Raw genomic sequence first — 128,172 nt, 5'->3', positions numbered from 1 at the left:
AATCATATACTCATTTACTAAGTTTCATACAATCCTAATTATTCATTCACATCACATAAACTCTTAATACATGACACTACATTGTCTTTGACTGTCCGGACTTAGAATAATTGTCGAGCTATGACAGGTTGTGCACTCGTGGTGGCTTCTACTGTTTTGCAAAGTCATTGCCAATGAGTTTCACCCTACCACACTCCGAGGTTAGTCTGTACCACACCTTTGAGCATACTGGAAGTCTCAAAGACTAAGATCTCCTGCTACTCCTCACGTCATGGATCAATCCTCTATACTTGAGAATGAAAGACCATTGGAGTTTCAGGATAACCTCCAAGATTGAGCTCCTGCATTCATTCTAAACATACTTGAATCTCAAAAAGAGAGTTCACTTTGGATCACAACATAGGGCACCACCATGTAACCTCTCCATGAGGTTCATGGAATTACGTCCATCAATCATACTTTGAAATCACCAACTTTCACTTTGGAACATAACTCGTAACAACATTAATGATGTAATGTAAGACAACTCAAAAACATACTTCATAATGCACTCAAATATTCATTTAAAACTACTTAGAACTAAAAGAAAAGAGTGATCTAAACCTGAACCATTCGCACAGCAAACACATTCGTAGAGCGAATCCAGAGGTATCTCGCATAGCGACCCAACTCGCTATGCGAATCCTCAGACAGAGACTCATCATTCGGAACCATTCGCACAACGGTTAAACTCGCTATGCGAATAACTTCTAATTGTATCAGACCCAAACCCCTTGCATGGCGTCCCAAATCGCTATACGAGAGCCCCAGGCAGTGGCTCAGACTCCCTAAACACTCGTAGAGCGCACCTATTTGTTATTCAAATAAAATTAACAGTAGTTCCAAACCCCAACCAGTCGCATAACGTCCCGATTCGCCATGCAGATCATCAAACTGAAAGCAATCCTCTCAAACCATTCGCACAACGAGCCCATTCGTTGTGCAAATGCCCTGACAGATAGCATCTCGCCAGGGTATCTCGCTATGCGAATCCATTCGCACAGCGAGTCTGCATAATCTGCAGAACGAAATTATGTAGAATTATGCAACTCAACCACCAATTACCAATTCTAACTATATTTCCCAACTTTTAACACCCATAGATTGTTTTATATACCTATTTAGACTTGATTAAGTGATTCTAAACCTTCACAACCTCAATCTAAAGTGTTTATGGATCAATTCTCACTATATAACATCAAAATCATCAACTAAATGACTCAAATCACTATCTACCACTTTGAACATGTTTTTGACTATTTTTATGACTTAAACAAATCATATTGGACTTACCAAAGCTATCCCAAAAGACCAAAACAACTTCTAACATTACATTCTCATTTTCACTACTCCACTTCCTCACAAAGACTTAAACAAAGACAAACTACTACCATTCATAATCAATCAACCTCAGTACAACTTTCATCTCACAAATTCACAACTTTTATACCATCAAAATAGATCAATTCATAATTCAAAACAGTCCAGAACATCAATTCATGCAATTACATTCAAAATCATCAATTCACATATTGTTCATATACCACAAAATATCATTTCAGTTTAGATAACTCAAGGATCATCTTTTCCATAAACACACACAAGAATATACCCAAGTTAAAGAAATTTCCTAGCTTCCCTTACCTCAAAAAGATACTGCCTAGCTTGCAAGATTACTCCGATCGTTCCTTGCACCGGAAGGAAACTCTAGAAACACCTACAGATCACCAATGGTGATGGAAAACAACCTTAGAACTTAAATTGAGCTAAAATCTGGAAGAAAGGAACTCTTGATCCATGCAAACATAACCAATTTGCAAGATCAAGAACCCTAGACGCGAAATAAAGGGATAATCACTTACCCGCTCGATTCACCCAAATGATCGGTCAGAAGCGTAGCCCTTGACGCCGTGATCGTCTGGGTATCTCCTGATCGTCAAACCGAAAACCCAAAAGTGAGATATGGTAGAGAGAAGTCAGAGGAACGAAAGGAAACAATGTTTTAGAGAAATAAATTGTATTTAGATAATGAACCGAGCTTTAAGAAGTTCTATTTATATTATAAAATTATTTTAAATTAAAATTGCTTGTCTCATTATTTTAATACACTGATCTACTCTAATACTTTATTTTCTAGGTTTTTACATATTTTATTTGAGAACGGATTAAAAAAGAAAATTTAATGATTAGTAATACTATGTTTAGAGAATAATCTATAAAAGAATAATTTAATGTAAAAAAATAAAATTTTCAAAATGTAAATTAAAACTGAAATTATTTTTATACTTAAATTATAATGCAAATTTATTATAAAATTTTAATAAATAAAAATTTATACTTTTAGGTAACATACATTAAAATAAATTATCGAAATGTAAATTAAGTAAGTTTATTTTATTTATTAGTTCAATATTTGTATTTTAATTATATTTTTTAGCATAATACATATATTAAAAAATATTAAATTTATTTTATATTATTCAGTATTTAAATTTTTATTTTAATTATTCATTTTAATATACTAATAAAATATATTTATAAATACTTAGTTATTATATATTACATATTAATTCAAAATATATAATATAATTAATTTAAGAAACAATTAATTAAATTTAAATTTTTTCTTACAAGATTATTAATTAAATATTGAAATAATTTATTTTATAAAATATTAAAATGTAAATTATTTACTAATATTATTATTGTATTGTTTATTGTAGTTATTTATTATATTATAATAGAGAAAACATAATTCTCTTATTTTTTATATATATATATATATATATATATATATATATATATATATATATATATATATATATATATATATATATATATATATATATATATATATATATATATATATATATATATATATATAGATAGATATAGATATAGATAGATAGATAGATAGATGGATAGATAATTGATCATATATATATATAGATAATTGATCATATTCAAAAGATTTATAATAATGAATCATTTGAATATAATGGATCATGTTCAATTTTTTTGTTATTTGAGATATTGAAAATCGAGCTTTTCCAAAAAAAAATTCATCCCTCTGATGTTTTGTTCGTTGAAAATAAACAAAAAGCTAAATTTAAAAGTTTGTAATATGAAAGTATGATTTAATTAAGAAATAATATAGCGTAATTTTATTCATATTGCAAACAATCAACAACTCTTTTTACCAATACTAGGGATGTATGAACAATAAATTTATGTTATCATCACATAATCTTAGTTAAATTTTTCTAAGGTATTTAACTCTTTCTAGAATATATTGCAATAATGTTTAATAGTTTTAGTTAAAATTAAACTGAAACCATGATCAATAAACAATAAAAAAAGTAAAGCATTATATATGTATTATAACATGCTAGGTATTATAATTTGTTCAAATGTGCTCATAACATACTTTAAATTCCGTTCGAAATTTTTTTTCCTAACTAAAAAAATAATTTATGTGTTGGTTTTAAGATTTACTAAGTAAAAATATTATATATTGAAATTTTAATATTAATTTCGTTTTTGATGAATCTATCACGATAAATTTTTAATTTCAAAATAATTAAATTAGTTACCAATGATATAATGTAATAATTAATAAAGAAACGTTAAATATGACTAATATTTTATGTAGTTCGACTATTATGGGTTAATAGTCAATCCAACCTGATTAATTTATGAGCAAGCTGGAAGAATTTGAACTCAGATCGATTACCATAGATTTGTGGGTTAAACGGGTTGACTTATTGACTCACTTAACTTTTTTTTTCACTATTTTCGTCAATGATTCTTATAACAGATTATTTTGATCGATCAAATTAAAACAATAACAATTGGACCAATTAATATAAAAAATCGTTTAGCATAAGAGTTTGAGTTGATATGTTCTTTGTTTTATTGAATAATTAATTAGTTTCATTTTATTAAGAAAAAATAGGTGAGTTGATGAGTCCAGTAACTCAATTCACCACTGATTCAAGTCGGGTGAGCCGAATTCTTATAATGAGTCTAGTCAAATGGCTTGCATCAAAATTTCACTTTTTTTTTTCAACCAAATCCAATCTGAATCCGTAGTGGACCGGATTAATTTACAGATTTCAACCCATTTTGACAATGGATGTAAAATATAACATGCATATGTTACAAAATTCATAAAGTGTGTAATAAAATACTTTCAAATTTTTCTATTATCTCAATTATAATACTTTAGGATTTAAGATTTAGTAAAAACTTTTAGTATTATTGTAACTATAATGTTTTTTTGTCAAATATATTTGAAACCATGGTTTGATTTGTTGAAAAAAAAATTATTTACAAAGACCCTTAAGAAAAAATTATGTTGGTTATGACTATAATTTATAGAAAAAGTGACATATTCTATATCATTTATGTCTTACTAGTGATTTTAAACTTACGTTAAATTGATATTAAATCTCATTTTTTACATTGATTATTTTATAATAATTAATATACACAATTATATAATTTAATTTATTTGTAGCACTTTAAAAATTAACATTAATTTCACTTTTATAATAGTTTTGATTCAATTTTATAACATGGAAAATATATAGTTAGTTAGAGTTAGAGTTAAACATTTGATTTTTTTTTAAATATTTAATAAATAGATTAAAATTATAGGAAATATTTTAAAAGTTCTAACTTATGTTTGTGTTATTTATCCCATGATAGTATATTACACAAAAGCAAATGAAGTTGCAGGAAAATAGTCTCAAAGATGATGAGTTAGAAAATTATTTATATTTTGTTGTTTTGTTTCCTTTTCTGATAATTTGCATACGCACATATGTTTTTATTCTTTAATCCTTATTTTAAAACATTTTAAGAAAGATGTATATTTTAAAACATTTATATTTTTTTCTATTTATATATACTACAAGATATCATAGTTTTGGGTGGATTTCGAATTGTGCATATATAAAATTAGGTATTTATCTTAGTCTTGTGGAGGAGATTCTTTGGGTGTGCCGTTGTTTTAGCATTTCTCTTTAGAGAAAACCAACAACATAAAATGGTTGGAGATTAAATCTATTATTGTGTGGCATGACAAACAAAAAGGAGAGACACTACAGAGATCTTTTCAATACGCGGAAAACATTGATTTGCAAGAAGATGATCAGATTCATACGACATTGTATTAATATTGAAATTGCTGACATTGATTAGCTCTGTGGGATGTAACCCCAAACTTTAATACATTAAAAAAAGTTAAAGAAATAGACAAAAGCGGATTAGACATGGTGTCATATTGGTATATTTACCATGTACCTTTCTTTAACTATTTTAATCATGATGTGTAAATATTATTTTAATATTCTAGTCATAGTATTTTGCATAAAAAGTAATTATAAAACTCCACTAAGATATTTCAAATATAAATGTCAAACCATCACATATAGAAACAAAGTCCATCACTACAAATATAACTTAAGTGTGTTTTTTCACAAATAAACATAGACTAAATTACATAATATAAATAGATATAATCTAATTATCCTACATAGGTGTATTAACTTGCATATGATTAAAACCGAAACATATAATGATAATGTGATATTTTTATATAATTAATAAAAACCTATGACATCAATTGTTCAAATAACTAATACTAAAAGGTTGATTAAAATTTCAAAATTGTCATTTATTTTTTGTATTTTTTTTTTCTGAGAAAGACACGTGACCTTAATTATTTTAACAATTGATGCTATAGACTTTTTGTTTCGGATTTTTGGACAACCGAGACTAAAAGGTTGATGAAAATTTTAAAGTTATTATTAAAATTTATAATTTTTTATTTTGTTAAAAAACTTTAAGCACTAGTTTTGTGAATAACCGCTACCATATGTCTACATGAGATTATATTAGCAAAAGAAACACAAGTTACTACTTCAAAATTTTGTTCTTTCTACTTCTGCAAACTAGTGTCGTCATCCAATGTTATATTCACTTTGCATCTAAACTTGAAGGTCATTGTTACTGCTAGGTCGTTATCACTGCATTGCACCTTGTTGTTATCATGTTGCTTTTATTACTTATCGTCATCGTCGTTATTTGTTTGTCTTTGTTACCATGGTAAGCATTTTTGTACTTACTTTTGTTCCTCAGATTAATATGTTGTTAATATTTGTGTCAAGGTATTGTAAAATTATGGTAGAATTGTTATTATTTTTTCAATGGTTTACATCCTTTTTTATTGTTATCCACCTTTCACACTCTCAACATTCTATTATTATTATTTGTTGCTTATCCTTCTCCATTGAAAATCATATTATGTTAAATTTTATATATAAGTTGTAAATGTAAGAGAAAAAAAATCAGAAAAATATTTAAAAACAAATGCCAATATTAGACTTGAATTATAGTCCAAATTAAAGCAGAAAGATATTCCACTTCGGTCTATATTATACCTTAAAAAAACAACTTTTGGCATAATTTTTTTTAACCGTTACCAAAAATCTAATTATTTTAAATGAGAAAGTTTATGGTCTGAGTATTTTCATTTGTTGTCAAAAACTTATTTTATTTTATTTTATTTTTATTTTCAATTTAATGTTTCAGTTTTTTAACTGAAACAAAATGTGACTTTTTAATTTCAGTTCAATGTAAAAAATATTTATTTTATCTCATCTTAATATATCTCAATTCTCTTTTATAAAATTGGTATCCTTTCTCAAAACAACTAGTATCATGTGTTACCATTTCTCATATCTACTATCACATGCGGGGGAAATAACACACCTAACGAACGAAAATTTTAAATCATCACCACATGCTGTATGCATCAGAAAAATATTAAAACTATTCAAATTCACAAGTTTAAATTTAATCAAATTTTAAGTATTTCATAATATGATTTATTATTAATGGGATGACTTAACTTTTTTGTTTGTTTGTTCATCTTTGACTTATTGATCTACTGTTTTTCTTTTTCTTTTCAACTTTCTTTAACTCTCTAACTGACTTCTTTCTGAAAACTAACTTGATGAACTAATAAGAAACAACAATCATATTGTCATTTCAGATAAAAATAAAAGTATAATATTTTAAAAAAAATATAAACATCTTGTACGTTCAATAAAATATTTTTTAATATAAATTATCAAATTTATAAAGTACTTAAAATATAATTAAACTTTAAAAAATAGAACAGATGAATTTAAAAATAAAAGACAAATAGGCCATTTATCCAACAAAGGACAACTTTTTTTTTAACTAAAGCTTTTAAACAATCGAAAACTCGCAGAACTCGGTAAAAAAAAGTACACAAACAGGAATCATAAAAGAAAATTATAAAAGAGAGAATAGACATAAAGAACTTTGGAAGAATGAAGGTATACGTACTTATCTAACAAACCCCATAAAATGGAATGATATATACATATGCATATAAATTTATACATAAATGTTATTTATAAAAGTTTATACCATGGAAAGGTACAATTTCCTAATAATAGAAGAGTGACTATTTCACCAACCCAATGGCCTAAAGTCACCAACGACATGTCTAAAAGTTAAACTAACTAATCCACTTGTCCTACACTTTTAATGTTTTCCAACAAAGTTAAGGCGTGTGTGTTTCACGTTCCTGCTTGTTTACGGATAAGTCACAAATAGACTTAATTAATTCAAGACAGTGCATTTAAAATTATCAAATAAATTTTAAATTTAATTCAATTTTATAAAATTAATTTATAAGTTAAGGTTTGAATATAATTATATATGGTTAATTAACTTTATTTTTATTTAATGTAACATTTTTAATACATTGAACATGAAATTAAATATTAATAAATAGTTTAATAACTCATAAAATAATACACTTAACAAATATTAAATTTTATTAAAATAAATTTTAATTACAATTTTTGTATCATATTAAAAAATAAATTTTAGATGTAATTTAATCTTAAAATATCGACTTACAAACGTAAATTTATAGTCACTAAAAAAATTAATTTTATTTTTAATGGATAAGGCTGTTAACATTTCTAGTGGAAATAGACATCCAACCAACATAATAAATTATAACATTTAGTTACGAAGAAGTTAAAATTATTTTACTTAATTTTATCTTTTTTTATTAAAAGACTATAACATTAATTTAATGTGATTGAGAAGTGGTTGGAGAGATATTTGAAGGCATTATAAGCAAAAGCACTTTTATAGTTTTGGTTGACTGAAAAGGAAAAGATAAAGTTAGAGTTTGGGAAGATTGTTGGAAAAGGGCATGATAAGCAGAGAAGGTTTGCAGGGGTGTGATAGGAAGAAGATGATAATTTGGGATTGGAAAAAAAAGGAAAAAGGAAAAGAGGGTGAGATTTTTGTGTGTGTGGAGAGGGTGGTGGGAGAGACAATGATCGTAACCTGTCACAAAAAGTGAGGTTGGTACATAGTCTCAAAAGGAGCTGTCAGTTCAAACTTTTTATTTATTTTCAAATTCTTCATGTGCTTCTCACAGACACCTGCCGTCGCTTCAATCGCTCTTATGTTGCTTTAACCCTAATAATGTCACGTTACTCAGACATGGAGTCTTTGACTGGATCCAAGTAGGTGTCAAATGAAAAATAAAATAAAATAAAATAGAAATTAGGTTGTTTGAATAATCGGAAAAATATATCTATTTTAGATGATTGAATTTTTTTTATTTGTTATTTGTATTGTAACACTATCATATTAATTATTTGTCGTATTTTAATAAATAAAAATGTAAATATTAATACAAAAATTAATGGTATAATCAATTATATTTTTATTTTTTTTAAATTTTTACATTTTCATTAGTTAACACACCTTAAAACAAAAGGTGAAGAGAAAAACTTCAAAACACTAATAACAAATTCTCATTCACTCTTGAAAAAAACACAAATAATTTAAACATTCACATTATATACAACTAAAACTAAAAGAAAACATTAACTTGTAAGAAAAAAACAAAAAAGATTATTAATAAATAACTTGTGTTAGTTCTTTCACATTTAATAAGGTTAACTTTTACCTATTTTTTATGTTTATAGTTATTAATAAATATTTTTTTTCCTAATTTCTATCTTATTTTATCTTCAAGTTTAATGTGCTTTATATATGTTAAAAATTGGTTGAGCACCACTATAACTTGATGATATTAATGTTAATGAAGAGTTTGAGCTTTCTATGAAGATTTTCATAGATACGAGTTTGATTTATTTTTCAGTTATTCTTTAGTAATTATGTTGCTTCATATATTAATAATATTTTGTTTCAATTAATTTTAGAATTAATTATCACACAATGAGAGAAGTTCAAGTAACATAAAAAAAAGGGTTAGGTCAGAAACTAGAGTTGGTTCTTCATCTCACAACAACTAATGTTGTGACTCTTAATCCATCTAAGATGTTTGTCTTCCTTTAATTATTATTAAAATTTATTTATTATTTTAATTTATGTTCTTTTGAGCAATTGTGGTCTTTTTTAAAGCCATTTGTTACAAACAAATACAAAAATATATTTGAATTTTATTTTAGAAGATATACATTTTTTTTTGAAGAGATGCATATTACTATCATGAATGGTTAATGTCACAAACTAAAAACATAATTATTTTAGTTGGATGCTCTAGTTCGTGGCTCTTTGATTTGCTTCATGTTAAAGGCTTAAAATTTTTCAAGTAGTTTTGGAGGGACTGTACAACTTTGAATGTTGAGTTGTGTTGTGTGTGATTACAAGTAGTTTTCATCTCAATTGTTTGATTTGTGATTATTTAAGGACAGGTGTATTTGTTGTAATACTTATTCCTTTTATCCCATTGATGGTAAGAAGATTTTGGAATTGTTTCGCGGTGCTAAGGAGGAGGAGTAATATAATATCATGGTTGTTTAGAAGAAATTAGTATCAACAGTAGCTATTCATTGGTAAATATAAGTACTTTCCATCATTGAAGAAATAGAACCTCTTCTCAAACAAGTGTTGTGCTATTGAATGGATTGTTGGATCAAACCATTTTCTTTCCTACAGAAAAAATTGATGAGTGTATGATGATGGTGAATGAAATTTCAATTTATTCCATCACCGAAACATAAAATAAGTGTGGTGAATAAACATTTTTTGTACCTTTAAAAATTCATTTATCAAATTCTCTAGGGGTTTTCTTCTTTCTTTTTTGTTGTTCAATTATTTTGTCATGCATTCTCATTCACATATTTTCACTTCGATGTAATAATGTCTCAAATAAAAGTCATGATTGAAGATGTTCATCGTTTATAAGTTGAATTATGTGATAGTGGCCTATTGAAGGAACTTGAGAATTTAACCCAAAACCTTAATCAAGCTTTTGAGGATTTAAGGTTAATTTTCTAAATTTAAAGAGAATGAAGTTATTAGTTACAAGGTCATGGCACATTTAAAATGGTTACAGTTGATGAAGATTTAAGTTGGACACATTTCTCTAAATATTTATTGTTAATTATAGAGCAAATGATGGTAGAAGAGAAGGTTGTATTTATTGAGTATTCTGAAACCATTGTGATTTCTAACACTATAATTTGTCTCTTCCTAGTTACCTTGAGCTTCATATAAACTATAAATAGAAGGTACATGTTCCTTTTTATTTGTCTAGCCTGTATTATGTTTTGGTTAGTGTTGATTTGTGATTTATGAGTTTGATTCATCTTTGATATTAGAAAAAATGCACATTGAAAGAGAAAGATGAGGTTGTGTTTAATGTCCCAAAAGGGCACAAACCTAACCATGTAGGATTGTATGAAAAGGAAGTGAAGAGGGAGTCATAAAGGCACATGTTCTTACTCAAGAACTCACTAAACTAGTTCATTGGATGATTGTTTGTGAGGACTTATGGCTATTGTTGTCTATTAAAAAATTGTTAAATTTTTTAATTTAAAATCTTGTAATGGTTGATATACTTTTGTGAATTATTAAATTTTACAAATTTAGTCCTTACATGTGTTTAAATTCAGTCATTGATTTTTTTGTCAATTAATGTAATATAAATTAATTTTGAATATTTCGCTCATGTTTAACTGTATTCAAAATTTTCCATATTCGACTAACCCGATAAATTATATAGTTGGATTGGATTTTAAAATATTGAATTTGGATTATGCTAGGTTGGTTAAGTTGGACCTGAACCTGATCTAACTCGATCAATGCTCAAGCCTAGCAGTGAGAAGGTTGATCTTTTTCGTTGAAGGAATGCTTACGATGGCTACAACAACTACTGTAATGGAAGAAATTACTATCTCATCCTGATAACAATCATTGTTGGTATAAAAGAACTACTATCACTAAAGACTTTCTTCTTATGTAAACTACATATTTCTTTAACATGGAATGCTTGTAGTAAGGAGAGTCACTCAAATCTCAAAGGAAAAACAAGATATATTTAAGATATAAGTAAAAGTAAATACAAAATAGATACTCAAACGATGTTAAAAAGTTGACTAAGAAAATTACAACACGAGTTTAAAGAAAACCAAAAGAATCCATAAAAAACAAAGCAAAGTTCTTAAAAAAGATATTAAAATGAGAAAAATGAGAGACATTCCAAAATTATAAATTAAACAAATCAATTTCACCTGTCTCAAATCATCACGAGTGTAAACTTATTAATGTTATAATCTTATAAGGAAGTTTGAAATAAGAGAAATTATTCACTTGATTAAAATTTAGACCTTAGAAACTTATATACCTATCTACATTCAAATTACTTGAAATTGAAGAATTTAAAGATAAATTTTATTAACAAAGTCAATTATCTATCACACAATAGAGAATCTTAACAATTGAACTATACAATATATACTAACATATATGAATTGATATAGCAAAAATTCTTTAAATATAATGACTTGGATAAAGTTTACAATGTTGGGGTACAAACAAAGTCCCACATCGGATAAAAGAAGAGTTGGACATGAGTTTATATACATATAAATACCTCTATTGGTAAGAGGCCTTTTGGAGTGGTACCAAAAGCAAATCCGTAAGTGTTTGACTCAAAGCGGACAATATCTTACCACTGTGGAGATATGTGTGTATATCGAACCTCCCCAACAGTGGTATCAGAGCCCAAGGTTCAGATCTGGTGACTGGGCTCAGACGAGTATGTTCTTATTTTATCCGATATGGGACTTTGTTTGTACCCCAAGATACAACATCTTTATCACAAAACTTAATATATTAACTTTTAATAGCTAGCTTTTATATTTCCGGTGTTGAAACACATGGAGTAAAGAGATCTCCTATTATAACTCACTCATATATATATATATATATATATATATATATATATATATATATATATATATATATATATATATATATATATATATAATCAAAATGATTATTTTTTCTTATTGGATTCAATAACTTATTTTTCAAAGTTTAAAAGTTCCGCCTTATTAATTTGTTTCAAGATGTTAACACTGCATAACTCATCTAAGCTTCTATTAAACTGAAAAGTAAAAAATTCCTTAAATATGAAATAAAAGGTTTTCAATAACAAAATAAAACATAAACATTAATAAAATAAGCAAAACCTAAAAAAAAGAAAAGAAAAACTTGATAGCAAAACCTAAAAAAAGAAAAGAAAAAGTTGATTTATTATTTGTCTGAGTTGAATAAAGAATTCAATAATTAATAGAATAAATTGTGTCATGATAAAAAATATTATCGTTTTTACATTTGAAAATCATCCTATCAATAGATAAATAAGATAAACACAATAACGTATATTTATAACAACAAGATAACAACATTATGTGAAATTTGTTATAACAAATAGACAAGTTTCTCCTACACTTTAACTATAAGTATATTTATACCTCACAACACTATTACAAGAGTATAAGAGAAGTTAATTACAAGCTTAAAGTGTTTTTTACTTTAAATAACTAAAACCATGAAATCAAACCACTATCTTGTTTATCTTATATATAAGACTTTTCATGATATATTAATTTCATTTATCCATCAACTAAAAGAATTCAATTAAAATAAGTTGTTATGTAGTTTGACCAAGCTAAACCTAATAAAGAAATAATGAAAATCCCAAATTTTGTTTATAGAATTAATGTATTTTAAATTTAAATTCTGAAAAAAGATATATTAAAAATAGTAAAAATGAAAAAATAAAGTACATTTATAAAAATACTTAAATATGTTTATAGTATTTCAATTTGATACAATTATTTTTTAATCATTTTAAAAATGAAAAAAAAACAGCACTAAATTATAAATATAACTGCTTTTATTCATTTAAAAGAAGTGATTTAAAAAACCCATTAACATTGCCACATTTGAGACCCAATGAAAGATATATCACCAACTCCTATGATTAATGAACTGATTGTAAAATAAGAAATATACTATGAGTAATTTATATTTTGTTTTTATTACTTGGTTTTTGAGTGAGAAAATGCGAAAATTATTCTCTCCCTTGCCTAGGTTATGGTTGTGCGAGGATCATAATTTTTATTTTCGCTTAGGGAACAAAATTTGTTTACTGAGTGATGCTTATTTATTTCCTAATAACTTGATTTATGGTGTGTCATCCATTAACAAAATAGATAAAAAGAGACTCACATTTTTTAAGAACTGACCTTTTAACATTTTTAGAAGACTTAAAAGTAATTATAGCTTTTGGAGGAAAATTTTTACTTTTTAATTTCTTAAATTAAATTAAAATTTTGATGAAATTGAGGAATTGAAAACGTGTTTAAGTATTTGACAGAAGTTTAATCCCGAAATTCATTTAGTTGAGACCCGTTGAGCCTATTGGGTCGTAAATGATAGGGCCAACGTTAGGCCCAAGAGTGATTGGGTTAAGTATTAGCAGCATTTTTTGTGAGAAGTGAGAGGTGTAGAGAGAGAAAGAGAATGTCGTCGACGGTGCTGGAAGTGACGCGGGCGGCACACGAGGAGGTTGAACGGTTGGAGCGGCTGATAGTGAAGGAGCTCCAGAATGAGCCCGGTACCAACAAGGAGCGTTTGTATCAGAGTCACCGTGTGCGGAACATGATCGATACCATTACCTCCACCACTGAAAAGCTTGTGCGTTTTCTTGTTATTAGGTTTTTCCTTCTTTTTCCATTCTCACATCGTGACCTAGCTTGCTTTTCTACGTTTCAGATTGGAATATATGAAGATAACGACAATGCGAGGAAGGACGAGATTGCTGCACTCGGAGGCCAAACCGCCTCTGGAATTAACGTTTTCAGCGCCTTTTATGATAGACTCAAGGAGGTCGGCTGCTTTTTTTTTTTTCTATTTTTTCTAAATTTTAATTTGAATTTATCAATTTTTAGATGAAATGATGTTATCTTTTCGTAAAGGAACTTTAAGTGGTGAAGCATCGAAATCGTTTCGTGTTTAAATTTGTATTTATGCAGTTTTGTTATTACAATTTTATGTGGATTGGGAATGAGAATTGGGGATTTAGTCTAGTTATATTTTGTTAAAAAATAATTAACAGGATATGGTGAGCTAGAATCTCACTGTTATTTTACTTCTGTTACTGGTTTATTTCTTCATGAATAACGGATTGCTTCTTTCGTGGTGTTACAGATACGAGAGTATCATAGGAAGCACCCAGTTGCACGTGTTGTTGACGCCAATGATGATTATGAAATGCTTCTCAAAGAAGAACCTCAAATTGAGTTTAGTGGAGAGGTCGGTCTGTCTGTCTGTCTGTCTCTCTCTCTCTCTCTCTCTCCCTCTCTCTCTCTATATACACACACACACATATATATATATATATACACACACACACATATATATATATATATATATATATATATATATATACATATACATATGGGACAAACAACAAGCAGGGATTGTTCATAATTTAAAGGATAGCCCTGGCAACTCATGTGGATACTCTGTTTTATGTAATCTATTGTGTTCGATTGGTCATTTAAATAGTTTGTCCATTGATTAGTAGAAATATTAAGAGGATATTGTCTTAAGTTATGTTATTTTGAGACATTGAATATGCAAGATGGAGTTTAACATATTCTACCGAGAGGAGAGGCATGCCAGTTTCCTGTACTGATAATTTTTTCTCCTATAGCTTTTTCTGGGCACTGATCCTGTAAAAATTTTCTTTCAGGAAGCTCTTGGTCGATACTTAGACCTGCATGAATTATATTATCAGTATGTCAATTCTAAGTTTGGAGATCCACTTGAGTATTCTGCATATCTTGATGTTTTCTCAGACACAAATAAGATTCCCCGCAAGATGAAAGTGACCAGGTGAATGTATTCTCTATCGAGTTAATTTGACAATCAATTGGTATTTATGGGGATCCTAGTTTTGTATGAAATTTGTATTTGTATTTGTATAAGCTTCTAATATTTTGCTGTTTGATATCTCCAGACAGTACCGAGAATATATGGTTAATCTTTTGGAGTATCTCATATACTTTTTCCAGCGTACCGAGCCACTGCAAGATCTTGATCGAATTTTCTCGAAGGTATGTTCTCTGGCCTCTGTTTTAAACTTGTAGCATTTTTGGCTTAATTTTGAGCATCACTGTACGTATAGCTTTTTTCTTTTTAAGCTCTTTCATCACATAATTAACAAAATGTGGGAATAGAAACTTTAGAAGTCTTTGTTTTGATTGATTTGCATTAGGTTTAATTTCTGAAAATTTTGTTTCAGATCAATCCGGTGATATTGTTGGTCTACCACCTGTCCTGTAATATGATATAGTTTTTGTGCCAATTTCTTCCAAGTACTCAGGCCTTCTGCTACTATATCTTTTCGTCTCTGAAAAAGTAGTAATTATTGGTTTTGATGGGGTATTTTTATTATAAGAACAAGGTTGTTGTGGCACATGTGTAAATATATGGTGAAAACTTGTTTTAGGTGGTAGGACATGTAGAAACCTGGTTAAGGATATTAATAGATTAGACGGAGGGTAACTTAATCTCAAGAGATAGATGAAGACCTAAAAAGTTATTGGGAAAACTTCTAAGAAGGATATAGAGGTCAATAAGTTGTCTATAGACATTATTTCACATCAAAACATTGTGTCTTTTTTCTTTCATGTCCAAATTTCTATTGCATTCTTTACTTATGTTATATATTTTTGAACTAAATCGAGTTGACTTTTGAAATGACTTTATGATTTCAGTATTATATATTTTCTATACAGAAATGCATGATTGGCTATTGGCTAAGTATGAACTTTTAAGTTTCACAGTCATCTTCAGCAATTCCTACTTCATGTTTCAATTCTGTTCCTTTATTTCTTGGCTGGAGTAATATTGAATGACATATTGCATAGTGAAAAGGTGTGCATCTAAGTTTTGAAAGTTAATCTTAGTCTGTTGGAGAATTTATAAAAAGAAAAAGCTATTTTTCTTGTGTGGTTACTGTTATGGAAGTACTTTTTATTTTAGAATTTTGTTATCACTTTCGCCCCATAAGTACTCAAAAAGACTTCTCAAAATAGTGAGAAATCTGTTTATTTTTTCTAAAGCTTCAACAAACAATTTTTCAAAGTAATTTTTATGAAAGAGAATTTCAAGCAAACTGGCCCATAATATTCATCTTATTGAAATGGGGATTCCTTGTGCATTGTTTTCATCTTCTCTTTTTATGGGAGGACGAATCTAATACAAATGTTGCAGGTTACAACTGAATTTGAAGAAAATTGGGCTGCTGGAAAGGTACGGGGATGGGAAAATGACAATCAGGAAAATGGACATGTACCTGCTGAGACCATTGATCTTGATTATTATAGTACTGTTGAAGAGCTGATAGAAGTGGGTCCTGAAAGGTTAAAGGAGGTAAAGTTCAGGACTCTGTATAATTGTTTTAGTGGGCACGTATTCTGTCAATTATCATAAAATTGATGAATTGATTACATCTTTTTCTGCTCTTGTTGATGTTATAGGCTCTGGCTGCATTAGGGCTTAAGACTGGCGGTACTATTCAACAACGGGCTGAGAGGCTCTTCCTCACCAAGGTAATTTCTAACTTGTACATGGTATAAGGTTATTCACTCCTCCATTCCTCCTTGTATTTTTTATTTTTTTTTTCTGTTGAAGGAAGTTGGAATTTGGAATTATCTTTGCTATGGTATCTCTCTAAAGGTCAAAATTAACGTCATGATGGATGTTTAGTGACTTTGTTTTCCTATTGCCTTTTAACTTATCTGCCTTAAGACCAAGCTTTTAGTATCAGAGTCAAAATTGTATGCCCAAATTGCTACGGTTCATTATGTTAGAACTTAATTGGACCCATCATTCTGGTCCCTTACCCTTATCAGCTATTACAGTTTTTGGAGTACTAGCTGATGTGTAATATAATGGGCTCTTGGCATAATATATAACTTCATGCCTGCATGATTCTATTTTATTAAAATACTGGAAAACGTTATTTGTTCAGCTTGCCATTATCTCATACATTTGAATAATATTGTGGAAGAATGAAATCATTATCTATTTCATAAGTGGCATTTCCGTTGTCCATGGTAGATAACAATTAAATTGAAATTCTTTGACTTACAAAATTCTATATGTTCTAGGAGACCTTGATTCATTGAATTTTGTTTAAAGTGGCTTTGATGCCCTGCCCATAAGCAATATATCTGGCTTGAAAGCTTGCTATAACATCTTTTCTGTTTGTTTTTTTATGCAGCACACACCTCTTGAAAAGTTGGAGAGGAAGCATTTTGCTAAGGGGACACGTAGTGTAGAGAAGAACAGGGTTGCTCCAGTTCCACAAGAAGATGGAAATTCTAAAGAAATTGCATTGATGGAAGCTAAAATGGAAAAACTGTGTGATTTGTTAGAGGAGGTTAGCTCATTTTGCTTATTTTCCTTTAGTTTACTTTCATCGAAGTCTTCTTTTCAGCATTTTGGAAATGTATAATGATTGCATTTATCGAAATTTCTTTCTGGATGTATAATTTTTCTCACCCTTCTGCAGACAATTGCTCGAACAAAAGATAATGTTGTAAAGAAACAGGCCCTAACATATGAAGAAATGGAAGCAGAACGTGAGGAGGTTAGTAGTCATTTAGTCAACGCAATGTGATGATCCTCAAAAACAGTGATTCGTACTGCATTAATTTGAAAATAGTTTCTCAAATTAGCTTTATTCATTCAGCATTGCAATAGCCTAATTGTTGGGAAGGCACCTTAATTTGCAGCCTTGACGGGTATATTTAGTCCCACATGAACTAGAGCTATGACATAAATCCAATTTATAAAGCCTGGACAATTCTTACCAAATCTAGTTTTGTAGAATTGATTTAGAATCTGTGCTCAAATTCTATGATTAACATCTTTTTTTTAGATAATATCTTTTTGTATCTAGGATACCATAAATATAATATGCATTTTTTGTTTGGCTTATAAGCATCTGGTGGCGTTTTTTTTTATTTGAGAAACTAAAATCTAAAGAGGCAATGGCTGGGTAGTTTGGCAGTCATTCAAGTAATAACTGGGTTCATCACGATCCCAAGATGGCTTTTCTCCATTCTACTTTTCAATAATAGTACTTTTGAATTATTCACCCCTAAATATAGTTTGATTTGTATCCCACCGATATCTGTGAGTAAACTTGTGTGTTTTAGAATGGAGTCTGCTGTTATAGAGCATCATCTATCGGCATTTTTATGAAAGGATTGAATAGAAAAAGAACAATCTGGCAGGAGTTAACATGAAAAATAAATTATTTACTGGGGTAATTCTTGTATGGCACTTATTAAAACCATTGTCGCCAACCTTTTGTGATTGACTGTAGAAATTTCAAAAGAATTGACTGTTAGATGCATAACATTATGTCTCTTTTTAGGTAATTTGAAAGTCTTGGACAAATAAAAACTTTTTTTTTTTATAATTTTCACAGTCCCTATTTACAAGAGAAAGAAGTTTCAGACTTCCGATTTAAATGTTGGCCGTTTACTTTTATTCCTTCTATGTTCTAAAAATGTGTTCATTTAATTGTTCGTTATATTAAATATTAAATGATCTTTACAGGAAGAGACACAAGAGGACACTGAAAGCGAAGATGACGAGCAGCAGATATATAATCCCCTAAAACTACCGATGGGGTGGGATGGAAAACCTATACCTTATTGGCTATATAAGCTACATGGTCTGGGTCAGGTATTATTAATTTGTCATTAGAATTTTGGAAACTCAAATCAATATTTTAAAAGAAAATATTGTTACATCTGCTACTATTTGGTAGAATCATGTCACATTAGATAGGGACTTGTTATAGTAGGTTTCTTTGTGGCTCACAATAATATTTTTATATACTTCATCAGCTCAACAGTATTTTGATTATTAAATGAAGTGTAATATGTATTTCAGGAATTTAAGTGTGAGATATGTGGAAACTACAGTTATTGGGGGCGTCGGGCTTTTGAACGACATTTTAAAGAATGGCGCCATCAACATGGGATGCGGTGTCTTGGTATACCGAATACCAAGAATTTCAACGAGATCACATCAATTGAGGTACGCATATATTTATTTATTTCATTCCCTTGCCGGCAGTCAGTCTGTAGTATATTTCTTAAGCTAAACATAAATTACTTTCATCTTCTGTGTATACAAACGCACCATTATTTTATATTTGTTAATGAGTCTTACTGAGTCCATGATTTCAAATGGAAATAGTCCACGTGAACATTATATTTTTTCCCATGGTCTATAACTAATTGAAAATAACTTAATTAGCCAGCGTTAAAATTTTCATCGATGTACTGTTTTGTAGAGAATGCTAATCAAAAGTTTCTTTTATGAGAAAGTGAAATATTTAATGTTGCTAATGCGCTTCTGCTGTCATTTCCAGTGAACTTTTTATTTATTCCTTAACGAATTCCCTTAGGGTACTTGTTAGTGGAACCCATTTATTAAAAGGTTTGAGAGATGTATAACTTAAAAAAACTGGTGTCCAAAATTATGAGCACATGGTTTGATTTAATCAGTACTAAATTATTTAATTTCTCGTAACACCTGAACATTTCAATAAGATTCCGCTTGTGTGAAATGCGCAAAGCAATTTTCAAAGGGCATTTGCTTTCTTGAACAATGTCCCGCAGCTGATATAATTGGCAAAATCTTATTTTGAGCGACTTGTGCAGTTTTTACTCCTTGTCCTTTTATTGTATTTCATATCTTTTATGGTAATTTTGCGATAAAAAGTGGGTCATCATAAACAATTCCATCGCTAGAATATCTCTATTCGCTCACTTCAGCTCTATGTTCGACTAAGGACGGAAAAATAAAGTGAGGGGATTAATAGTATCTTACATGCTATCATACTCTGTTGCAGGAAGCAAAGGAACTTTGGAAGAAGATACAGCAAAGACAAGGAGTGAACAAGTGGCGCCCAGATCTAGAGGAAGAGTATGAAGACAAAGAAGGCAACATCTATAATAAGAAAACATACACTGACTTACAGCGCCAGGGACTGATTTGAGAAAACAATTTTGAAGATTACTGTTTAGTTTCTCACTTGGTATGTGTGTGTGAAAAGCAATTTACTTTGCAGAGTTGGTGGGAAAAATATGATGCACTACTAGGAAGTGGGGATTGTAGGACAATTAGCCATATTTTGTGGCTTGTATTGTATTTTATTGTGAATTTATGATTATTCTAACCAAGACAGGAGAAGATTGCCATTGATGTTAAATAGTATTTGAAGATTTTGGGTATTAGTATTCTGGTATGTTTGGAATCTACTTTGCATGGAACAGTGTCCTTACGCTGGTAGCGTTGTAATATCGTGACATAGGATCTGTTTCACATTTTTTTCATGGATAATTATGTGTTTATTTGTATTTCTGAAAAGGCGTATGTATAACTTAACGTTTGCTTTGTGCTAGGATTGTCATGATATGGAATAAAATTATCATGATTTCCAGGGAGGAAGATCCCATCGATGGTAAAAGTACCTGAGCTGTTGGAACTGCTTCTGACCATGTTTTAAATTCAATGAGCTGTTTTGTGCTTCCGTAAGGCACAAGAAGTCTAGAAAATGAGCATCAATTGGAACTTTGGTTAAAGATATGCGAGATGAGATCGTCTTCGTGGCGTCATTGAAGTTTTTGTTAACAATAACTAGTTGTTTATAAGGATCACTAAAGTCCGTTATTCAGCGACGGCAAAGCTTGTGTTGCTTCTGAAAATTTCAAACAGGGATAACAGATAAATTTGTTTATGTTTTGACGAAAATTTTCTGAATTGATTAAATATGGATAATACTCAAATTTTAATTAGATACGAAGATATGGATAAATATGTACATTATTGTACCTATTTTAATACTGATATATTTAAATTATTAAAATACTTACCTCATTAAGTAGCCTTTATATATATATATATAATTATTCTTTTGTTTGACCTATTTTATATTTATGAATTTATTTATATAACTAAGTTATTTTCTTTTTTATTATAATGATTGTACGGTTATTTTAAAATAATATATTATCGATTATAAATAATATATTTTATAATTGTCTATCTCTAAATTATGGTTGTTGTGTAAGTTTGGTGTTTGTATGTATGTTAAGTTGATTTAGTTATAATTACAATAATTGTTAGTGTTAGTGCATTGAAATGAGTATGGTTGAGTATTTGATGATTGATTTCTAATGCATTGTAATTTTGATGTTATGGTTGTCTTAAATTATATGTTATGAAGTTATATTGATGTCTGGGATTGGCTGCAAGCTTTATGGAGTAATGAGTTATTAAAGTTATGGGTTTTGTAGTTAAAAAGGGAAGTTTTAATAGGCAAGTTTGTGAGATAAGAGTTGGTTTGAAAAATATGATACTTTAGGTCGGTTGTGATATTAATTGAAACTTGTTAGAGTTGTGAACTAGTTGAAATCTGATCTACAAATAGAAGGTAGTCCATCAGTGGTGTTTTGGATGATTTTAAGTGCAAATTGGAGGTTTTGAGTAGTGAGATTTTTAAGTAGGAGGTATGAAGTGAATTGGGGAGTTTGGGGTATATTGTTAGACAATTTTTTACTTGTTTAGACTCCTAGGTGGTTAATTTATGGATTAGAATGTGTAGAAGTGAAATTAGGTTGTTTATAGTAGTCAAGTCGGTTTGGGGTAGCTACTGAGTTAGAGATGTGTTCTTAGATCATTCACAGTAGGAGGTTGTAGGAACCATTTAATTATGTGTAGATGGTAGAAAATGTCATATTAGAAGTATAGTAAGTTCTAGTGTCACACTAAGCACCTTTTTTTGAGAGCACTAGCGCTGAGCACTCCTAAGCGCCCTTTTTCTGAGATCTCTGGCGTTGAACACCTCGGAGCACCTTTTTTTAGTGGGTTCTAGCGCTTGGGCACCCTATTCTAGGCATTGGGCGCCCTTTTGCAGTTTTTGGTTTATGGTGTTTTAGGTTGTTTTGTGATTCTTGATGCATTGTTTATGGTACTTTAATGGATCTTTAACGGTGTCATGTGATTCCATTTTATGCTATATAAAGTTACATATATGTGAATGAAATTTGTGGAAAAGAGTTCCAAGGAGGAAATTCTTATTGGTGATATTAAGTGTTGTTAGTATAAATATATGTAGCTTAATTCTAGAGGTTATCATGACGCTCTAATGATCATTAAGTCTCAAATAGAGAGATGAGTCATGTGGTAAGAGTAGTAGGAGGTCCTAGTATGTGGTTTTTCTTCAATTGACAAAGGACACTTTAACGGACTAACCTTGTGTGATAGCTTTGAGTAGGTTAGTTATTCCACCACACAAGTGCAGAACCTACTATAACTCTATGTTCATTCTAAATCCGAATAGTCCAATCTATGATTAAGATGTTTTGATTGTTTTGTATGAAATATGACTCATATATGAAACATAATGCATATTATGATTTGTTTTGTATTACTAACTTACCCTTATGTTTGTATCTTGTCTTTTTGTACTTGTACATTACTGTGTTGATGATGATCATCTGGTGAGTGTGAACAAAGAAAAATAATGTAGTTGTTGAACAAGTACTAGGTTGAGACAACTGAGACGCATAATAATTTTAGGAGCTAAATTCCTTTTAATTATCTTGTTTGGTTTGAATAAAGAATTATTTTTGTACATAGTTTTGTTGAAACTTGTACGTTGTATATAAAATTAGTTTTTATATTGAATTAAACAACTGTAAAATAATTTTATGTTTCTTATCTGATTAACTAGTTTAATTTATTAATCATGTGATAGTTATTTTGTAATTAAACATCATTGAATGTTACTAATGAGATAAAATTATTATATGATTAAATATAAGTATAATTTCAGAGGCGAAAAGATGCATTGTATAATAAGTAGTTGGGTAGAGGATGTAATAAGTTTGGTTGAGGAATTTGTGAGTAAAAGGTGTAAGATTGTTGCAGAGTTTGGATTAAGTGTGTGTTAAAGGATTTCTAAAGGTGACTTCCATCTCAGAAAGATGGTTCATCACAACTTACGAAGGTTTCTTTGCGTATATTTCTTATTTGAACTTTCTCAAGTTGGAGATTGCTGAGTCAGCATCCCATTCCAGATTGTATGAAAATATATCTCCTTCATAACTGTTGCCTTTCTGCATTCTCACTCCCTCTTTTTCAGGTGTGTTATAATTTTTTTAAAATAATAATGACTTTTTAACAAATGTCATAATAGTTTTAAAGTGTATATATATAGAAAATTAAAAATTAAATAAAATTTAAAGTTTAAAATCGTTAAGTAATTGATATTATTTTGAATTTAAAAAATATAATTAATACAAATAAAGTCTTTTCTAAATTTGGACCCTTAAAATGTAAAGGAAAATATTTATTAAGAAATGGTTTCGTAAAAAACCACGACTATTATTTTCCTTCACATTTCTTCTATATTCTTAGAATATATTAATCACTTAAAAAAAGTTCGGATATACATCAGATTTTGTCATCTTTCGTTCGTAACAAATGGCAATGCTGTTTCTTATGGGTCGCTGAGATATAGAAAATTAGAAAATAAAAAAGAATTAAATGCTTAAGTAAAAACCTTTTTGGAGAAATTAAGTATATTACGGTAATGTATAAATTATATTAATTCTTGAAAAAATATTATTTATTTGTTTTTCTTATAAATATTTGTTGAAAATCTATTCAAATAAAGGAGACCAGTTCTTGATTAAATCCTGTTTGGATAAATTTCGAACAAATATTTGCATAAAAATTAAAATTAAGTTTAGTTCTTCATGAATTAATATTAACTTATACTTTTTAACTTTTGTTGTACTCTTATTCAACTTCGTTCGATATTTAACGAGATTGAAGTAATAAAACATATTGTGTAACTAAGGCCTAATTTCCTTCAATGTTCCCTCCTGCATAAAATAAAAAAGAAATTGAAAAATTAAAGTAATTATAATCCGTGGTAAAAGATCATATTTATGATAGATCAAACACATAAATTATAACACCACACGATTTGAAGAGTACTTAATCAAATAATCTTTTGGGAAAAATCTAAATATAATAAGTCATCTTTCACATAAAAAAATTACAGAAATTTTACGTTTTCTACTTTTATGTCATGCTACTGAACTGCTGAATTTAGTTGAATTTCAATTTTTGTGGAAAATTTGTTAAACATCCAAGATCCAAAATTGATTTAGGTTAAACAATTACACAATAATAGCACTTATCAATTGTCCAATATCATCATATTTTGTAAATAGTTATACTGTTAAAAATCACTGATAAGTTTCTTAAGTAGGACTTCTAATATTATTATAAAATCAACCAATTCAGAACATATAACAATGTTGAATTATATGACAATATACCTTTTATATTATAGTATTTGTTCAACCTAGTTCCCAATACCATTCACTTTCAACCTAATAAATTAAACTAAAAAAACCTACCAAACAAAATTATACCAACACCAGATAAAAAACCTACAAAATGATGTCTAAGTCATTAAATAAAAAATACAACCTACCCAAATTTGTAGTTTACAAAAAATTTAAACCAATAATTTCGAAAGGTGTCAAAACCGGTTTTGCTAACAGTTTCGAGAATGATAGACAATTCTTCTGAACATTATTCATGATTGGGATAAATTCCATAATTAAAAAATGAAATGAAACGCAACAAAATGAGAATAAAAAGTATATTATTAATAAGTTAGACCAAGACTTCAGCAATTATCAATATGGACGAGAAAGTTTCAAAGAACATTACTAGCATTTCTAAATCAATGGAAAAGGATAGAAAATGAGGTTTGAAATAAGTCGATGTTGAGAGAAAAAAGGGGTTACACAGGCAAAAACATGAAAAATGCAAGGACCTCATGGAAGAAACAGAATTACCATTTCAAATTCTTTTTAAAAACTTGATAAAAATGAAGTGAAATTGCGAGCTCCATTGCACTCTTGGTGCAGAAGGGCAAGCAACTTTTGGACTACATATTACTGCAACGGCATGGAGGAGGAGAAGAAATGCGAGAAAACTCATGCATGGGGGGATTAGGAAGGCTATATTCTAGGGAATATGAATGCCTTTTCTTTTATTCTCTCGCTCAAAATGAAAGCAACAAAAAGAGGAAGGAAATTAAAACCTGATGGATAAAAAGAAATGAAAGAAATATAGAAATTGTCTCAATGTGTACTTTCAGGAGAATGATGTATCCGGCTTAAAATTAGTGACTCAGACTCATTTGAACCAGGCATCAAAGCATCACAAGCTTTGGGAGACCCATCCTCAACAATTAAGGGATTAGGATTAACCTTTGTGTCACCAAAACCCAGCTTTTCATCTGCACAATGGGCAAAACCAGTAGTTTTGGCTTTGCCATCTATGTTATCACCCTCTCCGTGCAAAATGGAGTGCAACTGAGCTTCATTTTTAGCTGCCAAGGAGTAATCCTCCTCTGCATCCCCTGAATCCACCATATCAGTAGTGATTTCGGGCTCTTTCTCTTGCAAACCTGCCACAGCTGCTGCTTGGTCCACATGATCAGAAGATGGACAGGACATGCCAGACTTATCATGATCTTGCTCCATTTGGCTGCAGGTTTGATTGATCTCTTCCAATTGCTCTTTTGCAGGAGACATGGTTTCCACTTTGCCTGATTCTAATGTAGGTATTGGCACATCTTTGATCCCATTGGAAGCTGAGACCGAAGCATGCCCATTCTCCGAACTAGTGATAGGAATCGACTGATCCGCTTGCATCATGTTGGATACCACAATATTATCTACCTCCCCCTTGTTAGGTAGCTTCACCGTGTGCTTCTTGTAGAGGTCCATGGCAATCTGAAAATTGGAGAAAATATTCATTCATTAAGAATACAGAATTCGGTATTTAAGCATTCATAGAACCTAACAAAATGGACAAGTTTGGAAAGATAAAATTATAGACGTATATTCAATACCAATAAATTGTTAGAACAATTAAGGGTTAGAGAAGAATATTATTAGAATTGTAAATATAAGCTTTACCTGGAAGATAGAATTGTCAATTTCTGGAAAAGGTGAACGCCTTGATAAGGTGGCAGCATATTTCTGGCGTGTTCTAGAACCATTCTGTCAATTCACAGGACAGAAAGAACTGATAGTCAGGGACCATTTGTAGCATTTGATTAATATACAGATCAAATTTAACAAAACAAAACAGTTCACTTAAATGAAATCACTTCATTAAAAGGGTAATAAAAAGTTGTTCTAAATCACTTCAAGCTATATAGTATGCATAAAAAAAAAGCTTAGAAGAAATTCATTTACAGTTTTACTATGATTTCTGGAACAAAATGGGAAACAAAAATGTTTTTTATAATACCTTCAATAATAATTCTGTACTGGCAATTGTATCAACTGAAGCACTTTTGTCAACATTCAGAGTACACATACACTGGTCATACAACTCTGGCGATACCAAGTCCACTGAAATGTCAAGTTTGGAAAGGTAAAAACGGCTGAAAAGGGAAGTATCATCACGTGGTGTCAATGTATCGGCCTCCTTTTCAAGAAGGGTTGAGGATAAAGAGTGCTGTTGTACTTCTGCTGGAGAACGGAGACTGAACAACTTCCTTTCAGGAGATTTCTCAGCAAGTTCATCTCGGATATGTTCATCCTGAGACATCTGACTTGTCAGATCAGTCAAACCATTATCAGCCAGGGTAGGAACTGATTCATCTTTGCGGACTGGGGAAGGCAATTCCTTCTTTGAATCACAATTCTGCTCTTTCCATGTCTCTGATCCAGATTCCCATCCATGACTATTTGCTGAATGCCTATTCCTATCCCAATCAGAATTACCATACAAGTGAGGATCATCTCTGAAGACACCATTACTACTATCCCATCCATGCAAATGAGCAGTTCCTGTACCATCCATCAAATTTGGCCACCCAAGTGGGCGCAAGTGACCCGGAAATCTGTCAGCATCAGCAATATGGTAAGGAATGCCAGCATGGTTAACTTCCATAGGAGGCCTAACACCAAAAAGAGGCTGAGATGTAAACTGTGGCACCATTGTTTGAAAACCTCCATGAGCAGGACCAGGAGGGAAGGGAACAAATCCATTTGGTAGTGGTGAATTCCAGTTTGGAACTGCCCTCCAGGAATTGCCACCATGCCCTCTACCAAAGCCAGGTTCACTACTTCTTCTGTATCGTGAATTAGAGCTATCTCTAACATCATCATCTAAAGAACCCATATAAGGTCTATCTAAGGTAGCCCTGAAACCAGGTGGAGGAGGAATCAATGATGCATTGCTCTGATTAGTCCTACCATATAAAGATGAATCTGCTTGAGAGGGCTCATCCGATAGTGGTTTCTCTAGGGTCGACTCCCGGCCAAGTCTATCATCAGAAGTAGAGAAATCTCTTACATCAGAACCGTTCCTCCTTCCATTTTCATCAATTTCAAGATTCCGCCTAACACCACTCCTGTTAACATACCTGCGATCAATGCTTGTTGACGAAGGAGATCTATCAATCAGACCCCCAGGTGACGCCTTGGTACTGGATGACCTTTCAGTTGACAAATCTCCAGCATGACTTTCATCTATTTTAATGGGTTTTTCCATTAATTTGTATTTAGGACCTCTATCTGATGTCCCAGAGTAACCCTCTCTTGAGCCTTTGGTTCTCTGCTCTACTGTTGGATCTCTGTACTTTGAATCTTCAGCTTTTGTATTTCTGAAACGGGGGTAATGGCAACCAGTTATTATTGTTCGTATGCTATAATTCCCATGCAAAAGTAATAGTTAGAGTTAACCATAATATTTAACCTGTGCAAGCTAAACTTATAATTCTCATCAACAAACTAACTTTAATTATTTCTCCTGTTGGCAAAGGGGAGGTTTCTTATTTAGCTTAAAATACCCGCATATTTATACAATAGTGTAAAACCATGTTGTTGACAACATGAGTTGCCTTGAAGGTTAATCTTTACAGACTCTGCAATCATAAATGAGAAGCTTGCGCTAATTATTAGACTTCCTGGAGTAAATTACACACGTGAATTGTTTTATCAGAAATCATACTATAGCACTACTACATCAAAAGTAACAATGCCTTGAAAAACTACTGAAATGAAAACGCAAAAATCTACTTCCCTAATCACCACCTGGAAATTACAGAAATAAACTCATAGTTTAACCAAATTTCCAGCAAAAATTAAATAGTACCTATAGTCATCTTTGCCAATATTTGTATTTGAGGCAGGAGAAGATCTGTGCTTATTGCTAGTCCCAGTTGAATCTGCATGAGCTTGTCGATGTTGAGATCTTCCTCTGTCAACATCAGAATCCGCTCTGCTGGTGCTTAAACTCTTTTTTTCTGCATCAGGATAGTAACTCTTAACTGCTCTAGATTTAGAGTCAGTATAATCATCACGGTCATCCAAAGTTCTTTTCTTTGTTCCACTGTCTTTTCCTCTAGCACTTCTATCATCCACATGTGATCCATCCCGATCACGTCGACGATCACGTCGACGGTCACGGTCTCTGTCTCGTTCACGTTCATGATCTCGGTCACGATCCCAGTCCCAATCTCGATCCCTGTCGTAATCATGATCTCTGTCAATATCATAATCACGATCACGTTCACTATGATGTTCAGGATCACGAACAGAATCCAAATCACAATCTCCATCACGATCGCGATTATGGTCTCTATCACTCTCTGGAAGCTTGGTTCTCTTTTGCCTTGATTCCAGGCTATTCTTTTCGTCCCTAGTGTGTTTATCATCAGACCTAATGGTAGTATGATCTTTGGCAGGGCGTTCATCACGTTGCTTGTCATGTCTATGTTTGTTCTCCCTGTCTATTTCTTCCTTATATTTGTCTCTGTATTTCTCTTCCTTTCGCCTATCATCCTTCTTTTTAACATCCTTAGCCTCATCCTTAGAAGATAAATGTCTATCATAACCATCACCAACATTATCTAGATGTTTATCACCATCACTGTAGTCATCCCTCTTCTTCCTCATTCGCCTCTCAAGCTGGTTATCAGGTTCAGGGCTTCTTAACTCATCCATTTTCTTGGAATCTGCAATAACACAAGCCACAGATCAAAATCAAGAATTGTCTTCTGAACCAAATCTGAGTAGACCACATGAATGTATGTAACAAAAATATAGAAGAAATAGTTGCTTCATATGGAAGTGCTACAAGAAAGAATATGAAAAAAAGGTGAACTTAAGTTATGTTATTGACCAACTACACAAACAAATATTTAATTTTCACATAATCCACAACCACTACCCTAGAGCCAGGTAGGTTTAACAATACTTTAACATCCTGCTGTCAAACATAAATAATCCTAAAATGTTGAATTAGGCTTTCAAGCGCAACCTCAAGTAGGATGAATCAGTTGAGTCCCAATTAAAAGTACATGATATGATGCATGCTATGTTTCACACTAAAAGGATCAAAAGAAATTGAAAACTTCCACACATTTCACAATAAAAAATCACATAAATGACCAGAGAAAAAAATTGCATTCCACCCCAAGTAAAAGATAAGCAGGCATGATTTACTCATGAAATCAGTTAGACTAAAGTAGAAAAAGGATACACACAGATTCAAGTATGCACATGAACAGAGACACAGAATAATTAAATTCTATCCAGTTCACTAAATTTTCAACTAAGTTGCAAGATTGCCAGGAAAAAATATATTCTATAACAGACTAAAAAACCAATTCAACACAACTGAGATTCAAATTCAACAAAGTTCTATAATAAAACTCTATAATATACTAAAGAGCCCACTCAACACAACTGAGATTCAAATTCAACAAAATATGGTATAAACCAAATTTGAAACTAATAATGCAGAACACGTGGATCACTCTAGCAATGGATAGTTATAAGAAAATTTGTAGTTCCCACAACGAGAAATGAAGGTTAAAGAACCTGATGTTGTGTAGCATCTATAAAATAACTTCAACAAAATTTCTGAATGAAATCATATCAACGTATTATATGACCACTTTTCAGGTCCAAGCCATGTAAACCTAAGCAATGAAATATTGATATTTTAGAAATAACCAAATTTGATCTGTTGTAATATACGAAAACTTCATTTCAATTACCTTATAATTCACCCAAAATCAATGAGTCTATCCCCCATTGAAACACACCACCCCAAAACTTAGCATTGAATGATTCTTAACAGCTTTAATTTGTCAGTCCATAACCATACAAGGTAAAATAATTCATACCCTTAAAGTAAGTTTTACATATATGAGTGAGGAATCTAAGCAGAAAGTTGACCATAAATATGGTAAAAGATACATATTCTTTCCTTGTATTCACCAACATGAGGCATGTTAATAAATAAGCACATATAAAATTAATAAATGTAAATCATGTGGAGAAAAACACATATAAGAGTGGGTCCTTTAACAGTAAAATTGTATCTCTATCGTAAACAGACTCTACTATTTATTGATAAAAATAAAAAAAGGAGAGAATTCAAACTCTGTAAATACCTGTAACATAAATTGTTTTGTAAGATAATTGGAACTTCACATTCAGATTCAAGGATGTGGTCAAATTTAATAATCGAACTTAAGATAACAGTTACGTTTCTAATCTAATTATAATTGTAAATGGCAGACAACAACCATTTTTTCTACTTCAAACCAATGACTTGAAACTTAACATGAATGGCTTATCATTTCATTTTAGTCTATATTTCCAAAAAACAGGAAAAATCCAACAGCTTTTACAATATGCCAAACCTAGAATAAAACTTTTCTTCTTATAAAGATCTGAAAATGTCAACTATGTGAATTACATTTAATCACACATTGTAACACGCATGAATCAGTTTGGGCCGACACATAATTAGCACTTAACACCGTACCAATAATATATATATATATATATATATATATATATATAAATATATATAAATATATATGTACTTATCAAAGCAACTCAACTAATACTCTAGCCTAAATCCATCAATTTTCTTTACCTATTTGATGTCTAAAACTCTGTTCATCATCCAACAACCTCATGATAGAAGGAAGACAATGTTAACTCATTAGAAGGGGAGGAAGAACAAAAGCAATCACAGAAACACAAGAGTCTGATAACATGCCTACATTTCCAAAAGAATGTCACAAGACAGTAAATTGTCGGAATAAATTGTTGGAATGACCTGTACATGAGTACAGGCATCGAATAAACAGTGACAACAGATAGAATGGAAGGAACAAGGAGGAGACATTAGATATTACAGCTGTTAAATACTGCGCCTGTTCCAACAAAAAAAAGGACAGAGAAATTGAGAACATGTGTACGATACAAATGGGTAGAAATTGCTTGACATTCAAATTTACAGTCATCAGCTACAAGTCAAATCGGTCACAGAATTCCAAACCTGCTTACGAACTATTTATAGATAGGCAAAAACACAACCAGTCAAAGTATCACATGGCTTGTTCCCATTGTTCCTCCTAAACTAAGAGTAAGAGAGGTGCCTTATACTCGAAACTAAGCTAATATTTAAAAAGCCTTATCCCTGGTGCTCTGATCCAAACAAAGCACCCAGCCGAAAGTCAAATATCAATCCCATTACATGCTAATCTTTATTAACACGCACATAATGCGCACAATACCTGCTTCAGTTCAAAACAAGTCACGACACTACAAATGCAACGACGTCAATCAATCAAGTCAAGTTACCTTACCATTAATTTCAAAGACCTGCTTGGAAACGCGCTGTTCTTGCTCATCAACCGATTCCTCACTCCTACCACCTTCTTTAAATATCCTCTCCTTCTCCGTCGCACCCTCTCTGCTTCGCCCCGAAGCCGAATCCCTATGCTTCCCATCCCCTTTACCGCTACTCCTTTTCACCTCCTCGCCCTCACCGTACACTCCCACGCTTCCGTCCCGCCTCCTGCTCTTCGAATCCCCCGCCGCCTTCGACTTCTTCGTCCCTTCCTCACCGCCATTCCACCTGTCTCCGCCGCCGCCGTCCTTGCGCCGCTTCGACGACGACGCGTACTCGTCAGAGTACTCCCCGTTCCCGTGCGCCTCCTTCGAATCCAGCCTTCGCTTCTCCCCGGAACCCGAATCCTTCGACGCCTTCGCACTACCGCTCTCCTCCTTGCTCCTCCGATCCTTCGCGCCGGAATCTCGCTCGGAGTCGGAGTGTTCCCTCGCGTCCCGAGAGCTGTGCTTGCTCGATTTGTGCTTCGAACTGCGCGGCATCGCGGAGGCGAACCACACAACAACAAGAAAACCCTAACCGTCGAGTTGAATCGGGAGAAATGGAGCGCGTCGTGCACAGAAACCCTAATTAGAAGAATTGAGTAAGAGAGAATGAAGCGCCTGAACCCTAATAGAGAGAGTCCTCGCACCGGATCGCGGAGATCGAATGTGAGAAAAATTACGACAAGACCCAATAGGTATACCCTGGTCGGTTAGGGTTAAATGCGGAAGAGCGCGTAAATGTTGAGTTGAGCAGTAGAAGAAAATCACAACGAGATCGAAGGACTCTCTCTCTCTCTCTCTCTCTCTCTCTCTCTCTCTCTCTCTCTCTCTCTCTCTCTCTCTCTCTCTCTCTAGTTTTCTTTCCCCTCGGGGTTTGTGTAATCTATGTATGTGTGTAGGGTGTATTTTTGATTTTTGCTTTATCGACCTTGATGAATAATGAGAAATGAAGAGGGGGAACTGGGGATAATGGAAAATAGTGTGTGTTTACAGAATTACCCTTGTTTATTTAGAATTATGTCGGTGGTATCCCTGTGCGGCGCGGGTTTCGTGTTTGGGTTCACAGTGCTGTAAATTAGGTTATGCTTTGTCTGAGCTCTCCAATAGGAAATGGACACGGCGTTTCATGGTGGTGCCTCCTCACCCTGTCTCCTCGCGTGGGGTCTATAGATAAATTCTCTTTCCGTATATTGGTTTTTAAAAACAAAAACAACCATAAACATCTTCACATTTTAAGATTTAGCCTAAAAGGAAAATATATCCTAAAAAAAATTTTAAATATCAGCTACTCTGTATCTCAGTAATCCCTTTTTAAAGATGTTAAATAGGAAATTAGAGATATGATTATGTTAAGGTTAGATTTTGTATGTATTTAGTGAGACTTTTTTTTATGTGCAATTAAAGTATAATGTTGGTTAAAGGGTAAAAGAATTTTAAAATATGAATTGGTTTTCAAAACGAGAAAGAAACACAAATATGTACAAAATTTAAAGATATCTAAAGAAAATTTTAGATACTTAGGCACTGTGTATTTAATTTTTTTTGTGTTCGTAATTTTTGTAAAGATGTTAAATAGTAGAGATATAGCTATTTTAAGATTAGATTATATATGTATTTAGTGAGGTAGTTTTCATAACGTGGAATCAGATTTTCTTTGGATTAGATGATGGAAAACAAAACAAAAAAGTAAAGGATGATAATTATAGGAAAATATGAAATTTTAATTGAGTTTTAATAAGAAATTTTACATACATAGTTAGGTTTTAATAAATACATGATTAAAAAATATAAAGTTTTAATAAAATATAAAGTTTTAATAAAATTGATTCATTTATCAAAGACAAGCTACAACGAAACTCTTAATTATCTCAGTTTTTATATTTTATGTGAGATACTAAGCACTCACAAGAAACAATTATTTCACCCAATTTATAACAAGATCAAATGTAAAAGATTCAATTGAAAAATTAATTGTTATTTTAATGCTCAATAAATCAAATAAATTTAATAGAGACTTAGAAAAAAAGTTTAATAACATATGATTTTGATTAAGAACTAAAAATAACTAAAATAAAAGATGATTATGATTCACTACTAAAAATAATCTATCAATATCAACCTCGTTAGGTGAAATAAGAACATTAAGAGAACAAGTGAAGTTACTTAGAAATAGATTCATAATGGTTACTTCCTTTAAATCTTATATAAAACAACTAGATAAAGATAAAATAAAGAGAAAAATTACATTGCGTGTCTTTGTTAAAATTTGTAGGCGAACTAAAATTTCACAAAAAAAAAACATTTCTTATGTTTAGTTAGTAAGCTAAAAGAGATCAATATATCTTATATATGCATTAGATGATTATTCTTTTTGGTGAGCAACTTTGTGACATTTGATCACTCTTAATGCAACTTTATCATCTTAGACAATTTGGTAAAAAAATACTTACTTATTAGCCAAAGAACACTCGAGAACTAAAAGAATCACATGTTGATAGTAAAATAATTTGCAAAAATAATAATTGAACCATGTCAAACAAAAGTAGTTGAAAGTTAAAAGAATAATAGTTGAGTAAGGAATATTTTATTAAAATAACACTCAATGGGTTATTTATGAGTAACTACAAGTCCAACCAATACTCAAAGGTTAATAAAAAATGACTGAGATCCCAAAAAATACTTTTACCATATTTCCTGACATTAGTTTGTTTAGTAAAACTCATTCAATTGATTGAGAATTTGATGTAACATTCATGATAAGACGCATTGGTATAAAAATGTGTATTATCTCTTTCTTTTTTGTTTTTTACATTTTATTGCATGTTATTCTTATATGTACAAATTTTAAAGAAGAATTTTCATGTAATAAGTATAACTAAAACATTTCCACAAATAAATTAATCAAATATAAGTTATGTTGCATGATGACACAATGACATAAATATCATTAACTAATTACTTTATAAAACTATCATTTTAATATGACTTGAGATTATATTTGTGAAAGGTGTCAAACACAAAATTAAAAAACTAATTTGTAACATCCTAAAAATATAGTGTAAAACCATATAATAGAATGATTACATCTAATAATATTACAGCTCAGTCATTCAAAGAGAATTCAATATAATTACGGCCAAACGACCTTACAATATAACGAAGAGTTAAAACAGCACACTAGATACAACTAGGCTGAACAGTTGACAAAAGACCTACACCGAACGGTCCTACAAAATAAATGGCCAAAAGATGACCGAACGGTCATACAAAGAAAATCAATAACTGACCGAATGGTTCTACTGTTCGGCCTTAACTTCCACTTCAACCAGATTTTCTTCTAGTGCCTCTTCCAGCAATTCTTCTCCTTCTGCTCACATCCATACGGATGGTCATTGCAACAGAAAGACAACTAACGAACGTACAAAAAGACAAGATAGGAAATAGGGTAAGCTTATGTAATTAAATTCAAAAATCAACATAGATTTCACACAATCCACATAAACAAGATCATTTCATTCACTTTTACATGCAAAGCCTAATGCTAGACTCTGATTGTCCGGACTGTATGAATTCTGTGTAGCTACGACGTTCGTGCACTCGGGTGATGTAGTAACTGGGATACCCTCAACAGCTGCCACCCGAGGTTAGTCTGTTCCGTCCAAATTAACCATAAGGACGAGGACCTCCTGCCATTCTCACACATGACTTACCCTTCTCTACGTGAGAAATGAGTAATCACGAATATCAGGATGAACCGCCAGCTTAGCATGTCCACATTCATACTTTACCAATTTCCAATTTACATTAATGAGTTATTCCTCCCCGGAATACTCGTTCACAACTCAAGTTATTTCATCCATATTATAATCTATCAGCTTTCATTAATAAGACCTCAATGAGATCAATTTGAATAAATATATCTTAGGATATCAAAATGTCGAATGCTGAACTTTAACCCTAAACAAGACCGAACGCTTGGAGTGAGACCAAAGGTCTCCAGTTCCAAAAAATATCAAACCCGATGGAGTGAATATCGAGTTATAGAAAAACTGATTACCATAATATTTCTCGAGAAAACATAGAACTAAACGTTATTTACTAGGTGAGCCAATTGAATGAACTAACTCACGAGAGTTAAACCGAACGCCAACAAGCCTAGGTCGAATACTAAAACGCTAGGCTGAAACCAATTGAGACAGACAATGGGGGACATCAAATAATGGTACTTAACTGGATTCGGTGAAGAAACCGAACGTTAATATATACTTAGCTTTTGAAAGAGTTAAACATCAAGAAAAATCAGAATGTCAGTCAAAGACTGAACACCATAGCGAGAGAACCCTATTGGGTTTGGACGAACGTTCTTATTATTAATATATATTACAGAAAGAAGAATGAGCGCCTGGTGTAAGACCGAGCACTACAAAACTTATAGAATAAAGGCTTGATAAATATAAGATTACTATTTAACTAGTATTCAAGAATGAATGAGATATACAATTATATATATATATATATATATATATATATATATATATATATATATATATATATATATATATATATATATATATATTGTAACATCCCCAAAATCTCACACTTGAAATTTCATAGTTTATATATATTAACATTACATTTACGGTAACATCCCGTAATCTCACACTTAAAAATTCATAATTTATATATGAATTTTACATGTTTTAAGCTCAGATTTCAAAATTCCTAATTATAACTTGAGTTCTTCTATCTCTCCCTTCCTTGGCACTGAGTTAGACGACATTCCTTCATCTGCTCCCGTATAACGAATTATACGATCATCGCACATACCCAAACACAAACACAAACAAGTAGGGTGAGCTAACATGCAATAAATCATTTATGAAACATGCATATTTACTTTAATGCACTCAACACACCTCATATAATAATTATGTCGGACACACTCATACCCTTATACAACAATCGCATCCTAGATACTCATCCATTACTTTGATACACTTGACAGACACTCCTTCTACAATACCCAATAGTAACTCATTCCACAATACCCAATAGGCACTTATCCCGACGATGTGTTGATGAGCGATCAACGGGAGGTTCCGCACTTGTGATGTCATTCTTAGTCCCCTCACTATTTCCTAAACCGACAAATAGACCAGGACATCCTGCCCTCACAAGGTTAGTCCTCTCACTATGTCCAAAACTGGCACATAGACCAGGACCTCCTCCCTTCTCACCACATAATTCATCATTCTCTACTTGAGACTGAATGATTATTAGAATATCAAGATAACCTCCAACTTCATGACCCTCAACATCAACATATACACATATACCATGTTATTACAGAATCTCTCCACGAAACTCATACCATGCTCACATTCCTCAACTCATATTATACCATTACGAAATCTTCACATAATTCTCATACACATACCATGACATTACAGAATCTCTCCGCGAGACTCATACCATGCTCACATTCCTCGACTCATATTATACTCTTACGAAATCTCCCCGTAATACTCATACATATTCAGATGCATAAATTCAAATCCAATATAATAAAATCTAACCATCGCAAAAATCATATCACAATAAATTAACAATACTAAAATATCACCATAAATGGTCACCGGTGAAGAATCAAATGTTTGACGAATCAAACTCACCATAAACGCGAGTACATATGACTAGTCACAACTTACTGGATTGGACCAAGGCTGCTCTATGATCAGGGATGTACCAACTCCGGTTTTTAAGATTCCTCTATCCTACCATCACAATTATAATTCATAATTTCGTATCTACCACAATAACATGAGTTCATTCCAACGAGACATATTGAACAATAGTTTAACAGTACTTAATCTGTACAACAAGATTTAAGTTAAAAACTTGTCGAGTAGACTTCCAGGAAAGAGAGGTGCGTCACAATGGACAACTTAAGTACCAAGTCTTTCCTTAGCCAAAGTGTTCCTCAACTAGTTTTTAACAAATTTCTTATTTACAGATTCAAAACAATAGCATATAATATTAACACCGAAATTCAATATAGATAGGCATACAGTAAGCATTAATAGTATTCACACATAATTTCAAGACATGCATACTAATAAACAATACTAAATCATAATATAAAAGCATAGAAAGGTTAGCTCCCCTACCTCTATTCCAGACTCCTCTTGCTCCGAATTCGTTTTCCCCGAAAACCCTCCAAAGCCTCTACTCTTCTTACAACTAAAAATTTCTTCCTAACTCTTTCTTCTCTATTTCTGAAGGTTTCTCACTTGATTCTTCCTCTCTTTGTGCAAAATAGCCTCCCCCTCATGGCTATTTATAGTCCAAAAATTTTACTATTCATCAATTTTTTTAATATTATTTATTTTTATTTTTATTATTTTATTATATTAATTTCTTAGTCACCACTTAAATAATGGATTTATAATGGATTCTCCAATATTGACTTCAATTCTTAATGCTTTCTCCATTATCAATATTTTAAATTTTATTTTACTTTTTTTTTAGAAAAAGGGTAGAAAAGAGTTTGAACCCATCACCAAAATTTTCTATCAATTAAGCTATCAAAATTTCTTGTTTAACTTTCCACATTTTATAAACTTATTATATTTTTCATTCACAAAGAAATTTATTACTACTAGTAATAAAATTGTTACTATTAAGATAAATATTTTTCATGGGTCTTACATTCTCCCCAACAACAAAAAATTTTCGACCTCGAAAATTCTGTACTTCAAGAAAATATATGATAGTACGATATATATACATATGTGTGTATATATATAATTTTTTTTTTAACAAAATAGCCCTTTCACAAATTAAAATACCATACACAAGAAATTTATCCAATACTTTCCCATACTCTTCACGTATACCAATATTATTATTATTAAATTTTTTTTAACCGATACTATTACGCAACTGGTAGCAACAACCGGAACTGTTGCTATAGTAAATATTTTTGGCTATAAATAGAGCACTCCTCCGCTTTGAGCTACACTTTGAGTTTTAGCGTGAGTTTGCTTCCCTTGAGGGTCCTTAGAGTGTCCTAATTCTGTGAGGAGCGTCTCTCTCTAAGTGTGTCTTCGTTTCTCGCATCCGTGTAAGTGTTTCATCCCCTCCGATCTTTCGTTTTATTACTTCTTTCCTTTAAGCTTTCTTTTAATCCATGTTTCTTTTTACATTTACGTTCGTTACTTGTTCTTGTTATACTTGTTTTATTATTTCACCACTCTCGCCCCTTTTTATATATATATATATATATATATATATATATATATATATATATATATATATATATATATATATATATATATATATACACACTGATAAACTAATAATGGGGTATATAAGCTGAAAAAAATCGTTGTTAACTTGCTACGAACCCTAAAAATTAATTTAACTTAAATAAATCATGAATATAAACTTTTCGGACTTAGATCTAGTAAGATCCTTTGCAAGGACCGGAGAATTCATCTAGACTGGACTTATGGACAAAATTTAAAAGAAAACTAATTGTATCAGCTCTCTTTGACACCAACATAAAATTCCTTCACTTTTGCCTCTTAGAAAAATGAACAAAAATGTAAGAAATTTGGAAGTTCAAGACAAGATTGGATATAAAAGATGGAGTCCTACTAAAGAGAAAATTGCTCTACTAGAGGCCCTTTTTGCATTTGGGATTCGAAATCCAAATAGAGAGCAAGTGCACGAAATTGCAACGAGCTTAAAGTTTACGGAGAAATTTGAGAGTATAGTGTTTATTGTTGGTTTCAAAACTATGGGTATCGTGAAAAGCAACGATGCTTGAAGCAAAGCACCACCACCACATCTTACTCTCCACTGCCCCTCTTGCCGCCGTTTATGAATGGTAAGACACGTGCATTTTTTTTTATTTATTTTTTTTTAATTTTCTTAACATTTCTAATTTTTTTTTGTTTGGAGATCTTCCATGCATAGCGCCGTCGGTTCCAGATCGGGTGACATTGGATCTTTTTCCAATCCCTCCCGTTCTTGAAAAAAGAGAGGTCTCTCTTCCCCTACAATTCCAGGTGAAGGCTCCTTCCGTTGAGCTTTCCTTACGACCGCCTTATGCCGATGAATAGTCTCCTCGAGGAGTATAATTGTCCTTATGTATTTTATTATTATAATTTTTTTTTTGGACTGTAATAATTAACGATCACTTGTGATCGACTCTTGAACATCTTTATTATTATTATTATTAGTAGTAGTAGTATTATTAGTATTATTATTATATATATATATATATATATATATATATATATATATATATATATAATTATAGACTTAAATTTATCGTAAACTAGCTAACCATCATTTTTATTTTTATTTTTTGTTTAAAATTGATTCCTTGATTCGCGGTAAGGTAACTTTGTAGATTATAAATGTATTAAGAAAGACTTTGAACATGTAATAGTTAGAAAAACTTGTACTTCCAGAACGGTTACGCATTTAATCGATTATTAGAAGCTATAATCGACTATCCTGAGCTTTTTCTGAAAAACTTTGTTGCTCTGGAATAATCGATTATTACTCCAAATAATTGATTATCACCGGTTCTGATGAGAACTGCCAAAGTCTCTGGAATAATCGATTATTCCTCAGGATAATCGATTATCTGTGGTAGTGTGTCTGAGGAAGTTCTAAAAATAGTTCAAGTGTTTTGTCTGGTCTCGTGAATAGGAGAAGCTCGCGTTTTGTGTGTCGATAGTCAGAGCGGTTTCTTTGAGTCGGCAAGGTGGTCATCTTCCGGTTCGTCTGTCGAAGGAAGATTTTAATCTGCGCGGTTCTGGTTCTTTTATCGAAGGAAAGTTTTTATCATTCTTTTTATTCACTCTATTGTAAATCTTTAAATTAATTTTTTTAGTGAAAACGTTAATCACTTTTTATGGTGATTAACAGCTGGATGTAGATTCTTTTGAATCGAACCAGGATAAAATTTCTGTGTTGAATTTTCTTGCTCTCTATACTTTTTACATTTTACGCATATCCACTGGTTGATAAATTTTCTCTAAGAAAATTGATTTTCTAAAATTGACCATCTTAAAACGAGTTTGGCTGAACACGCTTTCCGCTATCGTAATTTATTCCGCTACGCCTATAATGGTACCGATTGTTCCAACAATATATGTATCTAGCTGGTTTAACGTGTAATGCTAGTTATACGTTAATTAATTCACTTAATTAGTATCTATACTTATAATATTGAGGCCTAATTCAGTATACTATCCAGCAGTACCTTACGTTTATAACTCGTAATCCTATCATGTATCCATACCCTAAAATTATAAATTCCACAAATCAATAACAAGTAATAGTTGGGACTGCATCGAATCTGTTTATAAAATTGAAGTCCACTCAAAACAACCACGAATCGCTATACCATAAAACAATAACAAGTAGTATTTGTTCATCATATGAATTATAAAATCATGATCAGCCCTATGTATGTAAATTCCACACAAACTAATAACCAAAAATACTATTGTAACGCCCCGGCAACTCACAGGGACCATCGACTGCCCCCACAGATCACCACCAGGCTTTCCAGTGTGCTTTGTCCTCACTCGCACACTTTCTGGGAAAACTTCCCAGAAGATCACCCATCCCAGAATTACTCCAAGCTAAGCACGCTTAACTATGAAGTTCTTATGAGTTAGGCTACCGAAAAGCAAATGCATTTGGTGATATGAGTAGTCAAATCAATTCCTTTAAGCTATCCTTCAACTGTATAGTCCCATACCTACACAGTCTCCAGATCCCTCTCATTCCGGTGTATGTCCGATTCGTCCATGTACCCCTTCCACCCGAAGCTGCCAGGAGCCGCTCCTTGTCTGTGCCCCCTGCACCATGCTTCTTGCACCGGCGTCACTCCCCGCCCTCGTCTTCGTGCCCGGGTGTCACAACTATCATGTGGAAATTCTAATACCTACTTCCGGACACCAACCAAGAACTCATACACCATACAGATTTGTCTTTTCTTCACCACTTATCTTCGTTAAACTCTTTTTGACTTTACAATCTCCAGTCTGCACATTTTTAACTTGATCAACTTTTGATATATAATCGTTTGTTCTCCTTAAATTCAACACTTCTTCTTAAAACCATAACCACCCAAAAATAGAATTAAAACAATCAAACCTCCCTATAGTGTCCCAACAGACTACAAGAGTCCTAGACCCTTAACTCTCAAATTCACTATCCCACTTCCTCCAAAATAACTCAAAACACTAATAATCCTCTTAACTTTCAACATACAGCTGCTACATCAAATTTTACTCATCAAACATCCTCAGTTGCAATCTCACAACACGTTTAAAGCAGCTCACACAACATTATTTCACATGTTCACAGATGAATATTTCAGCACATATCATTTCATACACTCAGAACTTAAAAACGCAACCCAGACAGCACAATGATGCATAAACCAGTCCATACACCTAACGTATAACACTTTATGAGAAAGTATTCTAGCTCCCCTTAGTCCACTTTAGAATTTCCTATTCCTTTCTTAACTTAAACTTTAAGCCATCCACCACTTTCTTATTCAGATTCCAACCATCACTAATACATCGATCAATGTTACCAATCTCACACAATGCCACTCCATTTCTCACCAACACTTCCCTCTCTTCTGACTTCTAACGTTACTGATATACTAAACCAAACTGATTTCTCAAACCTTGCTACATTCATGCTTATCCAAGGCTTCTCTTAATCTAGCCTTTGAACTCAACCCCTTCTTGTGAAACGTACGATATATGACCTTCTGACTTTGTTCTCAAAACTTCTAGTTAAATACACACTCTACTATATAGACTTGGAGGAAATGGTAAATTATACCATTTAGACTCAATTCTTCACAGAGAAGACACGACAGACTCACAACACAGAGGTCATCCTAAGGACGAACTGCTCTCATACCATTAATGTAACATCCCCAAAATCTCACACTTGAAATTTCATAGTTTATATCTATTAACATTACATTTACGGTAACATCCCGTAATCTCACACTTAAAAATTCATAATTTATATATGAATTTTGCATGTTTTAAGCTCAGATTTCAAAATTCCTAATTATAACTTGAGTTCTTCTATCTCTCCCTTCCTTGGCACTGAGTCAGACGACATTCCTTCATCTGCTCCCGTATAACGAATTATACGATCATCGCACATATCCAAACACAAACACATAATTCATCATTCTCTACTTGAGACTGAATGATTATTAGAATATCAGGATAACCTCCAACTTCATGACCCTCAACATCAACATATACACACATACCATGTTATTACAGAATCTCTCCACGAAACTCATACCATGCTCACATTCCTCAACTCATATTATACCATTACGAAATCTCCACATAATTCTCATACACATACCATGACATTACAGAATCTCTCCGCGAGACTCATACCATGCTCACATTCCTCGACTCATATTATACCCTTACAAAATCTCCTCGTAATACTCATACATGTTCAGATGCATAAATTCAAATCCAATATAATAAAATCTAACCATCGCAAAAATCATATCACAATAAATTAACAATACTAAAATATCAGCATAAATGGTCACCGGAGAAGAATCAAATGTTTGACGAATCAAACTCACCATAAACGCAAGTACATATGACTAGTCACAACTTACTGGATTGGACTAGGGATGCTCTATGATCAGGGATGTACCAACTCCGGTTTTTAAGATTCCTCTATCCTACCATCACAATTATAATTCATAATTTCGTATCTACCACAATAACATGAATTCATTCCAACGATACATATTGCACAATAGTTTAACAGTACTTAATCTGTACAACAAGATTTAAGTTAAAAACCTGTCGAGTAGACTTCGAGGAAAGAGAGGTGCGTCACAATGGACAACTTAAGTACCAAGTCTTTCCTTAGCCAAAGTGTTCCTCAACTAGTTTTTAACAAATTTCTTATTTACAGATTCAAAACAACAGCATATAATACTAACACCGAAATTCAATATAGATAGGCATACAGTAAGCATTAACAGTATTCACACATAATTTCAAGACATGCATACTAATAAACAATACTAAATCATAATATAAAAGCATAGAAAGGTTAGCTCACCTACCTCTATTCCAAACTCCTCTTGCTCCGAATTCGTTTTCCCCGATAATCATCCAGAGCCTCTACTCTTCTTACAACTAAAAATTTCTTCCTAACTCTTTCTTCTCTATTTCTCAAGGTTTCTCACTTGATTCTTCCTCTCTTTGTGCAAAATAGCCTCCCCCTCATGGCTATTTATAGTCCAAAAATTTTACTATTCATCAATTTTTTTAATATTATTTATTTTTATTATTTTATTATATTAATTTCTTAATCACCACTTACATAATGGATTTATAATGGATTCCCCAATATTGACTTCAATTCTGAATGCTTTCTCCATTATCAATATTTTAAATTTTATTTTACTTTTTTTTTTAGAAAAAGGGTAGAAAAGAGTTTGAACCCATCACCAAAATTTTCTATCAATTAAGCTACCAAAATTTCTTGTTTAACTTTCCACATTTTATAAACTTATTATATTTTTCATTCACAAAGAAATTTATTACTACTAGTAATAAAATTGTTACTATTAAGGTAAATATTTTTCATGGGTCTTACATATATAGATATACTTAGGTTTACTATAAAACACCAAGGAATAAATACCCTTGGGTGAACGCTCACATACAGATGTTACAGAACAAAGACGCTCGACCTCAAGTAGAATTCTTCCCAAATGAAAGAATCCAGTTCCAAAACGAGTCCACTGGAAAACCGAACGGTCAAAGACCATTCAGTGACGAACATAATTTCTCATGTGGAATTACATACGTATCATTCTTTACATCAATTCATTTCCTCAACATCTATTTTCATACATTCATACATCCATATCATAGTGACTATTCATACATCATACAGTCAAAACATATCAACAATCATACTTCATATTCATTCAGCAACTCAACAAACATGCATCCATTAAAACGAACGTATAAATGAACATACAATCAAATTATATAAGCTTCCCTTACCTCTAACGTGACCGAACGTTCAACAATGCCGAAATATAGCTCCTCACTATTGAAATCTTAGAGTTCGACGATCACCCCTTATAAACTAAACCAAACGGGAAAACCATAAATACTCAGAATAAATTGACCCCTTCATGCAACCAAGAATCTGGGTTTGCATGTGTAAGAAGAACGAACGTTCTAAAGAGAAAGTAACTTACCAGTTCGGAACCAAAAACTGATCGGTTCAACTGGAAGCTCTAGACGCCGGAAGTGCTTCAGCGGTGCCTGAGTGGTGATCGGAGAAGAGAAAGAGTGAGATTTTGTAGAGAGAAGTAATAACTTTTAGAGAGATGGAGGAGAAAATGAAGTTTCAAAATTTGGAAGAAGATGGTTGCATGCAGAGAGTGGCGTGAATTTTGAAAAACTAAGTTTTACTATAACCGTCAAGAACGACCGTCCACTCAGCTGCTCACACATGTCCCCCACTTTCTGATTTTCAGATTCTTTTTGCTTGACACCCGACGTCCGCTCAGATGGGTTTTGGGTGCATTTTAAATGGGTTCTAACGCAATTCAACTCTGTTATTTTTCACATAACTCAATTCTATCTATCCAAATTTACAAGGAGTTTTAATATTTAATTAAGCATTGCATTTCATCCCATGTATTATTATGTTAAACATGCTAACTAAAAGCAATTTGAATCATACTTTAATTACTTTTATGTCTAAAATGGATGTATAATAAATGATGATTACTCATAATAATTGTGTTTCTTTGATACCTGTAGTATTTGTCTAGTGGTGGTGTGTTTAGCGTCTGGCATAATTGTTTGATATTTTTAATTATCATTTTTTATTAGTTAACTATTTTTTTAACAAAAATGGTGTAATTATATATTATTTTTTAATAATGGTGGATTATTTATATTATAATTTACCATAATTTGACAATTATAATATTTTGTATGTACTAGTTTTGGCTTAATAATATAAGTTTGTGATTTTGTAATATTGGTGTGTGTTTTTTTATGTAATTATTTCATTGTTGTTGTGTTGTTTTGTCCTTACTCGTACACTTTCTGGGAAAACTTTCTAGAAGGTCACCCATCCCTAAATTACTCCAGGCTAGGTATGCTTAACCATGGAGTTCTTATGGGTTAGGCTACCGAAAAACAAATGCATTTGGTGATATGAGTAGCCAAATCAATCCCTTTAAGCTATCATTCAACTGTATAGTCCCATACCTATACAGTCTCTAGATCCCTCTCATTCCGGTGTATGTTCGATTAGTCCATGTGCCCCTTCCACTCGAAGCTTGCCAGGAGTCACTCCTTGTCAGTGTCCCTTGCACTTCGTGCCTCTTGCACCGGCGATCACTCCCCGCCCTCGTCAGTGTCCGGCTGTCACAATGATAATGTCGTAAATATGACAAATAAATAAATTAAATATTTAGATTATTTAAATATTATTAAACAAAAATTATAATATTTTAAAATATTAAATTATCAATTTATACAATTAAAAATAATAAATAATTATAATAAAATGAATTATTAAAAATAAATGAATATTATCATTGATATATATTATATGTTATTCAATCTAACTCAAACTTAATCTAACTTAAACTTAAATAACCGAGTTAAAGAACAAAGTTAAACCCATAATGAGTGAGATTATTGTTTAAATCTATTCTGATATCTCTTTATTAAAGTGGTTTTTTCCGTTTTTTTTATTTGGTGTTCAATAATGAAGAGGACTCTAGTTGTGGACCTTCCATTCATCATCAAATAGATGAAAACAAGTTAATGCATGGAATATATATATATATATATATATATATATATATATATATATATATATATATATATATATATATATATATATATATATATATATATATATATATATATATGGTAAAAAGGATAAAATTATTCTAAAAAAACAAAATAAATACTATTATTAAATTATTAAATTTCGAAAAAAATATGGTACATACATTTTTTTTAATCATGTATCTGTTTTACACTTTAAGAAAACATCACAAATTTAATCATTTATCATAAATGTAGATATAGTTTGTCGATTTAAAACTATTTACTTACTTTTTTATTGATGATATATTCTTAAAAAAATATCATGCATCATAATTATATAGAATAAATATATCATACAATGATAAAATACTAGATAAAACAAAATGTTACAACATTAATAAAACAAATACGTGTAAGATTTTCGGATAATAAATAATATTACAATATTAAATTAATTGAAAATATGATACATGCTTTAAAAATATATATAAATATCTCATTGCCAGTACAGGAAGATATATAACTTTTAATGTTCAAAAACATCCTGAAATAAGTTATTTAAGTACAACAAAATTCACTAATTATCTATTATCAGTTTCATGTCACATTAAATACCCAAGTACATATAAGACCAAAAGAAATATATAAAAAATATATAAACATACATTGAATAAATAAACGGTGCAAAACTTTATTAACATTATCTAACCATAATTAATGTAGAATATTTTTAAAATAAATCATATTAAAATCATACAACAGTAAACTAATTATTTAATTAAATATAAGTTTATTAGTACTTTATGATGAAAGACAAATATTTAATTTATTTGATTGTTATTAAATTGACAGGATGTTTTTTTATTTTGAATTCTTTTATTAATTTTTTTTCTTTTTTATTTTTTCATCCTTTTCATTTTCTTCCACAGTATTACTCGTTTATATCATTTATCCTCCTCCTTACACTACTTTTACATCTTCTTCCTCCTCCCCACTTACCAATTCTAACTTCACAACTTTCACACCACCATAAAATCACCATATCCTTTTTCATTTGTGTAGACTTCTACCTACAAAATCATTATTTAGAAATAAAGTTTTTATAAATAAAATTAAGAGAGAAAAAATAGTAATTAGAATATTTTTATGGGGATATGAAGGTTACTGAGATTAATAATGTGCGAAACAAAAAAGAAAGAAAAGAAATAAGAGATGAGAAAAAAAATAAAAAGAAATAAAAAATTATTAAAAAAAGATAAAAAGTCAATATACTAATAATTACATAACGTCAAATTAATATAAAAATAATATTAATTAAATATTTATCTTTAATACAAGAGCTAACTTACTAAACCTTATAATCAATGTTAATATATGAATTATATCAGTAATTACATATTAAGTCGTATTAATTTTATTAAAAGTTATTTATCCCATCAACAAAAACATACATAGATACATATACATATATATATATATATATATATATATATATATATATATATATATATATATTATTAAAGTTTTATTTAATTTCCAACTCATATTACTTTAATCATTACTTACAAGCTTTTTGACATTCTTCATCAATTTAAACTTATTTTCATAAATGATCCGTCAATCACACAATGTGATTAGTCCTAAACAATTTCAAATAATTTATCATCACAAAATATGTGCAATAAAATAGTTAGAATTAAACCATTCATCAATGACTAACATTTATAAAGCAAATAATGTTAAAAAAAACATGGGAATAATGACTATTGAGTTATGAGTATATTGAGTTATGAGTAAGTTGTTTGAGCCACGAATTATATAATTTCAGGGACAAAGCTTTCACTTGAGTGATGACACATATCACTTAATTGACGCAAAAAGAAAAACGATGAATTGAATTGGTCACTTTCTTGCTCTAAACAAGAGTATGATGTTTAAGCATTTATCTATATCGTTTAAGAGAAAAACTAACACTTTAACAATTAACTTTTCCCATAAAAACTTATCAACTTGACACTCCAAAGTTTGTTTAAAGTTGTTTATTCACAAAACTAAACCTTAAGATTACAAAAATCACTTTACTTGTTAAAGTAATAAACATACCACAAGAAGACAAAACACATTCAACACTCTAAAATATAATATTTTAATTTTAAATATTTTTTTAATTTCAAATTATAATATATATTATTAAAGAAAGTATCAAATGTGTATTTTTAACACGAGTGTCAAAGTAGCTTTTTTTCCAAATATTATTACTTACATTAATTATGAGAATAAAGTTACTTATAAATAAAAAATATATTTTTAGTATAGGTTATGTAGTTTATTAAGTATTAAGCATAATCATATTTTTAAATATATAATATGTATTTGTAATTTTTAATGAGAAATCAAAATTTTAAAATTTCATATATAAATCATAAATCATGAAAATCTATACAATACAAAATTTATATGCCTAAACTACAATTACTCATTATTCAACCATCAACAATCTCACAAGTACTCATCTCTCCCACTTACATTATCATCTACTTACATATAATATAAATTATAATATGTGGACAAATCATAACACAACAAACAACAAACTAAGCTAGTGAAATTTTTACGATTTACATCTCAAATCACACACCGATTCAACCATCCAACACACCACATAAAGTCATTAAATAACAATTTACCATTAATTAATACACTAACTCAATTTAGACTCAATTATGAAATAACATGCTTTTTTAGGTCGAGTACGTGTGAAGTCTTATACATGTTTTGATTATTTTTTTCTTTGCAGTTGATTTAAGCAAAAAAAGTGTTATGGCTTCACTTGGCACACATTTGTAGATTTGAGCAAAATGACTGTTGTGACTCCACTTGGCATATATCTACCATGAAAGGGTTAATTCATTATAACATCACCATAATGGTACTCTTTCACACTAATCCTACTATTAGAACTTCCTTCAACTCTGATCATCTAAACTTCATTATCCATATAAATATTGCATTTAGGAGAGTTATGATCACTTCAAAATAGGAACTTCTACAAAAGACATACCATAACAATGGACAATGTGACAATTTCTCTTAAAATCATCCGCATCCATACAACACATTCAAACATTGGATAAAACTTATCAATTTAGATCCACCTTCACCTAAAAAGCATAAGTGATAATGCTAATTCTTACCATTATCTAAGCATCATTTTAGTAGCAAAATAAACTCTTCTTTAGCTTATTACTTGCTTAAATCCTCTCTTTTATTTAGTTTTAGTATTTATCTATATTTTGAGCTACATTACGTAAATAATACTCTAATCCCTTGTTTTTTGATCTATTTCGATGTTAGGAAGATCCTCCATTACATTGAAGAGCCTCGGTGATCCAGGAAGTCATTGATTTAAAAGTCATTTTCGCTTAAACGAGAATAATTTAGCTTAAGCGAGAATGACTATATTCTCCAAGAAGTTTATTCTCGCTTAAGCGAGAATAATTTAGCTTAAGCGAGAATTCGGGCAGTATATATACTCACGAGGCAGAAAGAAAAAGAGTCTTTGGTTCTTTGGAGGCGCGATTTCACGTCTAGAGCTCATGGAGGGCGCGAGGAGCTTGTGGGAACATCTCCTCCTCTTCCTTTGGGTCTCCTTCTTCTTCCATCTTCTATGTTTGTAAGCTTTAGGGTTCTCCATGGAAATGGAGAACCATATTCATCTTGTTAGGGTTAGATGTAGCCTATGAACTCTTGTGTAATGAATGATTGTTTCGTATTTATAAATGCATTTTCTATCTATTACTAGTATTCTTGTTTTCAATCTTAAAGCTTGCATGTAATGGGGATGTTCATGACTTGATTTTGGGGTTTCATTGAGCCAGGGATGGGATATGAAATCTTGAACTGAAACAAGAGTCCTTGTGGGTCATTGAGCCAGGGATGGGATATGATTCACATGTTGTCTTAGATCCTAGTTCTTAATACGGGTTTGCTTGTTAGATTGTCCAAGGGATTGGAGTTTGATAAGGAAAACCTAGGCTCTTTCATCTAAGGGATTAGGGCTAGAGTGTTTTAGTGGATTAACTTTAGTAAATTGATAGAGAGGAGATGAAATTGGTTATACACAAGAGTGCATTGGTGAAAACTAACCTTAACAATGTCATTTCATACCATTTCTAGTCTTTTCCATTTTCAAGTGCCTTCAATACCAAAGTCCAACCTTGTAACTACTTGTGAATTTATCTTTTTGCACATATTCTTAAATGATGAGTTGTTCTTGAGTCTAGATGAGTTGTTAATCGCATAATTTTCTAGTATTACGAGTCTCTTGGAAAAACGATACCTGGTCTTAGCACGATTTATTACTTGAACAATTTGGTGCACTTGCCAAAGAGATTAACAATAAGACCCCTACATCACATTTTCTCCAAATAAATTTTTGGAACTCAATCCAAAACTTTATTCAACTTAGCACATACCATAACCAGAATGTTTTCATCTAATCCATTTTTATCAAATCAAGATAGTTCGTTATAAAAAAACTTTTTATAACTCCAATGGGTAATAAGAATCCATAAACAAAAAACTACATTAATTCCATAATGTAGCGAAAGAAATATGTTTACCTTGCACTATCTATAGATAACTAAGTATTTCCTTAATTTTGATTTCGTAACATATAGTTTTTGCATTTTAAATTTCAATTAACTATTTTTCAAGGCACTTGTCATTGGTAGTTGCGAGTTCTATCAGTACTAAAGTGTATCACTTTATGATTTTGCTCCTTGCATAGAAAGTCTTTCCCTTATTTGAAAAATATAATTGATACGTAAGTCTATTTTATGAAACATCTACTACTACATTGACCTTCATTATACAATGCCATGTTTTTTACCATTGAATGTTTTAATTTTAGTGTTGTTAATGAACATAGTATATTAAGTGGTAGATCAATTGCCAACACTAAAAAGGTCGCATGCATTTCCCTTAAGGTATTTATATTGTATCATGATAACAGTTGAATATACCGTTATCAGTGATGTAATTTTGATATTAAATCAACCATTTTTGGACTTAGAAGCTAGCTTGAACTCATGTTTTTAGTTTTGTTTTGTGAATAAGTGAGTAGAGGGTATACTTGATGATTTTATCACTAAATTCCCTTGATTTTGTAGGTTATTGTTATGAATTGGAAGAAGAGCAAAAGTATCAAGGAGTTGGAATTCAAGAGGGACAGTTAAAGCATTAGAAAAGGAGCACAAGAGGTCACATAGGGCGCCTGGGCGCCCCATTATGGGCGTTGGGCGCCAGTTTATGTGGTGTAGGGCGCCTGGGCGCCCCATTCGTGGCGCCAGCTTTTCCCCGCATACCGCCTGGGCGTCCTACTTAGGGCGTTGAGCACTAGCGACGTGGGCTTGGACCTGTTTTCTGTTATTTTTCTGTTCTATTTAAGGACTTGGACGTCCTAGGGATTGTATCTCTTGATGGCTTGAGCACAGAAACACACTTTTCAACCCTTTGAGGCAGATTTGGAGATGTGGGAGCTCTCCTCTTCAATTTTTAGGGTTTATCTTTCATTTTCATTCCATTGTTCATCTAGTTTCCCCATGACAAGGGGGAACTAAATTCAATTTGTTGTTGGGGGATGATGTAACCTTGTGAACTCTCATGTATTTGAATTGGTTTTAATTACATATGCTTCTTTCATTAATTGTTAGGGTAATTCTTCTTCGCTTAATGTTTGTTATGTTTAACTCATTCATGGCATGATGTATGATTTGCATGAGTACTGGGATGTATCTTACAATTCATGTTCTGGAGAATTGCTCCCAAGAGCAATATTGTCCAGGGATGGGGATAGGAGGATTAGCCGTCTTAAGCTTCTAATCGTAATGTTGAATTAATTATTAGGGATGCAAAGGATTGTGGTCTAGTAATTAAGGATATGCTTTCTTCACCGAGGGATTGGGTTTTAAGTACTTTAGAAAGTGACGTTAACAATTGAATGAAGAAGATGAATTCTTATATGCATGAGAGTAAACTAAGTGAAATCTAAACCCCAACAACATACTCATCTCATATTTTCAACTTCATCCATTCATTCTAGTGTTTAACCTCAATTGATCAATTTATATTCATATTTACTTTCTTGTTTTGCATTCAAAAACTCAAAAATTGTTCTTCTTAAGTCTTAATTAGTTAAGCAATTACACAATTGTTTAGTACCATGAGTCTTTTAGGATACGATACTTGGTCTTACCATTTTATATTACTTGATACGATTCGGTATACTTGCCGACATCTTAACATATCATTCTTTTACTTTTTTGTATTATCATTTAATTTATCTAAATAGTTTTACTTGATGCAGTGCAATAAACAAAATGGGAGTTGAATGTGGGCTAGTACGACATGCAATGGATGACAACCATTTTGCAACAAAAAGTGATTGGGATGGGTAATAAACTCTTTCTCTCTCTCCCTTTCTCTCTTTCTCTCTCTTTCTCTCTCTTTCTCTCTCTATATATATATATATGTATATATATATAACTCTTTTATAACTTTCATATATTAATTTTAACTTTAATTCACTTTTACAGAATTTTAAAGACGAATACTCATTTGATGAAAATGCATTAGCCTATGTTCAAGAAGTGTAGGCAAAGTATTTCCTTCTTAGATATAAGAATATAGAGTATATTGAGTTAGATTTAGTTTGTAATACTTATATATATATATTAGTTACACTAGTACAAAAATGGTCTTTTAATGCTCCCATTAAGATTCACTTTTGAAGAAACAAAAGCATAACACAATGTGATGACATTTTTGAAAATTTAGCGACCTTATAGGCCTTGGTTCAAGGGGAACCAAAGCCTAAAGGGGTCTACTACCTCGTTTATTTATGGAATCGATGCCATATACCCTGCAAAATCCCTCTGCTCCCTCTGCACAACTGACTTTTCAGCTGACAAATTTTTTGAAAAGGGTCTATGGCGTCATTTCAAGGGGAACAAAGCCTATAAAGGTCTACTGCCTCGGTTATCTGGGGAAACAAGGCCATAGACCCTGCAAAATCTCTCTGCTTTCTCTACATAACTGACTTTTCAGTTGATAAATTTTTTGAAAATGGTCATTGGCCTCGGTTCCCCAATAATTGAGGTAGTATATCCCTTTAGGCTTTAGTTTCCCTTAAAGCAAAACCTTTTTTTTTGTTTATTACTTTGGTTTTTTTGAACTGAGGCAAAATCCTTCCTTTTTTGCCTTGGTTCTTAGTCGATGCCAAAAACTCACCCTTTTTTACCTTGCCTGAATATACCTCAGTTCTAAAATCGCTACCAATTGTTTAAAATAACTATTGTCGTTTTTCTTCGCTGCACTAGTGTTAGTTATTTGTTTAACTTGTGAGATCTTTAATTCATTTAAACTAGTGGTCAAAATATTTTGATCTATTTGAATGTGTGAATTGTTTGACAGGTTTGTGGAAAGATGAAATTGTAAACATTGTATTTAAAAAAAAATCATATTTAACAACAATTATAGCTAAAATAGTCATTATATAACTTATTTAATGATGGTTATGGCCAAAACTGTCATGGTTTTTAATTCTACACTTTTTATTATTTACATTTTTTATATCCATTATGATGACAGTTCTAAACACAAACCATCATGGTTTTGATTTTTAATATTGCTCTCTTATTAAGTTTAAGACAACGAGTAACGACGATGCTTGAAAGTCATCTTGGTTTAATGAAAAATGATGATGGGTGACCAAATCGTCGTTGTTCGAATATGATTTTTAATGACAATGATTTCAACGACAATTCGAAAGCTATAGTAAAAAGTCAAATATAACAATCGTCAAAAGACATATCTATAGTAGTGCCCTCATGGAACAAATTTCTTAAAAGAAAAAAAAGAAGGAAAAAAGATGAATTTACTCAATTTAAGAAACTAATAGGATAAGATTGTAGCCCTTAACACTAGGATTCTTATGACGTAATGTGATATTCAAACAACATGTTAGATTTGTTAGAATCTTAGAGAGAAATCAACGAAGAAAAGAAAGAAAGAATTGTTTTAGAGAGATGATGATCTTATAAAATGAAATTTTACTAACTAATAATTCTATTTATAAGCTCAAATTTTATTAATAAAATAATCTAGCTCCATTTTAAAGATACTTTTACTCTTTAGCTATTTTTTGGTCCTTACAATATCATACACATCAATTGCTTAAATAACTATTTATATAAAATTTTCCTTAATTTATAAACAACACTTTTAAATTTAAATAATTAATTATATAGGACCTATGGTTTAACTTCGACTTTTTTTTTTGACATAGCACATGTTAGATTTTAAATTACGAACGTAGCATACTGTTCCTTAAAATTACATAGATAACACAATTTTTGCTTAGTTCAAAATTCGGTTTTTCGAAAATCGAATTCTGACTTTGTTATGCTTTTTTTATGCAAGTTTGAGTTAGAATTCGGTTTCTGAAACCGAATTCTGACCTATATATATATATTTTTCTTATAAATGGTAGATTAAAATTCGATTTACAGAAAATCGATTTCTGAGTTTTATTTTGTAAAACTTTTTTCAAAATTTAAATTCGAGTGTGGATTCCAGGCAATTGAATTCTCGCTTATATTTATCAACGTAGGTTTTGAAATTTTTTCAAAAAGTATTTTAGAATTCGGTTTCTCTAGGAAATCGAATTCTAAGTTTATTTTTACTATATTTTTGTGAAAATGTATATTGTAATTTGTTTTTTGGTATATTGAAATTTGAGTGAATTTTATGAAAAGATAGGTATGAATTTGGTTATCACGAAACTAAATTTTGACTTTTGTTAGTAGTGATCTAGATAATCGATTTTTGAGATAATTTATTATTTAATTTTTATTTAATTGAAATGAAGAAGGAGAATGATTTTTTTAAGACATCGCGGCTTAGTCATTGCGGCTGATATTGCGGCTGATTTTTATTTAATCGATTTCAGAGATAATTTATTATTTAATTTTTATTATTTAATTTCCCTAATGATGTTGTAGTAATAGTTACATCGCGGCTCAGTCATTGCGTGTGCTGCAAAAATATTTAAGAAAATAGTAATGATTACGGATAACGAAGAATAATAAAGACTACATTTAATTGGTTAAAATTTGTAAAAATGAAGTAATTACCCATGTTGACAAGGTCCTTCTTCAAAATTTTATCCTTAAATCTTCGGGTGAAATTTTGTGCAATGTGTCGAATGCAATAGACATGCACACACTGTCCTTTTGTCCACCCACTGGTCGGTCTGTTGAATGTTGCACTAATAGAGTTGTGGCGATCCGAAATTAAGCACAAGTTTTGTTGAGGTGTGACACGTCTCCTAAGGTTTTTTAGGAAAAACAACCAAGCGTCTGCTATTTCACCCTCAACTATAGCAAAAGCAATGGGGAGTATGTTGTTTCTCCCATCTTGTGCCACAGCCACCAGAAGAGTCCCCCTATATCTTCCGTACAGGAATGTTCCATCCACTTGCACCAACGATTTGCAATATGGGAATCCATCAACACAAGGTTTGAAGGTCCAGAAAAGTCTTTTGAAATATTGTTGGTTTTGGCGGGCTTCCTGGCCATCAATAATTGGTTTTGTTTTCAATTTGTACACAAAACCGGGAAGAAAAGTTTTCATGGCTTGTAGTAGGCATGGCAATTTGTTGAACGATTCTTCACAATTTCCATACACATGTTCAATTGCATGTTGTTTAGCCAACCAAGCCTTTCTGTAGGATGTAGTGTACCCCATAGAGGTCTTGATGGAAGCAATAATTGTTGCAATTGGTGTGGATGGGTCAGATTCGACCATCTCACGTATGTGATGAGAAATGATTCGTGATCCCAGCCTATTGTGATCTTGTGTGATGAGTTGTGAAGCACATGTGTGGGCACCATCCATTTTTCTTATTTCCCAGACTTGATCTCGTGTACGAATGATGGCTTGACAGTTCCATGGACACTGTTGATGTACACCTTGCACCCTCAACCTTGTTGTGTTAGAATGTGTCGTTTTGTATGTACAATGGTTTTGTATGTGAAATGTGTTTAGAGCATCGATGACTTGTTCCTTGGTTTGGAATCTCATTCCTTGAGTCAATGTTCCAGGTTGATGGTTGATAGTGTCATGCAAAACCGAATGGTGATCATATGCATGAGGATATTGTTGTAGATGCGAGGGGAATTCTTCATAGCATTGGAAGTGTTGGGGTGGGTTATAGGGTTGTTGTTGTTGTTGTGTGGAGGGGATATCTAAGTTTTGTTGTTCATCATGATCGTGTTGGCTTAGGATTTCATCCTCATCTTCACTAAATGGATCTAATGACGATGAAGGTAAACCTACTATTTCATTTTCTTGTAAAGTAGGAGGCGATAAGGGTTCTGTGTTTTGATGTGGGAGATATTGGAAAAGTTGTGAGCTGGATTGACCGATTAATAGTTTAGTGTATGACTGTATGTCATTTTGCCATTCCCCTAAACATAGAGATGCGTATATTGCATCCATGGTATTTTATTTTAATTTTTTTTAAACTTAAATTTCAATTAACTTTTGTCTTGAGCTTTCTTTATTTGTTGATTTTTAGGATGCAGAATGCAGCATTATCTCTTTGTAGTGTCATTCCATGTCTGAACCACATGTTGTAGTTCTTCCTGTTATAGAGGAAGCTGGGTTTGGTGCTATAAGTAAATTGAGACACTTAAAAGTAGATCACGAGAGCAGATCGAGCTTCTTCCCATTCCAAGTCCTCCATTGCACAAAATTCTCCCTCTATAGACAGGTGAAGGAGTGACGATACGTCATCTAATGTAACGCTCATCTCATCCACTTGCAAATGGAAAGTGTTTGTCTCCGAATGCCATCTCTCAGCAAACGCCAATAATAAACCCTTATCGGTGTAGTCGTACGAAATTCCACAAAGGCAATAATCCAGAATTCAACACAATTTCTTCAATTGCCTCGTGACAGGCTCCAAATCTATTTAATTTCTTGCCATGAGAGATCAACCTAATCTCCCCTTGATTCTACACAAAAACTATTAATATAAAATTTATTTAAACAACTCATTACCAATTTAAATTCAAATATTGTACTAACCTCGCCCTGCCACAACGCATGTGCAACATGTCGTGCATAGTGAATGAGCAAACATGTATCGCGTGGACCTCCGGGAAATCCACCAACTTCCTCTTCACCAACATTCTCATTCTCCCCTTCTTGAACATAATGCTCTTTAATAACATTATGTTCCTCCTCATGAATATCGGCTTCTCCTTGTCTTCTTCGAGCTGATGCAGTAGGGTTTAGGGTTTATCCTCGATAAGATGATGCATCTCTGATAATGCTAATTCTTACCATTATCTAAGCATCATTTTAGTAGCAAAATCAACTCTTCTTTAGCTTATTACTTGCTTAAATCCTCTCTTTTATTTAGTTTTAGTATTTATCTATATTTTGGGCTACATTACGTAAATAATACTTTAATCCCTTGTTTTCTTTGATTTATTTTGATGTTAGGAAGATCCTCCATTACATTGAAGAGCCTCGGTGATCCAGGAAGTCATTGATTTAACAGTCATTTTCGCTTAAGCGAGAATAATTTAGCTTAAGCGAGAATGACTATCTTCTCCAAGAATTATTCTCGCTTAAGCGAGAATAATTTAGCTTAAGCGAGAATTCGGGCAGTATATATACTCACGAGGCAGAAAGAAAACGGGTCTTTGGTTCTTTGGAGGTGCGATTTCACGTCTGGAGCTCATGGAGGGCGCGAGGAGTTTGTGGGAACATCTCCTCCTCTTCCTTTGGGTCTCCTTCTTCTTCCATCTTCCATGTTTGTAAGCTTTAGGGTTCTCCATGGAAATGGAGAACCAGATTCATCTTGTTAGGGTTAGATGTAACCTATGAACTCTTGTGTAATGAATGATTGTTTCGTATTTATAAATGCCTTTTCTATCTATTACTAGTATTCTTGTTTCCGATCTTAAAGCTTGCGTGTAATGGGAACGTTCATGACTTGATTTTGGGGTTTCATTGAGCCAAGGATGGGATATGAAATCTTGAACTGAAACAAGAGTTCTTGTGGGTCATTGAGCCAGGGATGGGATATGATTCACATGTTGTCTTAGATCCTAGTTCTTAATGCGGGTTTGCTTGTTAGATTGTCCAAGGGATTGGAGTTTGATAAGGAAAACCTAGGCTTTTTCACCTAAGGGATTAGGGCTAGAGTGTTTTAGTGGATTGACTTTAGTAAATTGATAGAGAGGAGATGAAATTGGTTATACACAAGAGTGCATTGGTGAAAACTAACCTTAACAATGTCATTTCATATCATTTCTAGTCTTTTCCATTTCCAAGTGCCTTCAATACCAAAGTCCAACCTTGTAATTACTTGTGAATTTATCTTTTTGCACATATTCTTAAATGATGAGTTGTTCTTGAGTCTAGATGAGTTGTTAATCGCACAATTTTGTAGTATTACGAGTCTCTTGGGAAAACGATACCTGGTCTTACCACGGTTTATTACTTGAACGATTTGGTGCACTTGCCAAAGAGTTTAACAATCTCGCGTTCTAATCATATATGCAGAAACACAATAATCTTAAAAACAACAAAATTTAAAATAAATATTTCAAATCAAATTAGTACAATTTTAAAGTAAACATTTGAAATAAAATTAATACAAATTTTAAAAAAAATTAAATAAAATTAATACAAATTTGTTGTAATTAGAAGAAATATCTATAAAATCTTTTTAATTAGAGATAATATCTACAGGATTTTCCTAATTGGACAAAAAAATTTGTAGGGTCTAATAATTTATTTTGCAAAATATATTGTTTCCTTATTTTCCTTTTTAGAATATTAGACCTTTTTAGAATATTAGAATATTACAAATACAATCTTCTTGAGAGAGAAAATATTTGTAGGATCTTCTACATTATTTTTAGTATGTTGTTTCCCAATTTTCCTTTTTACAAAATTAAATTTTTAAAAAAATAATTAATTCACTATCTTTTTCAAATACAACAAAACAAGTTTTTTTTTTCATAAACTTCAAAAACAACAACAACATAAATAAACATCATAAATTAATAAAAAAAAATCATTCAACTGCTTCATGGTTTTCAATAATTAAAAAAAAATTGTTCACCGAGTTTCCAAAACCATTAAAGCCACTAAACATTCTCAATAATTAAAAATAAAATAAAATTGTTCACCGGATTTCAAAAACCATCCAATTCTTCAATAGTTTTCCAAACTCATTTAACTGATTCATGGTTTTCAATAATTAACAAAAAAATTGTTCACTTTCCAAATCTATGGTTTTCAATAATTAAAAAAAATTAAAATTGTTCATTGGGTTTCAAAAACCATTGAAACCTTCCATGGTTTTCCAAATCCATTCAACGACAATGGCTAAAAATCAGCTTCACTGTTTTTCCCTCTCTTTCATGCTTTTCCAGATCAATGCATCACTATTTTTCTAACCGCACAAACCAAACCAATTTTTATATATAACTATGTAAAATCTAAACATGCAAATCTAATGAAAACTGTAATAGTACCTGGGATTTGCGGTGATGGAGTGCCACAACAACAGAGAAGAAAAAGAACTTAACAAAGGAAGAAGAAAAGGGGATGCGGCTGCTAGGTCAAGAGAGAAGAGAAAAAGTGGAGAAGGTTTGAGAGTAAAAAGTAAAAGTAAATACGTGAAAGTTAAAAACTTTCACAGAATTCGTTTTCCTGACAAACAAATTTCGAATTTTAACTTTTATAAAAATATCTTGAGAGATATTAAAAATTCGATTTCCCATAAACCGAATTCTGAACCTATTAAAAACTGTGCTATATGTGAAATTAAAAAAGTAATATGTGTTATTAATTAGAAAAAAATGGTTTAACTTCATGGTAAATTGGATATCTTGAGTTGAATCCTAATACATTTTTGGAGCGTACTAAGTATTGAAAAAATTATATTTTTCAATTAAGTTGTTACCATTTAATTTTTCTGTTAACTCAATGAGTTGATTGTTATCTTACCTTATCACTTTGTTTAGTTTTCGCCATGTGTTACTTTATAATTTTATAATCAAACTATTACTTATGTGACAATTTTATCACCACTTTCAAAACTACAAATTTTTCATTTTTTTACAACTCAACATCAATAAATTTCCGACCTCGCTCGTATTGTTTTCACCCAAAAATTCCATCATTATTTGGGTCAATCATGAGAAAAGTCAAACATGAATGATACAATTTTCTTTAACATTCAAAACATCCAAAACACTTCGCATTCCGAATCTGGGGATGCAAAAAACCTTGTGAAGGAATAAAAGCAAATTTCACACTTTACAGGTACATGTTACAAAACACGAAGGTGGGGATTTAACCCCGGAGTTAGTTTCGTAAATGAAAACACCCGAGACTTCAACACGATTCCTTATATAAAAGGAAGAGGTTTGGTGAGTGTTACTCTTATCCTTTATTGATGAGTAAGGATGACAACATATCACAGATAGTTTTTACCTGCAATTCGATTTGACAAAAAAAAATCTATCTGATATCAATTTAAAAAATATTCGCAGATATTTTAAAATCTACGGATACCCGCAAATACTTAAAAAAATATTTTTTATAAATTATTAAAATAAAATTTAAATAAAATTACAAAAAATATATAAAATATAGTATAAATTAAATTAAATATAAATTAAAATTTAATTTTAATTAAATTTAACTTTGTTAAAATATAAATTAATGTTGATTTAATTAAATTTAACTTAATAAAATATAAATTAAATTTTTTATTTTTTGCGGATAGGGGATATCCGCGGGTACGGATAATATAATATTCACATCCGACCCGCCCATTTATAAGTGAGTATTAAAATATCCGCTATCCGCAATCCGCATATAATAAATATCTGCGGGTATTAACTAATTGTCGCGCAGATTTTATCTGTGAATATCTGCGGACACGAATTTTTATGAATAGTAAATATTCGTAAATATTAACTATCCGTCGCGAATTTTATCTGCAGATATCCGTTATGCGGATTTTTTGCCATCCTAATGATGGAGTGTACCAAAAAGGAAGAATTCACAATAATTGAAGGTAGAGTTTCATAAATGTAGTTGGAGTCTAACGAGAGATATTATAGGTTTTCCAATGTTCCCATTAAATCAAGTATTCATCCAGTAAATATGTTGTAGGAGATGTTGATGATTGGAACTGAAATTTAAATGGAAATTTGCTTAAATGTTGTTAGAAAAGGTGTTGTTGGAGAAGTATACGAAATGTAGGAAGATATAAAAGTGGTCAAAATTCTTCCGATAAAAGATTGTTTACAAAATTGAGGAATTTATTAATGATGAATTGAAAAAAAAAATGAAAAATTAAATTAATTGTAATTATGATGAAAATTATTAAATAAATAATTATTATAAAATTACAAAAATTATAAAATAATATATGACAACAATTAAATACATAACTTAATTAATAGAAATATTAAATAGGAACGATTCAATTAAAAAGTTATATTTTTAAATACTCAATAATTAAAAAATTATTAAAATTTATTATAAACTTAAAATCTAATTGAGCTTGAAATAAAAATTATTTTTTAACATAGGAAACAACTGATAATAGTACATGTCATGATAAGAGTGTAGTTGAGATCATGGGAACGGTGCTTACATCTCATATATATCCAATCCATTTTATTTTTAAAATATATAAAATGAAAATTAAATCAATTATTAAAATTTGATGAGAAACAAAATTGCATATTTATAAACATGTCTATTATGTGATCCAATGATCGAAACCTGAAATACAATACACATAATTTGTTTAAATAAAAGTCAATAGCAAAATGAACATACTGTAATCTATAAATAACCATTTAAAAAGGATTCTCATATTTATATTTAATCTTTAATTATATTTTTTAAATTAAAAAATTTGGAGCTCTATGCAACCGTACAAACAAAACCGTTTCACAAATCTCTGTCAATTTTGCTTGCAGAGGCGGGACTACAGATCAGGTTAGCTTTTTCAACAAGTTAGAAAATTTATATCCGGAACAAAATTGGAATTAAAATAACGTGTTTATCTTGAGTTCTTAGTATTTTTATTTATTTGTTTATTATAAATATTCAATTTACGATTTTATTAAGATTGTTAGTAAGAGTACAAATTGAAAAGTAGTGCAGAAGGAAGAGGGTGATGGATAAAAAAAAAAACAAATAAAGACCAGATATTTGGTGAGGCAGAGGTTGACGTGCGAAAAACACGTGGGAAAACGTTTCGGGCATTCCTTCGCACGCAATTCTCACACGCTTCTTTTCTATATGAATATGTAGGAGTACGAATGTGACGCACTGCACTTGTTCTGCATCTCTGCGCTCTTCTTTTCAACTCTCGATTCTGGTTATTCTGGTAATTAACTTTCAATTTCTACTATTTCTTTTTCTCCCTCTTTCCACCTCATCAAATTGCTTTCTTTTATCTCATTTGCTAAATGATTTTCCCTTTTCTTGTCATCTTGAATTCCTGAAGTTCTGCTAGTTGGATTTGGAGTATTTGAATTTCACCACCCATATGCGTAGATTTCTCATCCTTTTTGTTATGGCTCGGTCACCACAGCAAAATGTTGTGCGATTTCTTATATTCTTTTACTGTAAGGGAAAACTAGAGAAACAAACTAAGATTACTAATTTGCTTCAGAAATGTGGGAAATGATAAATAGAAGCTTCACACGTTGATCAAAGTGGGGACTTGAGTTTGTTAGTTGCAAAATGAAGCATGGTTTGGACAATTTAGGTATGTGAGGAACACTAAGGGAGATGGTTAAAGACAATCACATATTTTGTTATTTTCTGTATCTACCATTGAGCCAAATAATGTTAACTTTTTTCGTATGTTAAATAGGATGTGTAGTGAGTTTGTTTTGTGTGTGTTATGTTTTGTTGCACCATTGACGGGTCCTCTGAAGGTTTTCTGATACATTATGCTTTCGTTTTTGGCAGTCAGAGGTATGATCAATGGCGTTTTGTGGACCAACCCCGGTTTCTGGGAGTAGCAGCTTAGCGTATTCACCTCAAAATTTGTCTGCAAAACTTATTTTACCAGTTCCGCTGCGTTTTACTGGACAGTTCTCTAATTTAGTCAGGAAAAAGAGCAGGGGAGAATGTTGCTCTTCATTAAGGAGTGCTGCATCTGCATCTTCTATGGAGTCACAGGAAGATGCTCCAAGTACATTTTCAGCTTGCTTGGAGGAGGAACTAGATCATGTTATACGGTTCAAAATGTCAGACTTTAGGATTTTAGATTCAGTTAGCATTGGTCTTGGTGGGCGGGTATGAGATTTAAAATAAGTTATGATTGTCATGGATGGATTGATTTTTTAATGCTGGTCTGATGGAATTAAGTTTTCCTGTAGTCGGATGAGATGGTTTTTGAAGGCATGGTGAAGGATAGCTGTAGGTAAGTTAATTCTTTATTTGCTTCAGGTTGTACAGTTTTTTCAATCATAACATCTGTATGTATTCATTTTCGTCCGCAGTTCTTTGTATGGCATAAGAGTTGTACTTCGAAAGCTTTCTAGTGCCCAAGCTAAGCGTCGGGGGAAACGAGCAATAGAGGTGTGTATGTTAATCTTTTAATATTACAAATTAAACTGTTTGTAATTATATCCCATCGCAATTTATTTGCTATTGCCTTTTAGGTTTTGAAGAAGCTGGTTCGGCGTAAACTTCTGTATCATTCTTACTCAATGCAAGTTCATGGTTATATCTCTTTGCCTGCAAGTGATGATAGTGATTCATTTATCTTGGTACATGGGGTAGGTATTAATCTTTGTAAGCTTTATTTTTTTAATTCTTTAATATTAATGATTCTTTCTTATTGTGAGTGATTTCTCAATTTTTCTCATCCTGCCACTGTAAAAAAAGTTAAAACCTAATGTCCTTTTAATAATGTTTCCTTGCAGTATCATGGCAGTTTCTCTTTGAGACACTGGCTTGAACGGTCAGATTGGCTTCCAACTTTGGAGGCCACTCTTGCACTGGATGAGGAGTCTGTTAGAAAGGTCGGAGAAGATAGAACTGGAGGTCCTGCAGTTTCTAGGCAGCTGCGACTTATTCGAATATTGATGAGGGATCTTCTTATTGGGGTATTTCCCCCTCCCTCCTTTTTTTTTTAAAGTTCCTTGAGTATTTTCTTTGATTGAAGACAGTTTTACTTTTTAAGTACTTTATATATTCTACGTAGAAATAGGAGAAATGATATTCTCTTTTATTGTTTATTTAAATTAGGTAAATTACCTGCACAGCCACGGTCTTGCCCATACAGAGCTGACACTGGAAAATGTTCATATAAGTCCAGTAGACAGACATATCAAAGTGAGCATTGTCATTCTCTTATAAAATTAGAACTATGACATTCTTTCTTCATTCATTTTCTGTCTTAGCTGTGGATTATATTTGCTATTTGACTGATCCTAGAGGTGGTTTTATGCATTTATTGTGCTGTAAACTCATAGCAAAGACAACCTATAATTTTGATTTTGTTCCTGGTTTAAAAATTATTGTGATTCTAAATGGAATGTCTATACTAATAATGTTAATATATAAAGGAAATGCAGTTTTTCTTAACTGGTTTTAGTGTGCACATTTTTTATACATTTCACCCTTACTCCCATAACATTTTGGTGTCTGAGTTTTTTTTATGAAAACTGCTGGATCAACTGTTATTTTAATTTTGATCACTGTAAAAAAAAGTGTACAGAAGAATGGGCTTACTGGTGATTTCCAGAGGGCTAATAGTTCTTATGTATGCAATCCAAGTTACTGCAAATCGATAATGGTGTTTCTTGATGTAGAATCTCTTCAATCTTTCCTCATGGTTGGCTTAACTTGTGTGTTACTTAACAGGTAGGCATATTGGGTAATGCTGCTGACTTTTACAAGGATGGTTCGAAAGATAGCTCTTTGGACAACTTGGACAGGCGAGAAATGATGATTGCATTTGACATGAGGTTTGCCCTTTAATTTTTCAGAAAATTATGTCTGGAACTAAATAATTTTGTTGATACCTGGTTATCTCTGTTGTAAAGATGTGTGGGCTTCATAATGGCTAAAATGGTAATGCGGGAACTTATGGATCCTTCGGTTTTTGCAAAGTTCAAATCGTTCCTCATAAAGGTATGATAAGCTTTTTTTTATTCAATTTTGATCTCTTGAATGTTTAAAAATAACCTGAGCTTTTTTTGAAGGAAAAAAAAAACTAGTTGGTCTAAATTCTTTAGACTACAAGTGCCCAACAATGCTTCATGTCTGTAATACGTCCCCCTCATATGAACTAAGACCTAGATAATTTGTTCTCTTTTCCCCTTTTCTGGAAGCTTTTTACACACATTTACTGATAGCGGGATGAAAATTTAAAGATTTAGAGTTGCTGGCATTAGTAGTCATTTTAAAAAGAAAAAATTAATGCTTAATTAACCTGATTCTGTGCAGATCACTCAGGAAAGATTAGTCATAGGGCTATTGTAGGGTTATACTCGTCTTCAATTAAGCAGTGTGTTTTATATATCTAGTCTTCATAGTAAGATGTTGTTGGACTTACAGTCATCTGTTTACTCTAAATAAATATAGAAATATTTTACCATATTCTTTATTCATGTTAACTAATTTTTCAGTTCTGTTCGTCTTTTTGTCACTCTGTTTATGATACCTGATGCATCAAATGTTTTATTTTTGCTTATTCTTATCTTGATGAAGGGGTCCTATGATGTGAACTTTCTAATGATAACTCATGTCCCACCTTCAGGGGTATGATCCTTCATGTCTACGAGAGCTTATGTTGGAAATCCTTGGCAGAAGTTCCCCATATGGAAATACTGGATTACAAGTAAGTGTATTCTTATTGAAAGTTTCTTGATATTTTGTCCTACATTCTTCTTTTCAAATCTTTTGACGCCTTTCTAATTTCTTGCAGATACTTGATAGGAACTGGGGAGCTGGTTGGCACCTTTTATCTTTATTGCTTGCAACTAAACCTTCTCAGAGGATAAGGTATGCTGTGAAGCAAAATAGCCAGTTGAAAGTGTGCATAATTTCTTCACCAATGCTCCTATATTTGGCTGATATTATGTCTTGAACATATGTCAAGATTTTAGAAAGAAAAAACTTTAGTGACATGAAGGAATTTCAGAAATAAAAATAGTCGTAGAGAAAAGTTTCAAGTTTCATTAGTATTTTAGGAGGCTTAATCTTTTGGCAACAAGTAGCTAGTTTCTCAGACTACTGTGCAAACTTAATATAATAAAATTTGATTTCAAATACCACTTTGATTTACCCGAGTTTAGGAGTTATACTAGTTTTAACCATGTAAACATTTATACAGTTGTTTGGATGCCCTTAGACACCCATTTCTATGTGGGCCAAGATGGCGAGTTGTCTCATCAATGGATATTATCAGATGGGGTCTAGGTTCTACTGCAGTGCGTATTACAGAGGAGTACATTTATCGCAAGCCTCAGGTATTCATCTAACGGTGCCCCTTACATGCAATATATCCCATGTTGCCTTTTGAGTTCTAGATACTTCTATAAGAGTTTTTATATTTGTTGGTGTCTGATGTACTCAAGTTTGTTCTTACTAATGTTGCTTTTCATGATTTATATACTGTGCTTTATCTCTTGATGATAAAACGTAATATAAATCAAATTGCATTACTTATATGAGTAAGATATGTACTACAAGTTTGACTGGTGGGCGTTTTCTGTGTTTTAGCGCAGCAGGCTTGCCCATTTCATTGACTTAATGGAGATGTTGAATCCCCATCCAAAACCAAAGGTAATTAGTGATTAAAGTATGTATATTTTCCTGATATTGTTGTTTGTACTATATTTGCTTTAAAATAGTTCCACTTTTTTCATCACTAATAGTGAAAGTTTAATGCCAAAAAATCTCAGCCATTTCACCTGCACTTTTGCACCATTAATTGAAGTTACAAGGAAATCTCTCATTAGATAGGAATAAAAGTTAAGAAACATGTAAGTGGGAAATACTAATGTACTTAAGCCTTATGGTAAGGTTTTGGATTGGATTTGATATAAGCTTCAAAGTCATAGTTTTCTTGTGGCTTATTGATGGAAAACCGCGGTGAAGTGCTACAGTAGAAATGTGGTGTCTTAAGCCATGAATGTCTGTTCCAACTTCTTGCCATAGACACGTCCATTATAAGAAAGAAACATATAAGCATAATTAACTCTTACTATTTGGTATCACATAGTATTTATATTAGTTGTGGGGGGGGGGGGGGGGTGGGGGGGGGGGGGGGGGGGGGGGGGGGATATAAACATGATCTTAAAACTGGATGTGATTATTTTCGAAAGAAGAAGAAAGTTTATTGCTTATGCTAACTTGTGTCCCTATTGATGTATGCAGAACTGGCTGGACCTGCTTCCAGGCAAATGGCGTCTATTATACTGCACTGGGAAGCATGTTGGCCTGACCCTTCGCGAACCACCTCTCCGTGTACTTGTTGGCGACGTGCATTTAACAGTGACAAGAGAATCAAAGTTGAAAGCTAATCTTTCATTTAACTCTGACATTGGATTCTCTGTTATGATTGGTCAAGACTGGCCTCTTGACAAAGCTGGTAAGAGTGGAAGATTGCGGGTGAATTCTTCATTTACAATAAGAGCTGGGAGACGGCTATATCTGAATCAAGACAAGACCACTGAGAAATTCTTCTTTGGCCCTTCCAGCAACGTGGATGCTTTAGCCCAGAAATTTAAGGGCAAGAAATGGAGTAAAATAATCCCTTTCAAGGAGTTTCCGTCAAGTCTTCCGGCAGCCAAACTTGCATCAGGTGATATTGATGTAACAATGAATATTGACGATCCATTAAATCAAAACACTGATACTGCAAGAAGTGTTCTTCAAGAACTAAGAACACAAATTCCCCCGGAAGTGTTTGATTTGTCTAAGCTTGTGTGTGGAACCTATGTGGATTCAAGGATGCTTGTCCTACGAGGGGTTAATGGATCCGCGCTCCTATTTACAAGGTCTTTTATGGACAGAAACAGTTGTAGTTAGTTGTTGCTGTAGCAGATTCAAATTATTGTTTAAGTGTATATTTTTCCTTGTCGATTGTATAGTTTGGTCCATTCTGATCTCAAATGAACATTTTCCTCCCACCCCAAGAAGTAGTCATCCCTCCTCATGTTTGATATTTAAATGTAAAATTTGTATCTTTTCAAGTAGTAGTGTTCTTGGCAAATACCGTTAGTTAAAAGCACCTTGGAGGGGTGGGCGGAGAATGTAAAGATTTTTGATAATCCTTTTCAACCTGATATATAGAAAAGAATAGGACAATGATATGGTAACACAATTTTTTGACATTTTGATATAGTAAATGTATTATTTTTTGCATTGGATTTAGAGTATATTAATATGGTAATAAATAAATAATAAACTACTAAGAAAATAACAAGTGTGCTCTATTAAAATGTTGTCAACAAAAATTGTTCAAAATATATTTTTCCTATATAATATTGATCATTGAGGATAAGAATTACATTTAGAGACAGTCAAACCAGAGTAACAATCAGTTTAAAATGATATATTTACCACGTGTATGAGTTCTTGATGTACTAAATATAGCATTTATTAAGACCCCGATGCAGTTGTTAAATCCTGAGTATGTTATCTAAACTATTGATTACAAATGTATAAAAGAAATTTAGTGGCACATTAGGGGCATGGAGATGAAACACAAATATATGAAACTATTGATAGAGCACTAAAGAATACGCCACTCCTTATTGTTACGGACTTGCGTAGATAATTTCCAATTTTTTTCACAAACACTTGTAAAAAAAAATAAAACATCTAATTCCAATTTCCATTCCTGATATTTCCTTGACTTACCTGTGAAAATTTTAATACAATTATTCCGCATAATTTAGAGCAAAACTAGTACTTATTTACGATGATATCGATCATGAAAAATACTTCTATCATGAAAAATACTTCTAAAATCAACAACGGTGTCCATTTTTCTAAAGATTTTATAATTATGAAAATAAAAATCAATAATGATTTTGAAAAGTCTTCAAATAAAAATCAAGTGAAAACAAAGGTATGAACTGAGTGCCATTAAAAAAAATTGAAAAAAGCCATATTGAAGTTATCATTAAATGTCAATAAAAAAATTGTTTAGTTTATAGTGTTAGAGACAGAAACTCCAAGTTGGCCCTCCAGCGTTGCTCACGGAATTAATATTAGAGAACTAAAAGGAAAAAAGAAAAATAAAAAGCATAAGTAACAGAAAAGTGGGAAGAAAAGAAAGTAGAAAAAATGGTTAGAAAAAAAACAAGTGTGAAGTGAATTGTGTTAGTTGAATGAGACAGATCCATCTTAGTATGACTTTGTGATTCAGAGAAAGGGAGTGTGGTCCTCCAACGATGACCAGGAAAAACCAAAGCTTCACGATTATGGCAGCTCAGCTATTGCATAAGCATTATTAACAAGGTAAATTCTTCCAACTTCATCTTCGTCTTTTTTTCTTTTCAATTTATCTCATAATCAAACCCATACTACCTCCTAGCTTTAACTATTGATTGCTGTATCAATTTACTTTACGATTATTATTATGGTTGGATCGTCTCAAACTTGTTAATTGATGCTTGATGTTGTACCCTCTTTCATTCACGGCTTTACAATATAGTTAGGGTTCTACAACACCATGATAATAGTCAAAAGAAAAACTCCTTAACTTAGATTATAATTTGTAATCGCACTCTCTTATATATTTATTTACTAAGTATTTGCTTATGTTTGTTTGACACTCTTCTTAAAAGTTCATTAATTTGATATTCCTTTTTAATAATATAATAATATGTATTATATTTTTAATACTAGGTGAGCGTACGAACTCTCGGACAACTTTTTCTTTAAGTTATTTTATGCTATAGTAATGTTTAGAGGAGCTATTTAAATAAAAATCAATATAAGTAAATATGGAAAAAATGGTTAGAATAAACAGTAATTTCACCCTTTAAGTATCTCTCTTAAATGACTCTTAAATTAATAAAATTATATAAATAATTCCTTAATTAGTATCTTCTCAATTAATATATTCTAATCAAGTGTAAGATATAGTTGAAAGACTTTCTAAAATTTGAGAAGAAAGCTTAATGTATTTTAATTTCATTTTTTTTTTACTTCAAAATCACTTCAGAGAAAAACTTTCATGGACATGGACGAAATTTATTCAAGGCATTTGCACTAACCTATCTAACAATTTAAACTTTTTAAATTGAATTCAAGTCCTTTTAATCACATTTCTCAATTCCTAAATAAAGAGTAAGGGATACATTTTATACATTTAAATTACACACTCTCATTTCATATAAAATACTAATTTTATAAGGGGAACATCATAGAAGGAAAAAACATTTTTCTTTTAAATCAGTTGTCCATCATTTTCATGCACAACACTTTTTTATTAGCATTTTTCGATACAATTATATTGGAAGAACATAAAAATGTACACGAAGGAAAAAAAATGGTTAACTTTGAATTGAGAAAAAAATAAGTAATAAAGGGTTATACATTTACAGAGATGCCAAGAGCCAAAAGCTATGAAATCTAGCTTTTATTAGAGTTCCATGAATGTCCAAAGAAAACCAAGAGTAAAAGGAAAACACTGAACTATGCCTTTTTTTCTCCCAATGTTTTTTTTTCTCTTCTTTTTGGTTTGATAAAAATTACAGCTTTGGTGTAACTGTGAGATTCCCTGCACAATAGGGGATGGGGTTAGTGCTCCTTGCGGAGAAGAAACAATACTTGTCATCTGATATTCATTTCATTTGTATAATCCTTCTTAATTCATGAATTTCCGGCAGTTTGGAGCTTTACATAGGCAGGGGACTTTGAATTCATCTGGCTCATCAGGATCAAACAGGTAGTCATACCTGCTCAAACCAAAACAATCAGCATCAACTACAGAGAACATACAAATATACAAATGCACCTTATAACAACATACATGCATACATACACACAGAAAAGGGAGAGACATACGTTAACTCATCGCCGGCCAACACGATAGTCTTGGCAATGAGAACAATCCGGCTCTCATCGTCACCGACACTCATGATTCTTGCATAGCAATTTGGCATACACTGTAGGAACATGAACAAGAGAACAGATCAGATGAGTATCCAGTATTGAGAATCAGAGAAAAATGATGTGCATAAAATGTCAATTCAAGATAGGTTGACTCACAGAATGATTAATCAGCCGTGCTATATTCCCTTTGTCAGTGGCATCTACTACCACTTCTTCACTTATCTTAAACAGCTGCCAATACAAGAGTAGGGTATTTTAGTGTAAAAACACAACCATGTCAATAATATGATGAGCAGTGTGATTGTATTAATAGACAGACATAGGAGAATTAACTCACATAACAATCTTTGCCTTCTAATCTATAGCGTGCCTCCCTCAAATCTGCAATGCTGCGCCTCACTTGTTCGCCACGATACTCAAGTACCTGCTTAAGATTAAAATCATGCTCACTATTGCAACAGATAAAGGTTGTACATGGAAAGCTCAGAAAACATAAAGGATCTAAGGGCAACCATTTTATGTATCTGCTAATGTTAGAATCATAACAAAAGCAAGGGATGATATATTCTGCAAACATCTGGAGCAGGAACCGACCCAGAAAATCTCAGGACCAAACCAACCACAAGAGAAGAAAAAGGTAAAGGACATGGTAATTAAACTTTGTCCGCTTTGCATGGTTTAGAAAATGCTTCATGAGCCTGTGTGTTTGCATTCAAAAGCAAGCCGACAGATACCATGGCATATTATATGCTTTATAAAGTTCTACAGTATGAAATTACTTAAGAAAACCAAAGATTGTCAAAGGTTCGTTTAGTTTTAGCAAACATTTTGTTTCCATTTCTCGTTTTAAAAATAATTACAAAAAGTCAACAGCATCACTATATTGTGTACAAAATTATGAAAATAGAAAAAACAAAGAGGAACTTTTATATTTACTTATGAAATAGAATGTTTCCTAAAATCAAACAGGCCTAAGATATTAAGTTGAAATGAATCGCTATACTATATTCTTCACTATATGTCAATACTAGTTGACAGTTCCAAAGAAAACAGCTCTGGAAATGGGTATTCTTTGCAGGACAGGACTAGGTTGCAATAGAGTAAAACATATGTTATGGTAAAACCGAGTGACATTTGCCACATTATGTTAGGTTTCTGTAATCGAAAACCTAATTCCCCTCTCTCAAATCACAACAAGAACACAAAACAGAAGAATGAATGAAACGTATTGATTTATTTGCACATTAACAGTATCGAAAGTCAATGTACAAGTATGGATGTAAGTATAGGTAACTACGGAAGCCTAATCCCTCTCCTCAGGCCAAAGCCTAATCCCTCTCCTCAGGCCAATGCCCTGACTGTACGAGTAAAATATGACCTAACCTAAAAGACTGACCATTATTCTATTTATAATAGGTTTCTCCCACAAACCGTTATTACAGTTGAGCTTTCCATTGTTCAACACTCCCGTTAAACCAAACGGCCCCACCCCTTAACCGTTCGACATTCGTCTCATGCTCCGACTGCATGTAGCCATTCGGCCCCTACTGCCCGTAGCCGTTCGGCTCCTTCCCCATCACCCTTAACTGTTCGGTTCTGTCCTCCCTCATATACTAGCCCTTCAGCTCCTTCCCCATCACCCTTAACAGCTCGGTTCTTTCCTCTCTCATATACTAACTGTTCGGCTCCTTTACCATCACCCTTAACCGTTCGGTTCTTTCCTCTCATATACTTTCCAGCCCCTATCACATTAGCAAGTGGCTATTTCTGTTACATAAACTTGAGTGTACTCCCACAATCAGAGGTTTTATTCTATAATTCTATTAAGTTGTAATGATGGTTTTTTGAAAGGCTACCCATTTATGCGCTTCTTGGTTTGAACCAAAGAATATAATTGAATATATCCAATTGCTAAAGTAGTCCAACACCTTATGGATCTTCATAATACTAGTAAAAATATATATGATTGATAAACACAAACAAGCAGGTTAGGGTTCTTTATAATGGTGTCATACTTGAGCATGAAATTCATACCATTTCTCCTTCTTGAATATTTCTACGTGCGAAGAGGCCCCATCCATGTATGCCCGATCTACCAAAGCAAACCCGTTCATTTTCGGTTCTCTGCAATCATACAAGGGTACTCATAAAACAGTCAGAAAACTGACCACTGAAGCAAATAATCCACCTTAGGAAGAGAAGAGTTACCTGCAAGTAGTAAAGGCGGTCTCTGAATGAAGAAAATGCCTGGGGCTCAAGCACCACCTGTTTGATGAAAGAGATGAGGAAAAAGACGTGAGGGAAACAAAGGAGGAAGAGACAGTTCAAATCTTAAATTAGAGTTAAAAGAAGGAATTAGAAAGTCTATTGTCATAAAGAATTCCAATATAATTTTCAAAAGATAAAATGGATTACTCTGGGCGCATTTAAACTCTGTATTGCATCTAAAGGATGGTGATAGTGACCCCTCACTTGATGAGAAACAGCCTCATCCGCAGCTCTCTAACAAAAAGAGATAAAAATCAGATGCAGAAAATTCTACTTTATATATACAAACTTGCAAAGATAATTTTAGAGTCAACAGCGGATAACTGAGTCTAAAAGATGAACATGAAAAGAAAGAAATCAACGCAAGAAAAGCAGTGGCTATGATATTTCAAAATACGCTCCACATACATTTGCATCCATGCAAGCGACAACTGCCGATATATTTTGGTGAAGCAGTATTAATTGTCGGCAAAAATACATACGATACTGGTATATTAAAAGCAAACATATCTTCAATGTTTAAACACAAAAACACCTTCACTGGAAACAGAAACAGGACAATTAACATATAATCAATATCAAGACACTGTAATGATGTTTAAGTACTATCTTACAAACATTCACCAACATGAGCAACAATTTTCTCCAGTCTACCTTTTTGGTATGATTTGTTCTTTGAAAGATACGGCACCTAGCAGCAGAAAATGGCTCATGCTCGGTGTTATCAATAGGGGTGACATCTTGCTTTCTTCTGTTAGACGAGATTAACCTTGAACCAGTTTTTTTCTTAGTTTGGAGAAGGCTTTTGGTTGAAATCACCCCAAGCGGGGTTTGCATAATCAAAACAGTATCTGGATTGGGAGCCCTGCAAAAAAAGGACGTGATTAAGATGAAAGGCTGAAAGTAAGATAAGAAGATATCAGATAACCCTATACTTCTGCAATTAAAAAAAGACAATTGTTGGGGAAAAAAGCAAAAGCTACAAAGAACATGGTGGCAAGGAGGATGATTAATCTCTCATAGTTATAATTGAGGGTCACATACCTGTGGTAAGCACAATAAGAGACCATTTTTGTTGTCTGCCTGCCATTTTTCTCTAAACAATGCAACTGCATATAATGGAGAGAAGTTTAGTAAAATTGTCCCAGATAAAACACTCATAATGTGTTAGGGCTCTATAACCCAAAAATCTTAATAGAACGCAGAACAGAAAATAAAAAACAGAAGAAAAGATAGTCAATGATTCTGTTATCAGAACACTAAAATGAACAAGGATAACTTTTTTCTCCAACTTAGTTCTGACTCAATTCTTTTACAATTAATGAGCATCCAACTTTTGTAACCACCCCAACTGTTTTCATTCATTATTAATGTACAGTTTCCGTGTCCTCTTCTTCTGATAACAGGATAGAACAACAATCAAGTCTTACCTCAATAGTATGGTTCAGCTACATGGATTAAATGATGCCAATATCGATAATATATCATTGTTAGTCTTGTACTATGAAATTGGTGTCTTTTATTCTTAGTAAAACCCAATCTGAAAATGTATGTTCTAAGAAGGAGACTTCTTTTTTTAAGGAGACTGGTGGCTAATGGTAATCAGTTATCAACTCATACGATCAAAGCTGAAGTCATATAGGTTTAATTAAAACAGGGATGCAAATTAAAATTTGGCATTAAACTTACTTAAAATTAAAATGAAAAATTTAAAATTAAGATTCAAATCACAAGGTATCAAGCAAGCCAATCAAAGTGAACTCTCACCTCCATTCGGTAACCGGCCCTCGATGCACACATGGCATGGAAATAAGTAGAACACTTGCAACATTGTGTACACGAACCATGAATTTGCTTGCAAATAACACAAATCTGAAAATTCAAGTAAGCAGACTTTAGAATACATTTGTATGAGAGAACCCCGAGACATCAAAAGAAAACCCAATGCAAGAGGCTCCAACCCAACAGAGTTTGGGGATGCTAGATGAACATAGGCTTACTTTTGCAATCGAATATAGACTGTTTCTAGGATTCAAACCTATGATCTCTAGGTCACTCGCAAGCAACCTTAAAGTTGTGCCAAGGTTCATTCCCACCAAGAATAACTAAACGATAAAATATAAAGTAACTCGGAGACTAGACTATTTTCTCTATACCACACGAAATTATAAGAGTATCAAATCAAATAGACACTCTTCCAGTTTTCAAAGTGGTGAGAAGAAATTCACTTTGTGGGATATGCAAAGAATAAATCCATTTTAACTGATGACTAGCATTATCAGGGGAAAGTTTTCGTATCAGATACCCCACCTTCACAAAAGAATTTGATGGAATACTTAGAATACCCAAAGCAGGCTCCATCTTCTCATCACTAGCAAAAGAGACTTCAGGTCGAAACCAAGCACAAGTTACATGAACCCATAGCGTGTCAACATCAGTTGGCTTCAGAGCACCACCTGGGAGTCCAAAAATAGTTTATGAGCACAAGATTCTAGTCATCAAAACAAAAATAGAAACATATCAACAGAGCTTCCGGTTGCATGAACATTTATGCAATAGTAAAAATATTTATGTAGTGCCAAAACGTGATTAAATAGTCAAAGGGAGGGCGATTCTCAGCCATGATAAGTAAAATTGATGAAGGGTGTATATAAGTTAAAAGTTGCATAATTCCAAATATAGAGCTTACATCATTGGATGATATGATAACGTAAACTCATAGTAAAGTGTAAAAAATATTCTTAGACAAGACTAAGTTGATTTATATGAACACACAATGTTAAAAAAATTTAGACAGGACTGTTCTAAATATCATGGAGGACATTTGAAACATTGTCAAAGACATACCTTTTACGGGACAAAGACAACACTCCCGCTTGATGTGAGGCGTTTCGCAAGCCTTACAAACCCAAGAAGTAAAATCTCGAACATTTCTTGCTCCATAGCATTCTTGATGAACAGCTATTTGACATCTACAAAATATATAATTTATTTGTGCATTAATTGCAATGGAATTCATCATACATAGTGGACATGAGTAACCACAAAGTTCTTGCTTCATAATTCAAGCTGTCATAAGAAAAAGATGTTTGGTTTTATTGACAAAACAGTTTATCTGGAAAAAGGCCAGACCAACATGCATCAATGCAAAGGCTGTAACAATGATTTAGTCAGAGTGGTAAGCTGCTGTACATATAACTGAAATCATAAAGTGAGAAGTATTGATCCTTTTGCTTTATGATATTTCAAAATACAGAGAAAATTAAATCTGAGTTAAATCATCATTGGCTGCAATATCTGTAGAAACATGCAGCATCTTGAATCCCTATCACTTTATGGATTGAATATTGGCCAAATGAAAAAAAAAATTAACTGAAACTGCTACACTACCTGATGCAAATGATAATTTTGTTATAGTCCCAGTCTTCAACCCATCTACAAACAGCACAGCGTTCTGTAGTCCACTTAGCATAAACAGGTTCATACTTCTCTGTCAGAGAAATAGTTTGCGGTATAATTATCACTATGAGAATTTCGTATGGAAAACTCCTCAAAATGAAAAGTAGTATGCAAACAGAACGAGTAAAAGGTCACCTTGCAAGAAGGTAAGCAGCTTCTGCTTTCTTTCTTTTAAAGAAGGTTTCTTGGGTTTGGCAGGAACTTGAGCAATAGCATGAAATTCTGCCAACTGCAGCATCTGACAAGTCAAACAGCATTGTATTAGTTGCGGGCATTATGTCTTAAGAAAAACGCAAACCAATATTATGTGTTCCCAGATTCTCAATTTCTATAGGGCACTAATTAGCATTTTAATAGTAAAGAAAATTTCAAATAAACCTAAGAACTGATTCATAAGATGGAAAAGCTCCAATTAATAATTAATAATTATGATAATAATTGGGACAAGAATACCGTGGTCTATTTACATATAATAAGCCCAAAGTATATTAAATACATAAAAGAGGGTGGTTGAACACTTGAACAATCTTAATGGACTAAAATGACCACTAATTAGTAAATTTTCAGCACAAAGAGACAAGGAAATATTATTAAAATTAAATAAGTCATATACAAACCCATTGTTCCAAAGGTAGCATGGAGTCTTTCACCCTAATGCTTGTTCTCCAATTTCTTGACTTGGAACCTGTATGTCGTTCCCATTCACTGAGTGCTTGCTTTTCTGCCCCACAAAACCCACACTTGCACACAACTCTGAAAGTGACAAATATACATCATAACCAAAAAAAGATGAAGAGAAGAAATTAATCACTTTCCAATCTAGAAGTAATAACAAAAAGATGTTCAAAATTGACAGTGGTAAATTTGGAACGTTTTAATGTGAATATGAAATGTTTAAATAAAAAGTTAATTTATATTTTACGAAAGCTGTGCTAGCACCTTAAGCGTGACTAAAACTAACTATATCTAGTATTGTTCTCTAGCACAAATTTTGATGGAAATTTGATCAGTGTACAAATGGATGAAAAGTTGGAATTCTTCCAAGGGCTACGAGCGAAAATGAGAATATTCTTTGGGCATAATTTCTTATAGGAGTATCAACTCTTAAAGAACTACAATTTAGCAAAAAACAATCTCATTACCAAACTAATGCTGAATTCTCCCTCTAAAACAATATCACAAAATCCGATTAAGTCAGATTGGTATCAACTGCTTGAAAAAGGCATTAATTAATACTACTTACAACATCCTTTAAATATAACTAGTTACAAGAGAAAAATAACTAAAGCTATTTTTAAAATCAATAAATCAGTAAAACTATAATAGTCACACCAGACGACAGAAAAAAAAATGCCAAATTCTTCTGAAGGACATCGAGCTTACGAATGAAGGCTTGGAAAATATACACCTTCCACACCATTGCAGAGAACAGTGACCCTATTTGGAAGCACTAGCTGCCCATTGTTTTTGTTCCACCTGCATCAAACCATCCTTTACAGTTAGAAATGATACAACATAAATAATCTAAAACATTTTTTCTGAAGTGCTAGAACAATTTCTTTGTCACACTCCTTATAGGGAAATTTGATATGAGTCTCACTAAATAGGCAATGAGACCCACATGATTTAATGGGTCTCACATAAATTTTACCGAATAGAAAAAAATGCTCTTTTAGCACTCCTCTTACCAAATACAGACATTCTAAATTGGTATAAGAACTTGAATCACAAAGGTTAGGGTTCATGACAACTTTAAATGAAGTAATTAAGATTGTGTCACAAAGCCTGCACTGGACGAGATAAATAAAAAGATAATAGTCTTACTTGACTTTTGCATGTGGTTTTTCTGAATCAGATAACTCAAAATCAAACTTGGCTTTGCAAGTAGGGCAATAATAATCAGTGCCTTCAAGATTCTACCAAAAAAAAAATACACCAATCAGAATAAACCAAAATTGCACTTTATGAGCTTCAGATGCTGACTAGTGGCACTATCAAGATATCAAGTAATGGGTAAACCTTGAAAAGGTTGCTAGAAATTTTGTCACATTCTGCATGCACCCACACTTTGCATCCATCACAGCGCACCTAATTTGGAGGGGACATCCGCAAAGGTAAAAGGAAAAAGTTAATATTAAGCAATATAGTCTTTTGAGCAGAAAAGAGTAACCTTAATTAGTTAACAGGATTTAGTTACTTACCCAACTTCCACTATCTGAATGATTCCAAACTTTCTTGCATATGCCACAATAATGCTTTGATTTTGTTAACTGAAAAACAAAGTGACTTTAAAGACTGAAAAAAATTCTAAACAAGTCCAGAACTTGAATTATGATGTTTTAGTTCCAGAACTAAATACAATCTTTGAGAAGAAAATAGAAGATATACAAACCCTGGCACATGTTCTGCATAGGAATGGGCCCCCAGACCTTGAATCCCTTGTCTTTTTTAACATCTTGTAAGGAAACCCACAAGCTTCACAGGGCCGCGTCTCTTTCTTATCAAATAAATCCTGCAATGGAATTCAAATCAATGAACCATTGAACTTCGGCATAATTGGTCCCGTATACAGAGTAGTGATTACACAATCAAAGCTTACAGAAAAAGCATGCCAAGTCAGTTTTGGGCCTACAAATGAGACAAAACTAACAGTGCCAGAGCCAATTTCCAGTGGAAAACTAAGTAATCTGAATCCAATAATGAGTGCCACTGCGTCATCCTAAGTTTTTTTTACAAAGACTAATAATGCAAATAAATATTACTGTAAATGAAAGAGTGTAGAAAATTTTACAAAATTAACCTAATTTATTAACCCTTTTTAAGGCAATCAATGTGGAAACACCACAATGTTCTAAAAAATATTACAAAAGAAAATTGATACTCCCTATTACTTTCAAAAACTAACATGATAGTGTACTTAGATTAAGACTTATTTTTTCTTCTTTTTAGACACTATATTGGACATGGGGAGAATATATTATCATTTATTACCTCCATTCCTGTTTATACAGGCTGTTGAAAATTTTCTTGTACATTTTCGTACGTTTTTTTTCAAATTAGTTCATGTTTAATTTTTTTTTTTTTTTATCAAAGTATCACTAGTTACTTTACAATGTCTGTTCTCAGCAGCAAACAGTATTCATTCTGATCTAACTATCAGATTTTAGAAAAAAAAATTGTGTTTCTATTTTTCTATTATTTTCTAAGTTTTTAAAGATAATATTACTTACTCATTATCAATTATGCCCTTACTTAACATTTATCTTTTTAATTAGTTTGATTTTTCCACCTAATGTGTTGTAAAAATGAAAAAAAGGTATAATAAAAAAAACTTCATATTAATTTATTAGGATTATGAAATTCATTACCTCTTTCTACATAAAAACCTTAAAAGACAGATAAGAAAAATGGAGGGAGTTGATGCTACAAGTAATAATTGAAATAAACTCCTCCTCTCTATTGTGAGGAAAGACAAAATGACTAGTGTGCATTAATTAATTAAGTTGAAGACAGTTAAGTAGAAAGAGTGAAATGATAAGCCCAATAATTTGTGAAATTATGAAAAAAAAAAATTGTTAAGCAATTTAAAGCTTTTAACTATATTAACCAACTTTCTTAATTCCTCTAGGGAATGGAGATGGCATTAGCTTTACTCAAGTGTACTAGATACAATGCAGCAGAAGTTTAACAGCCAATCAACCATGCAATTCCCAGATTGTTGGCAAAAGAAGCTGAAGCCCTGTAGTTGACTTACCTGGTTCAGAAAACGATAACCTGCATAATGGTTTGAACGAGTGACCTCCTGAAAGGCTTTCAAAATGGAATCATCATAACCATTGCTAGTAGCTGCTGTATTTATATCTGCTATCAACTTCTCTGTGAAACCCCTCTCCGCCAAAAATGCCTCCTCTATTGCCATTTGGAAGTCAGAGGGATTATAGAAACTCAACTCAGACTGCCCCTGAAACCTAAACCAAGAAACATCACGTCTAGTAAGCAAAAACCCTTCCACAAACAAAAGTGGCTAATGTAAACAAGCAAACAGAAACAACCAACAGCAACTCCACACCTGTCCACATAATCCACAAATGGAAAAATCATCCCATGCTTCACCCATGCATAGTCCTGCCAAAACCACCAAAAACACAATAAATACTCAACAAGGTTCTCTATATATGAAGTGATTATTCATACACAGATACACATTGCATAGTACATACCCTTTGATTCTCATTGCCCGCATACCCAAGAAACATGACACAAGCTGCATCAGCTATACAAGACCTGAGAACCAACTCGGGAGCCTGAGTCATAGGATCAATAACAATAGCAGGCCAAAAAGGTTCCTTTCTCCCAGCTTTGGCCCACACTATGTCACCTGCATAAAAATCTTCTGGCCCAAACAACCCATTTCTCCTCTCCCCACTATTCTCCTTCAAGCCCATCAAACCAACTCCTTCCACCTCCAAAAACCTTCCCTTCTCGTCTTCTTCAACCACCAGCCCACCATGCCTCAAGGCCAATGATCCACCACCAGGCAAACTGGAACACTTGCTCCTCTCATAACTCTTGCACAATGCCGAGTACTTACGACCCTTGGTACCCGTTTTCTCCTCGTTTTTTCCCTTCTTCTGATTACTACAAACCTTGGGTGCCCTGAAGCTGAGCTTCTCCTTCTTGCATTCAAACTCATCATCATAATCACCATCACGCAAGCCACTACTACTTTTGCTCTCTTTCCTCCAATTATCAATAACAGAGTCGTTGAACCGCGAAGGCAGAACTTGAACTCGCCCCCTTGAAGTCCTAACTAGAGGTGGCCGCTGAACCTCACTCTTCTTCTTCGCCTCAACGACGTTGTGTGCCGTATTCGATTCCACTCCGTTGCATGACACCGGCGTGCACCACGTTGCAGAGAACCCTTTCTCCGACACGCTGGCGCCTAACAGTCCGTGAAAACTCACTGGAATCACGTCGCCAAGAAGGTTCAAAGGGTAGTAACCGTTGGTCTTTCTCTTCTTTCGAGCGTATGAACAATCGTCGTCCTCGCCCACCGAGTCACCTAGTTTGACCCGTTTCAGATTCGGCATTTGGGATTTCAAGTTCCTCTTGATAATCATGGCTCTCGCTGCGGGAATGAATCACGAAGCCCGCATTAAATTGAAGCCACAAAAGTTGTCAAAATCCCAACTTCTAGAATCTCAGAAAGGAAAATTTCACTGTCAAGGCCAAGCGCGATAGCCACCCCATAAACCCTAATACTGAATTCAATTCAGAGAAACAGAGCAACCACAGAAGTGCGAAGGAAAGCCGAATTCCTTGAACAGACACGCGAGTAAGGTAAAAGAAAGTAAAAAATTGAGTGCGATAATGTCGAGAACCTGATCGAGAAGATCGAATTATCAGAGAAGAAGAAAAGAGGGATCTCTCACTGGGAGAGAGAGAGGGAAAGAGAAGTTCAGAAGAGGAAGGTAAACACTTTTTTTGTTAGACAATTTGCAATGTAATTTGTATTATGTGGGACTGGACAAATAAAAATTGTTACATAAGACGGTGTTGTTTTAATTTAGGAAATTTTTAGAGAGAGGAACAAGGAAGGGGTGGCAGAGTAACACTAGAGAGAAGAGAAGAGAGAGAAGAAGTCGCGGCGTTATCTTGAGTGTGTTCATATGTTGTTATGTAGTTACTTGATGGGCCGGATGCTAACTTACGCGTTGCGTGTTAGGAGCGCCTAATTTCTTCTTCCTAGCCATGAGCTTGTGCTGATGACACTCTGCTTGAGTTTCTTGTGTACCAATTTTGGTCAATGGCTTTCACGTAATTGTTATGGTTATGCTCCAGTCATTCTTGTGAGCAGAGGGATATGGATGACCAAATTTGTCATTGTTTCTTCCAAAAATTTCGGAGCCACAATATGTCACTTGAAATGTCTATGCATGGGAAACATGTTTTTTGATGATGTTGGTGTCCTTCAACTTTGTTTCTACCATTTGCTATGGCTTTTTTAGTTGTTGTCCATTTTCGGCTAAGGCTATGGGGTTTCGCAATTTCACTGCCACAATAGTGCTAAAAAATGGTTTCATGGGTTGTGTTATTTATAGCAAGTTTTGTGGTATTCTCCGGTGGGGAGGTACAATTTTCATTTCGTGAAATTTAATTTTGTTGTGCTCGTAGACCATGGGGTTGGTCTTGGAGCAGAAGATCACGTTAGAAAATGGGGCAATCGTTACTAGGGTTTGCTTCCGAAGATCGTTTGGAACAATTTTTATTTTTTTTTAGTGACCAGAATGTTTTCTGTTGTTAGAGGACGACGTGCAACGGTCTCAACAACGTTGAAGCAGTTAAAGACATTTATTGATGTGAATTGTAAGATTTTGGGCTTTATTAGGTTAAATGGTTTGGTTTGGTGAGGAAAGGAGTTCTGGTGATTGGATCTACGCACTACACTCCATCCACTTTCTCTATTTAATGGGTTGTTTTCATTCTCTAGAAATATTATAAAGTAGAAAGTATTTTATTCCAAGACGAAACCTTGCCCTTCTTCTCAGTCTTCATCTCACGGTGGATCAATGATAATTGGATATCGTCCATGGATACGGATGAAGCTTCTAGAGAATGGAGAGACCTCATTTCATGAATCCATTATTAAAAAAAAAACATTTTTTTTTTGCCTTTTCGTTCGTAAACGGAAGCTCGAGCCTGAAGCCATGGAAGTTATTCATGATTCCTTATTATTGTTTGCGGTGTCTAGCAATAGAAGAAAAGTAAGCAGACACATATATATGTTATTAAACAAAACCCTTTTGGGGTATCTTTATTAATGGATAATGGATAACATGGTTTATTTATTATCCGAAAAGACTAAAGACCAAGGTGTTAGTTACACATAACTTGGAAAACACTGTACCGGAAAATTCTATTGCTCAAAAAGGAGACTGCGTATAATGTCTCAACTATAAATTTTTTGTTTGGTGGATTATTTTTTTCATTTATCTGTGTTGTTAAATTAAAGGGGAAAAAAAGGAGAGAGAAAGAGAAGAGTGATGGGTGGGAGGGAGGAGCAAGAAGATGACGAACTGTAGACCACGTGCATGAAGCTAACTTTTCTTTTCACTATTATTATTATTACTATTATTATTGTTATTATTACTATTATTATTATTATTATTATTATTATTATTATTATTTTGCGAATATTTTAGATTTTAGGGTGTGTTGACCTGGTTGCGTATGTTTTCTCCCTGGTGCCTCTGCCTTGAACCCAAAGATGAAAAATATATATATATTCTTTAATTCTTTGAGCAAATAAGATTGTACGTGAGATGTTTTGCAGAGGAACATGCATGTCGAAAACAAAAGCTGTCGTAACTTTGGTGTGAAAAGTAGTTAATTTCATGATTTTATGGGCTTTTTGATTGAAGTGTATTGAATGATGCAATGCAAGTGTATGGATTGCTCTGTTTTTTGTTTGAGAGATGTTTTTCTTGTTTTCTACTTGCAGAGGGACTCCCTTTCAGATTTTTCATATGTTTGGATCATTCCATAAATGAATGGTGAAGGGTGAAAATATCTTATTTGTCACATAAAAGGGTTTAATGAGAGTAATATGGTAATTTTATTTAGTCAAATTTTGGTTTTAATGAAAATATTGTTTTGATTCAAGAAATGTTGATTCTCACAGTCCAATCAAATCAATTTTCTGATAAATGTATCGAGAAACTTTCCTGAAAATTATGTTTTTTTAATAATGTTGTTTTTTTGAAAAAAGCTAATAAAATCTGAATACAAGAGATTTCAACACCCCAAGCAGCTCCTTCCCAAAACTAAAATACCTGAGCATAAGCAGTAAGAGCTGGGCAGAACCCAAGAAAAGTCAAATCTCCACAAATATGATTAAAAATGCGGTTATTATCCTAATTATATCATTATCCAAATTAAGCATAATATTAGTAGGAAGACTCTCTGTCACCACTATAACAACGTAATTGGATAAGATACACTCAAGTTTGCATTTATTAGCTGCATCTTGATAAAATCAATTGCACGTACATCCGTCAAGTAAAAAAGACCGAATGACAAGCCAGTATTCCATATGGGAGAAAAAAATATTTGTGTTAGTCAGTATTTACTGATAAAATTTATCATGAATAATTCGTATTCATAAGTATTTATTATATAAAAATAGAATATATTTTAATATATATTGTGTAATAATATATTACTATTGTGAGTATTTATTATTTATAAAAATTAAAATTAAATTTTAATATATATTTTATTAAATTAAATTTAATTAAAATTAAAATTAATTTATATTTATTATATTAAATTTAATTAAAAATAAATGGTAATTTATATTTAATTTAATTTATATTATATATTGTTTTTAATTCTATTTAAATTTTATTTTAAAATTTTAGAAAATATATATTTTAATATCCAAATAAGTATCTAACGAATAACGACTTAATTATTTTTGTTACTAATCCAACAATAAGTAACCAACCCTGTAACATCCTGATTATATAATGACCAATATTATATAATAAAGACGTTAACATCCAAATATAGAGAACAGTCATCCAGAAATAAAAGAAACAGAAAATTTAAACTTGAACAGTTGAAAGGATTAAACACTACAAGTGTTCAATCAGGAAATTCTAAGAAGACTACTCCGCAACATCAGTAACCTCCAGCTCTTGCTCCAAGGGAATCTCCGCGACAACATCTGCTCCCATCCAAGTGGATGATCATCGCCAAAGAAACATACCCAAACAGCACACAACACAGACAATGCAAGGGTGAGCTAACATGCAATAAATCATTTATAAAACATGCATAATTACTTCAGTACAAAATTCATATAATAATTAAGTCAGACACCCTCATACCATCGTACCACAATTCCTATTGGACACTCGTCCCACAGTACCCAATAGACACTCATCCGGATGATACGTTGATGAGCGGTCACGGGAGGTTATGCACTTGTAATGACTTCTATTTTTTCTTACAATTACACTTCCAAAATACTTCATACCATTCACAAGGTTAGTCCCCTCACTATGTCCAAAACCGGCACATAGACCAGGACCTCCTGCTCCTCTCACCACATAATTCATCCTTCTCTACTTGAGACTGGATGATTATTAGATTATCAGGATAACCTCCGACTACATGACCCTCAACATCAACATATACACTAATACCATAAGATTACAGAATCTCTCCAGGAGATTCATACCATACTCATATTCTACAACTCACATTATACCATTACAAAATCTCCCCATAATACTCATATCATGATCAGATACATAAATTCAATTGCAATATGATAAAATACAATCATTACAATTATAAATAATCATAAACTACCATATTACCACAGTAAATCCAACATATCTCTTCCATTCACATAAATCACATCACAGTATATATTTTCCACATGCATAAAAATCTGTTAAGCAAACAACATTAATCAATCCAATACACATTACTAAACCGTAACAGTCTCAAGAGAACCACTAAACAACAAAAATTCCCGTAACTCATACTTAGACAAAGAAAATGGCTTTGAAACCATCACCAACAGTCCCGGAAGGTTCCAAAACGACTTAAGAAACGTCCAAAACGGACACCCGGAACCCCAAAAACTATCAAAAACAAAGACAAAGCCACTTTCTACGAACAACTCGCGCCCGGGCGCGAGATGAGGGGCGCTGGGCGCGATTTTTCCCGAGAGTCTCGCGTCTGGGCGCCACTGGGGGCGCCGGGCGCGAACCAAAAGTCGTCCAACCCCCTACCAGTTGACAGCAACCATTTTGCACCTGTTTTGATTAGTTTGATGACTCTAACAAGTCACAAATGACTTACCTAAGATATCCCAATAGCCCAAATGTACTCAAAATCCTTACTTCCCAAAATCACTACCTCAATTCCTCTCAAAGTGACCCAAAACTCTATCAGCTTGTTCAAAACAGTGTATACTTTCCTTACCTTCCACTTGATCACCCCTCCAACAGAATACATACATCAACATACCAATCTCAAATATCATTTCAACCCAACCACATCCACAGTCACGAATTTCCAGCATATAGTTCATACAAAGATCAACACATGTATTGTTCATACAACTCATAGAAAAGATCTAGCTCCCCTTACCTCTTGAAGACTTCCTTTGTAAAATTTGTGATCCATCTTCCTCTAGACGTGCAGATCAAGATCTCCTTGCAACTTCAATAGTTCTCCACTTCTTCTCCCAGATCCTTCTGCAACAACTTCACTCTCACAAGAAGCCCAACCCCAGATCCTCCTCTCAGCTCTTCTAAAATTGGTATTGCTTCCCTTGGGTGCTCTTGGACAGTTGAAAATGGAAAGAAGAGTTCCTTCCTTGTGGAAGCTCTCTCTGGTGCCAAGAAAATGAGGCCCTTCTTTTGCCAAGCCTCCCCCATAAAAATGCCCCTCTCCTTTTCTCCCCTCCCCTCATAATTGCACTCCAATAATACAAAAGGTGGGTGACCACCATGTCCCACCACTCCTAAAAAAAATACGGGTCTTACAAACCCATCCTGTAACATCCCAAAAATTTTTTTTTTACCCTTTTAAAATTCAAAAATTAAAATATTGCAATAATACAATTACGGAAACACCCCGAACCTCAAACTTAAATCTATACATAAGTTTTAAGCTCAGACTTAACAGTAAAGATAACATTGAATCCTTCTAATACGATCTTCCCACTAGTGCAGAAAGGGGTATAGACGTCCGTTCTTTAGGCCTTTTAACGTCCGACCTCCAACGGACGTCTATGCGGGTGACGTCTATGTAGACGTCCGTTGTGTCAGCCCGGACGTCTATATAGACGTCCGCTGTGTCAGGCCGGACGTCTATATGGACGTCCGTTGTGTCCGGCCGGACGTCTATATACTACTGCAGAAAGGGCTTTATTAGACGGCTTATTTAGGGTTATTTAGGATTACGGGTTTGAACGTTTGTTTGTGCACTGCAACACGTGTGAAGAACAAATTCAAAATGAAAATGGAGGAAGATGGAGGAGTAAACGACCTAAAATGTAGGCCAAAAAACGCCGCCCAAGAACACGCAACAAACTGCACCAAAAATGCACCGAAAACGATTTTTAATCAGTCCAAATGAAAGATATGTCATCACTGAACAATTTAATCGGAACAAAAGTAAGATTAAATGGCCCAAAAAACATAAAAACCAACCTGGAAATGCAAGGCGCAGAGGGAAAGGTTCGCATAACTCCTCGCGGGTTCGCGTTTTGGAATGTGTATCTTTATTTTAAACGTCTTTTGAACGTCAGTTGTGGCGGGGGCTGGACGTCTATAATATAGTAGACGTCCGACCCCCTCTAGGACGGACGTTCAAGGGCTGACAGCGAACTATCCTGTCAGTCTCTTGAACGTCCGTCCTGGAGGGGGACGGTCGTCTATTATATATGGACGTTCGTCCCCCTCCAGGACGGACGTTCAAGAGACTGGTAGTACAAGTCATCAGTCTCTTGAACGTCCGTCCTGGAGGGGGACGAACGTCCATATATAATAGACGACCGTCCCCCTCAAGGACGGACGTTCAAGAGACTGATGGGTTGTACTACCCTGTCAGTCTCCTGAACCTCCGTCCTTGAGGGGGACGGTCGTCTATTATATATGGACGTCCGTCCTGGAGGGGGACGGTCGTTTATTATATATGGACGTCCGTCCCCCTCCAGGACGGACGTTCAAGAGACTGACGGGTTCACCGTCCTGGAGGGGGACGGACGTTCAAGAGGCTAACAGGGTAGTTGAACCCGTCAGTCTCTTGAACGTTCGTCCTGGAGGGGGACGGACGTCCATATATAGTAGACGTCTGTCCCCCTGCAGGACGGACGTTCAAGAGACTGATGGGTTCACTACCCTGTCAGCCTCTTGAATATCCATCTTGTAGGGGGACGGACGTCTACTACATATAGATGTCTGTCCCCCTCCAGGACGGACGTTCAAGAGGCTGACCGAGTAGTTCAACCAGTCAGTCTTTTGAACGTCCGTCCTTGGGGGGGCCGGACGTTTACTATATATAGACGTCCGGCCCCCTCTAGGACGGACGTTCTGAAGGCTGAATCTTCAACTCTCATATCAGGCTTTTGAACGTCCGTTAGAGGGGTCTGACGTCTACTATATTATAGACGTCCGGCTCCCTCTAGGACGGACGTCTCCAGACTCAATTATTTACATTTATGCCACAGGTCAATTATTTACGTTGGAGTTTTCGTGGACAGACGTCTATGTGACGTTAAAGATCAATTCTGCACTAGTGCATCTCTTCCTACACTTGCGCCGAATCACGCGACATCCCTTCATCTGCTCCCGTATAACAAAAACGTTATACGATCATCGCAAAAATATGATTTTCCGATACATGCACAAATAAGTAAGGGTGAGCTAACATGCAATATATCATTTATAAAATATGCATAATTGCTTTGATATAAACATCATATAATATTTAGGTTAGACATCCCCATATACCAACATACCAAAATTTCTACTAGACACTCATACAGATGATACATTGATGAGCTACTTAACAGAAGGTTCTCCACTTATGATACTATTCTTAGTCCCCTCAATGTATCCAAAATCGGTCCACTAATCAAGACATCCGACTACAGTACCCTTAACATCAATATATACACAGATACCGTAACATTACTAAATCTCTTCCTGAGACTCATACCATACTCATATCACGATCACATGTATAATTCCATGTCAACATCATGAAATTTATTCATCACAGTCATTTTATCATATTTCATGTATTCATATATTTTTCCCATAAACCACCTCAAAATATATATCTTCAAAACACATTGCAGAGAAAAACTTTGGAACCAAACCCTCTTTACCGAGATCCATTTGGCCGAACGCTATCTGGACGAACGCTACTGGACAAAGCTATTCCCCAAACATTCTAAGACCGGATACTATTTGGACGGACGCTATCTGCCGAACACTATCTGTCGAGCGCTATCCGCCGAACGCTATCTAATGAATACTATTAGGCTGAATCCCATTTGAACAAACACTAGGTGATCATGTACAATTGAGCCGAACGCTAAACTCAGAAAACCATAATGACCGAACACACTTATAATGAACATTGAGATCAAACACTAGGCCGAACGCTAGAAACCGAATGCCAGATCGAATACTATTAGGCCGAACGTTATTTTCTTAAACTTCACAGAAACGAACGCTAACTCCACGAGCTTCCTATTTATCGAATACTGATTGCACGTGTGAGGACCGTAAATTTTGGAGTGATGGGGACAGAGCAGTCACCCACTCTTTGCATTATTGGAGTACAATTATTGGGGGGGAACCTGGATCTGAAACACCCGTAACGATCAAGGGCTTTCACTTCTTCACCCGTAACCATCTCAGCTACCCTATCCTTCCATTTCACTCCACGGCCATTCAGGGGCATTGATCCCTCTCTGCTATCACTCCTTCTTCATCTTTTCCTCCCAGCCAACATCATCATCTTTCACACACGGCCAAATCAGCCTCCTGTAGATACTTCAAGGTAGACGGTGGCCCGTATGCAGGTGCGGAAGAGGTGAAACCCCTCCCTGGGTTGCCCGTGGCTGGATCGAAGAAGCAGTGACGCGGAGGCCGGATCGTGATAGTGAGGAGCAGCCAGTTAGTCAGACGTGGTGCAGAGACGCCGGAGGAAGCAGACAGGATCGGAGACTGGGTCGAGGTGGCTAGATCAGTGGCGCGGTGGCCGATTTGGCAGTGATGGAGCAAAAAGCGGGTGGTCATGGTGATGGAAAAAGCTGGAGGCGGTGAAGGTGCTAGTTTGGGATATGAGGTTGCGGGTGGTGGACATGGTTGTGCTTGGAGAAACCAGGTAAGGGGAGCTAAATCTATTTCCTTGATTGTTAAATTATACTGTATTTGATGCAAATATGGGAATTTGGGGATGAACATTTTGGGTTTCTGGAAAACGCGTTTCTGCATAATTCTGCAGAAACGCGCGTGCGTCCAATTTTGGTGAGTCAAAATTGGACGTTCGTCCACTGTGCTCGACTGCGTTGGCCAAAAATATTCGAGCGTTCGGTTTGGTGCTCTAAGCTAACGAACGTTCGCGTTCGTCCATAGATAAAGTTAGAAATCTTAAACAATCGTCCTTAGTCAAGTATTCTCGGTAATGTCGAGTGTTCCGCCTTCAAATGGTAGTCTCTAATGGAGATCTAGAGCGTTCGTCTTTCAGTTGGTATTCTTGGAAGGTAATCTGGAGCGTTCGGCTTTGGTGTATTAGTCAGAATAAGCGTTCGTCTTAAACTTGGTATTCTCGGGTAGCATTGTTGATCGTTCGTACCTCATTTGATAGTTCACTGAGCGCCTCTCTGGACGAGTGTCAACTTCTGCTAGCTGGACGAACGTCCACTGCTCTATTAGCTGGACGAGCGTCTACTGCGAGTCTCGCTGGACGTCTTCTTAGATTTCTGGACGAGCGTCCTCCATGAGCTCTTGGACGAGCGTCCTCCATGAGCTCTTGGACGAGCGTCCTCTTCTCCCTCTGCTGAGTGTCCTCCGCATTGCTGAACGAGCATCCACTGCGAGTCTCGCTGGACGTCTTCTTAGATTTCTGGACGAGCGTCCTCCATGAGCTCTTGGACGAGCGTCCTCTTCTCCCTCTGCTGAGCGTCCTCCGCATTGCTGAACAAGCGTCCTCCGCATTGCTGAACGAGCGTCCTTTGTCTGGCTGAACGAGCGTCCTCCGCCTGGCTGAACGAGCGTTCCCCACTGTTGGACGAGCGTCCTCCACCGTTGGACTAGGTATTCTCAGGCTCCGATCGTAAGCGTTCGGTATTAATGGTAGATAATTTGGTTTTATTGATGTTTATTCTCAGATAGTAATTGTCCATACTGAACGTTCGGTATTAATTTGATAGTCTTAAGTTTGAATCTTAAGCGTTCGTTATTATTATGTGATTAGTAATTTATAGCGTTCGATCTGGATCAGATATGCTTAGGTTTAGATTATAAGCGTTCGATCTAGTGTTTGATCTCTGTTCGTTCTAAGAGTGTTTGGTCAATATTGGGTCCCGAGTTCCAGTGTTCGGCTCAATAGTTCATGATTCCCTAGCGTTCATTCAAATAGGATTCAACCAAACAGTGTTCAGTGAATAACGTTCGGCAGATAGCGAACGTCCAGTAGCATTCGTCCAGTTGAGTTTGGTGAACAGTGCTCGTTCAAATGTATTCTACATTTAGTGTTGGATTCTAAGTTGAATGAAATTATGCGTATAAATGTTTGGAATATAGGATGTAATGTGATATGTGTGAATGCATGAGGTATGATAATTATTGTGATGTATGTATTCTATGACATTGTTATGAGATCATGCATTTGCTCATGATATGAGTATTGTAGGGAGGTTTTGTAATGGTATAATGTGAGTTGAGGAACGAGTATGGTATGAATCTCATTGAGAGATTCTGAAAAAGTTATGTTGTTAATGTATATGTTGATGTTGAGGGTCCCGTAGTTGGAGGTTATCCTGATAATCTAATAATTCATCCAGTCTCATGTAGAGAAGGACGAATTATGTGGTGAGAGGAGCAGGAGGTCCTGGTCTATGTGCCGGTGTTGGACATAGTGAGGGGACTAACCTTGTGAATGATATGAAGTATTTTGGAAGTGTATTTGTAAGAAAAAGTAGGAGTCATCACAAGTACATAACCTTCCGTGACCGCTCATCAACGTATCATCCGGATGAATGTCTAGTAAGAATTGTAGTATGATGGTATATGAGGATGTCTGACATAAATTTTATATGATGTTTATATCAAAGCATTTATGCATGTTTTATAATTGTTGTGTTGCATGTTAGCTAACCCTTACTTATTTGTGCATGTATCAGAAAAATCTTATTTTTGCGATGATCGTATAACGTTTTTGTTGTACGGGAGCAGATGAAGGATTGTCGCGTGGTCCGGTGCAAATGAAGAAAGAGTTGGAAGACCAAATTAGAAAGATTCAATGTTATATATTTGTAGTTAAATCTGAGCTTAAAATATATGTATAGGGTTAAGTATGAGGTTACGGGGTGTTACTGTAAATGTATTATTATAATATTTTTTGAGTTTGAATTTTATAGGGTGAATTTTTGGGATGTTACAGCACGAACGTTAAGATTGATCACTTAGGCTCGACACTAGACACCAAACGCTATTAGACCGGATACCATTAGGTCGCACACCAAGAGACCGAATGCTAAGTAAGATCGAGCACTTAGACTTCACGCTGAGACAGCACACTCTACTAGAACAATTACTATTATTTCGAACACTATTCAAACGATCGCTCAAAGATCAAATCTCGCGCACCACAGATTAAGTACCATTCGGACGAACGCTTAATTGATCACTTTACTGGATTTAACACTATCTGAGGGTAACCTCATCGAGACCGGATGTTCCCTACGTACGACCACTAATTGTTAACAATCCTTATCTGAGACAAGCGTCATCCAAACCGAGCACTACCTATGAATGATCACTGCCTGAATCATGCATCATCATGACTAATCACTATTTATTAATCGATCGCTACCTCAACGAATATCAAGGCCGGTCACTCCCCATAAATGATCGCAACCTCAGAGCAACATCACCAATAAAGATCACTCTCTAAGAACGATCGCTACGAGACAGAACACTAAAATAACGAATGTTTGAGTCTGGGTTAAACGCCTATAGTACTTTACTGAACACTTAAGTACTGACCGAACGTAATCAAACTAAACCTCAGGGTACCAAATTAAGACCGGACACTAGCTACCTGAGAACAACTAACATCAAGATCAACCGTTACCTAATAACGCTCGCTACCTGAAAATAAATAACACCAAGATCGAACGTCACTAATAAGAACGCTCGCTACTACCTATAGACCCAACAAGTTTTACTTCCCGTCTCTCTCGAAGAATTATTCCAAATCCAACTTTATCTGCACTACCATCTCTCCCGTACCAGTACGATCATCACGGTTGGAAACCACAACCACAACATGCAAGATGAATAACCAGAAGTATCACATCATAAACCCATTACATATACTATAACAATTCCCATGATAAATCGACCCACATGACGTTGCAGACTAGTCTTTCATAAACTAATGTCGTTTACTTGTAATTCGTCGTCATAACCTGCTCTCAATAACAGGCGACCCGAGCCGTCTTCCATCGCGACTTCGGACCTATCTCTCCGACTCCTCAAGGACTAACGAGTAAAAACATCGATACTATGCGTAACGATGCACTATACTCAACACGAGCCGAAGTCATTGGGCGAGACATTCACCTCCTCGCGCAGAAGAAGGTGACACTCGAATCTCAGTCTCACGCGAGACTAGCAAAAATGCTCAAAAGACAGAAGAAGTTACAAGTAAATAACATAGTGTATGTACCACCTCCAACAGAATAAACGTGCTCAATCACGAATTCATACATATTCTCAATAACATGTATAAATAAACCAATATTGGACCAAGGAAATAACCAACAATTCTCAATAATTGCTTCAAAATACTCCCACGGATTCATACATTATCGCCGAACGCTATTTTCAACTCGGATACTGTCTAGACGAACATTCTGGGATCAATCATCATTAAAGACCGAACGCTGCCGGTGAACACCAAACGTTATTAAACCGAGCCCCAAAGGACGAACGCTCAAGATCAAGCGCAGTCGTAACAATACCTCTAACGAGTACTTCCTGAGGATTAACATCATCGAGAACGAACGCTCACAATCACAATTAAACCAAGGTCGAACATCCAAGATCCAAACCTAAGAGTACCAACTCAAAGCCGAACGCTCAAGATTGCTACCCAAGAATTCCAAGTTAAGAACGAACGCTTATACTCACTAATATCTCAATACCAAACACTTAAATCAAACAATATTTATCCGAACACGATTAGGACGAACGTTTTGATACTTAGTCGAACCCCTAGGTCACTTTGCCGAACGACATTAAAAAGAAGCCTGACCGAACGACATAAATCAGCAGCTAACCGAACGGTGCTAAAATCAAAACTTAACCGAACGCTCAATAGTCACTAATATCCCAAGGTCGATCGTTCAAGATTCAAAACTTAAGAATAAGCAACTTGAAACCGAACGCTCACTTATACCCAAAAACCGAACGTTTAGGATTCAAACCTAAAAATCCATATTAAGGACGAACGACTGCAATCACTAATACTCAATATCGAACGCCCATGATTACTTCTTGTGGATGCCAATTTAGGGACAAACGCTTAAGTTGAAACCTAGAATACCAATTGATAACGAACGCTCACAATCTGTACAATGCGAATACTAAATTAAGTACGAACGTCTAACATCTCTAATTCACTGGATAATATCTTTGACGAACGTCTAATATTTAACTAACTCAAGGACGAACCCTGACACTCGTTACATGAGCATACAAAACCGAACGCTCATAATAGTTTTGGCCGACCACTAATTGGTCGAGCACTGTTGGGACGAACGTCCAATTTTGACTCACCAAAATTGGACGTACGCGCGTTCTGCAGAATTCTACAGAATCGCACCAGATTCCAGAGAAAACCCAGGAACCCCCATTTTCATCCCCTTCTTCCCAGATTTGCATCAAATACAGATTATTTCAACAATTAATGAAATAAATCGAACTCCCCTTACCTCTTGAAGACTTCCTTTGTAAAATTTGTGATCCATCTCCTCCCAGACATGCAACTCCAGATCTCCTAGCAAATTCAGCAGCTGTCCACTTTCTCTCCCGGATCTTGTTGCAACAACTTCACTCTCACAAGAGGCCCAACCCCAATCCTCCTCTCCGCATATAAAAAGGTAGTATTGCTTCCCTTGAGTGCTCCTTGAACGGTTGAAAATGGAAGGAAGGAAGGGTTCCCTTCCTTTGGGTGCTCTCCCCTGTCCAAAAATGAGACCCCTCTCCTTTGCTAAGCTTCTTGTAATAATGCACCTCCAATAATTACATTCTAATAATGCAAAAGGTGGGTGACCATCATGTCCCCACCACTTCTAAAAATATAGGTTCTTACACATCCTCTTTTCATTGTGTTAAAATCTTGTTCCGTAAGAACACTTTTCAACTTCAAAATCTTAAACAAAAAGTCTCTTTCCTGTGCCAAACACATTCTCATGGAAAGATAATAATCATACAATGTAAATTAAATTAAGTTAATTCAATAGTTTCAAATTCAAGTAATTCGATAGTTTCAAATTCAACTCTAATGCTCCCATCATTAATCATTAATTACTATATTTAGTTATTTACTTTCAAAAGATATTTTCATTTCATTCAAAAGTTTTATACAACATTAATTACTATATTTTTATTTAGTTTTTGAGTTATATAAATGTACCATGAATTAAAATAAATAACATTTAAACTGTATCAAAATGTTAGAAACAACTTTATATACATCCAAATATTAATTATCATTTCCAATACGACCATTATTCTATTAAATATAAAGATTAAAAATTATTAAATATAACTTTTTCTTAATTATACAGTACATGTATTTGCCTCACGTTAATGAGTACGTGATATTTCGTAATTACGTTAATAAATATTACGTAAATATTGTATTTCAATAACGAACTTTTAATCTTAAAGTTAAAAATGTAAACATAATATATTTTTTTAACTGTACAAAATGCGAGTATCTTGAAATTAAAATAATACACAATACTAAAAAAATCTCTTAATCAATCAAACTCGATACTTTTTTTTTCTTTAGTTTTATCTGTTAATTCAGTTGAAACTTGTGTTGCAAAAAGGACAAATTAGGATTATAAAGTTTTTTTTAGTAAGCACCTAGCTTTTCTGGTAGTGTAAGTAACATTCAATCATACATTGAGTTTTAGAGTGATTTTGATATTTTAGAATAACTTGTCTACCAATCACTGTTTAATGTTTGATTTAGCATGTTATGGTTTGTAGTGTTTGGAAGTTTGTGGTATTTAAAGGCTCAATTAAACGTTTGTTTATTGTGAAATTTTGGGGGTTAGAGGAGATAAAGTCATAAACTTGTGTTGTTTGTCTTGATTTTGTGTATTGTTGAATCCTAAACCAAATACATTATTGTATATAATTTTATATTTAAGAATGATAAGACAGGTTGAGTTCACCGATACGTAAATTCACATAAAATAGAATTTATAGAATTAAAAATCTATACGTTCATTTTGATATTGTCTATCTAGTCTATCAATTGACCAAAATACCGACTAGTCTCATCTGGATGTTGGTCATTTTAAAAAAGAATTAAAAAATAACTTTAAAAAAAAATACTCTTTTTATATTATATTTTTTAAAAGTGTAAATATATAATAATGTTGTAATATTAATTATTAATCTTTAAAAATTAAATTCCAATAATTAGTTATAATATAATAATTTAACATGTAAATGTAATAATTATTTTTATTTATTTAATTAAAAATATTAATTAATCAATTAAAAGTGAAAAAAATATTTATATGATTAAATATGTTTTTAATATTAATTATGTACATTTAAAAAAACTAAAAATTTGAAAACAAATTTAAAAAAAATGTAAATAAAAGTGATTAACTAACTTAACCTAAGTGTAGGATGTGTTATTATTAGTGATCAATTTTTATTTGACGAGTCAATCCAGCCCAACTCGTTTTTAACGTATCAATGACAAGTCAGGCGAAAAGGGGCACATTCTTAATTATATTAGTATGTTATAGTTTAAATACTATTTTGGTTTCTAGTTTTGCATGTAGTCTTAGTTTTTTTTTTTATAAAGTCACACTTTTTTTTGTTTAATTTGGTTCTTTTTCTAACGGGTTTAAATATAGTAAACAAAATGTGAACTATGTCACATGTCACTTCATATTTTTTGTTTTTTGTTTTATAAATTTGTATTAACTTTTTTATTTTATTTTTTATTTATTTTTATTTAAAAAAAGTTATTTATGTGTCAAAGTAAATATAGTGTCACAGTGAGAATAACCATATCACATGTCTATGTATTCACTTTTGTTCTTATATTGGTTTAACTTAATTCTAACTTTTTAAAATGAAACAAGTTTGTGTATCTATGTATTGAGACTAAATTTAATTTTTATATAAGTAATATATTAGTACTTTTTTAAAAAATTCACGTTTTTATTAAATATTTCTAAAATTACTTATAAACAATCTCTAACTATATTACTAAATGGGGTTAGAGTTAGTTTAAAATTAGAAGCAAACTTTTTTTATTGTTTTCATATTCTAACCATATTTTTAACATGTATCAAAAATCAAACTCTATTTTTTAACTAAGTCTAACCATAACTTAAACTAACTCCAATTTTGTTTAAAAGTTATTTTAGAAATATATAATAAAAGTGTGAATTTTAATAAAACTATCAATATAAAATTTGAAGAGAAACAAAATTGTTTCATTTGAAAAAAAAAACTAATTGAATCAAAATAACAAATATAACGATTGAATTGAATATAAAACATTGACAGTGATACATGACATTGTTACTATCACGTGACATAATACTAACTCAACATGGAGACAAATTTTTTAAATTAAAAATTAAAAAACATTAATAAAAAATTAAAATAAAAACAAAAACCATGAAATGACACATAACATACATTATTCACGTTTTAATAATTATTTAAATGTAATTAGAAAAAAGCTAAACTGAACAAAATTATCACAAATTAAGATTTAATTAAAAAGGAAACTATAATCACATTAAAAAAACTGAAAAAGAAAACAGATACTAAAACAATATTTAAGGTTAAGGGATCATGTTAGTGGAATAATATGAATTGATTGGGTTGAAAATACTAATGTTTTATTGTTTAATTTGTGTCATATACGTTTGATGTTATCCAAAGCTTACGACTTCAAAGCTTGACTTGTGATGAAAAGATTACATATTTGGAGCCCGAGATTATGATTAGTGCAATATCATAAGATTTAACTTAAGTGGTTAAGAGTGATTGATTTTTTTTCATATAAGCAATTAGGATCTTTAGGTCTAATTAAAGATTAAAAGTTATTTAACTTAGTAGATTACTTTTTCATCTGCAAAAGAATTTGTTTTTAAATCTATTTGGGCACAAACTAACGCTATCGATGAATTTAGAGAAATCTACATTAAGACAGAAATAGTATAATATGGTTCATTGCATACATAATAAAAAAGCGTATACCAACTTCGATTTCCAATAAAACATTTAATCTTCTAATAGCCTCTTTTAATGAGTTACATCTTACTTGTCACAAAAGCAATATTACTTTAACACCATTCAAATATTTTAAAGTTAATTAAAGATAATGGTTGAATTTCCAATTATCAAATACCGAAATTAAGAGAGAATATCATGATTATTAATTTATATTGATGCTCAACAAATATTTATATATGTTTGTATTTGTAAAGAGAGAGGAGTATTTGTAACATTTATGATTTATTTTGATTTGAATAATAGATCTGAGGACTTAAAAAAAAAAATAATAGGAAATAAAATATTTTGGATTACTAAAACATTGTATTAGATATTCTTAGTTAAAATTTAGGTATGATTTTTGTTTGAATTAAAATTAAAGATTTTTTTAATTATTTTATAAAATTACAAACAATATTAACAAATCATTTAAAATTAAGTTTATATTATTAAAATATCTAACGTGTAATAAAAAAATATTTATTTACTATTTTATTTTGATTGAAAGTATATTAGAATTAATACCATAAATTTTAATCATATATTTAACTTCTATTAGTATACTTTTAGAAAAAAATATGAATACTAATAAATTTATCATGGGTCAAATATGTTTTTAGTTCCTAAACTATCAAACAATTTTGGGTTTCGTTCCTCTTGGAAATGCTTGTTCATTTTAATCCTATTAGTTTTGAAACTCTTATATTTAGTCTTTAAAATTGAACGACGTTAAGTTTTCTTTGATTTGGTAAACGGCAAGCCACGTGTGATGCCACCTTCCCTCATTATTGTGTGCCACATTGCTTTTCATTTTAGAAATCAAATTAAGTAATTGCCATGTTTTGGTTTCTGAAATCAGATTAGGTTCCTAACTTTTTTTTTTCAATTGGGGAAAAGTAGTTTTACTCGAAGCAAAGTAGTTTTATTCAAAGCAAGGAGTTTAAGCAAGATGGCTGTTGTAGTGGTCCTTGCGAGGGCCATAAAAGAAACGGTGGATGTGAACACGAACAACGGTTACCCCAATCTCAATTCAAAAATTTCCCAATTTCACAGAAACAAGAACTTGATAATCAAACAACAAAATTATATTTGAACCCCAAACTCAACCACATAAATCCAATACCTGCAAGAAAGAACAAAGGAACAACCCAAAATTTTCCTAACTCAGCAAACCCCAAATTTCCAAAATTCCCAGTTCGCGACTCTCCTCTACTTCACGTCGTAAGACCACCACACTATGAACCAAAACGGAGAAAAGGAAGGAAAATAAATCTTTATATAGCACCGTGAGCACGTTCCATGGCGGAAGATGAAGAGAAACTCTCCCGGAGTTGTGCGATGAAGAACTCTGCCTAGATCGCGCCTCAACCTTGCTGTCACAATCGGAGAAGCCGGAGTCCCTCGTGGAGGCGCCGATGCTACAGAATGTCCTTGCCGCATCTCGCCGTGCCTCGTCACCAGCAAATGCGAGATCATGTCTGTGCCATACCTCCCATAGTATCGCCATCACACCGACTACTCTCTCACCGCATTATTGCTTCGTCATCGCCACGCCATAGATGTTTTCCCCAAGGCTGGATGGTCCACGAGAGTGTAGATGGAAAAGAAGCTCGAAGCTTTTGGTTAGGATGCGAAAGAAGAAGAACCCAATTTTCTTTTTAGGGTTCACTTTCACGAGAAAGAAAAGAAAACTTAGGAAAATTTTCTCGTTAGGGTAATTGGGAGAAGAAAAAGAAACATCCGATACTTAGAATTAATGCTTTAGAAACCAAAACCTGACACACAGTAGCGAAGGAAGGTGGCATTACACATGGCTCGCGTTTGTCACGTCAAAGAAAACTTAACGCTGTTCAATTTTAAGGACTAAACATAAGAATTTTAAAACTAAAAAGACTAAAATGAACAAACATTTCGAAGGGACGGAACCCAATAGTTTAGAAACTAAAAACATATGTAACTCATTTCTCATTATATGTGTAGGTACTTTATCATAAAAATATAATTAAGTATTTGAACAAAAATTCGCTCATTACTCACATAATTCACAATTTGAGCAGGTTTTAATTTGAAATTTTTGATATGGGATTTCTAATTTGGTTATGCACAAAAAAATCTCTTTACATGAATTTTACTCACAAAATTCACAAACTATAGGAAACTTCTTTCGCAAAACCTATTTTAACCCAAAATTCAATCTTTCTCACTTGATTGTATGTTGTTTGATGTATCAACAAACGAGCGTTATAAAATCTCTCTAAGTACAAATCACTTATTTAACATACTATAATGTAATAATTAAAGTTTAGTTAAAATAAAAACAAGGTTTAATTGACTTTTTGGTTTCATGTCTATAAAAATTAGTTAAAGTAATTATTTTTCTCTTAATATATTTTTGTCAAAAAAAAGTCAATGGATTTTTACTAAGGTCACTACAATTACTAATTATAAAGTAGGGTTAAATATGTTTTTAATCCCTAAACTATTGGCCGTTTCTGGTTTTCGTCCCTCTTTCAAAGTAAGGTACAATTTGGTCCTTAATCTTTTCGAAACTTTGGCTTTAGTCCTCGAAAACTAACACAGTTAAATATGTGCTGATGTGGCTAACGGTAGACTGACACACAATTTTTTTTCAAGTGTTTCTCACTTTTTCTCCTCTTCTCTCTCTTCCTTCCATCTTCCACCCAACTTCATCCCTGGTTACATCTTTTTGAGTCTGCATATCAATGCTTTACTGCATCATTGGCATTGCAGTAAAAGGGTGTTTAAGCATTGCTAACTCGCCCAACCTTTATGAGCTGAGGTTGTTCGGGAACAAACTCACCGGGTCATTGTCGGACAATTTAGGGAAGTCCGGTCCTTTGAGGTGGCTTGACGTTTCCACCAACCGTTTCTTCGGTGGGATTCCAGCGAGCCACTGTGATCACGGCGAGTTGGAGGAGATGTTGATGCTAGGGAACCAGTTCTCCGGGGAGATACCGGCGAGTTTGGGCTCGTGTCAGAGCTTGACGCGTGTGAGGTTGGGTACGAACCGGTTGTCCGGCGACGTTCCAGCGGGTATGTGGGGCCTTCCGCATGTGTATTTGCTTGAACTGATGGGTAACTCGTTTAGTGGCTCGATTGCGAGGACCATTGGTGGGGCGAGGAATTTGTCGTCGTTGATTCTGACGAAGAACAATTTCTCGGGTGTGATCCCCGAGGAGATTGGGTGGTTGGAAAATCTTCAAGAGTTTTCTGGTGGTGATAACAGGCTCAGTGGGTCGTTGCCTGGGAGTATTGTGAATCTCGGGCAGCTTGGCACTCTTGATCTTCATTGTGTGATGGCAAAAATGGGGATAAGGGTAAGGGTTTTGTGTGGATTCTGCGAGCTATTTTTATAGTTGCCACTTTGGTGTTTGTCATCGGTGTTGTCTGGTTTTACTTAAGGTACAAGAATTTCAAGAATGCTGAGAGATCTGTTGATAAATCAAAGTGGACTTTGATGTCGTTTCATAAACTGGGTTTCAGCGAAGAGGAGATCTTGAATTGCCTGGATGAAGATAATGTGATAGGAAGTGGGTCTTCCGGGAAGGTTTACAAGGTTGTGTTGACCAGCGGGGAAGTGGTTGCTGTGAAGAAGATATGGGGCGGCGTCAAGAAGGATATAGACAACGGAGATGTGGAGAGGGGTCAATTTCATCAAGACAGTGCTTTTGATGCAGAGGTTGAAACTTTGGGCAAAATTAGGCACAAGAACATTGTCAAACTGTGGTGTTGCTGCACTACTAGGGATAGCAAGCTATTGGTTTATGAGTATATGCCGAATGGTAGCCTGGGTGATTTATTGCATAGCAATAAAGGAGGGTTGTTGGACTGGCCAACTAGGTATAAGATAGCTGTTGATGCTGCAGAAGGCCTCTCTTATTTGCATCACGACTGTGTTCCTTCAATTGTTCATAGAGATGTAACCAGGGATGAAGTTGGGTGGAAGATGGAAGGAAGAGAGAGAAGGGAAGAAAAAGTGAGAAACACTTGAAAAAAAAATTGTAAAAAAATTGTGTGTCAGTCTACCGTTAGCCACGTCAAAACATATTTAACGGTGTTAGTTTTCGAGGACTAAAACCAAAGTTTCGAAAAGATTGAGGACCAAATTGTACCTTACTTTGAAAGAGGGACGAAAACCAGAAACGACCAATAGTTTAGGGACTAAAAACATATTTAACCCTATAAAGTAAGATGTGACACATGATTTTTTTACCGGATTATGTAAATAATGCATGGATTTTGCTGTTATTTACTGAAGTAAATTTTTTGTACAAATATAATTTTTTTTTATTGAATCTTTGTCAATTTTAAAGTTTGCATTGTAGCAGTAGAGACAAATTTGGATTTGAAGATAAAACCAATCGATTATATAGATCTTATTTATATGGTAGGATTGTTCGGTTAATCTTAAACCGTTCATAAAGTCAGAAATATTATTATTGACCATGTCTGAAACTAAATGATTATAATCTACAATTCTAATGATTATTTTTAAGATCGATTAGATTTGATGATGATTAATTTATGATAAAACATTATTAGTGTTTCGGATGTTTTGGGCGAGAGCCCTGTTGAAACACACTTACTGGTCGAAGACGGGCGGGCGGTCACAAACGGTAAAGGCGGGCGGACGAACGGCGAAGCTGTCATGGACCGGGCGAACGCTGCTGAGTCCCACGCACGCAGAGCAAGCTGAACTGGCGGATGGTATAAGGACGGATTGACACTGCTTCACACTCCAAACCGGGCGGTCGCCCTCCTCTCCAAATTCCAAGCCGAGCGATCGTCCTCCTCTCCTGGCGCTGCTCCACGCTCCATGCCGGGCGATCCTCCTCCTCTTCTGGCGCTGCTCCGTGCCCCAAGCCCCGGGGGGGTGAGTACCTGCTAAAGGCACTCCGACGCTCAAGTCAGTAATATGACAGAGCAGTTTGTGATGCATGCATGCATCGTAAGGAAAGTTGGTCTGGAACTCATACCTGAGACCTTTATTTATACTGATTGTAATGGGCTTTTACCTTTAGTGGGCCTGATTACGGCCCTTTTGCCTCTAGTGGACCTGATAACGGTCCAGTCACACCTTAGTGAGTCACTGGCATTTAACCGTGTAGTCAACCAAGCGCGGGTCGGTTGGGAGGGATGGTCGGCTAGGGATGCCAACATGGGTGGGCGCCCATCTGGTTCTGCTGGCCGGTCATACTGGACGTTCGGTCCTGTTGGCGCACCTGGGTGGACGTTCGGTCTTGGCACTCGGCACGGGCGGACGTTCGGTCCTGGTGTTCGACACGGGTGGACGTTCGGTTCTGCTTGTGACCTGGGGGGCGGCCTTGGGCGGACGCGCGGTCTTTGATTGTGACTTGGGCGAGCGGCCTTGGACGGACGCTCTGGGATGTCTTTCCGTACGGCGTCCGGTCCTGCTGGTACAATTAGTATCAATTAAACCATGATTAGGCCATTAGTAATTCGAAGCCTATTTCGAAATCTATAAATACACGTTTTAAATAAAGAGGTAAGTGATTGTATTTATTATACATTAGTGACTATATCTTTATTAACTTTGGCAGGTAACCTTCCTGTTTGATCGAACTGAATTCCACAATGAACAGTGATGAAGACAAATATCCCGACACTCAAAACACAATGAACAAATAACATCGACCCTGTAACCAAAACACTATTAATCTTCACAAAATAAAACAAAATCACATAACTTATCTTATAATTATGATATTTTCAAAATTGTTTCCATATACTTCTACTAGTTGCAGTCATTTTCAATGTTTAGAAATTTTCATAATGACAAATGGTTATAATCCCTTGAAACCCCAAACATTACCATTGCACGAGAATATTGACCAGTAGGAAGACATTGTGAACAACGAAGAACATACATAAGTACAAGACTAAGAGAAAATGAAGATAAACAAGGAGACAAAGATGGAACATTTACATTTATTAATGTACTAGTATTTCAAATAATTTGTCATGTATCCATGTGAATTTAACAAACCACCACTCTATTAAGAGTACCAACATTAATCTAAAAAAAAAATACCACAATAAGTTATTTTAACAAAAAATAGAACTACATTAGTTTGAAAACAACAACTAATTAGTTTCACAAACATTACCAAAAAAAAAAACCTTGTCAAACTCAAGAACTATAGAAAAGAGCTTTTACTATGCATAATAAAACATTAAAGAGTATAAAATGATATAAAAATATTCTCTCTCATTCACTTGACTTGAAGTAATTCCTTCCATAAATTAAAAGTGATACAAAATAGGTAGTGATCACCAAACTTAATCTTAAAATCAGAAACTTTACTTGTAAATTACTTCCCTTCTCTTAATACAAACACCTGCTTTCTACTCCAAAGAAGGGATTAGACACACTCTTTCTTGGTTGAATTTTTGTGTTTACTAATTCTAACACTTTAGACAAGACAACACTACGGATGAAGAAAAGAGTGTTGATAACAGCAAAACCTGTAAAATCTTGTACTAAAATCTAGGCACCAACATGACCATCACTTTTGCACTAGATCTTCCTTTTTCACACTGTTTCTACTCAAATTATACACTATTTCCCAAGTTGATTTGAATGGCCTCTATTCTTGTCCTAATATTGAGTAATACAATTGAAGTCTATTATTTTCATAAAAGAAGAAGAAAATACAAGTGACAGTGACACAGCATAAACATGTATATGCAATGATCCACCTGTCCACATCATTCATGCTCTATCTTACTTTTAGCCCACAATATGCAAAGCTCATTCACTTTTCACGTGTCACACAAACATTACATTTATCTTTTAAATTTCCAAAAACGATATTGTTTTGTCCCACAAAGTTCATGCTCTATCTCACATATTTCGAAATGAATTTGCAATTTGATACCTACACGAACAGATCTTTGATGTTTTGTCATTGTAGCATATAGCATGATGTTCATACATCTTATACCTTGTCACTACTATCTAATAATTAATAGAATAAAGTAAGATGTGACAAATAGGAATTTAATAAAATAAAATAAAAAGATTACCATTTTATTACTTAAACATCATGATTAATGAAATAATAATCTCATCGATACCCTAAAATGGATGAGGAAATCAATTATAATTGATTGGTTAAATATCAAGTTCTTCTCCATTTCATTTTAATTAATTCATACATATTAAAATTGATATTATTTTTTTTCCATTTTATTAAGAAAAAATCTGTTAAAAAATAAATTTAAGTCTAACTAAACCTCACAATATCGATTTGTAAGGTGAAGTTTATCCTTTACTTATATATTATAATTTGATCCTATCTTTAATCGACGTAGAACTTCTAACAAAACCTATCAATATTCTAAAGAAAATAGGTATTATTCTTAAAATTAAATATTCTAAAGGAAATGGATGTTATTCTTAAAATTTGAAAAACCTTATTATCAAGGGCATATTGATCGTTACACAATAACTCAAAAGAGATAAATTAATATGATCAAGATAACTACAATATTATTATGTTTTGATTCAAGAAAATCGTGAAAATATGTGAATGATATTCTATTAAACAAAGATATTTGTGAGTAATTTTAGTAGTATATGTTTTAATCTAACAAAACAGAGTATAAAAAATAATTACAATACTTGTTTTCTTCTTGGAAAGCACTTGCCAAATAAGGATTGAATGAAAAAGAATGCATTTATTCCCAGCAGAGCAGAAAGATGCTCTGATTCCCACCAGTGGGCACTCTGCTACTTGCAATCCTCCAACTTTTTCATCATCATCATCTAGTTTAGTTATAATTTTTGAAAAAAGTTTCTTTTATAATTTTTTTTAAGTAAATTTCTCTACACATGTTGTAAATCATACATGACATTCAGTTGACAGCAGTGATTGATGAACAATGGTCAAAAATGAAAATTTTAGAGAAGGAAATTATTAATGTTACCACCTTGTGATTTGGTGATATATATATATATGAACATGGCACAAGATATTTTCTTTATCTTTCCATTATTGAACAAACCTATTTACATATGTGGAAGGTAATTCCCGTCTATAGAGACGATGATACAATAGATAAAGAGATGAACTACCCTAAGAAGTTTGGGGTCTGGTTTATTCTGCAAATATCTGCTCAAACATACAGAGACTCCACATAGGCTCTAATCACATAATTACTACTGCTCAGTTTGATCAGATATAGCTACTTCACTCTACCTTCTTCCCACTACTATATCAGTTATTAAGTCATTCATTGCCTCTTGCTCTCACATTCTTCACTTCTTGCAAATCTTCCACGGATTCTTGGTTGACTGTCAGCAAGAGCCTTCCTACATGCATACTGGAGAAAACAGCTATATCATCAGCTCTCATGCCAATCTGTTTTTACTCGAAACATCGACTAGAAATAAGATCAATTTACAGATAACATCAATAAAACTTTGGTAGCCATAGAAAACCACTGTTGATGGCATACTTAACAACTTAATAACATATGAAGTATTATCAGAATGTCTGAGATGTGATTTTTCATGCTACTTATAGCTTCTACTTTTTTAAGCAAAAAATAACAACACAGTTCAAAGCTGCAGCAGTGAGGTAATGAACTAATGAGAACATTTATAAGGGAAACTATTCATCCATGAGATATGCATGGAATTGAATAAAACTAAATCTGGAAAACCTGAGAACAGAATGGTGAAGTATTCATGTGAAACAATTACCTTGATTTTCCTCCCAAAGTTCCTCTTTGTCCTCTTATTCCTGTACCTGGAGAGCTTTTGGAAGCGTTCCTCACTGGTGCAGTTGCTGATGAGAAAGGGCCTCTCAAGGGGTGATTGGACAATGTTCATGTTTCCGTTACTGAGAGTCTGTCACAATAGTTGAGTAAATCACTAGATCTTAGTGAGTTTACTCATGCAAACAAGAGGAATAAATGAATTTCAAACAGAAATTGTTTGTCATTCTGCACAAGGAAGCATAATTTGCTGGATACAGTAACTCATTTTAGGTGTTTGGAAAGACATGGGTGAAGGAAAATTAAGTGACAGATATTTAATTACACTGCAGGTTCATCAAGGGAGCAGCAAGTTAATCATATGGATAACATGATATACATGGCAAAAGGAACCACAAGAAATTTGGTGTATTTCTGTAACAGCCTTTTAATTTCTGATCACAGAAGCAGATTATGAACTATTTTAGACATCTGATTGATTCCAGCAAAAACCAACCTCTAAAATATATTAGGCATGTACGAATATGTTGTCAAAATTTGTCATTTCTAACTAAATCAATCAGATTGAGATCATGTCATCATCAGTCCCTTCTTTTTGATTTCCATACTACAATCTTTATAGTTAACAGAGGATGAGTTGATACTCTGTAGAGGTGGAATTTTCTTTTTGATTGAGTTCAAAAGGTAGTTAAGGCTCTCTGTATTGAGCTGGAAAAAGCTATTACTCTAAACACGTCAAGAAAAGAAGTAGAATTCTGAAAACATCAACGCTTCTGATTCAAGACAAAGGAGGCATGGATATCATACCTCCCTGAGCTGCTATCTTTAAGCACTGCTAAATTTGATGGTGATTTAATTAAATTTATAAAAAATAAAAAAATGTATATACAAAAGAGGTTAAGTTAAACCTTTATATCTCCTTCACTAAATGATCTTCGCATGCCATAAACTGCATTGAAATCCATTGCAGGGATATCAATGAAAGCGGGCTTCATTGCAGCTCCACGAATCCAATCCATTGAGCTTAAACTTCCTGAACTGACACTCTTTCCTAACTGCATGTCAGGAAGTGGCTTGTTTTCTTGAATTGAGTTTTCATCAATGTTCAGAAGAGGAACCTTGATTTCCAGAATCTCAGACAGTGGTGACTCTATTGCTGCCTTTTGTAACAGATCCTTCTTCCATTCATAGAATACCTCACTCAGAAATTGATCATTTTGAAGAATATCAATATCAGTGGATTTTAGTCCCTGAGAAGAGACATCTTCCCCACAAGATATCATTGAGATGGCAGCTGTCATGGGATCCAGGTCCATGATTGGCTCTTCAATAATAGGTTCAGGAGCTTTGAACAGATCTCCCTCTGCTGCCAAATCATACTCTGACATGGCAGAACACTGAACATAGTCATCCTGCATTAAAGACATGGGGAACTAAATTAAGAACTATTTAACAAACGGAAAACAGCTATAGAAATGAAATTAACTTTACTTGCAAAACTCAATAAAGATGTATAACCAGAATGCAAAAACTAGCAAGTGAAAGCAGAATACAGCTTTTGAACAAAAAAAAAACATAGCACAAGCTGTTTAACTATTACAGACAAATATGAAATAATAGTATTGAACCAAAAGCAATAACTGTAATGCAACAAAAGAAAAAAAGGAAAGGACACATCATAAGATGTCAATTCCAGACACGGTATGGGTTTACAATGATTTACACTTTCCCTCTCCCATACCCTGCACCCTCAAAAGGATGTGTCATCAATACATTCAATGTTTAGTCATAATCTGTATTCAGTAGTCAATTGTTGTGAGCATGTGATGCTTGTTTCCAACTGGTTATCATATTTAACTTGCTAATGCCGAGAAGTTGCCCGAAGATGATTTCCTGACATATCAATGATGCCAAAAGTTTCATGATGATATTTGCATGATTCCATCAAGTGATTCTTAAAGCAACTGACCACATTATAAATTTCTTAGAATGGAAAAAGATTCCAATTGCATATCATGGTCATCCAACCAAAACATGATTTATGGATGGGATTATCCTCAACTTTTTTAGAAAGAGAGAAACAGCAAAAAAGAGAGAGAATCAATCTGAGACAGTGAGGTGACAGAAAAAGCTATATGTCAGTAAGAGAGTTGGGCAAGGGTTTCAAAGAGTTTCAAGCACCGTCTAAGAAACATGTAAGATTCTCCAGTTTAGGAAATTCATTCAAGTACTTATATCAGAATAGTACATATTGTAGGTAAAACGGTAAAGGAATAAAAAGGAAAGGATTTTCTTACGCTTCTACTTCTAATTTCAACACAAATAAAACTCCACACACAGTAGCAAACACCATATTCCCACTGCAAAGCAGAAGCCTTGCTGTAAACATTATCTGCCAATACATATTCAGCAGAACCTTCACAAACAAAAAGAATGACTGCTAAGATTCAGGTTTTCAGATTGGAATTCAATAGATGGTTTCAAATTCCAAGCCATGCACCAACCCAAAACCTGGCTTTAAAAGAAAATCCAGCTTTTAACAGCTGAAACAGTGAAACTAGAACCACACACTATCCAGAATACATTTGATTATAACTCAGCTAGAGACTATGGATCACTATTTTTCTTCCCATGAACTATTGAAATCAGTATACATGAGGGAAGCCAGTGAAAAGCAAATAATTGAACAACAGATATAAATTCACACATCAAAATATCAGAGCAGCTATCTATGTCAATTATTTAAGGTTATGCTGCAAGCAATATCATTATAAACCCTTATACCGTAGTGGACAACCTTCATTTGACAAAACCAGAAGGTGGATTAGTCAAGGTACTCCTTCTCTGATTACAGGGAACTATCACCCGAACTTTTTGAAATTTTAGTGCCAAAACAGCAAACCACACCACATGAAAGCAACCTAATTTTACCATTTATTTAAATGTAACAGGAGCAGAAATAGAAATAACCTTTCTAGAACTACATGTAGTGCTCGACAAATACCATGAGGAAATGATTAAGTTGAGCATTAACAAACTCCGTTCCTTTACCCTATTTCCTTAGTATGAAGGAGTAAAGCGAATAAAAGTCCTTTTTTTTTTCTTTAATCTCCCTCCTCAGTGCGGCGCAAAAGGACAAACTCCACTGAGAGTTCACACACTACAAACTTGTAACAGTAGGAAGAAAGATTATACAAGACGGAACTATAACAGAGAAAATACTTCCCTTTTATACCCATTTTATTTTCTCTCCTTTTCTCATGCTTTTTCAGATCAAGCGTATGAATCCAACTACAGTTGTTTCCACTTGTGGTACTAATAAGAGAAAACGTTCAGAAAGAAGAGAAGGATAAAAACGAAAATGAATGAGTATATATTAAGTTAGAAGATGTTTGGTTATCGGCTTTCCTTCTTCAGCTTGATATTACCCATCAAGGAAGGAACCCAAATCATATACTAAAAGAGGAAGGAACTTCGAAAAAAAAATCTGAAATGTGAGAAGTAAACATTCACGTGAAAATTTAGACACCAACTTAAATCGAGTTTAATTCTCTAATAAAAAGTGGCCCATTTTCTGACACCCCATTTAGTCCAAAGAATGAACACGGACAATTCGGAATAAGGAAGAAGTATCAGGTAAAAGAAAGTTTCGAAATTTATTGCATAAGAGAAAAAAGAAGAAAAAAAAATCAAACAAAATGCAGAAAAACAGAGCAGTGACAGGGGAATGAGCAGAGCCAAGAAGAGATACCATTGAAGCATTGTACTTCTGGGTTTTGCAGTACTCCTCAAGCTGGTGAAGCTCTTGAGAGAGGTTCTGCAAATATGGGAAGAGAAGACCGGTTTCAGCATACATTTCTCCAATACTGAATCTAACTTAGGCGAGAGGCAGATACAAATACGTTCCAGCGGAAACAGAGTAAAAGCAGGGGAAAAGAGAAACTAAAACAGAGGAGGTTGAGTGTTGAGATATATTTATTTGGGACAAAGGAGGAAAGATAATGAGTATTTATACGAAAAAAATGGGAAGTAAATAGGGCAATAATGATAGTACAGTTGCAGGACTTTGGAAATATATGATGTGAGAAGAAAGTATTAAAATAAAGACAAAGTAAGAAAAGGACAGAACCATTTTATAATACAGTATCCCCAATCATGTTTCTTGTCATGCTAGAAAAAATAAAAGAAAAAGGGTATTGTTTATAATGAGTATATTAAATAATGTATAGCATCATATTTGCGAATCGCTGAGGCAGATGAGTTGCACCAAGCCAATGGCATAGCAGTGTGAACATAATGGTGATGGTGGTGGTTGCCATGGTGGGGGCTTAACCCAATACCCTAATGCTGTTAAATAAGCTTCACAATGTCAGAAACAAAAACCACAACAATTTACTATTTATAATTCACTTATAATATTTATCATATTTTTTCTGATCCACCCATGTTCAGTAGTATACATGAAACTCTGTAGAATAAGAGAGTAATAGATAAGTTAAAACATTTAATGGGGAATGAGAAAACAGAGAAAAGAAAGTAGACAAGTAATAATACAAGAACTCTGAGAAGAAATAACAAAAGTAGTATCTTTATCTGTAACAGAAATTGTTTGAACTCTGAATTATTATGGTTCTGTATAATACACTTTCAGAATAGAAGGGTCACTTGCTAATCACAACTTTGAAGAATGGAAAACCATGAAGTTCATCGTTCATGTTACATCCACTGTTGCAGAGACAAAATTTGTAGCAAAGATGACTTGTTTTCTAGAATTTTTCTCTCATCAAACACTCTTTTTGGCATCATTTAAGAGTTATTGAATGGAATAATCTGATGGACTCCTCATCCACCCAAGGTCTGTCTTTACAGTTTCAGTAAATTTTTTTTCCTCATACTGTTATTTTTATTTCTTTGCAACATTTCTTACAAATTAGAGAACAGCCGTGATCAGTGATCAGAAAACTTATGTACGTCTCATGTTTTCAATCTTATCTTCTCCAAAATGTCCTAACGGATCACGAGTTACAAAGAAATGCCTAAGAGTTATAAATTTGATAATAAATATATTTTTAGTTTTAAACTTGTATATAAAATTAAAATAAATTTAATTTTTTATATTTTAGTTTTTTTTTATATTTTAGTTTTCAAATTTAAAAATAAATAAATACAATTTTTTCATATTTTGATATTAATTTTATTATGTGTTAAACAGTATTTTAAAATAATATTTAAATTAAAATGTATATTAAATAATATAAATAACTTAAATATCACACTACAACATTATTTAACACTACTAAAATATATTAAAGTTTGATATAAAAGAAAAATTCAATTTTACACCCAAATTTAGAAAATAAAAATATTTAACCCTAAATATAAAAGGATCGCGATATTCTAACAACGCAATTTTGACAAAAAATTGACAACGTTACGTGTTAAAAGGCTATTGGATTATTTAAAATATTTTTTTTTTGTTAAAGTTGACAATGAATTTGGCTTCCGAAAATGTCCCTCTCATTTTTGTTTTCATTCTTCTTCACTGTTGCATTTTGGTTTTCATTTTGTGTGTGTTTTCTCTCCTTTCTCTCTTTCTCTCTCACGAAGGAAGCTTCATCTTCTCCGGCGAGACTCCGGTGAAGCAATGGAAAGTTCCGGTAACAAGGTATTTTCTTTTCCCTTTCCATTTTCCGTTTCCCATTTTCCATTTCCCATTTTCCATTTCCCTTTTTTTTCCTTTTCCCTTACTCCATTTTCATCCTCTCTTTAACCTTTGTCATCGTTCCCTCTCCTTTCTCTCTCCAAGCTTTCTCCTTTCTCTCTTCAAGCTTTCTCCTTTCTCTCTTAAAGCTCACTCCTTTCTCTCTTCAAGCCTTCTCCTTTCTCTCTTCAAGCTCTCTCCTTTCTCCCTTCAAGCTTTCTTTTTTCTCTTTTGTTTCTATTTATTTTAGCTTCATCTTCTTCGGCGAGGCAACCCAGCGAGAAACATGTTCTCCTTTATATTGATTTTGTTGTGGAAAATGGAAAACTCCGGTGACTTCAGTGATGAGAGCAAGATATCTCCACTATTCCTTTTCCCCTTTCGCGTTTTCCCTTTCCCCTTTTCACTTCCTCTTTCCCATTTTCCATTTAGCCTTTCCCCTTTCCCCTTTGCCAATTTGTGTTTCTTGTTTTGTTAATTATTTTTTGGATTGTTCTAACATGAATTTTTTTTATGCAGTTGTGTGTGCAACATTCTTTCAAAACCAAGTTTGTTGATGTTTTGAATGGAAGATTGACTCATGAGGAGAGGAATGTCTCCTTGATAAAATTATGGAATGTACACTTTCCAATCATGTTGACGTTAATATTTTAAAAAATTATTGTAATAGATTGTATTGAACATTTCCAATTCACAACATATTTTTTCAATGTTAATATTCATGGATTGAACCACAATATGTTCTCATCATAGAATGTTAATGTATTTGATACACATGACCATTAAACTCACTCAACCATCTCAAAAATTGGAAAAAAGTCACCAAAAACACAGGCAAAACCATCATGGGGAGTCCAGTTGAACTACCTTGGTTTAAACACCTATAAAAGCCCATGTCAATCAATTATAGTGACAAAAATAGAAAAAAAAAATCTCACATAGGGACAGAAAAATGACCCTTGGGAGTGCTATTCATCCAGGTGGGGAGTATAGTTGAAGTTTCTGTACAAATGCCAATTTTTTCTCGGGTAATCGATTACAGGGGTCTTGTAATCGATTACCAGAGAAAAAATTGTCATTTGTACAGAAACATCAACTGTACTCCCCACCTAGATGAACAGTACTCCCCATGCTCTAAGAGGGAAAGATATACGTATAAGATAACATGCTGTCAACTTTGACCTTTGTTGACAATTTTAATCATAAATTTTTCCACAGACCTCCAAATGATGTGATTCTTTTTTTATTAGAAAGTAGACTCAAATAGATTTCCAATGACTACTAATTTATAATTTTTGGACACCTGAGTAGGTGCAGTTAATTCCTTAAAGTTAACGTTTTATATATTTCTACCACCTCTGACCTTTGCTGGTTGTTTTGCTCATAACTTTCTGCACCAAACTCCAAATGCGTTGATTCTTGTTTTTTTGGAAAGCTCTTTGAGTCTAGATTCCAACAAAACAAGAATCAAGTCATTTGGAGTTCGGTGGAGAAAGTTAAGAACAAAACAAGTAGCAAAGTTTAGAAAAACAAAGTTGGGGAGCAGTGTTCATCTAGATGGGGAGTACAGTTAAAGTTTCTGTACAAATTACCCTTTTTCCTCTGGTAATCGATTACAAGTAATCGATTACCAGAGGAAAAAGGGTAATTTGTACGAAAACTTCAACTGTACTCCCCAACTAGATGAACATTGCTCCCCATTCTCTATTTTTGTTGAATTTTTCCTTTTTTGAGATCGGTGAGTGAGTTCAATGTTATTCGGTGAGCTCTCTGCACCAATAATGAGGTTAGATAATTGATTTCTTCAAAATAAAAATGTCCATTTAGGTGGTTTTCTCCAATTGAGGTGAGGTGCATAACTCATGCTGTCAACTTTGACCTTTGCTGACTATTTTAATCATAACTTTTTCTACAGACCTCCAAATGATGTGATTCTTTTTTTATTAGAAAGTAGACTCAAATATATTTCCAATGACTACTAATTTATAATTTTTGGACACCTGAGTAGGTGCAGGTAATTCCTTAAAACTAACATTTTATATATTTCTACCACCTTTGACGTTTGCTGGTTGTATTCCTCAAAACTTTCTCCACCGAACTCCAAATGAGTTGATTCTTGTTTTGTTGGAAAGATCTTTGAGTCTAGATTCCAACAAAACAAGAATCAAGTCATTTGGAGTTCGGTGGAAAAATTTAAGAACAAAACAAGTAGCAAAGGTCAGAAAAACAGAGTTGGGGAGCAATGTTCATCTAGCTCGGGAGTACAGTTGAAGTTTCTGTACAAATTATCCTTTTTCCTCTGCTAATCGATTACAAGACCCCTGTAATCGATTACCAAAAGAAAACGGGTATTTTGTACAGAAACTTCAACTGTACTCCCTAGCTAGATGAACACTACTCCCCATTCTCTATTTTTGTTGAATTTTTCATTTTTTGAGATGGGTGAGTGAGTTAAACGTTATTGGGTGTGCTCCCTGCACCAATAATGAGGTTAAGTCATTGATTTCTTCAAAAAAAATGTCAATTTAGGTGGTTTTCTCCAACTGAGGTGAGGTGCATGATCATTGTTTGTTCGTCATCATTGACACACGACTGATGTTGTTGTAATCGATTACAGGGAGCTGGTAATCGATTACCAGTGGAAAAATCCCCTTTTGTACCAAAACTTGAGGAGTGCTACCCAGACATGGCCGAAGCACTCCCCAACAGTCCTGACGACTGTGTTTTCAAGGTTTTGTGGATTGATCCCCCTGTTGGTGATGGTTTAAGGCGTTCACAACAAGCAATTTCAACTTTGGTGAGTCCTATGTAGATGGAAGACCCACAAAGGGTGTTTATAGGTTGAGAGGTAAGGTTCTGGAGAAATGGCGAAGGAACAACGGTGCCAGCGGAAAAACGAGAGCTTTGGAGAAATGGCGCACAGAAAGCACTTCAATGGCGTAAAGAGAGAGAGAGAGAGACGACTTCCTCCAAAGACACTGGTGGACCCAAGCGACGGACGAACGAACAACGGTGGACAGAGACACCACTTCAATGACGGAGAGAGTTTCATTGGAAGGAACTTCAATGACGGAGATAGAGTTTTGAAGGATCTTTCGGTGAAGGGGGAGAGAAAGTTTCGAAAAGAGGGAGGGAGAGTTTCGAAAAGGGGGAAAGAGAGTAGGGTTTATGAAAAGCGCCAAAAAGTTTCTAAAAATTATTCCAAAAATGCCCTCCAAAACAAAATGAATCTTTAAACAAAATTTAATAAAAACAACCAATAACAGTGAGACACGTGTTGTTGTCAAATTATTGTCAAAAATCTGTTGTTGAAGAAACGTTTTCCAATATAAAAGTATGTGTCTTTATATATTGTACTGTATAATGATACAACAGTTTAAATATACATGATCTACTAAGTAAAAAATCTTCAATAAATCATCGAAAGGCCAATTGATTAACAACGCAAATCAACAGTGAAACTTATAACAATTATGATAATTAATACAATAACTATTAGTTGGACATAATGAGTCAATGTTAATCTAAATTCATTTTAAAATTTATAAATATATATTTAAAATAATGAGATAAGTTTATAACATTTAATATATATTTATGGTTGAACTTATATTATTAGAATACCTTTTACAGGTATCTTCAAATACAAGAAGGGAAGTAAATCACAGGTATCTTCAAATACAAGGAGCGAAGTAAATCACAAGCATTGACATGGATAGACAACTAGACATATAAAACTTGGAAAACTTATAACATTGACCCAATAAACCGAAAAACTACATATATTTAAATATAATTTTAGAGAAAAAATTATATATATCAAAGTACAAAAAATATTATAAATCAATATCTGTCTCAATAAACATATATTTCACTATCTTTTTCTTCACGTATTTATGCATGGCAATATCACGTATTTTTCCAAATGCCTACTACTGAGCCTTTCTACATCTGAAATATCTGAAAAAAAAGTGCAAATCACAACAGCATACATCATGAACATGTAAAGCTGCATGAACTTTAAAATGTTCTTTTGAGACAGATAGACGTAGGTATCTTTAATATGATATTTATAAAAGTTTAATATGATATTTATACTTACAAAAGTCAATTTATATAAATAAAATGTGATTTTATTCTCGATCTTTCTGAAAAATTCAGGCCTAAATTATGTATCAAAACTGATCTTATCTCGTTATCATCTCCTTATCTCGAAACCCAGGTATCCAATTTCCTTTTATGTTTTAATTACTATTACTTTCACTGGGAAACCATCCACATCAATAAACAACATTATGGGAGAAAATGTTGTGATTAAGATAAGATTCTTCAATTAAAAAAAAAAATAAAAACAACTTTTGATGATGGTTGGCGAGGATTCCAAACTAAACAGTCTTACCCAATCCAAATTTACATTGATGTTAGGTAAAAGTGACAAAATACACAAAAAGAAAAATTGTTCCTACAACTTAGTTAAATATTTCATTTTACACTCACAGTGCATATATAGACTTAATTTTATGAATAGCTCAATTCAAATCAACACTAGTGCAGCGAGGGGCTTTTACCGCGGTTATTTTTCACTATACGTCGCGGTTTACGAACCGCGGCATATTCAGCCGCGATAGTAAGTCAGAGACTTTATGCCGCGGTTCTGACCGCGGTATATAAGTTGCAGAATATGCCGCGGTTGTTCAAAGAACCGCGGCCTAAATCCATTTTAAAAAAAAAAAAAATTTGTCCACTATATGCCGCGGTTGGGGTTACAACCGCGGCATATTCCCCTGCAGTTTTTTAAAACTGCAGGTCTGTTTTTGTGATATCCACTACCACAAAAACAGACCTGCATATAGTAATGTCTTGAATCTCTGCAAAAGACAATTCATATTAATTAGTGTATATGAATTCAACATTTGGGAAAAAATCAAAATTTGTTAAAGTTATCAAAATTTGTTAAAGTTACCACTAATGAAGAAATCATGTTAAGAATGTAAAAGGGCATAAATACCTGGAACAGGGGCGGCGAAAAAGCTTGGTGCAACAAAGGGGAATGGCAGCGGAGAGGAATGACAGGCGTTTCAAACGATTTTGATCGGCTAAAACTGTTTTTTATCGTCAAAAATGGGAAATGACCGAACAATTTTGAGTTTAAACGGTGAAGAAACAAGGAACTGAGATGGGTGGTCGACGGGAGAAGAAAACTCGAAGTCCAGAGTGTCTGCGCGAACAAGACGATATTGTTCCAAAGTTTTATTTTTAACTCTGACTGGGGAATCTACCGCGGTTCACTACTTAACCGCGGTAGAAGATGACATTTTTGAAATTATTTTTAAACTATATGCCGCGGTTCGCCGGCAACCGCGGTAGAAGATGGCATTTTTAAAATTATTTTGAAACTATATGCCGCGGTTCGGAGGCAACCGCGGTAGAAGATGACATTTTTGAAATTATTTTTAAACTATATGCCGCGGTTCGGCGGCAACCGCGGTAGAAGATGGCATTTTTAAAATTATTTTTAAACTATATACCGCGGTTCGGAGGGCAACCGCGGTATATTCCTCTAAATATTTCAAATTCGTTTTAAATTTATTTCAACACAACTGTCTCCCCAACTGCCTTTCACAGAATTTGAAAAGTTACAGGGGGTATATGCCGCGGTTCTCTGGGGAACCGCGACATATACCCCCTGTAACTTCTGAAATTCTCTGACTGGCAGAGAAGTTGAGACGTTACAGGGGTATATGCCGCGGTTCCCCAGAGAACCGCGGCATATACCCCCTGTAACTTTTCAAATTCTCTGACCCAGTCAGCACCTGCAATAAATTGGCAGGGTATATGCCGCGGTTGTGCAGAGAACCGCGGCATATACTCTGTTATTTAATTTTTTATTCATACGTGGCGTCAAAGGCAATGGTTGACTGGGGTATATGCCGCGGTTCCCAGTAGAACCGCGACATATATGTTCGTTTTATTTACAAAACTGCCACCGCGCACCATTATGCTGCGGTTTTCGTTGAACCGTGGCATAATGTGCGCTGTAAAAACCCGTTTTTTTACTAGTGCAAATAGCCAACACTTTAATAGTGCAGTGATGTAGTAAATAAATGGTATTCATAAAAAAATAGAATATATTTGTTTGTTATTTATTTACTACATCAGAAAAAAAATAATTTAGTTGTCAAAATGAACACTCTAAAAGAAAACTGAACAAATAATAGGTATTTCATAAGAATGTAAATCAATATAACTTGTCATATAAATGACATACAAGTGAAATATTTATTTATATTTTAAGGAGAGGGACTAAAGAAAGTGTTTTTTTTCAAATTACAGGAATTATAAAAAATAAATTTAAATTTAATAGATAAAAAATAATTTTACCCGAAATAGAAAAAAAAAAAAAAATATATATATATATATATATATATATATATATATATATATATATATATATATATATATATATATATATATATATATATATATAGAATCAGATTTTAACTCTATTGTGTTTTTAGTTTAATTTAAAATGCAAGGCTAAATATGTAATGATCTAGAAAATAGAGTATTAGAGTAGATAGGTGTATTAAAATAATGAGACGATCATTTTTATTTTAAAATAATCTTATAATATAAATAGAAATTTCTAAAGCTCGGTTCATTATCTAAATACATACCATCTCTCTAAAACATTGTTTCCTTTCTTTTCTCTGCCTTCTCTCTCACTTTTCTCACGATTAGAGTCTCTGATTGACGATCAGGAAGTTCCTAGACGATCATGTCGTCAAGGGCAAAAATCTAGATTGATCAATTTTTTATTCTGATTTGATAAGTCATTTCCCCCTTTTTCTCGTATGTCTTGAATCTTGATCATGCAATTGTTTTTGTCTGCATGTATCTAGTAGTTTCTTTCATCAATTCTCCGGGTCAATTTAGGTTCTAAGAGTTGTTTTCTATCACCAATCAGTGAGTTGTAGGTTTTTGTTGAGTTTTCTTGCGGAGCAAGTTTCTGTTGGGGTCTGTGAACTGTGTAGAGCTTGAATGAGATAAGGGAAGCTGAATTTTGTTTACATTTATTGAATAATTATGCGTATGTGTGAAGTGTATGCTAGTATTATATAGTTTTGAGTTGAGATGTGATTGTGATGCTGGAATGAATGTTTGTAATGTGTGTGTTATGAGTATACTTATATGAAATTTGAATGTGATATGAATTGAATGATAATTTTGGCATTATGGATTGTATAGCAGGTGTGAAATCAGTTATGAAATTAGATGAGTAAGAATTGAAGGAGTCTAAAATAGTTTAAGTTAGTAATTATAGAAAGTGAGGTAGTGAAAATGAGAAATTGGAGTGGAAAGCTCATTTGGTCGGTTGAAACAATTTAGGTAAGTTAATTGTGACTTGTTTGAGTCATAAAAATGGTCAAAAACTTGTGCAAAGTGGTATATTGTGATTTGGGTCCTTAGGTTGATAAATTTGATGTTTTGGAGAAGAAATTGATCCATAAACACTTTATATTGATATTAGGAAGGTTTAGAATCACTTAGTCAAGTCTAATTAGGTATATAATACAATTTAGGAGTGTTAGAAGTTGGGAAAATGGATAGAATTGGTAATTGGGGTTTGAGTTGCATAATTATGCAGATTTTTGTTTTACAAATTATGCAGACTCACTGTGGGAATAGATTCGCCTAACGAGTCGCTTTGGCGAGATGCTCTCTACCAAGGGTAGTCGCATAGCGAATTGGTGCGCTGTGCGAATGACTTGAGAGGTTTACTTTGTGCCTAAGCATTCACACAACGATTTGGGGCATTGTGCGAATGGTTGATGAGGGTTTCTCTCTGTCTAGTGATTCACATGGTGAATCAGGGCGTTATGCGCCTAGTTGGGATTTAGGACTACTGCCAATTTTATTCGAATAACGAAAAGAGGGGCACAACGAGTGGTTGGGATGGTTGGTCTCTGTCGGGGCTTTCGCATAACGACCCGGGGCGCTATGCGAGGGGTTGAGGTCTGGTACCTCTGCGAGTTAATTCGCACAACGAGACAAGTCGCTATGCGAGAAACTCTTGGTTTCGCCATGCGAACTGGGTGCATGGTGTAACACCCCAAATAATTTAAAGGGTATTACTGGTAGTAAAGACAAAATTAATTTGATATCTGATATAAACAATCAATCTTTATTTCAATTCTTCCAAAGTACAATTCCAAACTTACAAACTTTAAACAATATAGTCTTCACCACTTAACATAAATTCGACATTAAACTTATAAGTCTTACACAACATATTTTTCCAATGCAAATTTATTCTTTTTATAAAAAGCCCTAAAAGTTTTTTCCCGCATCTGCAACATTATCTGCTCACATATAACATGAGTTATATGATCATAGAACAAACAAATAAGGGTAAGCCAACCATATCATACAATCATTAAACTTACTTATAATATAAATGTTTCAATCATGTATTTCTGCAATTTATAAATACCATTATCATGATGTTATTAATTAATTTTTTTTTAACTTCTTCAAAATCATCTTTCTCATTTTCATAGACTTTACAAGTATACCATGCTTACTCACGAAGTCTTATGGTCAGACCGCTCTCTGCCTGCTTCCTTAAGTCTTACTTGTATACTATTTCTTACTTTCTGAAGTCTTATGGTCAGACCTCTCTCTGCCTACTTCTATAAAACTTACGAATTATATGTTTATGTCAAAGCCTTATGGTCAGACCACTTTCTGCCTGCTTTCATAAAACTTACGAATCATATGTTTATTTCAACACCTTCTGGTCAGACCACTTTCTGTCTGCTTTCATAAACCTCGGGTGTTACTTTGCTCATATCAAGCTCTCATGGTATAAAACAAACATACTACTCCCAATAGTAAACGCCATTTCACAAGTAATGATTTCTTATATCCACTCCAACATTTCATAAAATCAACAATTCATACCCTCTTATCCACCTAACTCAATCATGTTCATTCTTTAATCATAAATTGACAATAACCCATTTTGGTGTCAATAAATTAAACATATTGCGAGATATCATACTTCATATCATAAACTCATTTTTCCCATAACAAGTATAACTCAACAGATTTTCACCAATCAAAGGTCATAGGTCAGCCAAAATACATCAACATATCTTAGGAACTACATATTAAAGTTTGGGCTGAATGTAACGGTAAATGAAATATATATGAAGTTTTTACCATGTTAACTCAAGAACAAAAATATAGTGTTCATCATACTTTTCAAAATTTCGAAATTGATTTCTCAACACATAGACTTCAAATTACAAAACCAAACGGTCAAATTATAGAAATATATCTTAGGAATCACATATAAACTTTTCACGTTAATCTAATGGTCAAATAGAACAAAAATATATATTTTACCGAGAGGACTAAGTAACACAATAAGAGGGGTAATTAGTTTACTAAAACATGCAGAACTTATTTATTCAAGTACAGACTCTTAATTAATGATCCGGACGGTGAAATTATAGAAATATATCCTAGGAATCATATATCAAATTTTCAGGTTAATCTAACGGTCCAATAGAACAAAATCTATATTTTACCGAGAGGAATCAGTAACACAATAACAGGGGTAATTAATTTACTCAAACATGCATAACTTATTTCTCCAAGTAATGACTCTTAATTAATGATCCGAACGGTCAAAGTGAAGCAAAAGGTCTTAGGATTCATATATTAAAAGTTTAGCTAAATCCAACGGTAAAAACAATTAAAAAAATGTTTTATCACAGTAACTTGAAAATAAAAAAAAATATAATCATGAAACTAAATTTACACAAGTGAATATATAACTACCATTACCAAAATTTTAACATGTTCATAACTCATATTCATGATGATAACATGTTTAAATATTATATGTAAGAAAGGATTAGCTCCCTTTCCATCAAAATAATCTTAATATAAAAATTCAGGGGAAACAAGAAGTTGAATATGGTAGAGCCGGTTAGACAACTTCTCATCCTTCCAGAAAGATGCAATAAAAAAATAGATAAACAATAAAATTTCTGGGAAAACAAGAAGTTGAATCTGGCAGAGCCGGTTAGACAACTTCTCATCCTTCCAAAATTTACAATATAATTAAATAAGAAATAAAAGGTCTGGGGAAATAAGAAGTTGAATCTGGCAGAGCCGGTTAGACAACTTCTCATCCTTCCATAAATACAATATAAAGAGTTAAGAAACAATAAAAGGTATGGGGAAACAAGAAGTTGAATCTGGCAGAGCCGGTTAGACAACTTCTCATCCTTCCAAAAATTACAATATAATTAAATAAGAAATAAAAGGTCTGGGGAAATACGAAGTTGAATCTGGCAGAGCCGGTTAGACAACTTCTCATCCTTCCATAAATACAATATAAAGAGATAAGAAACAATAAAAGGTATGGGGAAACAAGAAGTTGAATCTGGCAGAGCCGGTTAGACAACTTCTCATCCTTCCAAAATTGCAAAAGAAATAACTAAATGTTCTAAGTAATAATAACGTACAATTAGCATAACAGAATCAACATCACATTTTACAACCATCAAACTTGGGTATCATCACAGAAGCATGTTCTCATTCAAAATTCAAGACCATACAGAAACAAAATACTCCATATTCAAGATTTAGGATTAGACCAAAGCAAAATATAAGAGTGGCTTCCCTTACCTCTATTATAGACTTAATCTCCTCGTTCCCCGAAAACTTCCAGAATCTCCCCTTTGCAACTAGAAATTCTTCCAACTCTCTTCTCTCAAAATTTTTCTAATTTTTTGGTGTAAATTTTCAACCTCCCCCCTTGGCTATTTATAGCAAAAAAATTTACTATTCATTTTTACTATTCATTTTTACTATTCATTTTTACTATTCATTTTTATTATTCATTTTTCTATTCATTTTACTATTACAAAAATAATTTTTTATTTACAATTTGATGAATTCTGGTCTCTTATGACTCAATAATACGTGGAATACTTATCCCTTTTACAAATTAATTTTTTTACTGTTCACTTTTTACTATTCACATTTTACTATTCACTTTTTTTTTAATCTAGTATCTAAATTACAAATATTTTCAAGGTCTTACACATGGAGCGAAAGGTCTGAAACAATACTCTTTATTGCTTTATATTGAGTGGAATTAAATTAATTGTGACATGTATTGTAAAGTGTATTTGAAGGTATATGATGTAACATCCCAAATTCTCACAATTGAAAATTCATAATTTATGTATTGTAGCATTACATTTACGCTAACATCTAATAATCGCACACTTAAACATTCCTAGTGGATATATGTCTATATATTTTTAAACTCAGATTTTAACTACAAAACTATAACTTGAGTTCTTCTACTTTATTCTTCTATCTCTCCTTTCCTTGGCACTGAGTGAGACGACATTCCATCATTTGCTCCCGTATAACGAATTATACGATCATCGCATAGACCCAAACACAAACACAAACAACTAGGGTGAGCTAACATGCAACCAATCATTTATGAAACATACATATTTGTCGCAACCGGAATCACGACGGGACGACGATCCGAAAAATAAAACGTTTTGAAAAAAAGAGTTTTGGAGTCGCCACCATAGTTTATTCTGGAAAACTACGGAAAAACCATAAAATAATAAAGCATGGTCTGCGAAACTGAGATTCTCAGTTCGGGAGTCGGTTACGTGTAGGGAAGGTATTAGCACCCTACAACGCCTGCCCTAAGGCAGTACCTTTAATTAAATACACGAATAAGATGTGGTTTTCAAAATGTTTAACTTTCCCTTAAAATAAAAGTCTAAAGAAACAAAATATATGCTTGAAAATTTGTTTGAAAATTGTTTGAAATTTGTTTGAGAATTTTGTTTGGGAAAATGACTTTGGATTTTTTGGGAAAATGAACCTGACAAGGACTGGCCTTGCTCCTACGTATCTCTACTTTTGATGGAGAATCAAGGATCACGTAGTTCTGGCTGAGAAATTGTTTGTTGTGGATGTTTTTAGTTTTTGAAGATTTTTATATTTTTTGGTATTTTTTGATGTAATATTTAGATTTTTCGCGTAATGAGCACTAGGCTGATGCGTACGATCGCACGAGCACTCACACGACTTTTTCCTTGTTTTTATTGTTTTGCGTAATGAGCACTAGGCTGATGCGTACGATCGCACGAGCACTCACACGGCTTTTTCCTTATTTTTTATTATTTTGTGTAATGAGCACTACGCTGATGCGTACGATCGCACGAGCACTCACACGACTTTTTTTGTTTATTTTAGATTTTGGGTAATGAGTACTAGGCTGATGCGTACGATCACACGAGTACTCATACCAATATTTATATTATTACATGTTTTTTAAAGTTTTTTATTTTTTATTAAGAAGGATAGATGAGTTGAATATATATACGACATAAAAATGTGAAAAACATAAAGAAAAATTGTGATAGAAAACAAGATAAATTTGTAAAGTAAAAAAAATGATCAAAATGCATATATAAATAGAATGAAGAGAAAATGTGTACCTTGTTGAAGATTTGTGTGATGAAATAAAGCCTTACTTGTAATAAGTTGTGAGAAAGATAGATGGAAGATGAAGAAGATAGCTTTATAGTAGAAATATGGTATGAAATTTACTATGTTTGAAGGGAATAGGAAATGGTAAAGTGTGAGAGAAAAATGGAGTAGAGTTTTGAGATGGAATGTAGAGATTTTGAGAGAGAAGAGATGGATATTATCTTTTTTTTTTTTGAAGTGAAAAGAATGTAGGTATTTATAGAGTTAAGGATGAAGAAAGTTGATGAATAAAAATAATATAATAAGTTGGTGGAAAATTTAGATGAATTAAAAAAAGGTGAATAGAAAAAGTTAATGTGGAAAATAAGTGAAAGAAATAATATAAAAAGTTGGTGGAGAAATTAGGTGTGGAAATTAAGTGGAAGAAATAATATAAAAAGTTGGTGGAGAAATTAGGTGAAATAAATTATAGTAAATAGTAAAAGTTAATGTGAAAAATAAGTGAAAGAAATAATATAAAAAGTGGGTGGAGAAATTAGGTGTGGAAATTAAGTGGAAGAAATAATATAAAAAGTTGGTGGAGAAATTAGGTGAAATAAAATATAGTAAATAGTAAAAGTTAATGTGGAAAATAAGTGAAAGAAATAATATAAAAAGTGGGTGGAGAAATTAGGTAGGAAATTAAGTGGAAGAAATAATATAAAAAGTTGGTGGAGAAATTAGGT

The 128,172-nt window shown here is 33.2% G+C and overlaps 5 protein-coding genes and 1 pseudogene across 12 annotated transcripts; 3 read left to right on the top strand and 3 right to left on the bottom strand.

Annotated features, from left to right (window-relative positions):
• The first annotated feature begins 13,884 nt into the window (after positions 1-13,884).
• LOC108332142 (splicing factor SF3a60 homolog) lies at positions 13,885-21,317 on the top strand. Of its 2 annotated transcripts, XM_017567302.2 has the most exons (13): positions 13,885-14,121; positions 14,200-14,313; positions 14,635-14,739; positions 15,182-15,324; positions 15,449-15,545; positions 16,708-16,866; positions 16,974-17,045; positions 17,720-17,878; positions 18,011-18,088; positions 19,066-19,194; positions 19,405-19,551; positions 20,372-20,557; positions 20,925-21,317. In XM_017567302.2, exons 1-12 carry the CDS (start codon positions 13,948-13,950, stop codon positions 20,516-20,518), a joined length of 1,524 nt encoding a protein of 507 aa, XP_017422791.1. In that variant the 5' UTR covers positions 13,885-13,947; the 3' UTR covers positions 20,519-20,557; positions 20,925-21,317. The 2 variants fall into 2 exon arrangements, with proteins under 2 accessions (XP_017422791.1, XP_017422790.1); XM_017567301.2 differs by lacking the exon at positions 20,925-21,317 and having other exon boundaries at positions 20,372-20,753.
• A 4,234-nt stretch (positions 21,318-25,551) lies between these two features.
• LOC108331628 (uncharacterized) lies at positions 25,552-33,163 on the bottom strand. The gene is made up of 5 exons (XM_017566443.2): positions 32,243-33,163; positions 28,726-29,587; positions 26,872-28,234; positions 26,535-26,618; positions 25,552-26,348 (listed from the first exon to the last, which is right to left on the bottom strand). The coding sequence occupies exons 1-5, from the start codon at positions 32,766-32,768 to the stop codon at positions 25,692-25,694; spliced, it is 3,492 nt and encodes a 1,163-aa protein (XP_017421932.1). The 5' UTR covers positions 32,769-33,163; the 3' UTR covers positions 25,552-25,691.
• Positions 33,164-63,472: 30,309 nt separating this feature from the next.
• LOC108329874 (probable plastid-lipid-associated protein 14, chloroplastic) lies at positions 63,473-69,663 on the top strand. Of its 2 annotated transcripts, none has more exons than XM_017564236.2 (14): positions 63,473-63,689; positions 64,280-64,609; positions 64,693-64,736; positions 64,816-64,894; positions 64,978-65,094; positions 65,242-65,424; positions 65,567-65,653; positions 66,185-66,288; positions 66,367-66,454; positions 67,083-67,163; positions 67,251-67,327; positions 67,659-67,794; positions 68,048-68,110; positions 68,705-69,663. In XM_017564236.2, exons 2-14 carry the CDS (start codon positions 64,295-64,297, stop codon positions 69,356-69,358), a joined length of 2,028 nt encoding a protein of 675 aa, XP_017419725.1. In that variant the 5' UTR covers positions 63,473-63,689; positions 64,280-64,294; the 3' UTR covers positions 69,359-69,663. The 2 variants fall into 2 exon arrangements, with proteins under 2 accessions (XP_017419725.1, XP_052732291.1); XM_052876331.1 differs by lacking the exon at positions 63,473-63,689 and adding an exon at positions 63,978-64,073.
• A 2,243-nt stretch (positions 69,664-71,906) lies between these two features.
• On the bottom strand, positions 71,907-84,109 carry LOC108331750 (histone-lysine N-methyltransferase ATX5). 2 transcript variants are annotated; one of them, XM_052876354.1, is made up of 23 exons: positions 82,345-84,109; positions 82,194-82,249; positions 81,879-82,092; positions 80,517-80,636; positions 80,326-80,394; positions 80,144-80,212; positions 79,949-80,040; positions 79,508-79,600; positions 78,742-78,877; positions 78,260-78,362; positions 78,056-78,155; positions 77,513-77,637; positions 76,976-77,121; positions 76,433-76,537; positions 75,710-75,774; positions 75,320-75,530; positions 74,813-74,899; positions 74,606-74,662; positions 74,432-74,521; positions 72,735-72,821; positions 72,554-72,628; positions 72,327-72,450; positions 71,907-72,240 (listed from the first exon to the last, which is right to left on the bottom strand). In XM_052876354.1, the coding sequence occupies exons 1-23, from the start codon at positions 83,242-83,244 to the stop codon at positions 72,155-72,157; spliced, it is 3,210 nt and encodes a 1,069-aa protein (XP_052732314.1). In that variant the 5' UTR covers positions 83,245-84,109; the 3' UTR covers positions 71,907-72,154. The 2 variants fall into 2 exon arrangements, with proteins under 2 accessions (XP_052732314.1, XP_017422148.1); XM_017566659.2 differs by having other exon boundaries at positions 72,350-72,450; positions 82,345-84,090.
• Positions 84,110-103,160: 19,051 nt separating this feature from the next.
• Positions 103,161-106,064, top strand: LOC108330420 (receptor-like protein kinase HSL1; annotated as a pseudogene).
• A 2,380-nt stretch (positions 106,065-108,444) lies between these two features.
• On the bottom strand, positions 108,445-113,221 carry LOC108331962 (uncharacterized). 5 transcript variants are annotated; one of them, XM_052876675.1, is made up of 4 exons: positions 112,952-113,221; positions 110,109-110,612; positions 109,187-109,333; positions 108,445-108,842 (listed from the first exon to the last, which is right to left on the bottom strand). In XM_052876675.1, the coding sequence occupies exons 1-4, from the start codon at positions 113,054-113,056 to the stop codon at positions 108,711-108,713; spliced, it is 888 nt and encodes a 295-aa protein (XP_052732635.1). In that variant the 5' UTR covers positions 113,057-113,221; the 3' UTR covers positions 108,445-108,710. The 5 variants fall into 5 exon arrangements, with proteins under 5 accessions (XP_052732635.1, XP_017422490.1, XP_052732636.1 ...); XM_017567001.2 differs by having other exon boundaries at positions 108,445-108,804; positions 112,952-113,210; XM_052876676.1 differs by lacking the exon at positions 112,952-113,221 and adding an exon at positions 112,171-112,915.
• Positions 113,222-128,172: the final 14,951 nt, after the last annotated feature.

This window comes from Vigna angularis, chromosome 4 (genome assembly GCF_016808095.1).
Source record: "Vigna angularis cultivar LongXiaoDou No.4 chromosome 4, ASM1680809v1, whole genome shotgun sequence".
NCBI classification, from domain to species: domain Eukaryota; kingdom Viridiplantae; phylum Streptophyta; class Magnoliopsida; order Fabales; family Fabaceae; genus Vigna; species Vigna angularis.
Note: the sequence above shows the minus strand (reverse complement) of the source record. Positions and strands in the feature narration are given on the sequence as shown.

What these genes read in the sequence shown, in the direction of transcription:
- LOC108332142 (XM_017567302.2), top strand. Translation starts at nt 13,948, where the DNA reads ATGTCGTCGACGGTGCTGGAAGTGACGCGGGCGGCACACGAGGAGGTT. An exon ending in TGTGTGATTTGTTAGAGGAG is followed by an intron (nt 17,879 to 18,010) that starts GTTAGCTCATTT and finishes ACCCTTCTGCAG; the next exon opens with ACAATTGCTCGAACAAAAGA. An exon ending in ACGAGATCACATCAATTGAG is followed by an intron (nt 19,552 to 20,371) that starts GTACGCATATAT and finishes ACTCTGTTGCAG; the next exon opens with GAAGCAAAGGAACTTTGGAA.
- LOC108331628 (XM_017566443.2), bottom strand. Translation starts at nt 32,768, where the DNA reads ATGCCGCGCAGTTCGAAGCACAAATCGAGCAAGCACAGCTCTCGGGAC. An exon ending in GTACAGAATTATTATTGAAG is followed by an intron (nt 26,619 to 26,871) that starts GTATTATAAAAA and finishes GTGAATTGACAG; the next exon opens with AATGGTTCTAGAACACGCCA. An exon ending in TTGACAATTCTATCTTCCAG is followed by an intron (nt 26,349 to 26,534) that starts GTAAAGCTTATA and finishes TCCAATTTTCAG; the next exon opens with ATTGCCATGGACCTCTACAA.
- LOC108331962 (XM_052876675.1), bottom strand. Translation starts at nt 113,056, where the DNA reads ATGTATGCTGAAACCGGTCTTCTCTTCCCATATTTGCAGAACCTCTCT. An exon ending in TTAGTGAAGGAGATATAAAG is followed by an intron (nt 109,334 to 110,108) that starts GTTTAACTTAAC and finishes CTATTGTGACAG; the next exon opens with ACTCTCAGTAACGGAAACAT. An exon ending in ACTTTGGGAGGAAAATCAAG is followed by an intron (nt 108,843 to 109,186) that starts GTAATTGTTTCA and finishes GAGTAAAAACAG; the next exon opens with ATTGGCATGAGAGCTGATGA.
- LOC108331750 (XM_052876354.1), bottom strand. Translation starts at nt 83,244, where the DNA reads ATGATTATCAAGAGGAACTTGAAATCCCAAATGCCGAATCTGAAACGG. An exon ending in TATGCAGAACATGTGCCAGG is followed by an intron (nt 80,395 to 80,516) that starts GTTTGTATATCT and finishes TTTGTTTTTCAG; the next exon opens with TTAACAAAATCAAAGCATTA. An exon ending in GAACAAATCATACCAAAAAG is followed by an intron (nt 74,900 to 75,319) that starts GTAGACTGGAGA and finishes TCTTTTTGTTAG; the next exon opens with AGAGCTGCGGATGAGGCTGT.
- LOC108329874 (XM_017564236.2), top strand. Translation starts at nt 64,295, where the DNA reads ATGGCGTTTTGTGGACCAACCCCGGTTTCTGGGAGTAGCAGCTTAGCG. An exon ending in GCATTGGTCTTGGTGGGCGG is followed by an intron (nt 64,610 to 64,692) that starts GTATGAGATTTA and finishes GTTTTCCTGTAG; the next exon opens with TCGGATGAGATGGTTTTTGA. An exon ending in ATGGAAATACTGGATTACAA is followed by an intron (nt 67,164 to 67,250) that starts GTAAGTGTATTC and finishes AATTTCTTGCAG; the next exon opens with ATACTTGATAGGAACTGGGG.